Source organism: Epinephelus moara, chromosome 13, assembly GCF_006386435.1.
Source record: "Epinephelus moara isolate mb chromosome 13, YSFRI_EMoa_1.0, whole genome shotgun sequence".
NCBI lineage: Eukaryota > Metazoa > Chordata > Actinopteri > Perciformes > Serranidae > Epinephelus > Epinephelus moara.
Genome location: NC_065518.1, coordinates 13,362,956 through 13,507,134, shown reverse-complemented (window position 1 = coordinate 13,507,134; position 144,179 = coordinate 13,362,956). Strand labels below are relative to the sequence as shown.

Genomic DNA, 144,179 nt, shown 5'->3' with positions numbered 1-144,179 from the left:
TATCACTGAGTCCAAATACTGTCTTGAGTTTAATTGGTGACCCAATGGTTTCCTATCCCACTGAAAAAATAAAAAAATAAAAAATTACTTCAATTGATCACACATAACTATTTATATATATTATATATTATAATTATTTTTTCATTGATTTATTTCTTGTCAGCCCAGTTAATCTCACTTGTTAACTTGATTTGAACAAACTTAATTCACTTGTTTTACCAACTGAAGTAATTATTTGGTCAAAAAATTCTCTGTTTTTTTTTTAAAATTTATTTCTTATTTATTTATTTATTTATTTATTTATTTAGTTGTTTGTTTATTTATTCATTTATTTATTGTAGTTAAACTTACACCATTATTGCCATAATGCTTTATTTTTTTATATAGTTTTTTTTTAAATATTTATATATATTTTTTATTTATTTATTTATTTATTGTAGTTAAATTTACGCCATTACTGCCTCGATGCTTTATTGACACAAACGTGATAGAATTTGACCCAGGGATTTTTAGTGTGATGTTAGAAAGGGTGCTACTCTACAGTTATACATAACATATTCTAACTTCATAGTATTAAAATAACACACACTCTGGCACAGTAATTGAAGCAATGGGAATGTTAAGTCGGGTCCTATATTTAGAGCAAATGTTTAATAATGTCTGCATACTCAAAAAAGACCCGCAGACTTTATGTACTGAGCCGAGGCAGTGGGAGGTGAGATTATGCCCATCTCTTTGTATTTAGAAGTTAAGCACATAGGTTGCCATGGAGACCTGATGGTACTATAATTCATATCTTCACAGACACTGTTAGCAGCGCACAGCAGACTCATGCTATGTCAGTAAACACTTACTGTAAACATAATTAAAGTGTTGAAATGTGTAAAGTTTAAACAATAATCCCTACTTTTTATCTTCCTCTTTTTTCCCTCATCATCTGAGTGTGATGAACAAGCCGACAGTGCTGTAAAATACTTATTTCTCCTGCGTTATTTTTCTAATGTGGTGACCTTTTAAGAGAGATGAAAGAATGAGGCAGTGCTCCAATCAATCAAATTCATAAATCCCTAATCCCACAGTGAAGGGATCAGAAAAGACTTGTGAAAAGGGCAAATGCCAGCGAGGGTTCTGCTGCACCATGTGCACCAGATTGAAAAGCTTGTTTTGTTTATATTTGTGAGGTAGAATTTTCCAGTTGGCTTTACAGGAAAATCCAAGAGTCGTTTAAAGTTCTGGAACAATTATCGCTGTCTGTCTACATCCAGGTTTAGTTTCCCATAGTTATATGCAAACTTGTGCCATAATGTAATTAGATTTTTGGCTGTTTATTGTGTTTGGATTTTGATTAGCCATGCAAGCTCTGGGTCCACCACTTTTGTCTAGACCAACTTTATTATTGGATGGATTGACATGGAATTTTGCACAGATATTTGTGGGCCCCAGAGGATGAATCCTACTTACTCTGATGATCCCCTGTTTACCATAGTGTCACCATGAGTTTGACATTTGTGGTTTGAGTAAAATGTCTCAACAACTATTGGATTGGTTTCCATGAAATTCAGTGCACAGAAGCTCCAGTTTATTAGAGTTCATTTCAAATCCAGTGCTGTGCAGCTCTGACCCATTTATGCATTCACATACAGTGGTTACCACTTTGTATTAAAATCCCCTGCTTATATTAACGATAGCAGGACGATATATAACAATTAAATAGCCTAAACCATTTACAATAAATGAATAACCTTGGACATGGGGAGGGACAGGCAGAGGATCAACGTCTGATAATTATGAGCTATGGATAAATATTTTTGGGGCTATGACATTAAACACAATAAACAAGTATTGAGGTTAGCACGACAAACAGAATGGCGTGCGATTAAATCACTATGCTGGTTCCTGGTGTGCCGCTCAGCTACGGCAGCACCGGAGAGAGAGTTATACATAAGAACGGGACGGTGTGCTGGTGTTGCTCTGCGTTTTTTCTAGAGGATGTGAATGGAAACACATCCAACATATACTAACATCACCCAGATGTGTCGATCACTGGGACAAGGAAAAAACAAACCAGAGACCAGCTCTTTATCCCTGCTGCTTTCTAGCAGCCTTAGGATGCAAATGCAGGACAGGATATGTTGTAGACGTTGAGGGTTTATTAATGGAAACACACTGAACATGATAACGCACAGCAGGCTAAGCCATGACCCAGATTTGCAAATTACCAGCCGCACCCTTATTGTAGCGTAACCTTCAGGGGTTGTTTTTTTTTCAGGGTGGATCTGTGTGGATAAATGAAAAATGAAAACAATAAACAGTGTATTTTGGGTGGTAACGCTTTACGTGACATTTTAAATCCTGTTGGTAGCATGTTACCTTACTTTATTACTGCTAAAACGTAATATATTACTTTAAGGCATTAACCCCAACACTGGTTATGCCACTGAGTAATGTTTTTGCTGAACATTATGATGTCACAGTGAATCTGACCTTTGACCTTTTGGATATAAAATGTCATCACTTCATCATTTCATTCTATTGGACATTTGTGTGAAATTTTGTTTTAGTTAACGTATGAATTCTTGAGTTATGGCCAAAAACTAGTTTTGTGAGGTCACAGTTACCTTGACCTTTGACCACCAAATTTATTTCATTCATTTTTGAGTTCATGTGGACATTTATGCCAGATTTGAAGAAATATGGATACAGATGTATGGATGGACAACCCCAAAACGTAATGCCTCCAGCCAGGGCTGCCGCTGAAGCGGACGCCTGATAAAATCTGACATAGCTCAAAAAGATCCATGGTTAATGTGCTGGATCATCAATATATGAGAGCTTTCTTTTCTCGTTTTACAAAATTGAATGTTCTCTTAAAACAACCTTCAAACACCAGATATCACCTGGGTTTAAGCCAACTGACGCCATATTTCCACTGCATGGTACGTTACAGCACGGCCCTACTCAACTCACTCTTTGTGGCACTACCTCGGAGGAGGTTTGGAGCAAGCTGAACTCATACTAAAAGTTGGAGTTAAAAGCCTGCAGACCACTGATTGGTCTGAGAATCGTCACTGGGACATCCTTTACAAACCTGCCATTTTTAAATAGCCAAGCTACCATCAATAGCAGCCACTTATTTTCCTTCTCTCGACCTAAACAACCCACACAATTATGCCATAAATTACACCATACAAATGATGAAATGCAGGAGTTCCCCTGTTTGGTTGCAGATGGAAGGATTCAGTCAGTGTGGCATTGAAGATGATGTCACAGCTGATTCATGCGGCGTTGCTGTGGCGACCAGATGAGAATCCGGCCTACACTAAGCGGTTACTTTCTGTAGTTGAAAACAAAAGTTAAAAAAGGACCTGGTACCAAGAGTGAGTCAAACTGAACCGTACTCTGCGGTGGAAATAGATCTGGCACAAAATCCGACCCCTACATTCATCCTTTAGTTAGCTTGGACGAGAAAATCCTCGTCCTCCACCATCTGCATCTCTGCGTGCATGTCTGTGGGGTTCCTACTCACGACCAGAGGGAGCTCCTGCCTTGTGTGATGACCCCTGTGAACTTTGTCAGCCTCCTGGCATCCACCTCGAACCACTGCAGCGGGTCATCCCTCCCAGCGCACCAGGCCCCGTCATAGAGGTCATCTTCATAAAGGCCAGCCTGCGGGCCAGAAACAGCCGTGTGGAGCAGAATTTTATTCCAGATGTCCATGTGGAGACACAAACACACAGTCTGTGTATGGTGCAACACAGCGACTGGTAATGCTGACCGCCTCCGTGTTGCTTGTTTTTGTTGCACATTTATTAAAGGAGTTAACAGAGGAGAGGGTGAAGCATGCAAAAGTCAACAAGGCTAAGATCTTTAAGAGTTTATTCTGTGTCTTCTAACGTGATAAAGGCAGCATAGCTACTGTACATTTTGGTTACATCACCCAAAATAGACTGGATGATACTTAAATTGGGTGAACAAAGGCAAAAACAAAGCCAGTGAGGGTGAGTTATGGGAATGAACACAGGACACATCTGTGAGACAGGGCTGAGCATTGAAATCACCGTCTGGGCTTTTTCCTCCCCATTTCCCAGCATTCAACGGTCTCAGTGTACGTGATACTGATGGAACGTGAGGACACATTTTCTTGACACTTGCTCTGTTCAACAGCTGAAAATGTTAAATTAATTATGATCCATAAAACACCACTCTCTCCGTGAAGCGCGCCCTGTGCCAGTTGACAGTGTTGGCTCAGAGCGACATGTGTGAACAGTCACACACATGCTGCGTGTGCTGACAGGTCACATCGTTCATCTTCTTTGTCCAAATGTTAACATCACGATGACATACTGCACCCACATGCTGACTGCATGCTATCGCTGCCTCTTTATAGTGACTGTCAGGTCTCTTTGATGTACACTGGCTCATTATTTAAAGATGTGAACACATGAGAATGGGACTTGGCATAATTTATAAACATTTATGTATACTCACGTCAAAGACAGTGGCGTAGAGGAGGGTATACGCAGGATGCAGGGTATACCCTCCTCTTTTTCTGTCTCTGTCTCTAGGAGAGTGAACCCACCTCCTCCTCTGTAACCTACCCATCTACCTAGCTGTACACCCACCTCATCAACTACCACTACAGGGTACATTATGTCAGTTCAAGGGAAAACTCGTCACCTTTAATGTGGATGTCCACTCCGTGTTGAGCGTAAATCTTGTCCACTGAAGAATAAATTCCTCAGTGCGAGCTACATTGACAGAGAAGGCTGCAGATCTGTCGTTCTTCCTGCATCCAGCGCCATCATTTGTCACCTCCAGTAGCCCGAGGGTGTGCTCTAGATGCTGCTAAAAAACAGGACTTCCTTGTTCTCCTCACTTGTATTGCACGTTAGCTATGTTTCCAAATGCAAATATGGCATCCAAAAATATGAGTGCAGAGGATGTTGTGGACGAGGATACATTTTTCTGAGTTTTGGCTGTCTCAGATCTTCAGCCGTATTTATTCAAGCCAAAGTATGCAGCTGTAGTAATGCAGTAGAGAGCTGACAAGGCTGCAGCTGCATTAGCTTTGTGAGAGGATATGGCCAACCAGGACCACTCAGGACCTGAGTTGCCTTTGGGTGTCAGAAGCTTGCACGAAATGCATCCTAGTAAATGTACTGTATTTAAAGTCTTTATCAAAGTCTTTAACAAGAAAAAGTAAAGCTGGGGCAGGCAGTTTTATTTTGGTGTCATGGGGCAAAATTCCCATAATTACCTATATTGTAATTCAAGTGATCTGGGAGAAAACTAGACTTCTGCATCTCCGCTTGGCTCTGCTTTTAAGCTTTAGAAAATCTAGCCCATGACTGGAGACTCTGGCCAATCACAGGTCATGAAAGACAGAGAGGGCGTTCCTATTGGCTGTTCTACAAATGTACGTCCCTTCAGTGAAAGCCTCAGTTGGGGAGTATCCTGCAGAGAAGGTCTGACAACAAATGAAATAAAACACAAGTTAATATCGGTGCTGCATTTCAGTGATGGAGAGATAATGTTGCTTATAGAGCCGTTTCAAGTTCAAGCTTATGTAGCTAACGTTAGCTAAAGAATCAAATCACGTCCTCCTCGTCACTTCCCACCACTACAGACAACCTTACCAGGAGGAGAGCGGCAGCAGCTCTGGGAACTGACCCACAGTTACGGCTGCAGCAACCCAAATTCAACCTGTGCTGAGGGATCAGACTAACCTGGAAATCCAGATGCCCCGCCCCTAGCAAATTCTAATTTGCTCTGCATGGGGATCTGGCCCTGACGAGGAGAGCCCGGTGAATCGCCATCGGACCAATCAGATCAGTCTATCTGACAGAGGCAGGCTCTAGGCGGGCGTAACATGATGAGCGCTGCGCCGTAGGAGTCAAAAAGTAAACAGCCAAGATGGCAGCTGACGAAGGACCACGTCCATTCAACTTAGCTTTGGAAGAAACACTAAGCCAACTACACTTATCTTTTTCCTTGAGAGGGGAACAGAAAACTGTCCTAGAAGCCTTCGTTTCCAGGAAGGACGTTTTTGCCATTTTGCCGACAGGATACGGCAAAAGCATAATATATCAGTTAGCCCCACTGGTTATCAAACAAATGGGGCTTAGTGCAATGAATATGTCACCTTGTTTTTTGCTCTGATTGGCCATTGTGCTATCCAACTGCGTGCGGCGGCATTTAATATGCCTCAGTTAGTGCCACCCCTTGGGTAGGAAGGGTGTATTGGTGAGGGTCAGACTCAAAATCTTCCTAGATTTGAGTCTGGATTTCAAGGCTCGGATCAGACAGCTCCAACTCCCCGAAAACTTTCTGTTGCTGCCATTACACAGGTTAGACCTGGTGCTATTGCTGGCCACCAGCCTGCTATTACACCCAGTACTAAGGGGTTTGCCGCCCTCCTCCCAGGGAAACAGCAGCAGGGGGTAAGCCAGGGGGACTGCAGGGTGCTCACCAGCTAAACTTTGTCTCATTTGTGTTCTGATAAACAGAGAAAGAGGGGGGCTGAGTGAAAGTGTTGTGCATACCTTTACAACAAAATAAGATTGAATAAATAACACACTTGGTTACTGTCTGAAGCACATGCATACAGGTGGTCAGATTATCGGAAAACTGCATACCCCAGCTTTAATGAAATAGCATTTGTCCTGTACCTCTGAAGAAATATAAGAAATATTGGATGGATTTGGATTTAGAGCTGGATTTCTGGAAACTAAGTTGGAATCATAGTTCTATAAATATACACATACACTGTACACATCTTCCAAATGTTATCGTGTTGCGTGGCTCAACATATTGATCGATCCAACTTCCTGTCTGGATCCAAGTCCAAAATGGAAAAGATAAAAAATATGTTTCACATGTGTACAAATGAAAACTAAACAATCTAAACGATACCCAGGCTTTCATTTACGGGCAGCTAGAAGGAGCACATCCCAGCCAAGACGTAACTGTTAGCTGCCTTAAACCAAATTCCTAAAGCAAAAATGCATGTCTAAGTTTACTGTTGAATGATTTGTGAGATTTGCAAATAAATACTTCTGCCAAGCCGGAGTCTGTTCTGTGTACTGTTTGTCTGTCAGTTAGCAGAATATGTCACAACTTTGTTGACTGATTTTGAATGAAATATGGAGGGTGATTACTTTTTGGTGCCAGTCCTGATCCAGGTGCAGACCAAGGACCTTTTTTCTGCTGGGTAACAATACAATTTTCACTTTCTGAACATTTCTTTAACAACTATTACAAATTTAGAGGGTGTCATTTTCATCTTGTCGAGTATTTCAGTTGTTCATGTTTCACTGTGTCCCCGAAAAAGAAAGTTAAATTCATCACAGAGCTGTTGGTGTCTGGAATTTAAACAAACTGTAGCAAGCTACGAAAGTGGAAATAAACCAAGCTCACTGGCCACAGGCCCGATTCAACAGGCAACATCTGCTTTCTATGTTTTTCCTCCTGATTTACAGATAATTGTTCTCTACAACGGACACTATCTCTGCCTGTCTATGATCCCTGACAGGCACTCACACACACAGAGGTGCACACACACACACACACACGCACCCAACAAACAAATCTTTTGTTTTGTTGATTCCTGAAACATAATGCCTTGCTGTCCTGTGCGGATTAAGAGGGCATGTGTGCGTGTTTCACTAACTGTGTGGCTCCGGAGCAGCGCAGCCTGTAGAAGACGAGGCGTGCTGCAGACTGTACACATGCTAATACCCTCACAGCACAGCTTGCACTAACAGGAAATACCTTTTCTCCCAGATGCCAGTCTTCTCTGTTAGGTTTGGGGATGTGCCCCTGGTTTGATTGCAACATTATTGTCTTTGCTGAGATGAGTATTAAAAATATGCTGAAGCAGAATGATAATGTCATTCACAGTTATCGCGGCCGGCATCTTTTCATGAAGCTGGAATATGAACTTAAAGTGATCCTGAAATTAAAAGATGCTATCTATGGATCATATTTCTGTTGTAATGCAGCTTTGTGGGGGGAAAAAGACGCTTTCATGGAAGCTTCAGAGGAAAGGTGAGATCGCCCAGGGTAAAATACGAGCCCCAACATTTCTGCTAAGCTTGCCCAAGCTACCAGCACTTTGCATTCCCAGCTTACCTGAATGTTAAGACGACCTCTGTGTGCACCAAGGCCGTAGCGTTTTGTAGTTGAAGCGTGAAGCTGGAAATCATCAATCTTCAATGTCTCCAGTCCCATGGGAGGGCACTCTGGGTAACAAGAATGATAAATTGGTCTGTGATGGTGATGGTAATGTTATGTATCATGTGTTGCATTGCTTACAGCACAGTATAGCTCCTGACTTCTTGATTCGACAGTAATGAGCAATTTAGACTTTTTGCACAGCGAGCTCAAATGTGTGAAGCAAACGAGACAGCAGCTGCAGTGTGTTTGTTAATGAGAAGGTCTATTAATAGGAGCTTTATACAGAAAACGTACTGTAGTCAACACACAGCGAACAACCAACAGTTTCATTCCTAATTAGAGCAGACAGTGATTGCTATTATGGCGGCCATTATCCGTGTTGCTGTTTCTTCATCTGCCTCCGAACCAAACAACTCAAAATGGAAACTCTTCACATCTTGAAATATTCTCTTCAAATGAGTCTAATTTGCAGCTAATTTCATCACCTGTTAAAAACAAACAAAGACAAGTTCATGTGCATCAAATGTTCCCCACACTAATTTTCTCTGAAACCCAAACTACAGCAGGTGAGCCTGTGTGACTGAAATGGAGTCTAACAGCGTGACGAAGGCTTTGATGTCTAAACTGTTATGAATTTCAAATTGTTCAATCTTCACAGATGATTAATGACTGTACACTATGAATGCTTCCTTTCTTGTAATTTTGCATCCTATCGCAACCATCTCACTGCACCCTGAATTCCTGATTAAACTGTTGAAGTGGCGAAGGCAGTATCATGAAAGGGAGAAAATGGGAAACTGCAGCAGCTGTGGCTGCAAACCTGTCAAGCATGTTTAGAGGTACTGGTGAAAGAGATATATAATTTGATTAAAGAAAGATACTTCAGTGTCAGAAGGGTTTGAATTAATAAAAGCTCTATTTTTACATTGCTGAATACCTAGGCAGGACAATTCACCCCAAAATCAAAATACATATTTTTCCTCTTACCTGTAGTGCTGTTTATCAGTCTAGATTGTTTTGGTGTGAGTTGCAGAGTGTTGGAGATATCAGCCACAGAGATGTCTGCCTTCTCTTGAATATAATGGAACATTTGAAAATCCCAACAGCAATGTCTCTTTCCGGAAAACATGACCTGGTTACTCAAGATAATCCACAGACTTTGCTGTGAGCAGTTTCATGTAGGAACTATTTTCTTTCTACTGAACAACACCTGCCAACTATCACTGTATAAACTTAACCTACGTTAACATTACATAGGTTAAGTTTAGGAAGAGAAACACGATGATGGCTTATCTTAAAAATAACACTTGGTTTCACACAGGCCTGAACACCTGTCTCCTGGGTGAAAGTCCTGTGTTTTGTGACCGTGCGCTGTCACGAGCATGAGCTTCTAATCGATGAGTAGATGCACACTTCCCTCTGCACAGTAATATGGTTGGCAGGTGTGTATTTTACAATGGTTCATAGTCCCTCAAATTAGCGCTCCATGAATTACATAACATACCTAGCATGAAGTTATGGAGGAAAGGTTTAGGAAAAAAAAATATGGTGGTGAAGTAACTTAAAATGACTCAAAGTTAACTAAATTTCACCTGGTAAAAAGTGCCCATGTCTTCAGGAAAGTCCCTGGAGAAAGTCCTGTGTTTTGTAACATATCTGCCACCCAACCTCTGACCTTACAGTGCCACTTCCTTCTTTACTCATGTCACATGATTGCAGCCTCCCAAAAACTACACACGAATTACTGACTCATAATTACATGGGATATTTACAAATTTAGTCTCTCCTCCATGAGTAGATGCACACTTCCTTCTGCACGGTGATACAGTTGGTGGGTGTAATTCAGTAGAAAGAAAATACTTCCCACATGAAACTGCTCACAACAAGGTCTGTGGATTAGCTCGAGTAACCAGGTCATGATTTCTGGAAAGAGACATTGCTGTTGAGTTTTCAAATGCATTATTTTATGCGCTGAGCACCACCAATGCCATCTAATTCCATTATATTTGAGAGAAGGCAGACATCTCTACAGCTGATATCTCCTCACTCGGCAACTCAGAACAATCTTGACCGACAAGTAGCACCACCAACACTATAATCCCAACGTGTCAAATACCACTGATTTGTCAGAGGACCTACACTTCAAAATATGATGCGCTACGTACCCTTCTGCATCACTTTTGGATGCTCAAGGTCGGCATGTCAATTTACGCTTGTTACATGCACCGTGTGTTACCGGCTCACCCTTTTTCCCCTTCAAGGATGCTGGCCTTGAAAGTAACATGTGAGGGTGTGATGTGTAATTCATTGTGTATGTGGAGGGAAGCAGTTCTCTCAGGGTGTCATGGTGAAGACGCGTGCAGCAAGTAGGGATGATAGCAGTAGAGTTAAGTGTCTGTATAAGCTCAGGGCTACTGTTTGACCTCATGAGAAAGCCATGTTTGTTGTTTTGTGGTGAAGACTGCAATAAAGCCATTGCTGTGAACGGCACCCGAACACCTCACCATCCTTCCTTCCTTCCGCAGAGTGGTCGAAGCTAGCAACCAGCTAATAATGAGCCAAGCTAAAATTAATGTAAATAAACCAGGGTGTTCTCAACTACAGTTCGGAGCCGGTAAGCTGTCACTTAGAGAGGTAACGTGTCTTTTCAAAATACACTTCTCTTTTCACAGTAAACGTGCAGTTTCTGCTCGTTACTTGCATTCAGTCTTTTTCAAAATAAACGTACACCTCGTTTTTTATGGTTATGTCATCTAGGCAAAAAAAGGTTCATGGTTAGGTTTAGAAAAAACATCAAAGTCTGCCTTAAAATAAGAAGGTTTTTTACTATCGTACAGTTAGTACATCTGTAGGTACGTCACGTGAAATACGACACTAGTTTAGCTACCCATAATGGTACATTACGTTGTTATTAAAATAACTCGATTGACTTTTGGTTTCACACATGAAATAAACAGCGGACTCCAGGGTGAAAGTCCAGAGTTTGTTTGCAGACTTTCTTGCTTTTTTTACTACGGTAGTTGCCGGTCACAAACTGCTGCTGCCCGGTTGCTGCGAAGGGTGTCTCTGTGCACTGTCGGAGTCTGACGTCAAGATCCACTGACTAAGCGGTGGTAATTTGACGAGTTGGGATTGAGAACGACCTGGCACTTCAGGTAAAAAGAAAAATATGTATTTTGGATTTGGGGGTGAACTGTCCCTTTAATGCATGCCCACTGCATGCTTAAACACTGGTATGCGCTGTAGACTGAGAGTCTGTTTGGTGCCAGTCCTATTAGCAGACACTGGATAAGCTGACAAACGGGTCAAAATCATAAAAAGTTGTTGGATCCTTCAAGACCTTTTGCACGACATAGTTCCCTTAGAGCACTCCAGCAATTTTAAATTGCTCTTCCATAAAGTTAGGACACAGATAGATTAAAAAAAGAAATCAAAGCAGCAGAGGCTGAGGTATCCTGAATTTTAGTTCGTGCTGTGGATCCAACATTTCCCATAAGTGACCTAATAATGTCTTTTTGTTTGACCTGTGCTGTTTGTCATTCTGTGTTTTCAGGTCTCCAAGCTGAGATAACCCTGATGACATCACCCTGATGACGGTTATTTAGGTCAGACCTGACTCTCAGACATGTTTCCACTTCACAATCACATGGTCATTACTGTGGAAGATTAGACTACTGATAATGTGCAGGTATCCTCTAAGCCCAAACCAAAGAATGTGAGTAATCTACAATGCAACGACTCCCAAAGTTCATATCTTTACTGGCAGTCCAGATCATGGCAATTAGCAGTCATCCATATGACTAATCATCTTGTAATTAAGTCCTTGAGTATGGCAATTATCCAGTAACGCCCACTGATGCCACAGCAACGGTTTGGCAGGCGTGCAGCCATCTTCGAGGCACTCCGCCTTCATTGTAGAAAAACACAGTCTTTCAAAGAGAAGGCTGCACATCACTTAAGAATGTTTTCATTCGCTGCTGGAGGGAGTTTGCAGTTCATTTGAACAAATGCCTGTCTTTAAGTGATTGCAGAGACCAAGCTGGTGTTCACTAAATGGAGCTCTTTGTGTGAGATTGGCTCATCTTTTACACTACAATGGATATCAACCAGTGAGTGCCAAACGGCTAAATCAAGGTCGGTGTGTGAAATCCCCGCTGCCCAACAGCTCTTTGGGTCAGATCATGCCGTTTGCAGACTTCCCCGGATCATGGTGATAGAATTTCAGAGCAAGAATTTCCGACTGGGCACCGGTCTGTTTGTACATGCAGCATATGCTGCGCATGTTGCTGTCATAGAGCCAGGACTGCCTTCGCACATGCACATTCACCAGTGTAACAGGCACAGAGAAGACGAAGACGTTTTCTCTGAGAATACTGTCGATTTTTTACTTTTGCTTTTACAGGATGTATGCATGTGAAGTCCTGCAGTATATTTGAGCCATAAAGGAAGCTGCCTTTGCATTGTGTAACTGTTCCAGCAGCCTGATATGAGCCTGACACACTGAGGACCGTCAATCACATGAACCAGGATTTGTAAAGACGCCAGAGACAGAGAAGATCGGCATCCAAAATCCACACATGCATGAGACAATTTATGTTTAGTGCATAAAGCAAATTCATTCCTGCTGTAAAGCTGAGGAGTAAAACTTGATTAACTAGCCACTGGTAACTAAGGCCGGTTAGTGTAGTATTCACAGTAACTCTATACAGCAATAAAGCACATGTGCTGATACTTGTGACCCTGTATTCCTATATTTAAAACCCTCTTGGAATCCGTCCACAGGCTTCCTGAATGGAGGGAACATGAGGGACAACCAAGCCCTCAAAGCAGCCCAAAGGATGGAGGTTAGCAGGGCAAAAATAAATGGGTTCCTGCCATGTTGCAAAGCCCTAAATCATTATCACCATCTGAATGCAATCCTTCACAGAGGACCCACACAGGGACAAAGCATCTGGCCATAACAGTAATGTGTAATAGAAAAGACAAAACAGACAAATGTTGCTATCGAGGCCACTTGGGATGTTACTGCTGAGGCAGGAAGTTTAGTGGGATTTGTACATTACGAGATCTTTATTCACATCTGGTGGTGCAGTATTGAAATACTTTAAATGTTTTAATTCTCATGTTTATGTACTGAAAGCTTCAAACTGCTTTAGTCAAGCACCGTACCAAGTGGTGTCTGTACACTTGATGCAAGACTAACCTTTGCTGCACAGTGGCTCCTGTGAACAAAAATGGCAGCATATTAAATTGGCATGTTGTCCAAAAATGGAAAAGTCTGAACAACTTTTTTGGCATCAGCGCCCAGCAACCAACAACTTCCATTTGAATGAATCAGTCGCCATCTTGGAACAGTTTTCAGTAAGAATGGGACAGCAAGTCGGAAATGACAATCATGTTTTTTGTTGTAGTTTTGTGACAAAACCACTGAGTGACTAGGAGCAAATAAACTTAACTATCATGTCAGTTACATGTTATCTAGCTAGAGCAGTGGTTCCCAACTGGCCCACCCACGGGGTCCAAATTGCTCCTTAGTAAATCGTTCAACGTCCCACAGTTTAATATATTCTGTCATACTTTCGTATGACTCGTCAAGCTAGTTTGCTGTCTCTGTCAAGTAGCTGTCTGTTAGTCACTCACTCTACGAAGGAAACAGCACCTGAAAATAAAAGCTTGTGCTGGACATTCATTGTACTTCAAAATAAAATGTGTTTAACAAACTTGACTCATTCGCAAGTCATTTGCAGTCCATTCAGAATGGGCCCTCGACCCACCAGTTGGGAGCCATTGACCTAGAGTTTAAAAACGTTAGCTAACAATAGCCAACATAAGCTACTAGTCATACCAGACTAAGTAAGGCTGTAACAACCCAGGTCGTCCAACACTAACACATTCTCACTTTGACCTCGTCCCAAATTGATATTTGGTCATGGACTTTCTACGTCGAAATATTGCGTGCAAGGTACCCTGGATGTGTTTGTTGTTGACGTTCTGGGACACCGTGTCAACTTCAGCCTGTTACATGCAATGTCTGTTGTCAAAATACACTTCCGTGTTCACAGGAAATGTACAGTTTGCAGACAGTCTCTTTCAAAATAAATCTACAACATTGGTACAACACTGGGAATTAGCTTCTTTTTTTTCTTCAACAACAAACGTATGCTGTTACGTTGAGGCAACAAAATCATGTGGTCGGGTTTAGGCAACAAAACCACATGTTAAGGTTTCGAAAAAAAATAAATAACAGGGTTTGGCTTTACATACAAACAGGAAGCAAACACCAGCCTCCTGAGTGAAAGTCGGTGGTTGTTGGACCTGTCCACCACACCTTCCATCCACCCTACTGGTACTTTTCGACCCTGTAACGTACGTTGTTGTCTGGGTTAGGGTTTCCCTCTAGTGACGCTGGGCACCGTTAAACAATAACAGCAACCGGCCACGTATCATGCCAATGTGAAAAGACAGCTTTTTTCATCTGTGTCTGATACCGGAAGTCACTGCCCAAGCGCCGCTATTCGACAACTTTGGAATGAGACCAGGTTGCAAATACAGACATTTGTCACATCTCTTGGTGTTTCATAGCTACGCACAGGGTGTCCGTTAGCGTTTCTATTGTGAAACAGTCACAGTTAGGTTTAGGCATCAAAATACTTAGGTTAACAAATGACCATGCCTTGGGGTAAAATAAGCATGTTTGTCATGTAACACTAACAAAACCTGACGTAAATACATGTCATGAGTGATGTCAGTGCGCGATAACCGTACGTAACTAATATAACCTCATGTTAACACTGACCTATGGTTTCACACATGACACAAACTCTGGTCTCTTTGATGAAAGTCTGGTTTTGTTTGACCTATACGCCTCCTTCCAGCCCTACACAGTCTCTCTTGCTTCCTTTCATTGAAAAGTGAAGGATTTTTCTTTTACATCAAGACTATTTAACATCATCGCACACTGACCTATGAAACAATCTTTACTTTTCAACAGCCCAAACTTTGCCTCCACAGCTTGACTGTGCACATGTGACAAACTGCAAAATCAGAGTGGAAACATCCTGTTTCAGCACATTTCTGTTACATCCAATGGGAATAATGAACAAGCACATCCGCTGAATCAAACTTTGAAAATCTGCCCTGGTCTTAGACACCCCTTTAATGAATTCCCTATTGTTACAGTATGTGTGGATGTGGCTGAGGTTCTGCTACACCTCCAATAACGGCCGATTAATTACAAATTAGGAGGCTAAACCATTTCTAACGCTGAGGGATGAGGCTGCTTATAGGAAGTGTATAATTTTTACATTTCACATAAATCAGCTGCTACCAGGAGACGCTGAGACAATTTGGAAAACACATCGGTGTTGAGTCACAGGTTCAGCCGTGAAAACATGATTTTGGGAGCCTGAGCCTTCCAGATCTCGACTGCGTGGGCTTCTTTGTGCCAGGCGTGTCGGCACGGAGTTCCCATTTTCCAACATGTGAGAATATCCAACTTTCTGCTCCCATTCCCCGGTGCCAAATTAAAAATGGCAGCCTTTCTGTCTGCCTCGGTAGGTTCCTTACAATAGCTGCAACATAAACACATAAATTCACAGTTGGCCACCACAGCCACTCTTAACCTCCCAGAATTATTAAATACAGTTTCCCGTTATGCTAGAGATGCCTGACACTGTGTAAATAAGTCTAATAAGGGCAATACCACCACGTTCAGAGCTGTGGAAAGTTTGAGGTCAAAGCACATGTGCTTCGCCCCTAAATCACGCTCTCAGTCAAGTGAGTTTAATCTGTCATCTGACATGACAGGAAGTCTTCTGGGGCATCCTGGCTGCAGTTAAATAAATATACCATGATGCACTGAAACCAAACACAATGCTTCATAGGCAAAGAAGACATCAGTGCCTCTGTGGCTTGACTCCACTTCTGAGAGCATCATTTTATAGTGCCAAACTTTTCCTCCCGGGGAAAATGCTCTCTGTAAAACTCTCCACCTTTCCAAAATATTTGTCATCTGTGAGAGAGTTTGTCTCTTTTTTCTCATCCTAACGGCTCCCGTGAAAGCAGAGAAATGATCCATGCGTGTCAGAGGGAAGATGAATTTTTATGAGATCATGAATTTCCCATAATAAGCCAGAGTGTCACCAATTGTTCACTCACCCTCTTTTAGCGAGCTGTATTGTCCTTCTCCTTCTGAGATGCTGTTTGGGGTTTTCAAGCCATTCTTCTTGTTCTTGTCTGCCTTTTTGTTGGCTGTTTTCACTGTGGAAGGAAATGACATTAATGCAGGGACAAAAATAAAACAGTTTTCATTTTTTAAAAGGAGGGTGACAGGTCGAATCACCTTTAGGAACGGTATGTAAGATTTAGGGGGATTTAATGGCATTGCAGATTGCAACAGGCTGCAACTTCTCCTGGTTACAATTCCTTCACAGTTCATTGTGCGGGGCGTTTGTAGTGGGTGCCGAATTATCAGCAGAGGTTTCTTCCTCTCCGAAACAAATGGACCAGGAGATTGAAACTGGTAAAAAACACAGAATAAAGCTGAATAAAGCCGTTTCACGTTACAAATCAGTGTTTTTCCTACTCTGTTTGGCACACCCCAGATGGGCAGCTACCCCAGCACCTGCTAAAGTGTGCTCACATTTTTTCTCTGATAGCTAAAGATCCAGACGTTCAGGAAGTTTTTATGGGGAGCCGAGTTATCCACAGAGGTCTCTTCTTCTGAAAACAAACATAGATGGTGATCTAAACTGGTAAAAACACCGGATAAAGCAGTTTAATGTTTGATGTTTGATGCTCTCCTGGCGCGAAAACGCAAATGGCCTTATCTAGGGTCAGTGTTTGGGTTGTCCATTTTGAGCTGCCATAGAAACATGGTGCAACATGGCAATCTCCTTAAACGAGCAGTAGATATAAGTGGTTCATTCTAAGGTAACGAAAACACAACATTTCTTATTTTCAGGTGATTACACACGAAAGGAAACACACTTCTTTTAGTATATTCCATTTCTGCCAATATATCCCCCTACATCCTGCACACTGGACCGTTAAAACTGTTGATTCATTGTTGTTAATGGTGAGGGAGTGTTGACACACACACACACACACACACACAAAGTTTTTGGTTGGATTCAGTCCTACACATATGGATAGATTCAGGATATGGGTCTGAACCAAGAGACAATCTCTGGGCACAGAATTTGAAAATGTTTAACTCCTTTGCTCCTCGCTTTCAATTACAGTATGTCTCCCACTTACAGTGACTGAGCCAATGCTCATTCAGATCTTTGATACAGCGATACCAGGAGCCTCAAGGTTTGAATCAGTCATGAAAGCAGACTGTACAAGAGGCATGGCGGTAGAACTAGAACAGTGACAGTAAATTATGGCATGGAAAGTTACATTTTGTTTTGTAAAAGGAGACATTAGCACTGAAAAATAGTTCTACTGGAAAGTAAAATGCAGACATTAAAAAAAATAATTTATTTATATATATTTTTTTTTTTTTTGCATTTTTCAATGACAATCTTAAGATTTTTTTCATCATATCACACTTGAAAGAAAGATGTTCTCTTCTTAAGCTGGATTTATACTTGTACGTCAGCTCTATGAAGAGCCTACACTGTAGCCTACACACATGGCCTACGCCATTGTGAGCATTTACACTTGTGCAGTGGTGTCTGTGTCACTCTGCAGTTACACCTCCAAAACACTAGTTGGCGGTGGAGGTTTCTGTGAAGTGCTGTAAAGTTTAGTTGATTGAAAACACACCCAAAACCATATTTAACATGGCTTAATAGCAACAAAAATCATATGAATTTAAAGCTAAGTTAAAGTCAAAATGACGCCCTACCTACGACATAGGCTCTGTGTTGAAGTAGAGCCTATGTCGTAGCCTGACGTGCACCTTCCCAGAAATGTAACATGTCACGGCGACGCAGACCTCCTGTCTATTTCTGTAAGCTGACACCATTTCCCTCAGTGGAAACAAAGCTTTTATTTACTTTAATTTCACAGATAAGAAACAATAAATTGTGAAGACAATAAAGCCTCCACAAAAATAGCATTTTAAGTCTTGTGTGTGATTTATCCTGGCTTCATACGAGCAGAGGAAAACTCCGCTTGTCGCTAGGCTAATTTATACAATGTAAAATGCCATAGGCTTGTGCTAATAACGTTAGCATGTTATATTTGTTTGGAAAATGTGTTTAGTATAAGACAGTTGTTTTGTCAGTGAACCTTGTGAGTTGTAATGGAGACAAATTATGTAACGTTACCTTTGTTAAATGTTTCTGTTGTCCCTGGCGCCCCTAGGCTAATTTATACAATGTAAAATACCATAGGCTTGTGCTAATAACGTTAGCATGTTGTATTTGTGGGGAAAATGTGTCCAGATAAAGACAAGTGTTTGTCTGTGAATGCTGCGAGTTATAGTGAAGCTGATTTGTGTACTTGTGTTTGAAATTGTCTCTATTAAGCCATGTTTAATGTGTGTTTAATGTGTGTTTTGAATCAACTAAACTTTACAGCACTTCACATAAACTCCACTGCCGACTAGTGTTTTGGAGGTGTAACTGCAGAGTGACACAGACACACCACTGCGCACAAGTATTAATGCCTACTACTAATACTTACTAATAAGTGACAGAAAGTTTAAACTGCAAAAGACTGGAAAAAATACGCTGAAAAAGAAGTGACATGAAGAAAAAGATAAGAAGAAGAATGCCACTGAAAAACACATTAGAATGCAAAAGATATAAAAATAAAAGAATTTTAATGTCTCTGTATTATTTGACAGTGGAATTTCTTTCAGTGCCAATGTTCCTTTTTTTAATGCCAGACCTTACTGTCACTGTTCTAGCTCCACAGCACCGGGGCAGGGAGTCATGGAAGTGAGGCGTGTGCTTTGTATTTGACAGAGTGTCATGTCAGGATAGGCCCCATGTGATAACAATCCTTCTCACATCTGAAAGTCTTTTCCTCGTCTCATTCTGGGGACAGGTTAAATCCTCCACAATGCTTCCAGCTGTGTATGTGGTTTCAGTGTAACGGATAAAGAGTAGAAGGCTCTGAGATATGATCATCTGGATGCTGGTGAGGTACAGGCAATAATCAGAGAACAAACAAAGTAAATGTCCTGTGTTTAGAATTATACTCAAGTACAAAAGCCTTCAAATAAAAAAAGTTTCATAGTTTGTGAAAAGAATACAATATTTGAGATACAAGATTGTCACCCTTAATTCTGTCTTTTAACCATGATAAAACAGGAAAATTTGAGGTTATGGAGTGAAATAATTAAAATCCCCAATATAAAAATGTGAGGTTTGACATACTTTTTGTACCTTGGACCATTAAATCCACTATTTTATACTTTCAGATCAGTTGAAGGTCTCCATGCTTTTCTACAGACTGGGAAAGTTCTCCAACCTTTTTCTTCATCTAACATCCATCCATCCATCCATCCATTTTCGTAACTGCTTATCCTCTTGAGGGTCGAGGGGGGGGGGGCTGGAGCCTATCCCAGTTGACACTGGGCGAAACGTGTGGTACAACCTGGACAGGTCACCAGACTATCACAGGGCTGACACATAGAGACAGACAACCATTCACACTCACATTCACACCTACGGACAATTTAGAGTCACCAATTAACCTGCATGTCTTTGGACTGTGGGAGGAAGCTGGAGTACCAGGAGAAAACCCACGCTGACATCGTCCACAGACATGTCTGCCTTCTCTCTATTGTAATGGAACTAGATGGTACTCAACTTGTGGTGCTAAAAACGCCAAAAAAAATATTTGAAAAACTCAACAGCAATGTCTCTTTCCAGAAATCATGACCCGGTTACTCAAGATAATCCAGAGACCTTGTTGTGAGCAGTTTCAGTTAGGAACTATTGTCTCAGTCTTACTCCTTCTTGCTTCTCATTAGTTAGTTAAGAGACATGTGACCCATAACAAGGAAGTGTAGCCAGGACATTTGGTTGTTGTAAAGCTGCTGAAGTGTGGAGAAAGGTAGGCTGAATCCAAATGTTCCCCCTCTGGACCTGCAGACTGAGCTCTTGCGGACTTCAGTTGTATGTACTGTGTAGCATTTACTGTTGTCATGTAAAGTCTGCGAGGGCAGAGACTGATGGACAGCCCTCGAGACTGTTTTACTTGTTGCTGTGGAAACCCTAAACTATTGCTGCTGTTCATATATCCACCTTAGTCCTAGCTGCCATGATACCTTGCATGAATTATGGGTGCAACTTCTGGCACTGAACCAATACGGGCGATTTCCAATGGTAACAGTTTGTTTACAGAACTCTATTCTTCTTTCCAAGAGCAACTGGGAAATATACCTGTTATAGCTCAAATTGGATTATGTGATCATACCAAAGCCATCTCTGACAGCCATCTCAAAGCATTGGGTTTTTTTTCCTTTGCAAAAACAAAAATTTAGCTTGGACTGGTTGTTAGTCGTTACAGACACGGACAGTGCAACAGGTACCAGAGCTACACAAAGACATTTTAGAAAATGCTAAGTTAATATTAGTTAAATATTTGTTAAAAAATAAATCAGCATTTGCTAAACTGAAGGCAAATTACTTTGGAAAAGAACCAGCGCTGACGAGTAGAGTAGCCACTGGGACTAACCACAGACAGTCTATGGGACTAACTAGCTTACTGGTACTTCCGCTATCTCACTGGAAGAAAATGTTTGTATAGACTGTTTCACTGATGCTCTGTTGTTAGGGCAACAGCTTTGGTCCTGTCATTACTGCATTAACAAACATTCTAGCAGGAAGTACCAAGGGACCCATTAGAATGTTTATGTTGTCAAGTTTGAAATGGTCTATATAAGGACAGGACTATAACTCAATAAATTGGGCATTACTGACATTAGAAACCTTCTTTTGTCGTTTTTCAGCCAATTGTTTAGCCTATTTCACTGCACAGCCTGACAGGCTGCAATAATAAAATGTATTTTCAGTCCCTCTACAGCCTATACTTCTACATATCTGTGTATCATGATGTGGTTGAATATTATTTCTGGCCCACACAATTCAAGTAGTGAATAGGCCTAACTATCAATAACTATTTTACACAATCATAGTTTTTTTCGACAGTTGAAAAACCCATAATGTCACGTCAGTTTTGCAATGAATCATGGCTTATTAAATCAGTGAAGTCTGCTGAAGTCTGCACCCCAAGCAGACTTTCTGGAAGTCTGCTGAAAGTCCGCTTGAGGCCTCTTGTGGACTGGATGAATTGTAGCTTTGGGCAGCCCTCAGCACTCCCTGACTTCCTGGGAATGCACCTGCAAAGTCGGCGAGTCTGCAAGTGCGGTAAAGTCCGGACATTTGGATTCAGCCATAAAGTGCTGCTTAGGAGAATATCTGTCTCCTTGCTGTGTACTCCCAACAAGAATGACCCAACCACCTCACATCGAACCCTAATGCTGCACCTTTGTTGTGTACATCTCGCACTGTCATGAGCTTCTCATCCATGAGTCGATGCACGTTTCCTTCTGTGCGGGAGGAAGAAAATAGTTCCCACATGAAACTGAGGATTATCTTGAGTAACCAGGTCATGATTTGGGGGTGAGCTGTTCCTTTAAGTACAGTTTTTCATTTGATTCTGTGACTTGTGACTTCCACTAAAGCTGTCAGTGATTTTAAACAGTCCTTGCAGTATTCATGGGCCTCTTACAGCAGTAATGCATCTTGTTGCTATGATGCAGTGTGAAAAACAGCTCCCATCAAAGAGAAGCAGTGACTTCTCAATATTTCTCTGTTATCATATTCCTCCTCTAGTACCACCTGCAGCAGGTATCCCTGCTGAGACACGTGAAGCCAGATGCCTGAGACATGAGGTCACTGTCGACACAGCTGCTCTAAATTATCTGCCACCAACCAACCGAAAACCCCTCACGCCTGTTACTGTCTACCAATCGCCTGGCAGGATCTCAAACATACCTACAAACCTGCTACTGCATGTGCTGCGTGTCCCATACAGAGAGCTGTGAGCCGTGTGTTTCTATGTGGATTATAGCAGGACGGCATTGCTTTGGGAAAAAACGTGGATTTCACATGTGTTCTGGCTCCGACGTGTAACGAAGTCCTGACCTCTGCCGTGGGTGAGGCTGTTAATCCTGCTGCTGTGCAGAAGCCGCACAGAGACTCTGATCTATGTGTACGGGGAGGGGAGAGCGGGGAGGAAGACTACCTGAGGAGGTCGTTGTTATTGTTTTTTCGCCGCACATCCATCACCATGTGAATTGAGATCAGCTGCTCGTCTGAAGTCAGCTGAAGTCATGTCCAAAAACTAACTTTTAACTTTCAACACTGATTTTTCAGCTTTATGTTGTCCTGAAAATTCCTTTTTTTAAAGCATCAGCTGATTAATAAAAACACAGAAAGGTTTTTTGGGGGTTAACATTTGTGTTTTACTGTTAAAGTCCAAAACACATCCTTACTACTTTTATTTTTACTCTTATTTTGATGAAAATTAATGCCAGAAAAAGCTCAAATGACCAGCCATACACTGTCATCTAGTGGCAACACTGGCTCAGAAAGTTGCTTCAAAACTTTCAGCAGAACTTTGATCTTCTATAATGATTTAAAGACATCATTAATGCTGATTGGTTGCCTGTGGCACTGTAAAGATGATGTTGTGAAGGACTTCCAGAGCAACAAAGCAGTTTTTACTTTTACTACTGAGACTGTGAGAAAGTTCTCAAGTTGTCTGTCTAAAGAGATGTCAGTGCTTTTACCTGATTTTGCATCAGCAGTGGTTTTATCCGTCTGCCTGCTGCTGTCTGCTTTTCCCTTGGGCACTTTCTTGCCAGGGTTTTGGCTGGGGTGCCCACGCCTGTCAGGTATCGAGGCCACAGGCTTCTCCAGCACTTGGACCTGGTTGTACTGCTCTCTTGTCAGCAGCTCCTGCATGTAGTAATCCTCATCCTCACCGGCAGAGCCGCGGCTGAGTTCCGCGAGCCCCACAAGGAGTCCCAGCAGAGCCAGGGGGGTTAGGAGGCTGAGGCGCTGTCTTGTCATGACCCGGGGGATTATCTCCAGCTGTGAGTCCCAATGCCGTCTCCAGAGGAGCCTGCTGCTGCTGCCGGGCTGCGTCCCATCAACTGCTCCCCTTTCCTCTCCCTTCCCACTCCAACACGGAGAGTTCACAAAGTTCTCAGAGCGCTCCAAGTCACTGACGAAAGCAGCGGAGCCAGAGGGTCCATGGACGCCTTAGTCTGGGAAAAATGCAGTGAGGGAGGGAGAAACACAGAGAGCAGGAGATGAGGGAGAGGAGAGGGAAGAGGCAGGGAGACAGACAGTACACTTCTCTCCTTTAGATGCTGGCAGGTGACTCGAAAAGAAACATTTTTTCAGTCTCTGTTATAGATTCAAAGCAGTCCAGCCTGCTGACACATTGCAGAGTCATTTTATTGGTGTGGGTAGAAGTAAAACAAAGATAGAAAGCTCTCTGGGACACATACATTGACACATTCAGGATCTGCTTTCATCTCCATCTCCTCCCACCCTGTCTGGGGCAGGCTTTAACCAGAGGAAAGTTTCTTCTTTCCTGCGGGGGAATGAACTTAAACATCTCTTTCTTAACCAGTTTGTAATTCTGTGTGTCCGAGGGAGAAGCAGAGGCGAGTTCCCCTCAACCACATGGGGTGTGTTTAAAGTCCAAACTGGCACAAAATGTGCATTCCCAAACAAACAGTAGCAGCCCTGACCAGTAAATCACACTGGATGTGCAGCTGTTAGTTTAGTACAAAGAGCACTCATTGAAAGTCTTCTAACACCACATGATATCCCTTTGCTGGGAAAGCTAATTAACTGGTTGCTCTTCTTCAAGCTGCCTCATTTGCCGAGGCTGTTACAGCCAGGACCTGTTTGGACTCTGCAGTAATTTGCACATTCACAAGCGGCTGCAATTTAAGCGTACAAAGTCCTTGTGGAGCGTCCGGGCACGTTGCAACACAGGGATGGAGCGATGCCCTGTATGTCACACCTCATCACATCAGCGCTGTCTGTTCCTCGCGAAGCTGTTTCTCTCCTTCTCTCTCTCCCTCTTTCACACTCACACACACAAACACGACTACAGCAGCTGATGGAGCCTTCCCAAGAAGACAGTAACAAAGCCCAAAGCCAGCAGACAGACTGACACACTCCTGATTAAAACCATATTTTGCCAGCACAAAAGATTTCTCTTTGTGTTAGATAAAGGTTTCATCACAGGGAGCCCGACGTTGGGAGTTATTTCTAAGCAGAGACTATGATGTCTAGCCCTGGGCTTAAAATATTTAGTCATAAGGAGAAGTGGGATTCCACTGAACATTTGCACAACTAATAAGTACAGCTTTTGACATTTCATCAACCTGAGGCAAGACAAACTAAAGCAGAGATAATAATCAGTGCCCTGCCTGTGCGCTGCCCAATTTAAATGCGCTGGTTCATTACACATAACTGATGTGGATAGACATCGCATGCAGAAAAGTCTGAATAGGTTGTATGGAGATCAGACTTTACACCTGAGACTGAGATGGATTCTGAATAGCAGCTAAAGGAGGCTGAGGCTGCAGGCTAATCACAGACGAACAGGATCTGGAGTGGGTGGACAGCTCAAGGCTGGAAGACTTTATGCTCGGCTGGCACAGTCTTTCGCCAGCGAGGCAGGCATTCGCTGTTCGCCCACTCCTCATCGAGACTACACCCATCCTGAACTGTCTGGGCGGAGGACTGACGGAAGGGGCGAGATGTGGAAGGCAGCCTGGGGAGCTGTAGCATTTTTACCTCAAAGGTTTTGAGACAAGGAAAATCCTCCTTTCCTGCACACCTTAAAACAACCACAACAACAAGAGTGTCAGGGCTCTCCGAATGCACCATTACACTGGAGCTGTGATGCCTCTGGATGGAGGTCTATTTTACAAGAGGAATCACTTTACAGCATGGTAAAGGATTTCTAAACCAATTTGTCTGTCTGTTCACCAGCATTTACAGATGGCAAGGTGACAGAGCTGGCTATGTTTGCAAATTTGTTGTGGCTTTCAGGGTGACTTCTTTAAACCTAGGACTGGTTTCCCTATGTTTTTGTCTCTTGGTAACTAAAGGGAACAACAACATTTAAAATTGCTCCAGTATTAAGTGAGAGGGCTGCTGCCAGCAGCTGCAAAACAGGCTGCATAGTAACCATTCAGGGCACCATCAATTTCTGCTTTTGCCACTGCTACCGGGGGGGGGTTGACTGGGGGGGGCCATGCTGGCACGGGGGGAGCATGCGGGCTCCGCACAGGGGGGCTCCCACACCCGGGATTGAACCGGCAACCCTCTTGCTGTGAGGCGACAGTGCTTACCACCACACCACCGTGCCGCCCCCCACCAGACTCCATTTCAATAAACAATAATTTAATCACAATACTACATACTTCATTCAAAGCCAACAGAAACAAAACAAAACTCACAAACACCATCTTGCGCCATTTTTTCCACTGTTCCAACAATCACTAACTCACCCAGGTAGCTGTGAAACCATGCTAGCTCTAAAGTATGCACTCTAAAATCACTGTTTATTTAATTGGAGTCTGGTGATTTTGGCAGTAGTGATTTCAGGGTTGTTCATGGTTAAATTCTTTAACCAAAAGGTCTGTCTCTGTTGGGATCCTTTCCGTAATCTTGTCAGAAACGTATATTAACAGTCTGAGCCTGTCAATGGCAAAAACAAGCACTCACAAACCCTTTCAGTGGATGTACAATGAGGGTGCATGTGACCTGAGTGGTTATGTTGCAGCCTGTTTCACAGCTGTCAGTTGCAGCCCTCCAACTCAATACTGGACTAATTTAAAATATTCTTGTTCCCACTAGTCACTTAGACATAAAAACATTGGAAAATGGGGTCCAGGTTAAAAAATACTGCTTTAAAGAAACAGACCCATGGGTCTGAATGAGTTCTGTGATGTAGGTAACTTTTAGGTAGTGCTGTTTGACCAAGATCCTAACTCATATTCTAAAATAAGTTCTGTTGCCCAGTTATGTTTTCACCATTGACAAATTATAGCCAATATACAGCCATAAGACCAATGCCAGCTCTCTGTGGCAAGGCAAGAAGTTGTTTTTCCTTTATGTAGTTATGTGGACTACTTCTTGCAATGTGGAGGTTGGGGTGGATGGACATGTAGTTCATAGGACTTTCATGCATTGACTTTTATGCAGGGGCCCCAAATTTTACATCCCATGATAGACCTGAAATGAACATTTGCAGTTTGATCAACCACAGGCAGGACACGATGTCAAGCTCAGCTCACATCCCAGCTACATCAGCTGATCTCAAACAGCCCAATCATCTGATGGAGCAGCTGATTGATGGAAGGGAGTCAGCTGATAGATCACATGATTCCTTTCTATGCAACCGATTGGCGAATCTCCTTCAGGGCACCCTATTTAAACTGCTCTGGCCTGCCTACTGTTGCTGCTTCCTTTGCAAGCTGCTTTGCAACCTGCCTCCACCCCAGCTCCTCCTTTTCATGCTGTGTCTGACTTATCAGTGCCTTAGGCTTTCCATGTAGGCACATGGAAGGGCAGGGAGGTTTGCTTTCTCTGCCACAGGCTTTCCTCGTTTGCATGTAGAAGGGCAGGGAGGTTTGCTCTCTCTCTGCCTTAAGGCTTTCCATGTAGGCGCATGGAAGGGCAGGGAGGTTTGCTCTCTCTCTGCCTTAAGGCTTTCCATGTAGGCGCATGGAAGGGCAGGGAGGTTTGCTCTCTCTCTCTCTGCCTCAGGCTTTCCTCATTTGCAGGTACTGTAGAAGGGCAGAGAGGTGTGCTCTCTCTGCCGGCTTTCTACGCAGGTACGTGGAAGGGTGAAGAGATGTGCTCTCTCTGCCTTAGCTGTCTGTGTAGGTGCGTGGAAGAGGCTTTCTGCATAGGCCTAGGAAAGTCAGAGAGGCCCCAGGACAGAGCCATATTGCCAAATATATTACTGAAAATAGAAATAAAGTTTTCTTTGACTAAAGTGTTCCTGACTGAACTATGATCTTGGCCTTAATTTAGTGTTTCAATTGCCCAACACAAACATTTCCTAAATATAACTGTGCTGTTGATGCCAAGTATTGTACTACCGAGAATTTTGCTTATTTTTGGTTTCATCATTTTTTAAGATAATTTTAACAGACTTGTGTTTACCTAAGAATTTTCCTTCTCTTGCATTTATTTCATAATCTGTTCTTGCTGCTGTTTCCTTTAAACGTTTGTTTTGATAAATGTTCCAGAAATAAACTAGTGTTGTTAATGCTGTGCAATTTTCAAAATCAAAATCAAACCCCAAAACTGTTTACAGCTAAGAGAAACGCTACATGTGGATCATATTCATCTTCCACTGGCTGCATGATCTCTGGCTTTTACAGAATATACTGTATGTACCGTAGTTTAGAAGTTACATGGTCAACATATATTAATGTATGCAATGTTTTCCTAAACTTGATGTCTGAAACAGTCAGAATGTAAGCATTTTAATATCTGCCATAGTCTGAAAAGAAGCAAATCAAACAGCCACTTATCAGGCAGCGGAGCAGAGCAGCTAGAGGCAGGGATGTTGTGACAATAGCTGTCTTTCTCAGTGAGGAACACCCAAGGTGGGAGAGTGATGGCTCCTGCCTCCCTCCATAATCTCTTATAGGGAGAAAATCCCTGGCTGAATTCTCATTAATTGGACGTCAGTGCCCAGAGTGACAGGTTAGAGGCTCAGTGGCAAATACCTCCCTGCTGCTGCTTTGGCACCTTGTAATTGATGGAAATGGTTTGAGATAGAGAATCTGAGGGTGGAAAAATATTATATAATGCTTTTGTACTGTTCAGCACGACATGGCCGAACTCAGTGTTCCCTGACCAACAACGTGTAGTTAGTGTCAACTGGGACTGAAGTGAGACATTAAAGAGCAAATGCAATATCACACAGTGACTGAACCATGCTTTTTAAACATAGCATAAATTGAAGTCAATAATGTACAGTGGCTGACAAGGGCAAATGCGCAACAACGGACCAAAACATTTTTTTAGGAGACATGTTCGGCAGCTTTAGAAACAACGGGAATTCAAAAACACGTGAAAATCCAAAACAAACACAACCGAAACACACTGCAAACAAAAAAACGATGCAAAACGGGGAAAAAAACAGGCACATTTTGTGTTGCCTCTTTACTCCACTTTTCTTCCTGCTTCAAAAATCAACCACTGATTTATTTGAGGGATGTACCATGAAGCTAGATTGGTGGTTTAGAGTTTTCCGACCTACAAAGGTGGCTCTCTGTTATCCTTGCTAAATTGCCATGGTAACTTGTACTGCAGAACAGGGGTGGACTGGCCATCTAGCATACCAGTGAGGTAATTGACACTGGGTTGTCCCAGTGACATTTTTAAACCCCTCACCCTTTGGGCTCAGTTAAATATAAAGATAAGGGAGGCGCGGAGAAATTGCAGGTCAGAAAAATACTTCTCACCCGGACTTTACAGTACATCCTTTAAGCAACTTGCTGACAGCTCAGAGTTACTCAGTCTTGTCTCGTTGTATGGTAACGTGAATTTGCACCACCAGGTCATTTTAACGTGAATGAGTCTGTCATAATGTAAGCCTATAGGCCCGTTTCCACCGCAGGAACTTTGGGGTAATTTTACGGGGCCAGGGCCAGGGCTGTTGGTGCATGTCTCCACCGCAGGAACCACCCCCGAAGGACAGAGTTCCGGAACTTTTACAGGGGCTAAACAAGTCCCTGCCTCGGAGTAGGTACTCAGAACGGCCCCGAGAAACTCCTGGCTGGGGCTTGGGGTTTACTTGGCGCTGATTGGATATACTCAAGACGGGATGTGACGTCAACACTGATTGGATATACTCAAGACGGGATGTGACGTCAACAGAAAGCAGCAAAACAGCCGGCATTTTAAAACTCAGCAGACGAGGGTTAGCTCGTTCATAGCTTCCACCGCCATGTAAACGAAGAGACACACCAGAAACACAGCAACCACCTCAGCTCCTTCCATAAGGGATAATGTATAGTGAGCCGGTGACTGTTGAAAATAACTCCCGACAGGGGAATGGAACCCTGAAAGGGAGTTATTTTTCAACTGTCACTGGCTCACTATAGAGGAAATCGCCTTGTTGTTTACTAATACTTCTGGGTAGAAAACCAGCAGAGTTTAGCTATATCACATTTTCCACGTCACTATATCACCGTTTAGACTAATCTGATGTTTGTAAAGTCTATAAACACAATGATTGAACAAACATTACTATTTATGTGTGCACGTTTTGTAATTAATAACATGGTTATCGTAGATTAGCTGGGCTAACCGTTAGCTGTTAGCAGTGTCTTTAATAACTCAATAAACAGTCCGTGAAAAAAATATTTTTTCCAGCTGATATCTTAGTTTCAACATGATTGAGCTAGCAAAGCAGTCTTGTGTTGCTATGTGTGGTATTTATTCAGTTTTGGGAAATCATGATGTCTAGAAAGCATCAGTGGCTGCAGCTGACAGGGACAGCTAACAGCAGCAGCAAAGCTAACATCAGGACGTCATCTGTTAAAAGCCTCCCGTTGTTGGATACGACATGAAACTACTCCAGTTAGCTCAATCATGCTGTAACTAAGACATCCGCTGGAAAAAAAATTTTTTTTCACGGACCGTTTATTGAGTTACTGAGTTATTACAGACACCGCTAACGGCGTCCCTACGCCCCTACGTCACCCCGGTCAAAATGGTCACGCAACGATTACGTCACATACGGAGCCCGGTAACTTTACAGGAACCTTCCTCCTACTCCGCTCTCTCAGTGGAGACACGGCGATTGAGAGGGCCAAGCGAGAGGACATTCCTGTAGTAGTTCCTGCCCCCCAAATAGTACCAGGAACTTCTTCAGTGGAAACGGGCCTTATGTCAAGTTCGATAAGACGAGTTGTTGTCTGTGTGTTTGTTGGGTTGTGGGGCCAACCCCCTCAAGCTCGGGTCCTCTACCAGAGGCCTGGGAGTTTGAGGTCTTGCGCAGTATCTTAGCTCTTCGTAGGACTGCGCTCTTCTGGACAGAGACCTCAGATGTACCTGGAATCTGCTGGAGACACTCACCCAGTTTTGGGGTCACAGCCCCGAGTGCTCCGATTACCACTGGCACACTGTTGCCTTTACTCCCTACATCTTTTCTAGCTCCTCTTTGAGATCTTGGTATTTTTCGAGCTTATGATGTTCCTTCTTCTTGATGTTGCTGTCGCTCGGGATCGCTACATCTATCACCAGTCTGTTGTTCATTGAGCAACACGATGTCCAGTTGGTTAGCCATCACCAGTCAGCTCGGTCAATCTGAACCACCTTATAAGGTGTCTTTTGGACAGAGACCTCAGATGTTGTACCTGGAATCTGCTGGAGTCACTCTTTCAGTTTGGGGGAGAACCTCTGCTGTTCATTCATTCATTCATTCATTCATTCATTCATTCATTCATTCATTGCCCATAGCTGCTTATCCTGTTAGGGGTTGCGGAGGCGCTGGTACACCCTGGACAGGTCGCCAGACTATCACAGTGCTGACACATAGAGACAGACAACCATTCACACTCACATTCACACCTACGGACAATTTAGAGTCACCAGTTAACCTGCATGTCTTTGGACTGTGGGAGGAAGCTGGAGTACCCTGAGAAAACCCACGCTGACACGGGGAGAATATGCAAACTCTGCACAGGGGCACCCCAACCCTGGGGTTTGGGTCGCCCACCCTGGGTTCAAACCAGGAACCCTCTAGCTGTAAGGCAATGTGCCACCACCTCCAGTGTGTTGAGTGGATATGCAGCATTTTCCTGTTGCATTTGTTTTAGTACTTAGTGTGTTTTTGATGTTGTATTGTTTCAGTATTTGCAGCATGTTTGCTGTTAATGGATTTTCTTTGGCTTTCTGCTGCATGTTATTTTCATTTGCAGCATGTTTCAGTCCTTGTGTTTGCTTTGGATTTTCATGTTTTTAAAGTAGCATCGTTTCTGAAGCTGTAGCACATTTGCCCTTTTCAGCCACCATAGTACAGCACCAACAGTGGCTCACAGATGTGTTTTTCTTCTTGCATGAGGGGAGACTCTGGCTGTTGTGTGTAATGCCACATATTCTGTACACACACACAGACCAAACTGCACAGTATACATGCAAACACATTTTGTGATCATCCATCAAACACAACCTTCAGTGTGTCAAACTGGCTCGTGGCCAATGTTTCTAATAAATTCTGGTGTGAAGAGTTCGTTGAGGACGAACAGGTACAGCCGTGGTTGACAGTGACAAACCCGCCTTCTTTTATTTATTTATTTATTTACATGTCCACCTAAATGTAATGTGACACATTTATGGATCCAGAAAGTGCTGTATTACAACCTTGGATTTACTACTTTAAATCATGTGCATTTCATTATGGGTGAATCTCAACTCTTGGCATTATTAATATTCAGACAGGCAGGGAAACTAAATGTGCAAGCCGTATCTTAGTTCATCTCAAACTGAGAGACAAACTCCTTCACGAGGATGACATCGGTGCTGTCAATGTAAATTTTAATGACATGGAAAAGGAAGTTTATGGCCAGTTAAAAATTACACATTGAAAAATAAGTCTATTTCTGCATAGCTCTGGTTGTATGTGCTTCCAAACTTGGCTCAATTGTTCTGATCACAGAGGAAAGTAAAAGGCTGGTGTTGAATCTTAGCAATACTTCTCCTGTGTCCATGGAAACTGTGTGAAAACGTGGCGATGGTCAATTTGCTCGACCGGCACACATGCAGAGCAGTATGCTTTGAGTCCTGAAGTCTGTGTCAGCTTATGTTCTCCTTCTTGGAACTCAGAAAATCCCAGCCTGCTCTGCCAGCCAAGTCAAAGATATAAGCCTTTTTTTATTGGTTTGATCAGAGTCAATATATCCAGTGTTGTAACATTAAGTATCAGGATCACACCACACAGCAGTCAGGTGGTGGTATTTCTTTAGTGGTGCGAGCAGATTTCAAATGTCAAGATCAGATATTAAATTTTTGAGGCAGATTCAGCTGATGCCGTTTCATTAGATGTTGTTTTTGTAGACGTTTTAAACCTGATCCTGATTAGTGCGACACACTGAGATGTTTTTCTTTCTTCTGGTTTAGTACTGACCACATACACAATCAAAGCAGAGTCAAACCTGATATTTTGTGAAATTACAGTTATGGAACGATTTCTGCTAAAAAAAGAGAAAACCTCAAAAGTACAGCCAGTGATGAACGACCATATGACACTGAGAGAGAAGATGTTTTATATGAGTTATATGAAGTGGGACTTATGAATGTGTGGATATTGAAAGAGCCCAACCAGCCTGTGGTTACTATTTTCACACTTTTGTAAAATGATTCAGAATAGTGTAAGAAGAGATGAATATGAAACGGGACTGGAACTTTACTCATACTCATAAGTATTCTACATTTTAAAGCTGCTATAAACAATATTTATACATTGACAATGGATCAAATGACGATATGTATGCAAAAGGGGTCACTCGTAGTCATGGACCAAGTTGGTGGAGACCTAAACAGAGCAAAAAGCAGAGTAAATATTGGACTAGCATTAGCAACGTGGCCAGAAACATGACTCCAAATGAAAGCTAATGTTGCTATGTAACTGCTCGATGAGCTACAGTGCAGAGGACTGCATTGGGATCCCGAGGGTCCTCTGGGACCCAACGCAAATCTTGCAGGAGCAGGCAGTTTTAAGTTTGCTGAGTACAACAAGTCTGCTATAAACAAAATTTTTACATTAACAACAAATCAAATGACTACATGTACGCAAAAGGAGTCACTCGTAGTAATGGACGTGTCACCTTAAAGGTACGTTTGTAAAGAACATTTAAACTTGGCCCCTCGTCCCTACACTGCTATTATGTTTACTGCAAGCTGCTATACTATTGAAGCAAGGTTACATTTGTTTTGGAAAAGTCAATACTTTAGTAAGCTAACTAAGCTAACCACTTAGTATCCTATCAAAGAGCCAGTACCACATTTCTCTTCATCCCTACCCTCTCCTTAAATGCTTGCCAGTGAAAGTGAAAAAACAACTCCAAACTCACTCTTGTTTAGAAAGGGCTTTGTCTGCACTTTAAATAGCCTTCTCTTGGATGCATACTGCTGCTACCTGATTGCTACTTTTTCATTAAGTCCCAAATTCACCTGTCTGTTGTTGTTGGCTGCAGGCTACACACCACTGCCCAAAAGTTGCAGCCCAGAAACGTCCCAACGTCAGCCAAATGAGAAGAAAATAAGACTGTATAAAATAATGGATCAAGTTTGGCATTCTTGCTGTCGCCATCTTGGTTTTTTGGAGCCAGAAGTGACCATATTTGGGTGAGAGGAGTGGATCTGTCTTACAGACTGTAGCGGTGCCTCACAAAAGCCTGTCACTCAAGCAACTCTGCCTTTTAACCTTAAGGCTTAATAATATGTAAATTGCTGAGTTATCAACCCCCCTCTTACATTTGGCATGGACGTGGAAATGAGCTATCAAGACCAAAACTGTTTTTGTACCAGACTGTAAACATGTTTATTCCTGCTGTAAAGTTGTGTATTTTAACATGGGGGTCTATGGGGATTGAGTCTGGTTTGGAGCCAGCCTCAATTGGCCATCAAAGAAACTGCAGGTTTTGGGAGGTCTTTCTCAGCCTCTGAGGATGCCATCTGGAAAACACAGGCAGAGGGCAGGAACACTGCAGATATATTCACTGCCACACACTTTGAAGTGATTATTGAGAGGGATTACTTTTGTATTTGTCTTTATTCTGTGGGATAATCCTGCACAGTGTACCTTTAAAAGGTGATAATACAGGATGTTAGTGCTGTGTTTATAGCTTGTTTCTGCTGCCACCTAATGGCAGAAGTAAAAATGACTATTTTAAAGCCAATAATCTATAAAAGTAACTTTTGCAAAATTTCAAAAGCAAATGTTGTCACTGGTATGTGGATAATAACTTGTCATCATGCACAGTAAAGTGTTTGTTCAGACCAATTGAGACAAAAAGTACTGTGGACATCTGTCTTTTACACTGCCTAAAACTTGCTTTTATGGTTTTCTGCTTTCCACATTGGCTCTGTCAAGTCATAGCAATATTTTATGATCCCTGCTGAAACTATTAACATTTGTCAAAGGCCTACAATTTCGGACAATTTATTGTTGTTTGCGGTCTGGGGAGGTTGTTGGAATGTCTCCCCATTGGAGACCTCTGGGTGTTGAAAAAGCTCTTTATCTATTTATCATCACACACTTAGACCTCAGGCTGCTCGGTAACAATGTCAGTTGTACTACTTGGTGGCCTGGATCCTGATGCGTTTCAGCACGGCCGCCTTCAGATTCCTCCCTAAAAACGCTCCCTTCCTGGACACCTGTGTTTCCAATTCTTTGTCCACATTCACCGTGGCTGGGACAGGATCCAGCTGGATGTGACCGAAACAGGCCAGATGTTCACATCTAATAACAGGGATGGGTTTTAATTTGAATTGCAGGACAATCCTGCTAGAAGCATGAATTTGCATATGAGCACAATCAAATGTAATAAAAGTCGATGCAACATTTAGCTGTTGTGAGTTATTTATGGTGCAGTGGTGCAGGAATGAGTCCTAAAACTCAGAAATGAGTTAGCATTTTAGCAGTCCTGGTTCCCTCATCTGGAAGACGATGTGTTTTTTGAATGGTTTTCAAGTTAGATGCCTAAAATATGATCTGTAGTTAATATTAGCTCAAGAGAATATCCCATTTACGACATAAATTATGTCAGTAAATACCCCACTCTTCAATTTTGAAGTCCCTCTTAAAAATGACAGTTGCTAACAAGTGGCTAAATGAGACTACAGAGCGTCATCACACCCGAACGCGGCTTTACAGCCTCGTTATGGTGGTGTTGTCGGAGTCATGCAACCAAGGTCTAGTTCGTTTATACCTTAACATTAGCTTTTTACTTCTGGTGATTGCATTTGTGCTTCAAAAATCATCAAAGTGGTGTTCACTTGTGAAGATAATCTTGCTAAACAAAACATGTATGATAAACTTTTGTCAGCAACTAATTCAAAACCAATGGAAAATCCCACTGGCTTTTTGTCGAGGGGACCAGAGTGACGCTAACTTCCGTGATGGTCTACAAATACCATCCCTGCAACACTCTATTGTCAGAGGGAAGTGGAAATCATTGCCTTAAACTTTGCTGACACACTGATGACAAATGAAAAGATTATCAGATTCTTCAATGCATCATCAAGGATGTGATAGAACAGCTGTGTTGCACGTTCTGCGGGCACTCTGAAGGACATCTGGTAGCTTAGCTGCTGCAAGGAAGGAGATGGTCCGCCCAGGCACAGATGTAACCACATTAAAATTCTGTACTGTCCTTGTTGTGAAATGCTTGGCTGGACTCTGAGGTGGGAGTTAATGCAGAGCAACGACCCTGTATCCATTAAACCTTGCTGAACAATGACAAAACTGCAGGGGCACAAGAGGCCCGGGAGGACAGAAAAAAACACAGAAGAAACATCTGGTTAAGCACATCCTCCATTGTTCAGGATTTGCTCAGATAAAAATAGCTGAGTCAATAAATTTAGCCATATGGAGACTTGCCAGCACTAAACAGAGCCATTAGGGCAAATAATTAAGATGCAAACATGCAGATAAAGGCATGGCTGAATTTCTGGGCGCACTGGGCACAGGCCCTGCAAAATGTCACTCAAATTAACATGTGCCAACCAGGAAGAGACTAAAATGATCACAAACAGACACAGAAAGACCACAAGGAGATGCAAAATGACTAAGAAGCAAAACCAAATGACCAAATAAACACATAAAAAGACCACAAAGAGACACAAAATTAACTCAAGTACAGACAAAATTACCCAAAGAACTATACAAAGAGACAAAACAACACTTAAGGAGACACAAAATGACTACAGAGAGACACAAAGAACTACAAAAAGGCATGAAACAACCACAGGGAGGTGCAAAATGACTACAAAGCAGCACAAAATGACCAAAAAACAATACACAAAATTACCTGAATAAAACACAAAAAGAAAAAAAATAACCACAAGGAGACACAAAATGACTACAAAGAGACCACAGAATGACAAAAAGGCATGAAACAACCACAGGGAGATGCAAAATGACTACAAAGCAACACAAAATTATCAAAAAAAGAAACAAAATTACCTAAATAAAACGCAAAAAGAAAAAAAATAACCACAAGGAGACATAAAATGACTACAAAGAGGCACAAAATTACCAAAAAAGACACAAAAGTACCTTAAAGAGACACAAAATGAACTCAATTACACACCAAGTTACCTCATAGAGACTCAAAGAACTACTAAAAGACCCAAATCAACCACAAGGAGATACAACATGACTACAAAGAGACACAAAATGATAAAAAGTAGACAAACAAATGCCTTAAAGAGACACAAATGACTACGAAAAAACACAAAACAACCCTAAGGAGACACAAAATTACAACAAAGAGACACAAAAAGACCAAAAGAGACACAAAGGGACCTCAAAGAGACACAAAATTGCCTAAATAAAACACAAAATGCACGTCAAAGACACTCAAACACTACAAAAAGAATGAAATATAACCACGACGAGACACAAAATGACTACAAAGCAACACAAAACGACCAAAAGAGACAAAAAAATTATCTCAAAGAGACACAAAATTACTGAAATGAAACAAAAAAATACCTCAAAGAGACCCAAACAATGTCAAAAAGACACAAAACAACCACAAGGTGAGTCAAAATGACCAGAAAGAGACAAAAATGCCAAAAAGAGACAAAAAATTACCTCTAAGAGAAACAAACGAGTACAAAAAGAAAAAAAAACTGCAAGGAGACACAAAATGACAAAAAGAGACACAAAAATATCTCAACAAGACACAAACAACCACAAAAAGAAACAAAATAACCACAAGAAGACACAAAATGACTACAAAGAGACGCAAAATGACCCAAATAAAGCAAAAAAACATTACCTCAAAGAGACCCAAACAATGACAAAAAGACAGAAAGACCACAAGGAGACACAAAATGACTACAAAGAGATGCAAAATGACCAAACAAGACACAAAAGTACCTCAAAGAGACACAAAATGACCCAAATAAAACAAAAACAATTGCCTCAAAGAGACCCAAACAATGACAAAAAGACAGAAAGACCACAAGGAGACACAAAATGACTACAAAGAGATGCAAAATGACAAAACAAGACACAAAAGTACCTCAAAGAGACACAAAATTAACTCAGCTATACACAGAATTACCTCAAAGAGACCCAAAGAACTACAAGAGGACACAAATGAACTACAGGGAGATGCAAAATGACTACAAAGAGACACAAAACGACCAAAAAAGACACAAAATGATCTCAAAGAGACACAAAATTACCCAAATAAAACAAACAAAAAATGACCTCAAAGAGACCCAAACAATGACAAAAAGACACAGAAAGACCACAACGCCACACAAAATGACTACAAAGAGATGCAAAATGACCAGAAAAGACACAAAAGTACCTCAAAGAGACGCAAAATGAACTCATAGAGACCCAAAAAAACTACAAGAAGACACAACTCAACCACAGGGAGATGCAAAATGTCTACAAAGAGACACAAAATGAATGACAAAAGACACAAAACAACCACAAGGAGATAAGGCTGGCTATTATATACCAACAATGAACTGATGATACTAAGTATTCCCTGTGTAGCAAAAGGGACAGAAATGCTCATTTCCAGACCAAAGAGGCACTGTCAAGAGCCTCAGAATTTCAGTATGGATGGATATACAATTTCACACCAACACATACAACATTATGAGGTGTTGCTGGATAAGACCATCATTAAACAGGAGCTATTGATCTGATATCAGTGATATGAACGTTAGAAAACCTGCTGTAAGCTACTGCCGCCTCTGCTCTGAATTAGAGGAGTCAGCTCTGTCGTCCTATTGTTGCTGTAATGACCCTCGTCGCTTGAAAAAGACGCCTGGATGCCGACAGCATGACGATGGTCACATTTGTGGGATTCACAACAGGATGTTGGATGTGGCTGGGAGAACTTTGTCCCCATGTCCATTTCTCCACTGTCAGTTTGGATAAGCTTTGAAGCTTGGCTTCAGCAGAGAGGCCTCTCTCTCTCTCTCCAACGTCTTTTCACTCCTCATCAAGTATCTCTAAACTCTCCTGCTCTTCTTTCCCATCATTCCTCAGCCCTCTGTCAGATTGAGCTGGTGGTGTGGGACGTCTTAATGTGAGGGATGTTTGTCTCCGGTCTCTGAGTTATGTCCTAAATTTAAGACCTCTGACCATCACAGCCAGGGTAGAAAACGCTGACAAAGACCACCAACAATGTCATGATTACTACGTCTCCTGCTCGTAACTCTCCTGTGATCCTAAATCAAACAAACTGGATGAAAATAAAAAAATCATCTTTTGAATCACAGCTCTGTGTCTTGCGGTGTCAGTGATTAATGGAAAGTGTCTTTAGATAACAAGAAAAAACGATTTGGATAAACAAGTTTATGCAACAAACATTTGCTATCCATCATGCTGATTGAGAGCTCTGATAGTCTGCCAGTTATATTTGAAGAGGCTGTGTGAGGCCCAGTCATGCCCACTGATGATGGAGCGGGCGAGGAATGCAGGAAACAAACATCTTTATAAAAATCTGCATTTGAGTAATATGGTGATTAGTCTCTTATTTTTATCAGACACAGTCATCCCAAAGTAAGCTGAGGATATTAAACTGAAAAGTCCTGTAAGTCCTACTCACTTCTCTCTCCGAACATTTGTGGGATATTAAGCGCTCAGCCCAAAACATCTGTTTGTGATATACAGTGCTATGCAGTTTTATCTCTTTTGGACACATATTGCAGAAATAGAAATGCTCCCTGGCATAGCTAGTGATTACTGATTACCCTGCTTCTTTCTTCACACAGTCTACTGAGGTATAAGCTAAGACGCTGTTTTGATTACATTGTCAAGCAGCTTGCAGTTATTTTTTATGTTTTCGGGCAGTGGGCATTTCACTTGTAAAGACTGTTTCCCAGGCTCTTTCAAAACTGTTTATACTCCCAAAGTCAAAGGCAGCCAAAACCTTTAGAAATGTGTTAAACCTCAAGAACTCCTTTGACCATGGGCGTATTATGAGACAATAGGGCCCTGGGCACAGACAAGAAAAAGGCCCCGCCACCTCTTCTATACAGGAGACACACTTGAAACTTGGTTTTTCTAGTTCATGTAGACCAGTGGTTATCAAACATATTGTGCCAAAAGCACAAGCCAAAATCTCAAGGCACACCTGTATTTATATCTGGGCACAATAGCCTCTATGACATGTGTTATCACTCTTATCACGACATAAATGTTTGTTTTTATTCACTAATATCAAATAACAGTTGTCAACCAACCATTACTCATAAAATATTTATTGACAAAATGATTCAAAAATTCACTTTTAACTTTTTAAAATTATATCAAAGCACCAATAACACATCCGTTTAAAGTTACTCTTACCTTTCTTTCATTTCACACAGCACTTAGAAAAAATTTGAACATCCACAACTCCCGCCTCCCTCCAAAGTCCCATTCCCCTGCTCCTGCAACTCCACCTCCCTCCAAAGGCCTACTCCCCCCTCCTCCATTACGTCCTCATTACATCTATGATAGACGTGGGCGTTAGCAAGGTAACGTTAGATACACGGAAGAGGAGAGCGAGTGTAACGTTACAACCAAGACAGTCAAACGCAGCCCCAGAGCTTTAAAACTCATTCGGAGTCAGTGATGACTGATGAGTTTTAGAATAAGGTTACAGTGCTAACGTTAGATAGTAGCGTTAACGTTACTAGTAAGTGGAAACGCACAAGGAAGATAACGTTAATGTTTCAGAGGCTATGCTACAGTAGGCTAACGTTAGCCATTAGCAACTGGATGCTGTGTCATATAACGTTATATGTTATATTAGAAGCAAACTACACATAACGTTACCTGTCCTGCACAGTCAAACGCAACCCCCGAGTTTTGAAACTTATCCGGGGTCAGTGATGACTGATGGTTTTTAGAATAAGGTTACAGTACTAACATTAGATAGTAGTGTTAACGTTACTAGTAAGAGGAAAGGAAGATAACGCTAATGTTTCACAGGCTAGGCTACAATGTTACGCGAGCGGTTACGTCAGTCGGAGGCCTCCACATGGGGAAGACAGACAGGATGCTCTGCCAATCAGTGCATTCGGTCCAAATGCAGTGATTGGGTCGGAGTTTTCTTAGAACCATATGAGAATTGAGTTTTTATCTCTGGTGGAATTCACTTACATTTTAGTGTGCCATCAGCTTATTAATAGCATTTTAACCTAAACAAAGAAAATCGCAAAATTTCCAGAAAGTGTCGCTTTAAACAATAAATAGTGTAAGATAATGAAAGATAATGTGATGTGTCACAAACACTTATAATGCCCTCATGCATACGGTGACAAATGGGTTCCCTGTGAAGGATTTCTAAATGAAATGAATTCTTTTAAGGTAGAGTTTGCCTCTTTATTTGGAAATAGGTGCACATAACAAACTGACACAGTCAATTAAAAATTCATAACATTTAGTATAGGTCCAGTTGAATATTGCAATAACAACGAGTGGTTATCACAAAATCCCACACACCAGTGTGACACAGCACAACATTTGAGAACAACTGATGTAGAATAAGCATTGAATTTTGTCATACATTGCTTCTGACTAGTTTGCAAAAGAAAAGAAAAGAAAAGAAAAGAAAATTATGATGGAGATGGGTTTTGATTTTGAGGGCATATGGCCAATATTAAATGGCACAATATTTAATTTAATGAGTTTTGCTCCAAACACAGATGTAGTTTAGAGGTGCCAACCTAAATAATTTGCAAGACCCTCACCCCCCACCCCACCCCATGGGCCCCAGGGCCTGCACTGTCTATATTTACACCCCTGGATTGAACAACATTAGCTTCTTAAGGCAGACATCTGCAGCTACACACACATGACAAACTCCACTGATTGGCTCAGTTATTAATTAATTTTACCTGTTATATCTTTTTATATTTTTGCTCTTTTATTGTAAATCTGTATCTTTTATTATGTTTTATATTTTATTGCTCTGTAAAGCACCTTGAATTGCCCAGGTAGAGCTGCCTTACCTTGTAGCATAAATCCAACAAAACCCTTTACAGTGACGTCACTGCGCGCGAGGCGGTCAGTTTAAACTGCCAGTGCTCTTCCTTCTGGGTGGCCTTGGTACCTTACAGCTGTTTTGCTAACTAGCTGCTTTATTCACATAACATTTTATATGCTAACTAGCTTGCTTACAGTCCAAATACCGTACATGTTGCTTCAGGCCGAGTTTGAAGAGGAAATAACGCCGCTGCCGCCATTAAGCGTCACCTTGTCAGGTGTTTATGCTAACAGTGATTAGCATAACGTTAGCTCTCTTCACCAAACTCAACTTGAACTTGGACTGTTTCTGTGTCGGGACCATGGCAGCTGTTCCCAGAAGATGTTTTGTACTGCAGCACAACATGGGGATTCACTTCTTAACTTCGGCAAGGTAAGTTTAAGCTGCTAATGCTAACATTAACTGTGTTCGGTTGGTGTTTGTGCTTGGTTAGCCATAAGCTAAGCTAACGAGGCTGTTGCCTGCTGTTTGTTGTTTCCTGCTTTAATATCGCTGCCATATTTATGTGAAGTGTTTTCATTGGTAGGCTTTTAAAAATGAATAATTCAGCTTACTTGTAATGGTTGAGCTTGTTTTCTTTTGGGTTGTTTGGAACAAGCATCTTGAATTTTTCATGCTGTTGATTTATGATGATGAATGCTGATGTTTGTGTGTTATTGTTGTTGGCTGAGTTGGTTTTGCTGCATATATCCCACATGGGGTTTCCTTTAGCTCACAGTAATTGAGAGTGATGTTGTAAATTGGCTGCAGGGATTTAAACATGGCTGCTGTCTTGCACACAGTCCATTTGTATAAGTGTTACATTTTGAAACAGACTTCTTGGGAAGCTCAGCATGGCTTTTCATCACACTGAGGAGTGGAGCTGCAACTAACAGTTATTTTTATTGTCAATTAATCTGTCCATTAGTTGTTGAGTCTATTAAAAGGACAGAAAACGGTGAAAAATGTCAGTCAGTGTTGGATAAAGGACACAATGACATCCTCAAATGTCTTGCTTTGTCCACAACCCCAAAAATATTCAGTTACTGTCATAGAGGAGCAAAGAAAACAGAAAATATTCACATTTAAGAAGCTTAAAATATTACTAAAACTGATTAATCTATCCTAAAATTACCAGGCGATTAATTTAATAAAGAATTAATAGTTGCAGCTCTACAGAGGGTCACGTTTTCTTCACCCACTAAGAGTCAGAGACATATTTAAACTCAAAACTCAAGCTTTAGGTGATTATTTCCTTCCTTATTCATATCATATTTTAATCTGCTGAGCTGCTGTTTCATGGTTTACACTGTTGCTACACTCAACAGCACTCAATACCAACCTCAGGCTAATTTCCATCTGACTCTGATTGAAATAAGTTGGTAACATCTGCTGCAGCTGTCCCGTGTGCTAGCATGTCGCCACATGTGAGGTTGACTTCTGGGGTCAGGTTTATCCATTTAATTGCACTAGATGTATGGTTGGAGGTGTTTTTTGGGGGAACAGTGACACTGTACATTGAAGTTGTTCACCTTTATAGTATATTTCTCATATAGTCTGAGGTGCACTTTGGTCCGCTCTGCTGTACATGGCACTCACTTGCCTCTGCTGCTCATATATAGCATTTCATAAACTCTAGCCCAGCATCCACCTGTAGCTCTGAGTCCAAGTCCCCCTGGGGTGGAGTATATTATCATCACTCTCTAGTCTCTGCTGTGCTGGGCTCGTTATATTCTTGTGGGACGAGATAAGGTCAGAGCCTAGATGCTCAATATCAGCTATTCATTACAGTCATAAATCTGTTTCACGTGAGTGGTTTTACGGAATTACTCATTTGTCCGACAGACAGCTGCCTGAAACACTTGTCATTTCCTACGACAACAGGTTTTATTATTGGGATACTGAGGCCAAGACTCAGCACAGAGGCAGGAAAAGGAATGTGAAAATAGTGGGATTTTTGGCTAAATGTGCGCCTCGAAAAGTCTCTGGAGTTTCCCCAGCGGCGGTATTTGTCCAGTTTCCTGTCAGTCACTGTATTCTGATACGGCACAGACGAGGATGAAAGAAGCTTTGATAATGTTTGTGAATTCCGAGGAAATTGAAGTTGGTTGGAGGCTCTCGTCGAAGCGGAACCTCTTCAGCCAGCCAGATGGACTGTCCAACTGCAAACAAAATATGCAAATGATTTGCAGTCACTTTTTTCTTTCCCAAGTCAGATTGTCTTGATTTTAAGGGAGAAGAAAGTAGTCAAAGCTGCTGGCATTTTGAGATTGTACAGTGAACGAGCTGCATTCACTTCTCTAGAAGAGTGGGATCTCATGGTATTTAATAAATCTGTGTGATTGCAAGTTTCCTCTTAATTATGAAAGGAGGTTTTCCAGTGGTATTTGGGTCACTTTGTCTTGATGTGAAGGTTGGGGAGGAAAGCTTAGGGCCTGCCAGAAAAGAAAGACATAAAACTGAAGCACCTTCTTGTGCTTAAAGCTCACTTAATCATCTGTACGTTGCTGATGGGAGAGAAATGTTTTTATTTTACTGCTGACATAACTTGTAATGCTGGAAATCCAAGTTGCAGCTGTACATTGTAAAGGATTGTCTGCCCTCTGGTGTAGAGAAAGGGAACCTACAACGTCAGTATTTCATTATGTCAAAGTCTTACATTTCCTTCATTTAAATTGATCAGCAGTGATTGACAGTGTTTTTAAACAAATGGAATTGCTGTTCACTTGTTCCTCTGTTATCTTTCACCACTGTGTGCTTAGCTGTGTCTCTGTCTGAGGTGTTCAAGGCTTTGTGTCAGTTGCTAAATTAATTTGCCAGATTCAATAGCCTCAAATCCAATCACAAACATTTTAATTCAGCTTGTTAGTAATTGGCAATTATTCAGTGTATGTGACACCCTTTCAATAGAAGGAGAGAAAATCATTATGAAGGCTTGAATAGAGTAATTACACGGCTGCCTTTCAGCCACCTGACTCACTCAACTTCAGTCAGCAAATGATGTTTGTCATTTAAGCTCATTTGATATCCGAATACAGTACACTGCTGTCTGAGGTTTGCTTTTGAAGACAGCGTTTATTCCATTTGATGTCTTTATTTTTTCATGGTGACAAATAACTATGTGCAGAACCTGGGTTTGTATCGCGAAGAGGTAGGATCAAGTTACTGTTTTATGAGTCTCTAGTCAAGGCAGGCAAGTCCCGAGTCAAGACGTAAAAGTCCCAAGTCCTGAGCCTAGAGTTTCAATTCCCAAACAAGTCATAATGTCACCAAATGTAATGGCAGTTTGTTGGAAGCAGGGTTGCAGTGATATACCAATTTTAAGGTATACCGTGATATATAAGATGACGTTATCATACCGTGTACATTTGCTTATCTACGATATTGAAAAAAACAATTGAACCCAGACTTAGAATCTCTTTAATTTCAGTTAAAGTAATAAAACGTTTGTTAACCAAAAATAACCCTTTCATTTTCATTCCTTTAAGGGTCATTGTGACTAATAGTAATATCAATTCTGTAATACTGTGATATCATGAAACCACAATATTTTTTTGAGACTGTTATTGTACCCTGAAATTGTATACCTTAGCAACCGTAGTTGGAAGTTGAAGCGGCTCTGTCTGTAATTATCGACCGGCATGCTTTGCATACTGCAATTTGATTTTTGTTGACCACGGCATAGTTTTTGTACGTGAACGAAATTATCTTTGATATTTTGTATATTGAGTATTTTCAAGTCAAAAGACTCAAGTTCAAGTGAAGTCAAAAGTCACTGGTGTAAAGTCTAAGTTGTTGCAACACTTACTTGAGCCTGAAGTCATCAAATTTGTTACTTGAGTCTGCGTTGAGTCCAAGTCATGTGACTCGAGTCAGCTCCTCTTGTATGGGGTATGCATCACTGGCACCTGATACATTGTTTGAGATTTGGAGCTGTGCATCAGTGAAGTGCTTTATGTGAATAGAGGGCTCAAACTACACATTCAAACTACACTTTAACTCATTTTACCACTTTTTTTCCCCCCAGTAGCGGGGATATGTTATATGTGTATATATTGAATTTTTTTTTTTCTGCGTTATTTCATGTGGTAGTTGTTGTTGTATTTATGTGCATCTCCATTTTTAAAATCTGGATTCTATAGCTCCTTATCTATATAGTCTTTTGTTGTATGTTTCCAGTCCTGGGCATTTAATTTTAGACAGTTTAGCCTGATACACTGATGATTGTTGTTTCTGATTGTTGGTGTCACATCTCCAACTTAGTAGAGGCTGTTACTGGGCCGTTCATTAACAGATGGATCTTATCATACAGTTATGTAGGCCCACTCTCTTTCCTGACTGTTTTTTTTTTACCTCCCCTAATAATATAAATTACTTTACCTTTTCTGCTTGTTTGATCATTAGGGCTGCAGCTAACGATGATTTTCATTATTGACTTATCTGCTAATTATTTTCACAATTAAACAATTACCGTCTGATCTGTAAAATGTCAATTAACTTTGAAAAATGCGCATCACAATTTCCGTCTTCAAATTGTTTCTTTTGTGCAAGTAACAGTCCAAAACCCAAATATTTTCATATGTACTACATTATTTAATATTATAAACAACAAAGAAAGGCAGAAAGTTCTTACATTACATAGACCCAGCAAATGTTTGACATTTTGCTTGAATAACGACTGAAAGAAATATTCGATTATTAATCGATTATCAAATATATCGCCACATATATATATCGTCACAGCTTTAGCACAGTGACAATATATATTTTATTTCAATATTTTGATTTTTATATCTTAAGTGCTAGTGTTAAACATGGTAGCATAATGCACATTTTACGTTTATTTGAATGCACATTTCATTTCTACTTTATTTTGCTTTATATTTACACACGTTACTTAATACTCATATTCTTACTTCTTTTAATTCTCTATTCTTTACTGTAATAATTTCCTCTTGGGGATCAATAAAGTATGTCTAATTCTGAAATAGTTGGCCATTCATTTTTGATTGATTAATAGACAAATTGTTGCAGCTCTACTGATCATGCTGACAATGGCTTAGAGCTGAAATTCATTCATTTTTTTTGTTTTTTTTTGCCCACATTGAATTACAAAAATGTATCTGTGAGTGCCAGTGCTCTGTTTTTAATGTTTTTATTTTTAGCCTTTGGTGTTGGGGGGGCATTTTAAAGATTGCAACTACATGTGGATTCCAGTAGAGGATGATGTTGTTTCATTAAACTTGTGCTCTGATTACAATCCTCTCTATTCAGTGAGCTTGTTCTCAGTGTATAAATACAGTAGAGGTACACATGGGAGACTGAATTATGATCAAGGCACAAAGTCTTTTATCTGCTTGGATGTATTCCAGCTGTATCAGACAAAAAGGACGAGCGCTATCATTCTTTCAGTCCTGTGTGGCGGTCTATCTTTTAATTAATCAAACCAGACTTAAAAAGACAACACAGGACTCTGTTTTAATATCTTTGAATTCACTATTTAATTTTGTACATCTGGTCACAAAAAACAAAACAATAAAGACCTGCCAACATCTCTTTCTCTCTTGTGTTCACGCACTCTGTCTCACTCACACACACACACAAAATCACCACACTCTCTTGTGCTATTTTCTATCTTTGATTCATCTCTGCTTTTATAACTTAGAAAATAATTTAAATTAAGAAAGGAAAAAACATTGATTTTCATGGGCACTTGAGAGAGATGGAGCTCAAACGAAAGGGGCTGGCTGACACGTCAGTGGTTTTCTTTTTTTTTTTACTGAAGTAAAAGGGAGATGGGTTGTTCAGAGTTTAGAGTTATTCTCCCAGAGGAAGGAGTCATTGCGCAGCACTTTGGCCAATTTCTCGTTGAATGGCGTGTAGAAATCCCGCAGGATCTCTTTAGTGATGGGCAGCATGGGTCCCAGGTTTTTGTCAGCCGGCCTCCTGGTGTTTGACGCCGGACTCCTTGTGATCTCTGACTCCTTTTCTTTTGTCAGCGGCCCTGTAAAACACACACACACAAACACTCCTTTTACATCCCTTCTTTTATTCTGGGCCACTTCAGATTTTGCCGCAGCGCTAAACAAATGGAACAAAAATACAGTAAAGGACTCTGAAATGTCACTGTGTACCAGCAGCGCTCTGAGCAGAAGATTTGACGCTATGGGAGGTAATCACATCTTGGCAGCTCTTTGAAGAGCTAAGTCTGAGCTTTGGGGCAATTAAAATGTGGGATGAACCAGAGAGAAAGGGGGCTTCCAGACTACAGGGCAAAACTGTATTTGACTGTCACATGTATACCCATATATCTACTGTATGCCCCAAGGAAAGGTTGGCATCTCTGATACTGAAAGTATAGCAGGTGTAAGAAAGTTCAAAACTGTATCTGAGCGAAATTTAATTTTCTTTTCTACGCTAGCGGCTATACACGACTTCAAAATCAACATAATTTTCTAATGCAGTACATGCACTGCTCTTTGTTAACATGGTGGCAGAAAACCCTCATTATGTCCCTTGAGTTCTTTTAACTCTAAATGCAAGCATTTGTGGCTTAAACACATGCATTTAACATTATATATCCCTACTTGTTTTTAGTGATAAGTGTGCTTACAGACAAGGTCACATGTTGGGATGTGTTGCTCACTCACCCAGGCTGAGGAAATCAAAGACTTTGTGCATTGTGTATTTCCTATTAGAAGCGTGGTCTTCCAACCTCAGGACCAGAATCTGTTCCCTGCTGAAGACGGTCAGCCAGTCCATTAAGTACACAATGTACAGGCCAACTTGCAGCCTGACCTGAGGATACAGAACAGGAGAATCAATGTGAGATAACTGAGCTCTATCCAAGAAACTTCCTCCTTAGTGAAGGGGACACAGGGGTGCATGCATTGTTAAACTTCTTCGAGGAGATGAACAGAAGGAGGGAGGGAAGGGAGGGAATTCAACCAGCTTTTTCTTTCATCTTCCCTCCTGCGTACGGCTGGGTAATGCTACTGTAGGCACCGTGTGGGTATGTGGACATACGTGCTGGTATCATGTGGTGTGAGTGACTGAGGGATCTGAGAAAGGAGTTTCCTCTAGAATCAGAAAGCTGCATCACTAACTGCAAGTGGAACACATACTTACTATATACCCTTACATGATGTTGTATTTTGTTTCACCCTTTTTGTGAATTGTATAATTAAAAAATGACTAACATTTGCCGGTTCTACTCTCTCAACAGTTCAGTTGCCAGAGGAAAATGTTGGCATTTCACGTTTCTGCAAACCACAAATGTTATATTGGTATATTTCATATTATCATTTTAATGTTTCTAAAGTGATGTAATATATAAGTTGACTTTTTCATCGGAAGGTGAAGGGGATGGTGGATCATAGTGTGTCACCTTCACGAGATGCCTGCCAAGCTGCTGACCACTGTTTGAGACCAACAAACAACAAAAACAGTTGTGTTTTAGCGAGTCATTGCTGTGTTTCCATCAGCTTTATAGGCTCCAAACGGGGGTGTTTTGCAGTGACTTGTCAATGTGTTTCCATCAGTTTTTTAGGCTCCAAATATGATGTTTTGTAGCATCCTATTGGTGTTTTTTCAGCAGCTTTTTAGGCTCCAATTGTAGGTGTTTTGTCGTAACCTTGTTGTTAAATTTCCATTGGCTTTTTAGGCTCCAAACGTGGGTGTTTTTAGCGACTCGTCAGTGTGTTTTCATCAGCTTTTTAGGCTCCAAATGGGTGTTTTGTAGCAACCTGTTTGTTTTTCCACAAGCTTTTTAGGCTCGAATTGCAGGTGTTTTGTGGATACCTTGTTGTTAAATTTCAATTGGCTTTCAAGGCTCCAGACCTGAGTGTTTTGTAGCAGCCCATCAGAGGGTTTCCATTGGCTTTATAGGCTCCAAATGTGGATATTTGTAGTGACTCGTCAATGTGTTTTCATCGGCTTTTTAGGCCCCAAATATGGGTGTTTTGTAGCAACCTGTCAGTGCTTTTCCAGCAGTTTTTTAGGCTCCAAATGTAGGTGTTTTGTGGCAACTTTGTTGTTATGTTTCAACTGGCTTTTAAGGCTCCAAATGTAAGTGTTTTGTAGCAGCCCATCAGAGGGTTTTCCATGGCTTTTTAGGCACCAAATGTGGGTGTTTTGTAGCAACTTGTCAATGTGTTTTCATTGGCTTTTTAGGCTCCAAATGGGTGTTTTGTAGCAACCTGTTGGTGTTTTTCCAGCAGTTTCTAGGCTCAAATGTAGGTGTTTTGGGGCGACCTTGTTGTTATGTTTCAAGTGGCTTTTAAGGCTATAAACATAAGTGTTTTGTAGCGACTTGTCAGTGGGTTTAATGTCTTTTTAGGCTCCAAACGTGGGTGTTTAACAGCAACCTGTGGGTGTTTTCCCAGTAGCTTTTTAGGCTCCAAATGTAGGTGTTTTGTAGCAACCTTGTTATTTTTCAATTGGCTATTAAGGCTCCAAACGAGTGTTTTATAGCTGCCTGTCAGTGGGTTTTCAATGGCTTTTTAGTCTCCAAATATGGATGTTTTGTAGCAACCTGTTGGTGTTTTTTCAGCAGCTTTTTGGGCTCCAGTTGTAGGTGTTTTGAAGCAACCTTGTTATATTTCAGTTGGCTTTTAAGGCTCCAAACGTAAGTGTTTTGTAGCTGCCTGTCAGTGGGTTTTCCATGGCTTTTTAGGCTCCAAACTTGTGTGTTTTGTAGTGACCCACTGGCACTGCTTTTTGCAGATGTTTTTTACAGAGACATTCTGATTTTTCTGCCTGGATTGTGGCTGCAAAATTGGGTATTTTCAATCTTTTTTTTTAAACATAACCAAGTTGTTTTTGTGCCTAAACCTAACCACATGTTAACCGCAGCATTGTTGAAGTGTGAACTTTCATCTGCCACATAGTAAAGTGTAAATGTAACATATTTGTGGTCTGCAGAAACATACAATACCAAGTATTTTCTGGAGATTGGGTTGTTGTTAAACTGAGTTGTTTTTTCTGATTTTCAGGCACTGAAAGTTGAATATTTTTGGGCTTTGGACACTTGGTCTTACAAAACAAGCAATTTGAGGATGTCACCATGTGCTCTAGGAACCTGTGATGGGTGCATTTCACTATTTTTGACACTTTGTAAATTAAAATATCGCAAAATTAATTTAAAAATATCCCTGAAAATAGATTGGCTGCTGATCTTTTGTGAGATTTCACCAGAGCATTTGCAGGTAGCCTAATTGTTGCTGAAATGGATTTTTAGATTCCCATGTGACAGTTTATTGTAGAACAGTGGGTGTAAACAAAATACCTTGTTACTGGGAAAGGAATTATCTTTGTGTCCTTTTGCCTCTTTAGCAAAACTGAAAGGCCATTCAGAATAAATGATTGCAAGCCAGGCCAGCAACTCTTCCTTTGTTAAATCAATTTGGTACAACAGTGAAGGCCAATTGTGTTCTCATGCTGGTGTTTATTCCTCTTTTCTCCCTGGACTCTAATCTGTGCACTAAAACTTTTATCGAGGAGCCACAGGCATGAGAGACTGCTGTAAGGACAGCTGTAATGCTTTTAACATGGTCTAATAACTCTGAGGAGATATTAGTGGATGGACAATTAGGCCAGTGGCAGAGAGTGAGCATGCTCCCAGAGGGCCATAAAGCTTGTCAGTGGCAGTTGGAGAGGAGGACCTTTTGAGTACAAGGCAGCCTGGAGGGGGAGCCAAAAAAGGACGGTCTCCTCCTCCCCCCTCTCAGCCAGTCTGCCTCAGGGCACTGTAGGAAAAGCTGGCCAGGGGCCCAACACTGAGGCCCTGCACCGGCTAACTCTAAGTCTTTTTTTAGTGCAAAAGAAGGAAGTTCACACTACTGGTAAACTTGGTTTTCTTGTACAAAGAGAGGCTCTAGATGCTGTTTAACACTGTTGCCAGATCCTTTCATAAAGTCCACCCTGCAAGCTTTAGCATGTGCTAATGAAGTGTGGATTTCACTCCATCTGTCTTTTTCACTCCTTTTTCTATTTCTTTCTTCCCACCAGCTTATACGCTGGTAGCTAAATTGCGGTTTTCTGCCGGGCCGAGAAACAAAAGCGGGAGGGAGGGCACACTCACTGGCATGGCGTTGTTGACGGTAGTGTTGTACACACAGGAGCGCATTGTGTACTCCGTAAGGCACCCCTCGAATAACTGCAGCGACTCTGACACCTTCTCATGGAAATCCTCCGCAGACTTGTTGGCGATACCAAAATAAAGGTAGTCAGAGTAGAGCCTGAAAGACAACACAGATGCTCTGTAAACATTTGAACATGAGATCCTAAGATTTCACTTTTGTAAAAGAGGACATACGACTCATTGTTTTCAGGTTTCACAGATACCCTCCTGAGATCCTTTGTCCTCATTTAAGGACACTACACTTTGGGTTTACTTGATCTTAAACTTAATTCTGCTTACTTTAGACCTGTTGTCCTCATCCGTGGACACTTTATTGTGCCATCTAGTGGTAGCAAAACCACAGTATAGATGAAGCCAGTTTAAATCAAGCCCCAAGGAAGTGTGCCGGACTTTGAAGCCAATTTGACATAGTGGTCAAACCATGTTACTACAACTTCCAGCTCTGTAACGTGATACCATTGGGCCCAAAAGGACTTTTTGTTATAGAACTGCATTGTGAAATAGACTGTAAATTATTGGATAATTTTCTTTGTAGCATCACAACCCCCAAAGAAAAACACATTTCACTATCAGGATTTGATCCATTCAGTCCGAGAGCATTTTGAAAGTCTGTAAGAGCCCAAAGAACAAGTCATTTTATCCCTATTCAAGTTAGCAGAGAGCTAAACCAGAACTACCTAGCTCGGCCGGCGAAACTTTCTGGTGCACCTGCTCTACAAGCCCAATAATATGAAAGATCCAGTTTTGGCTTCATGCGCCAATGAGCAACTTTCACAGGAATGAACAGGCCCTGCCTCCAACACTGCATCTAGTTTTCTTTTACACACGAATGGTTTAAACTAGGGATGGGAATCGAGAACCGGTTCCTGTTAAGAACCGGTTCCAACTGGTCCAATTCATCGACATCATTAGCCTTTATGCTTAACGATTCCTTTATCGATTCTTTTCATTACGCCGAATCTATGCTCGTCAGTCAGCAGCCCGTTCAACAACAAAGAAGACGTAATGGCGAAGAGACAGAAGCGGTCAAAGCCGTAGCTTCACTTCAGCTGTTGTTAGCCTCCCTGGAGCTGCTAGCTCACTGTGGAGCTTCAGCGCATCCCCGCTTCAGGTGGACGGTGGGCGGGGCGCTGTTGTTGTTAGCCTCCCTGGAACTGCTAGCCGACTGTGGAGCTTCGGCGCATCCCTGCTCCAGGTGGACGGCGGGTGGGGCGCTGTTGTTGTTAGCCTCCCTGGAGCTGCTAGCCCACTGTGGAGCTTCGGCGCATCCCCGCTCCTGTTGTCGGATTTCATGGGAACACCAAGGATGGTAAGATGAGGGCAGTTGAGTTGATTTGCACGCTATTTGTTGTTATAATATGCTGGGCTAGCTGCGTTAGCTGCCTCACCTGAGTTAGCTGCACTAGCTGCGTGGTGTTGACACACTCAGGCTGGGGATGCTTTTTTTCAAATCTTTCTCATCATCTTTCTAAACTAGACCATGGCTTTAAGGTTCATAATAAAACGTTCTGAAAGCAGATGTATTGGGTTACAAACAACAGGAGGTGATATCATTAATTCACAGGAGGAATCGATAAATCGATAAAATCCTATCAATTCCCATCCCTAGTTTAAACCTGTTGTTTCCCATATTTTGTCTTGCATCAAAAATTTGTTTCCTGCATTAAAGGGGCAATAAGCGGAAATTCATCATTTCTAGATTGAAGGAATTAAAAAATCGCTATGTGAAGAACTAGAGGTGTAATTTCATCTGGAGTATAGCATGACGTCACACACCCTCTCTCTGTGTTGATCTCCAGCTCCTTGTTAACAAGCCGGTCCGGCTACGCGTTCATGTATGTTCATGTGAATCGCCGCCTCCTCCCTCCTCTCGGAGCCCTTGGCCCTCCCTCCCTCCCTATAAAAGGCTACAGCCAGTGAGCAATGGCAGCGCGTATTTTCAAAGCGAAATGGCAGAGAGCGGAACGAAACGTTCACCTGAAGACGACCAGGATCCGACATTACCTCTTAAGAAACAACGGTCGCTGGCGAAGAAGTTGTCAGATAAAGAAAGGGACAGAACCTGGATTAACATTGGCCTTGCATTTCCAAGGTGGAGAGCACTGCGAGAGCTAAAGGGGCTACAATTTGACTCGGAGCTAGCTCTTCTTCTCCTGGGCAGGTAACTTAAGTAACAACATAAAGTCAAATGTCTGTTTTAATTAGTGTTACAGTAACGTTAGGCACATGTCACTATGTCGATTCAATTAAATTTAATGTTACAATCGTAGCATGGGTTAATGTCCGGAGCTTGAGTTATTAGCGGCTCGGTCCCAGCAATGGCTCAGGCGTTACGGTTGTGTTAGGTGAGTAGCCCGGCAGCAGAGGTAGAGGGAGGTGTGGCTCATGACACACTTTGTTTTGGTCTACAGGCAGTGCACAACAGCAAACCTAGTGGTGAAACGATTTCGCTTTTTGCCCCTTTAACATTGGCGGTGATCACTGTTTCCCTGAATTGTCATAAAAGTTTCCAGTATTTCCACAAACAATGCGAGAAATTTTCATCTTGAGAACTTAAAGCTGACCACAGATTCACACTTGTTTGCCATTTTGCCTCGCTATATTTGCATTTTTCTTTGCCTCTTGGGTACCTTCTGCTTGCAGTCTGGCACCTGGTCGCTACCTCACCCAAGTGCTATGGCGGTACACGCCCTTAAACGTCCTAAACACAGAGAAAATAGGGCGAAAAAAGGAAAGTACAGGCAAAGGGCAGAGTCTCTGCAGAAAAATACACCGCCATACTCTTCTAGTTGGTCATAAGTGAAGATTAAGAGGGATTACTTCTGTATGAATTGATTTTCTTTGGAAATACTGCATAGTTTATCTTTAACGAAATATAACTGTGCAGTCATTCTTTGACTGGACTGGATATGGCTATTGCACTGATATCTTTTTTTGAAAGTGATTGCCATTGGAATGATGCAGGATTGGTTATTCTCTACGAGCTCAGTTTCCATAGAACTGGATGAACTATATTCGAATAAGTGGTCATTAAAACCAGCTTATGACAACGTTTTAACAGAGTGCATTCATCTCCAGCCGGAGATATCAATGATGGGCGACTAAAAGGGAATAGGGGATATGAAATCTTTGGACTGAGCATAAAAATTGCATGATATGGTGAAATATATTGATCCTGAGAATAATTTTTCATTGCAACATGCATACTCATTGTGGATGTTATACTGAAGGCAGTTTAATAGGAATGCAAATAGGTACGTGGGGTTATATCAATAATGCATTTCAATGGTTCATTTCAATATTAGGACAAAAGCAATTATAGAGAACATGTTCAGACATTCTCAGAAGTAAAAAAAATCAATGTTAATAGCACAAAGTAATCCCAGTTTAAACAGAATGCCTTGCAGGCATCGGTTCTCCATGACTCTGATAAAGGCATCATAATGAAACGTGACAGCCAGACTGAGTAAAAGGCAACGCATCTTCTGTGACAGCAGGTCTTTTGTTTGCTATAAACAGGAAAAGTATCTGTCTGTATCTGCAGTGTAAACAGCTTTGATAGAGGCACAAAGGTGGAGGTGTGCATGTCAAAGCTGTATCTGCATTGTTATTGCATTTCAGCGCAGATATGCAATAATAGGAGGCTGTAAAACAGAAATTACTTTCACCTTTCCACCGGGTCCCTGAGCATGATGATGAAGCGGGCATCGGGCTGCAGGGCGTGGACGAAGTCCTGGATAAGGAAGGGAGGCTCTCCCTCTGTGGTGTTGTCATAGAAATACACCCAGGCGTTGTTATCCCACATGGTGGACGCGCTGGCTTCTCCTGCAAAACACACCCACAGTGGTTAAAGGAAAAACACGTGCTTAGACCATCATATAATTATGCAGAGACAAAACAAAACAAACACATACAGACACATTTTCATGCTTTTTTCTCACTCTTGGTGTTGCATTTGATGCCTGTAGTTGAATATATGCATACTTTTTATTCTTCTTTTTAACATTTTCACCAACAATGTTTTTAAAGTACAACTGAAACGACTAGTCAGTTGGGTGATTAGTCTATTGACAGAAAAAGATCCGCAGTTATTTTGATAATCGACTCATTTTTCATGGTTTCAGCTCTCAAATGTGAGGATTTCCTTGTCTCTAATATATTAAATTTTTTTAAACTGAATATCTTTGGGTTTCAGGCAGTTGGTGTGACAAAAAATTTACTATTTTACTATGTTTTGACACTTTACAGACTACTAAGTAAAAATCAATAGTACAATCAAAAAAATAATCATCAGATTCTGATAATAAAGATAGTTGTTTGTTGCAGCTCTAGTTTCAACCATTGTCCACATGCATTTTATGCCCTAATGCCTTTGAAGTTGTTTCCTGATTTAAAAAAACGCTTACAATTTATTTAATGGTAAACAAGACTCTCTTGTGACAGTAATGTACCGATTATGCTTCAAACTCCCTCAAAGCTCTTACGCTCAGTGTTTGCATAGCTTATTTGTTTATATGTCATCTATAAGATCCAGTATTCACCTACAGTGTTATTGTTCTATCTGTTTTCAATCAGTTTTGTAAGTAATTAGTATAAACAGATAAATCCCCCAATTAATTTCGTCAGAGAAACACACAGTAATGAGCCACAAATGGAAGTTTGTTGCTTCTTCGTATAATTGCCTTTGAATCGAGGCTGTAACTAACAGACACAGCATGTTCCCAACACACATTCAACAAGTCAATAAAACGAGGGATTCCAAAGCAAGTGCAAAAAAAAAAAAAAGCCAGAGCAATTATATATCCAGCTGTGAGTAAAATTGTGGAAAGACTGCAATCCGCACAGTGACAGCACTGGCGCTCATAACGAGTCAGAGGACGTCGTTTCTCAAACAATTTGAGAGCAGAAACTTTATCAGTCTGCGCTGAGAAATGATATCCAGGATTCATTAGGCTGTCTGTGCCTTCATTATCCTCTTATCTGTGAAGTGAAGCTGTGATGTATTTGGAAGGAACACAACACGGGCCTTATCTGCCTCCCTTCCTCGGAGAAAGGAAGGATAGCCAGGGCCTATTTTCTGCGATGACAGCGGCGAGAGTGAAACAGGATCACTGCTAATGCAGTTATGCCTGAAATGATACACACTGTGATCAAGTCTATTTAAAGGTCTCAGTGTCCATTAAAAGGGCTTATTTTGCTCCGTGGGGAGAGGACGTAATAGGGCAAACAAATGGCGGAGCCAGACCGGCGTGCCTCTGGTGTTGGCCGACGGTTGAAGAGAGTCAGAAGGCCCAAGATTCTGGCCACAGGCCTGCACCTTGCTGGGCTCTCTCAGGGCATGGTGTGAATACTGAGTGGAGCTTTGGCACACTCCCCCTCCTTACAAGGATTACTTATTTAAAGAGGGAAACAAAACAGGGCGGCATGCTAAGCTGCACTCAATGCAGCAACTCAGTCCAGTTTGAAAAGGCTATTGTTGAAAACTTAAATCAGTTTTTCTTCGCAGCTGAGCAGTTCTTTGAGATTGTGTTTGGATGAGGGGAAAAGACAGAGACAGATGGAAGCAGAGGCGCTGGGAGCAGGATATGCAGATAGAGGACGGAGATCTGTAAGACTTCTCCACCCCGCTGCGGATATTATTGCTGTCCTGACACACAAAAAAAACAATGATTCCTTTATACGGCACTTCAGTGAAGTGGCTAAGTGAAGCAGAAGGAAGTCCAGTATTATTAAGCTGTTGGAGCCTAGGGCTGAGTCACTGGCTCCCTTAAAAATCACCGTCACTCGCTGGAGTGAGAGTGGCTGCTACAGAGCAGCTCTGCGTTTCAGCCTCGCTACCTGCTGCTTTAATAGCAGCTTTGTAATATTGCAGGCGAGATTACAAGTGAAGTTCCAGGCAAGTGTCAGGTCTCCCCGAGCCAAACGCTATTGGCTGCAGCCTGACGAGGGCACAGAGTACTGTCAGTCCACGTTCCTCACACAGATCACAGCGCTGATACATGACCTGAGTAACCAATATGATTCAGCAGAGGGAGGTCATTCTGACATGATATGACATTTAGACAAAACAGGAAGGCAGAGATTACGCTGAACAGGAAATGTTTGCGCAACCAAAACCGCCTGCAGATCTGATTCGAGAGATTGTAGACTGTTTAACATGCAATCACTTGTATCTCTTCGCTTGATCTATGTAATTCTTTATAATCGTCCTGAAATAGATCAAAGTTGCTTTCATTGGAATAGACTAATGCTGATGAGCAGCTTCCTGTCATAGCGTGTCACCCAAAGGGTCTCACATGATGCTGTGCTTTGCTTGCTTGGTTTGAAAAGCTGTGTGTGGTGTTTAGTTTCTGGGTTACAGTTAATCCTCAGATTTATGTTGATACAATGGAAACTGCTTTCTGTATAGTGGCCTTTTTTTTCTCTTTATTTCTCACGCAGACAACTATCTTATTGACGTGTATATTTATTCCATGAATATAAAGTAATGAATGCTGTTTATCTTCTGCGTCTTCCCTTATCGAGGGCATGATCCACTTGTTGAGGGCAGTTTAAACCACAGGTGCTTTCTCCCTGGTTTTCTGTCTCCATTACTAGCAGCCATGGCTGTTTCTTGTTGTTTGAGTACACTACCAGTAAACAAGGTAGCCTGAGGAACAAGTTTCACTGCTGCATCTTGTTGGCTCAGTTTTGGCGGGTTGCCATATGCTTCAAGGAGACTAAGTTGTTTATTGAGAGAAAATTACTTTGTTTTTCCCGTCATGATTTCAATGTGCAAGAAGCACCAGCCTCAGGTAACTAGCCGGATGCAGACTGGTTAATGCGAGACAAAGAATCATGGGAGTAAAGAAACATAGAATTACAGTACGTGTTGTCATGCATGAAAAGTTATTTAAACAGCATTTGCATAGGTATGATTCTGTCTCAAGGTTTTTGACCCATATAAGTGGGTGCAATTAAAAAAGGGGTTGATTTGATTTGTAAAACAAAATTACGAGGGGCTGGTGATCTCACTTTTAGGGATGCACCGAAATGAAAATTTGTGGCTGAAGCCGAAGCCGAATAAAATTAAACGCTTGGCCGAATACCGAGTACCGAATACCGAATAACGTTGTTTAGTTTTTGCAGATGAACCCCCTCCAGATTAGTGTTGTCATGGTACCAAAATTGGGACCCACGGTACGATACTAGTGAAAGTATCACGATACCACAGCAAAAAATAGGCAGATGTGCCTTTTGTCATTTATAAAAAGATAAATCACTTTTCTATAATACATCAATGATATTTCAATGGAATAAATTACTTATTGACTTATTCATACTTCAAAAACGGCATCAATAAGTAATTAACATAGGGGGGATCAAAATAAAATAAATAAATGAAATAAAAATAAAGCAAAAATCAACCAGCCACCCTCCTCCCCTGACAAGTAAAGAACAGTCCCTTCATAAGTAAAGAACAGTCCCTAAAGCGCGGTGAGGTTTGTGGACCGTTACCTGCCACAAAGAGTAATGTGAACGGCTCGTTTCTCCTCTGACACGTCACATACCTGTGTGCCGTCACGGCTCGGCTGTTCAGGTACTTTTGGGCAGTCATGACACCAAGAAGAGGAAATTATTAGACCTGGAGCCTTCTCCGTTGCCGGTAAGCGGAGCGGAGCACTATGGCCGCACCGGCATATCAAGTGCCAGGTGGCCAGCGCGTGCCGTTATTGGATGGCGCATGGCGGTGTTTGATCTTGCGGGGATGTAGCCATTTTTCTGCCATGGTTCGCGTCCTGTAGGTGATATNGGCCAGCGCGTGCCGTTATTGGACGGTGCATGGACACTCACCCTCTTGCGATTGGACTTTGAACTTATCCCACAGTAGTGGTACCGTGAGGTACTGTAGTACTACGGTACTCCAACATTATGGTATCATATGTACGGTGGTGTTTTAGTACCGCAGTCTACCAGTGGTACCAGTATACCCCGCAACACTACTCTAGATAGTTCAGTATTGCATTCTTTGCAAACCATTTTTCTTCTATCACTCTCGAACATTTTGAAATATCACCACGCTACTAGTCTGAGTGGGTGGAAGTTTGCTGCAGAGATCAGCCTCTCATTGGGCGGAACGAGCCACCCGCCGAAGTCTCGCCCTACCACCTCCGGTTGTGTAGCAGTTTTCAACCGTTTTCAACACGTCCTTTACTAACTTTTGCGGTGTTTGATCTTGCGGGGATGTAGCCATTTTTCTGCCATGGTTCGCGTCCTGTAGGCGATATTTTTGTGGGCGTGTTACACCAAAACCTGTTTCCCCCCGGCAATATTTTTGCAAGCGCACCGTTGCTGTGGCACCGCCCAGAACGATTGTGATTGGTTGAAAGAAGTACAAGCAGCCGGGGCGTTTTTTTCTCCAATCTCACAGTGAGAGTCGGCCCAGCCAGACCTTTCTTTTCTTGAGAAAGGTCTGGTGAGCGAGACTACCACGCTACCGACATTTTAATCCGTCATTGAAATGACAGCTGTAGCCTACTAGACACAATTTACTTTTAACAAGGTACTTGATTGAAATACTGAAGGTCCTGGCTCCGAACTGTAAAGTTTATAAGATTACATTATTGATAAAGAGTAAAAGTTTCCTGAAACAGATGTGATGCAATCAGCTAGAGAGAAGTATCAATGTGTTGGAGAGAAACGAGAGCATTTGATTGGCTTTATTTTAATCCATCCATTAAAATATGCCCGGATTTTCCCTGATTCAGATCGTTAGGGTCGGCCTAGGAAACTTCTGGTACCTTCTAATAAATCCCTGGAGTGGCAGACTTTAAAAGTTAAAACTATGTAAATTAGTGCCCTTGATACAAACGGGATGGAAAGTATTAAAGTGGATGGCTTGTAATTTTTAAAGGGGGGATACCAGAGTCTATAAAGGCACCACAGCTCGTGACACAACCCTTTTTGTCACCAGATACAGCAGCAACTGTGGTTCATTATCATTTATGGCCAATCCAAATAAAGCATCAACAAAATATCTTTTACAGCACATTGCAGATCCTGTGGTGTTGACCCTTGCATGCCTTGTTTTCGGTTGCTTTTAACATCAGTAATTTATTTTGAGCTCATTCTTTGCACTATTGGTTTTTAAACGGAAGGAGGAGTGCATGAATTTGATGATAACAGGGAAACAGTGCACAGTTCAGAAATTTAATTTATGAGGTTCAATTTAAGCTGAATACAACTGATTGCTGATAATTACTTTTAAATTTAACCATATGTTATTTACCACGAGTGTGACTTTGGCTTACCTATGATGATGTTCGGTTGGGCGGGGCTTCCACTGGCATTGGCTGTGAGGTTGCCCTGGATTTGGTAAGCAGCCTGATCGAACAAGTCCAGGTAGTCCTCCACTGGGTATCGATCATGGAAGCCCTCACTCAGACGGATGATACCTGGTAGAAGAAGAAGAAGACAGGGATGGTTGATTTGACGTTGACATTGTGTGGTACAGTTACATCTCTCTGATTAGGAATTCTTACAATGCCGTTTTGAGGGATTTTTGTTGCTCATATTTCAGAGCATTCTTCCATCACAAGAGGAACTTTGAGTGGCGTAAGTGTACGTTGATTGGTCGAACACATGATGCTAATGCAGCATCGGCAGCTGCCATTTTAAAAAACCTGTTAGCCTTGCAAACAACAGACAACACAAAATGTGAACGACAGCTTGTCATGAAGAAAAAAAAGGAAGAAAACAGACAAATGGATGGGCAGTAAAGTCCGGGCGCTACAAAGAAAATACGCAACGGGGGAAATACTAGGGTTGGCTACTGACGTGAAATACGTCAGTACTACTGGCACCAGTTCACGTTAAATCTATCGGTGCCAAAATTCAGTACCTGAGCGCGCATCTGGGAGGGAAAGTAACTTACCCCATGTCTAGACTGCAAGCGTATTACTGTCACTACAATGGCACTGGGTAAATATATTTATTTGCAACCTAGGTAAAGCAGAGTGTGCTGTCTCTGGACAAAGCTAGCGAGCGACAAACTCTGCTTTGGTTTGTAATCGCACAGACTCTTCCTTCACTTTTGCTTAGCAGCTGGAAGTTTGGACTTTTTTTTACCGAAAAAAGGTGCCATTAAGGACTGGTCCCAAATTCCAGATACTGGCGCTATCACCAGTAGCAGTTCAAATGCAAACGGTACCCAACCCTAGGAGATACAGTGTGATTTTAACTCGCCAAAGAAAAATATAAGAATCTTTTGTAGCACACCATTTCTATGTACTGACAGCAACCACCATCTGGCTTACGTCACGTCAGTGTTCCTCTTGGCAGTGCAATGCAAACAGGAAAAAAATCCCTTGAAGGTATTTTGTTCTCGGGGGAGCTCCCCAGTGAACAGTTCCTCTCAGGGAGTCCCCAGAACTGTTTGGTCTGAAAATATCTGTTGTTTGGGAGGAAATCTGTAGCACTGAGAAGGGTGTGTATCCTTTCTGCATGTTTTTTTCCCCTGCCTGCTCTCTCCTCTCCTCTCCATGTGTTTCTGTGATCACACTAAAGGAGGTCATTAGGGCTTCTGTGTTGTCCTGACTGCGGGTTGACCTAATAAAATCCAAGTTCAGATCCAATCCAAATTCATCAGGGAATACCGTCCCTGCTCAGTTTTCCCTGTTTCCAATTAAGGGCCAATGTCAAGTTAATGCTTTAAATGCAGGCCTAGTAAATGTGTTTTCCATCTGAGCTGTTGTGGTCGGCAGCATAATTACAATTTACTTGGCAATTGTGGAGATTCAGGGTAGGACTTAGGAGTATCCATGCAGCCTGAGGATAATGAGGTAGCTCAGGCGTCTGTTACTTTCAGTGAAGCTTTGATGGTCTCGCAGTAAAACACCATTCTCTAGTTAGCAGGAAAACATGATTAGAAGACTCTGGTAAACTCTCCCAACGCCTAGCCTGCATCATTATTAATCCAGAACGGTTACACTTGTATGAGGTGTGATGGCGCTTGTGTGTCTCGCTTCAGGGCTCTCTCTTTTTTCTTTTTTTGTTTTCCTCCCTTTTGCTTTTTGATATGAATGAAGCGTCACACAATTTTCAAATAGTCGGTGTTTCTTGATGGGCACTGTATATACGGCAGGCGCATCTGTTTAAGATTCAAACTGCTCCTCTCAGAAAGTTATGTGACGCGGATCGCATCAAATCACCTTTTCACTGCGTCGGTTGAGTGGAGCCTTGAGGGGAATGAAATAAATAAATACAAAACAAGACCATTTGAATTCAGAGTGTTCTCAAAGGATGTCTTAAGAGAAAAGTGCTGATTACCAGGACATAGCTCTAAGTGCGACACTGGAAGGGAGAGAGAGAGAAAGAAAGAAAGTGGCAGCAAAGATGAAAGGATGGGGAACGAGGGAGGGGGGGGGACAATAACTGAGAGGGACCTATGTCCTTGGGATACAGCTGCATTTTGCTGCTACGCAACATCACAGGCTGCAGAGGCACGAGGCAGACAAATTAAGGCAAACAACTCATCCACATCCCGCAGCTTTATGAGGTTCAAATAATTATCAACTCAAACTGAACACAACACATTAAAATACACGCAGACTGATCAATCCACCAGTTAGGGTTTTGTGGCTCTCGGAGGGATTAGGGGCATAGTCAGCAACTGGATGAACTTCAAAAGGATCGTTTTGGCTGCGACTGTTAAGCCTGCTTTGATATTTGCGGTGAGAATTTGGATGAAATTTTCCCCAAAATGTGGCCAATACTGTATGTAGCTCCCTCAACAAGTTCTCTGCCAAAACCCGGCGGGGGAAATAATTTAAATCATTAAGTAATTTTTAGACAGATAGCTGCGGGCTAAACAGAATGTATGTATCAGTCATTGCTAAGCAGAAGAATAAGTCCTCCGCAGTGAGAAATTACCATTAAAAAATTGAGTCCTCATGCTGCGCTGATGTGATAAAGCAGCTGCTGTTCTTAAAGGAGAATTATGAGATTATCTACACACTGTATATGCGCGTCTTTCAACTCCGTATAAAGTCATTATAGTATCTAATCTGCTTCCGATTTCATAATCAGAGCCGACTTTGAACAGATCGGTGCCCTGCAGTTTAACTGCTACTCTTCACATTTTTTTCGTCTTCTAGTATTTCTTCACAAACGCACATTAGTGACACACACACACACACACACACACACACACACACACTGACTCACACTCCCGATGCCTGCCTCTTGAGCTGCTGAAGATTCTCCATTATTCATGAGTCTTAATGGCTGTTTCAGTTATAAAAGAAAACAAAAAGCATGGTCGGTATTGAGAATAATGATTTGCCCTCTTTTGGGAGCAAAAAGACAAATTTAGAATCTTAGCTTCGTTAAAAGTGTTACTGCTAGCCCGGGCATTAATTATCAACTACATTTGATTTAGAAAAATCTTTTACATCTAAGGAGAGAGAGAGCAGATGCAAGATGCTTTTTTTGTGCGTGTGTCATTAGGAGAAAGTCACCAAATCAAAAAGGAGCAGTGCAACAAAGCATCTGCAAGTTAAGTGAGGGGTTTGTTTAATACAGAGGGTTTAGTTCACCCAAATAGAGATCTCGCATGGCTTTTAATCCCATCTGTGGTGGCGTGGTGGCTCTTTTAACATCACAGATGCACATGGCGAGGCAAACACACGACGGCGTACTCACATTTAGACGACAGAGCCGCCATATGACCAGATGTCTGCTGCGAGGCGGCGCTTACCTCTCCATGCACAGTTTGAGGGTTTATCTCTTTGTTTGAGAAAATGACATATTACCACCTGTTCAAACTCCATGAAAAGCGACAGCGTAAGCCAGGATTGTGACAGTGGGTTGTGTGTGTGTGTCTAAAAAGTCTGAACTGAAACAAGCCTCTGATTATGGGATACTGCACAAGTCTCCACCAGCTCAGTCGGGAAAATATTCTCTGAAACTAGAGAGAGATCTTGAAGTATGCCTCTAAGGCTGTGTTAACATAACAGGGCGTAATACTCAAAGTGACCTATATCTGACATCAGTGTGAATGAATCTCTGCCCTGAAATGCCTCACATGTGACCAATAATGTCAAACACATGCACATTAGAACAACAATATTAATGTCACATATGGGGGGAAAAATGAATGACATAGCAGTGCAAGCTAAATCTCCCAAATGATCCGTATAAAAGGAAGGTATGATGACATTATTCTGTAGCTGTGTGTCTACTTCGGAGAGTGTGTGGTGTATTTTTGGAGAATTGGCCCTTCGGAGCAATAGGTGTTTGTTTAGCGGCTCAATCAGCAGCTATTGCTGGTAGCTCTGTGGAGAAAGAGGCCAGGAGAGGAGTGGTGGAGCCTTGATGTGGAGGGTTTCTTGAACAGCCCCTCCAAAACCTTAGGATGTCCAGAGCTACTTTCCAATATCTCTGTCCGCGCCTCACCACAGCGCTGTGACGGCATGTAGGCAAGCTGTCCCTGTCAGAAGGCGTCTGGCAGTCAGGCTCTATTGGCTGGCTACTGGGGAAGCCCACCGCAGCAGCAGCGGCCCGGCTTTGGCAGCCCTCTGTAGTTTCAACCGATCACTCCTGCACTGTATGGTGAGTGATCTGTTCCTGTGCAGTGAAGTGGAAAACCGTGGATGTATGGGAAAAACATACATGGACTCCGATATGCCTGTTCTCGAGGCAGTTGCATGGCCAGTGATCGGATATGTGTTTCATTTAGGATCTCGTATGAAAGTGGTCCAGATCTGATTGGAGCAAATCAGATTTCTGTGTCCAAACTACTCTTAAAAAAGGGGGGTTGCATGTCACATGGAAGCACAAAGACATTGTAATGGGGCCATATTTGCTTGTAATGTAATCTAAGCGTTTATACAATATGCAACAGCCCCCTCCATAAAATGAAATTATCTGCTGCTTGATTAAATAAATGTATGATAGCTTTTTTATTGTTTTAATTGAGAACATAAAATCTGCAAAGAGGGAGCAGCCAGAGAGCTGTAAAATAAAGCAGGAACTAGAAGCTAAAGGACGCAAAGTTCAGGGTGGCAAAATGTGTCGTGAGGAACGAGTGTTTGCTAAACAAGTGCAGGAAACAGTGCACCCACACATGTGGGTTCAAAAGAGGAGGCTTCACTCGCTGTATTTTTCATGTGTTCTCTCCCAGTCCTTCCTACCACAGAGACAAATCTGTCACAGATGAGGGTGAAGTACAGTAGATCTTTCCACCTATAGTTCTGGTTGAGCCGTTAATGAGCACAGCCACTGCATGAGCTCAACCATCTAACGGGGAAGTTGCGCTAGTAAGAGACCAAGGATAGCGTAAAAGGCACACAGGAGAGGGAAACAGAAAAACGCGATTAGCATTCAAAATGTTGAACGTAGGAGGCAATAAAGAACTTAAATACACCATTAGAGCTGCAAATTTGCGGCTAACAACTCTCAGGTAGAAAATAAACAGTTTAACTTTATTCTCATGCACAGCACAAAATGGGTCTTGAATATTCATTTCTCTGTTAATTGCATTCGGAGGTTGAACCGCATGCATCAGAGATACTTAATTCATGTCACATTCAGAACTCACATCCAGCCAGGTTTCACATTATTAAAAAAAAAAGTGATTGCAGTTTTTGATGTGGGAGAAAAATGCAGTTTGACAGTGTGAAGTTGTCAAACAGTATCCAAAGGATTTCCCCCAAAATTAACTAGTGAAATGTATGGAATTTAGTTAGTGCAATCCACACAACTGAATGTGGTGACAGTAAGGATACAGGAGATAAATTTAATTATGCTGATGAAACCGACAGGCCTGCCTTTGAGGGTTAGACCCCTTCAAGCGCCCTGTCACTGAGTGCTTTTCTGAAGCCCCCTGAGGTATGGCTCTGCCAAAATGATACACTGCAGAGTCACATTTCACACTTTTAAATGCTCTCGGGCTCTCATTATTGTGTGCCAGCCCGGAGGCCTCCACCGCAGCAAATTACAGTTTTCTTTACTCACCAAACCTCTTGCGGGTCCACCAGTGTGGCTCTTTGAAAGTGGTGAACTTGACGTCCGGGTGCAGCCTCAGTCTGTCATACAGGTCCGTCGTGCCACACTTTGGCTGGCCAATGATATAGAAATAAGGAAGGCACCGCATGCGGTAGAGTTTGCCGTCGCGGTGAAACAAGTGTTCTCGGAAAGTGTTCCTCAAGTGCTGAAACACCGTCCGGAAGCGCCTGGAATAGCGTGCGTACAAGTTTGTCCTGTATGGGTCTGAGGTTATATTCCCAGTAAATTCCTCATACCAGCATGGGTTCTTGACTCTAGGCAGGAATTTGCGGGGGATAGCAGAAAACATCTGTAAAGGCAAAAAAAAAGAAGGCTGAGTCACCGCACTTCCAAAACATAACATTTCAGACAAAGCCTTCTGTAAACTCTTGAGATTATTATTGCTAAGGCTGCATAATGGAACATAAATACCCTCCAGTCATTTCACAGGCGCATTAAAGGAAGAGGTTTGTTTCAACAATTTAAAAACTTTTTTGTGTTCAGGCCACTGTTTTGGCAGGTGTAAGCAAACACCATCTGTGTGGGATCCAACTGCACGATCATGACAAGTTTGTGCAGGAGGATAGAGTCTCTAGGGGGGCAGTGAATTGGCTTTTGATGCTTAGACACATTGACACAAGTGGGTGCACATATACACGTTCCTACAGTGCACTCAGATTGTATTTTGAAATTGACATTTTTTTGTTGTTGTGTTGAATCTGAACTTCAGGGTGAAGGCTTGACTTTTTATTTCCACATCACATCAGATGAACAGCGTGGGAGTTGTAGCCGTTTTTATACTCAGTCCTCCAGGAGACTGAGAGTTAACAAGCTGAGAGTCGTGATTTTTTAATATTTGGTGTAATCATTTGCATTCAGTGACTGTGTGAAGGTTACAGTCAAACAGACAACAGCAGATAGCCTTGGTGTTTTTACTGTTGATGCGCTCTGTGGCCTGTACTGCAGACATTTTCACCTTTTCTTTGTTTTGGGGGATTTTTGCCTTCTTTCCGTTCCTCAAATGAGCAGTTAGATTGAGGTCAAGCCACTCTGACATGGCCAGTCTACTCTTTGGCCATAAAAAACTCAGAAAGTCTTTAACTGTTTACCCAGCATAGATGAGCACATCCTCAGCACTGAAGGCCTAGCTGGATGTTCAGAGCGGTGGCCATTTTTATGTGTACTATTGCCATTGCAACAGTTGTAGTGGTCTAGCTTCTTTATAAACTTCTGTATAAAGAAACCAACTTGTGGCAGGTTGCAAACTTACTGAGGTGAGGTTTTGCAGTAACAACCAAGTAACATTACATTGTCATATAAGCAATCTGTTGCTTTTAAAAATTTCCCAAAACTGTAATTTCCCTTTTTGTCTTGGTGCAAGCCTTGGTTTGTTGAAACATGAAATACCGTAGCTGCCATCGAAAGAGTAAGGGCTTCTGCTCAGCCGGCAGCTGAGAGGCATGGAGAGACTGTGGGGATAAACAGCATAGAGCCAGCATTTTTTTTTCCTACATCTGCATCGGTGTATTAAGAATTTATTTTGACTGAGCTGGTGAATGTTGGAACAGTGGACTAACTAACTAGATGACTGACAAGACAAACTGAGACAGTTTTGGGGAGTTTTTTTTGTCTTTGTCTTGTTTGAATGTAGTGTGTTTTACGATGATCGTAAGTGCTAATATTGTAGGCAACTGGACTTGCTTGCATTTCTTGAAACGCAAGAAACACGAGCAAGTCCAATTGCCTACAATATTAGCACTTACGAATACCATGACCTGGATGACTGACAATCTTCACCGACTGTTTTACGATGAGTTAACAAGAAAAGCTAACAGACTGAGCTTGTTTAAAGAGAGAAACTTGGATTTGTGTACAGTTGTATTTTTCTGTTAAATAAGGGTAACAATAGGCCAAAACTAGTGAGGGTGACACTCTTGTTCAATGGCCTTTCTAATAATTTAATTTCTATGGCCTAGACACACCACACTGACAGAAGTAGAGGCGAAGGATATGTACTGTGCGCTGGTGATCAAATACACAAATGGTTATGAACTGTTTCTACTTAAGAGCTCAATGACTAAAAATGTAATCGTTCCTAAATTTACAAGTTCATTGAGCCTGGTCTCACTCTGAAGTTGTCGAAATCCGGCACTTGGGCAGTGACTTGCTGCATCAGAAACTAACAAAAAAAGGCGTCCTTAAATGACGGCATGATTCGCGGTCGGTTGCCGTTATGGTTTATCGGTGCCAGGTGGCATCGCGAAGAAACGCGGTGGGACAAGGATGAAAGTTAGGGCAGCGAAAGTCAGAGTGGGGCAGGTGGGAGTGGTGGTGGATGGGTCCAACAAACACTGACTTTCACCCGAGAGAGCAGTTTTCTCGTCCAGAAAGATTCCTAAACCCAACCACTTCCTTTTGTTGCCTAAACCTAACCTGCGAGTTTGTTGTTGAAGGGAAAAAAAAAGGTCAATTCATGTTGTTGTACTGGTGTAGTGCGCTTATTTTGAAACGTTAAATTTCCAGTGAAAACGGAAGTGTATCTTGAAAGAAGAGTACTTGACATGGTGTCCCAGAACATCAACAACCAACGCACCAAGGGTACCTTGTACGTCGTATACGGACGTGGAAAGTCCATGACCAAAACTTCAATATGTGACGAGGTCGGGGTGAGAATCTGTTGGTTTATTTCGATCTCAGTCTCTCTTGACTTAAATTGTTGTTTCCTTTTATCACTTCCATTTCTTTTCTTGCCCACTAAGCTGAACTGCCAATCAAAGTGATTTTAATCGACGGTCTCCGCCAGATCCAACAATGATTCAACATGCTGAATCGGCTGGAAAAAAAAAGCTGGCAAGGGCCAACTAGTGCCAACGGTGTGAGACACACCACAAAACTAGGGCGACAGACGCTCACCGCCAAATTGGTGTGTCAGAGCCTTTAGACCTTACAGTTTTATTGTTTCATTTCAAGTCCAATGTGCTGGATTCAAGCAAAAAATACAAAACCACAAGATTATCTGTCATAAAACTGTCTGACATCACTGTCCATGACATACACATGTAGCCTGTCCTGGATGAGTAAAGCAAATTCATCATCAACTATAGTGAGGAAGTGCATTTCCGACAGTCTTTTTCCACTTTTTCCACTCATGTAAGTGTTTTTTGGTGATCAAACACCACAAAGGCCCATGTTCCTATGACTTGCTTACCGCCTGTGAGACACACAGCTACTTTAAGGACAATTAATGCCGGATCCATCCAGAGACGTGCTATTGATTGTCCCGCGGCCACACTCTCCTATTCATTAGCTGGTTCAATAAGAAATTAGTTATGTTGCAAATAGCCTGAGCACAAGCCATTATCATTAGGATTAACAATTAATTGAACCAGGCTTTTGAGGTGAGACAGACACTGCGAGCAAGCCACGGGGCCGATGTGGTGGAAGACTGTGGGATGACTTTGAGCTTTCTGCAAAAAAAAAATTGTTAGAGACATATGCAATTATCTGGTGTGACATGAAGTGTTATACAAGGCTTTCAGAGCAGTTTTATCTCTTTTATAAATTAAATTAGAAAGTGCAACCAGTGGGGAATTGCAACAGTGTGGCTGTATTGAACTCGGTGTAGACGGCATGTAGGCACGAATACTGATTTGAATCACCTTTTCACTTAGCATTTAATTACGCTTCGAGACACATCTGTGATTGCCAATTAAAAGAGAGATCAATATCATGCTGGGCCATGTTTTGTATTATGATTTAAATAGAGAGATAACATTTACACTATAAAACACTGAGGTATTCATTACTGCAATCACTCTGATAACAAAATCAATTTTTTGATGGAATTTGTGTTCTTAAAGGGATAGTTCGGATAAGTGGGGTTGTAGGGGTACTTATACATAGTCAGTGTATAACATACAGTAGATGTCGGTCTGCATGCCAGTTTGGAGAAGTAGGCTGGAGTCCAACACAGAAGCTAAGCAATGTACTGCTGTGGATGGGGGTCAACAACAAAATTTTTTTAAGCCACCTTAAAGACGTCGCACCTAAAAAAATTAAAAGGGCACGCTGTAATGAGAGTATTTTAACTGCTTTACCTTTCTGTCAGACAGCCTGTTCTGACGGGAAAGCCACCAGACTCTCAATAATTTTAGCACACTGAACATGAGAGCTGCTGGTCTACCACTGCTTTGATCAGTTAGTTATTTTGTGCTATTGTGTGGCTTTGGTGAATCCACACTAACCCTTTCAAACATGAAAAGCACACAACAACACCAACACCAACAAAATAACTTTTCGAGCCAGTGGTAGACCAGCAGCTCCTGTGTTCAGCAATGTTAAATCATTGTTTTTCTCAATGGAGTCTGGCTTCGAAGAGAACGATAATACAGCTTCATTTTCCCATTGGAGATCACTGTCAGACATTAAGGTGAAACATTGAAAATACTCTAAATATAGCGTACAATTAAACTTTTTTAGGTAGCTAAAATATGTTTTATTGCTGCCCCCTCCAAAGCAGTGCATTGCTTAGCTTCAATGTCAGACTCCTGCCTGCGTTTCCAAACTGGGGGCTTGCTGACTGACATCTACTGTATGTAACATACTGTCTATATCTATGAATCAGTACGCCGTACAACCAAATGAACCATTCCTTTAAGATCTCCTTGAATATATTAGGGCAGGTATTTGCTATACTCACATGTGGCTCACTGTTGATCAGTGCCTTGAGCTCTGGGAGTTGTCGACTGCTGCGAAACTCCACCTTGGATGTGATTGACTTCACCACCAGCTTGATATGTGCATAGTCCTTGACTGAGGAGAGGTTGAAGGCAAAAGGTCCGGGGCTGACCAGGCTGCTGAAGTGGTAGGGGGAAGGGGTGAGGAGGAGACCCTTCTTGTCTCCTGTCAGAATGTACGAAGCCATGATGAGGAACATGATGGCCAGGCCGAACAAGAAGCTGTAGATCCGGATCTTGCGGAAGCAGCTCAGGGTGCTCCAGCGCCTCGGCAGCTCCCGTTTCACCTCGAGGACTGCAAACAGGTTCATGGGCGTGTCGTCCACCTGCAGGAGCAATGGCCTTTTGCGGTAGTCGTCCACTGTGGAGCCCAGCAGGCTGTATTTGTAGTCCATCTGCGTCATGGTGACAACAGCCTGCGAGTCCCAGGTGTCACAGCTCAGACACAGGAAGATGGAGTTATGGAGCAGGAGCCAGCAGGACAGGAGGTTTTGGGGTGGTGAAATGGCCGATAGTTGATATCCATGATGGGTTGTGAAGGACAGCCCACCTCAGCCACAGATGCCTGCCTGTTAAGAAAAAAAATACTGACAGTCATCTACATTGACTCACTGTTTTATGCCTGGACTGACGCAGCAACATCCTAAACTTCAGAAATATCTGAGAAAACTCTTGTTTCCACCTACACTTTTCTGTAAAGCTGAGGTTCCCTGTTTCACATCTGCAATACCTAAAAGACGTCAGATTCCCAAAAAGTTTCATTGATGCAATACTGTGACAAAGAATAGACTGAGAGTCACATCCTGTTCAAATGCTGACTTGCATTTGAGAATGAGGTCACAACCAAGGCCAGACACTGATTTAAATTCTTTCCATTTTAGGTTCAATGTACATTTCATACGTCAAGAGCATGTCATTACATCCCTCAGTCTCAGAAAATCCCGATGACAAAATAATGCAGCGTTGTGAAAGCAGTCAAGCGATTAGATAGCTGAAGGGAATTTCACTTAAAGCTCTGTGCTTCTGCTGTTGTAGCAATATAACCTCAGGCTGAACAAAAGAAAAATAAATTGACAGCAGAGAAACACAGTGACAGAAACCTGTCTGCTCTGAATATTGACGACATAGATGAAATGCCACTGAGAAGTAACAAGTTATCTTGTAAACGACAACTCACTTGAAAATGTCACAGTGTCTTGGCTCTCAGTAATATATGAGCAACAGCCACGTTTTGCTGGGTTAAACTAATTTCGCTGACTTCCTCTTACACTTCCTGTTTCAATCCGACAGCACAGCAACACCCCCCCCAACCACACAGTCCGTCCTCCCACCCTCAGTGTGCATCAGAGTCACAATATGGAGCGAGCGATAAGGACGAGGGATGCATTCAGCCTAGAAACTACGAGGCTGCGTGTCAGACTCTCCTGGGGAGAGACACGAATATAAGAGATACCCGGTCTGGACCGGAGAAGGGATTATATTATCAGAAAATGGTATTCCTCACTGTGAAGTCACATGGATCAACAGTCGGCCACAGATAAAAGGAGGGCCAATGTCTAAAGGGTGAAAGAATTGGGGATCTTTAATGATAATGCTCCTGCAGCAGCAACGTGCAGTTTTATCCTTGAGGCTTTCTTTGTGTCTGGAGCTGAGCCAGCATGATGGCACTGAATACAATACAGCATAATGACAAAAAGCCAACAGAGCCGAGGGTCTAGGACACTTCTCAAAGGATGAGTGGGATGTTTGGGAATATGGCTGAAGCCTTGAAACTGCATGGATACAGCTATGACGTATGTTAAACCCGCATCCTGCTCGTGTACATCATAAGATAAGGGCACTATGGAAGTGAGTCATCGCTCCTCCTCACAGCTGCTGATATAGCCTGCCCCCCACAACCCCACCCCCCCACCACCACCGCCCATCGCCCACACCCTTCGCACAACTCTGTATTCATGGTGCTTGCGGCAGAGCTGATAAGAGGATGGCTGGAGAGCTCCTGCCTACCTGCTCAAGCAGTGTCATTTACCCCCAGCTGGGCCCTCAGCGTCACCGCACGGCAACAGTCTCTCCAGGAGACAGGTGGAGAAATAACGAGCCCCACTCTGAGAGGACTGATTTCCAGCCCTCAAGAAGTTGTCTGACTGCATCTTCAGTTGGTGAAAAAGTGCCGGAGAATGAAGGTTTCAATGCAAGAAACTGAGACAACAGCTGACATTTGTTTTCTTTGCTTTTAGCCAGGAAATGAACCTATCTTTTGAAGCAGAATTAAATTTAGAACTTAAAAAAAAAAGAATAAATAAAAGGAAGAATAAATATCTATAAGTGTTATTAAGATACCGGACTTTATACCCTTTGATACCTTGAATAATATTGATATTGATGCCATTTTTGGTACCCCAGGGAATATTAACATTGATGGCATAAAATTAAATATTTTTATGAAAGAGAAATATAAAAAGACTCCAACTTGACAACGACGACTTTTCCTTTCTTGTTTACTATCAGAGAATGGCAGATTGACTGTTGTAAACAACAATAGCCGCTGGTACTACTGAAGTATTGATACTGCGGAAAATCAGTATTGAAGCTGTTTCAAATAATCAGTCTTGATATGTATTGATAAATCAATATGTTTGGCAACAGTAATAACTGTAGATATTATGGATGTGGGTGATTAGTCAAAAAATATATCATTTTTTATGCATTGGAGTTCACCTAATGCTTCAGGATTTATTTTCCTAAAGAATATCATTTTCAGTTTCAGTTTTAAATCACTGTGCAGCACCTGTCTATAACAGAGAGACGAACTACTTCGCTAACAGTTGCATACTATTGAAACATAATGGCCAATAAACTGTATTAGTATTTCAAGTGTACGGACAGTCTTGAGAGCCACAATAGATCGTTTTGCAACTTTTTGAGCAAGAGACTCTGACATACTTCCACTTCAGAAACAAACATGATGTGTAAATCTTTGAATCTACCAATAATTATTATTTTAATAAGTTAATATTGTATGCACCATGAAAGAGTATGTTCATAAAAGGGGCTTTAGACCACCCTTACAGTATATGTAGTAGTGGGTCCCTGCTCTGTCTCACTTCAGCTAAGGCAGGGGTCTGCAACCTTTGCCATTAAAAGAGCCATTTTTGACCAAAAATAATTTGAAAAAAATCTGTGTGGAGCCGCAAAACATGTTTGAGCCTTATAATCAAGGTAAATAGCCTATTAAGTCTAAGTTAGCGTATACTTATGGTCTAAATAAGCATTTGTTAATATATTTTACCACAAGGTGGACACTGTGCAGGGCACTATTAATAATTATCTGGTACTTAAATTTTGCAGAGCTGGCAGTGAGAGCAAACAAATCTGTCCACGCACTACTACATTCTCTATTTTATTCAATTTACTTTTTTGGATTTGGCATCCATAGATAACCAGCCACTGCTATCGAGGTTCAGCAACATTTGGATTCATAGAATGAATTTCCATAGACTTCTTTTCTCAAAGGCTCAAGGAGCCACTGGACAGGGGCTAAAGAGCCACATGTGGCTCCGGAGCCACAGGTTGCCTACCCCTGAGCTAAGGGATCCTTGGCCTAGAAAAGACCCCTGATTTAGTTCATTCAGCAGCATTTAAAATAGGATTTGGTTGAATGTGATTAACAATTTCAAATTGCTCTTTTAATATAGACAGCATTTTTCGGCCATTGTTTAATCTCATAGACTGCTTTCTGAGTGTTTTGTTACTTTCAGACTCGTTGTCTAGTCTTAGTTTCAACTTGTGCTTAAACGTCAAGGAAAGAAGTCATTAGGAACATCCCTAATAGATATTTATCTGTTGCAGATAATGATTATCTGATGTGTGGTAGCCTTGGCCACCAGTGTATGACATTGTGTGTGTGAGCGGGGTGAACGGTGCTTTGAGTGGACGCTAAGACTAGCAAAGTGCTTTAAAAATGCAATCCATTTAACATGGTATATGGAAGGTGAGAGTAATGGATTTTAAATTACAATATCTACTCCGATTAAAGTTTGCACGTCACAGATGGTGTATCAGTGCTTGTTGTGCATAATAGTTCATCAGAACAAGTGGTGTTCATTCTTGTTATTTAAACAGTCTGTAATGGTGTGGGGTTCCATTTCAACAAACTCTCAAATTTTCAAACGAGATGATGAAAGCTTCAAAAAGACTAAGCGGTTTGCTTTTAACAGAAATGTAATTATCGAGTGTCAGAGGTCCTGTTCCATCACAGAAATGGACACTACACTGTGTAATCAAAGCGCTAAAAGTAGGATGACATTTTCAGGATTGCACTTAAGTAACAAGCCCACTGTTTGCTATTGATGAGCATATGCGCTCATCTGTAGTCGGCGTGCCATTAGCACTTATTGACCGTCTGTGTCCTTCATCAAGGCTGAAGTCAACGAGGTGCTCGTGCCTGAGGCTGTTTTAAAATCGAGGGAAGGAAGAAGAGGACATAAGAGTTAAAGATGGAGAGCGGGAGGTAAAAAAAAAAGGTGGCGAGAAAGAGGAAAAAAGATGGAGAGAAAGAGAGGGAAAAAGAGAGTGTGTCATTTAAGAGAGAATGTCACTCTCAAGGGAACTCGCATCTAAATCAATCAGTCAGCTAACTGTAGCAGTGGGCGACTGGCAGCTTGACAGATCTGCTCTATTCATAAAGCAAATACGTTGCTTCTGTCCATCAAACATGATGAAACAGCTTAACTAGAACAGAAATATGGCTGGAGGGCAGTGGACAAAGAGGACACGAGGTTGCATCATCTGCCTTCACTGCTGCCAGACCTTCAAATAATAGGAAAAAGTCTGGATTTGAACATTTTTCTAACTTAAGATGGATGTTTAGTACATTTATTTCCGCACCTCCAACATGATTAAGTGCCTCTGATCACTGTGTGGAAGACAAATAAAGGGTTTAGTGCCAGTAAGTATAGCTGTATTGATGGTTTATAAATTGTTTATTGATGCTTTTATAGATCAGTAATAAACATTAGTAGAACAAAGATTTGTTTTTTCCAGATTGTGAAAAATCCCGTTGGCTGGTTTATATTCTCCTCCAGCATAATGTGCTTTGACTTTTTACTCATAAGTATTATCATTATTAGAGCCTGGCGATACTTGAATTTATAGAGCTGATATTAATATCTGCTGATATATTGGTTAATTTCAATATGACGGTAAATTTGGTTATTGAATAATGTGACGAAGATGCATCTAAGCAGGACACCTGGGCCAAAGAGCCTGCATGAGCAGTGTATGATGTCTACGCTGCTGAACTACTGCTGCTCCCACACATGCAGTGTTCATACAGACAGCGTTGCTGCTAAAGAGCTGCCTGCCATAAACTACTGTATTTCCAAAATTAAAAGCCGGTAATCGCTGTGTGGTCAACAACACAATCCTGCAAATATTTTAGAATAAAAAGCCTCATGTTAACAAATAAAGGGATTCTCTTCACAGAAACATTGTTAGAGGGTTTTTATTTTGAAACAGAAACAGGAAGAGTAGAGGTAACTGTAGCAAAAGGTGGCATGATGTAAACAAGATTATCGAAAGACCTTTTTCACTGTTTATTTTTCACTGAAAACTGCATGTGTCACGCAGCAAAAATAGATGAGACTCCGAATCGCTAGATGTACCAAAGCTGAGCAGCAACCGCACTGGTACTCACATGGGCAGTGTGGCTGCTCTATCCTGGTAACATAGGTGCCAGAATAAAAAACAAGGCTCTGCAATGCACACGCACTGTTTACACAGACAGTGTGGCCCGCACAGTTAAGAAATTTAAATGATTGGGCTATTGAAACCAGCCAATATAATTATTGTGGTTGGAAAAACTCTTGATTAATGACTGTGGCCCGACCGATATCGGATTGTTCAGGCCAGTATTGATCTTCTGCCGATTAGTAATTCCTTTTCAACATAGTCACATACCATAAATGAGCAATCTTGTGCATTTTATAATTGCCAGTGCTCTCTGGTGGACAAACTGTAATGGGGACACTGTTCTGCCAACGTACACACTCATATTGATTATCTGCAACAAGCTATAGTGCTATTATTAATGACTAACTAGATAGTTAATAAGTTACTTAGGGCCATAGGTTGTGTCACACTGGCCAAACACATTCCAGTTTCTGCAGTTCTTTTTTTCCCAATAGAGAAGAGTAAAAATGTAATCAATGATTTCAAATGGCCATCCTAGTTATGCAGCTGAGTTGTGAAGCTCAGGCCTCTGTGGCAGAGTCAGCAGTGTAGCATGCTAGCCTGCTAACATCAGTCAAAAGTAATTTGGGGTAATGTCAGTATGCATACTCATCATTCACATCGCTAATTAAATAACCTCTTAATTAATTTATTCCTACTTTAAATTAAAGTTCATTCTTTATATGCAACTTTGATTAAACAAGTATTTGTTGCATGGGCTCCTGTTCGTGTTACCAGCTGGTCATGGGTCCAAACTGGACAGGAAGTGAGCGCATCGAAAAGGCTTCAAATAGGAGGGAACAAAGACTGTACCATGTTGAGTAGAGCACACAGGGGAGTTTTTCCATCGTCCCAGGGAATAGCATTTGTAAAGAAACCTTCACAACTTATACTGATAATATTTCTTTTTGTCGACTAATTAGTTTTAGCATTTTATGAGTTTTTTTTTCCATATCTCACTGAACCAGCCTGAACAGTTAGTCTGATGAAACCTACAAATAAAACATACACCATGTGATGATTCAGGCTTCCTAAGGGTGTGTTCTTTCTCCACCACTCAGCTTATTAGAAAAGAAACTTGTAAAGGTTTGATTTGCCCATAAAAATCACAATACTATAGAATTAAATAAAGAGCTAGTGAAAAGACAAGCAAGCAAATTTATGCTGGAGGTTATACACCAGCGTAAATGATTTTTCACAATCTAGCAGCACAAAAGCAGTTCTTATTTCTGACTTATTGCTGAACCACAAAGCCTTAAAAAGTACTAACAATTAATTACACTATTAAGTACAAATTATGAACTCCTTTTATAAAGTGGGCTTTATTAGAGACTGCTACCAAGAAGGAAGTATCACTTAAGGAGGCTGCAAGTCAGAAAGTATAAGTGTCATCTGACTGGAGAGATCAAACACATTAACCACACAGATAACTCAAATTCATAATGATTGTAATTAACTTCAAAGACACTGGCATCAGTGGTAATGGCCTGCATGCTGTGCTGATAGTTCCCTCCCTGTGTGGTGCAAATGGAATTGCCACGGCCTCAATAACTCATCAGAGGGAGACCTCTCCATACTGTCTGCCCTGTCATTCAGAGACGGATCAGTGAAACAGGCAATCAGGCAGATTTGTTTAAAGTCTGCCGTCTGCTGCGCTCCTAGCTGTCCATCTCCGCTCTGGAAAAACCAACCGATCTCACACACCGGGAGCTAATTGCCATTCTCTTGTGTACCTTTTCTTCTTCACTGCACAATTCCTTTCTTTGTGTTTAATGCTGCCGATACAGGATCATTGATTATTTGTGTGAAAAAATGTTGTGTAGATGGACGGATTATCTTTTGTTGTACTATGTTTTATAAAAGAAGCAATCGAAATCTATTGTTGGTAACCACGATTACGCCAACTGCTGTCGCGAAGAATTGGGTGCGGTCCATTTTTTTAATACCTTCCTGACATTTCACAGTACATGACAATTTGTGTAACCAAAAAAACAAATAAATAATACGAGGCTTTCAAAGTTTTTTTTCATGTATTCCACAAGCTTTCTTAGCTATGATAGTATATCAAAATGTCAAGAAAGAAAATATTCTTACACCTATTTTCCTTAAAGTTTCTCTCATTCATCAAACTAAGACTAGCTTAATTACCTTGTTGACTCATCATAGAACACACTTCATTCAAACAAGATAAAACTCACCAAAACTAGTCCTTGTTCCATCTGTAGACCATATTTTAAGATGGACGACACATCTCCACTCACTTCCACTGTACAACAATGAAGCCAAACTATGCTGCTAGGCAGCTACCATCTTGCGCTAGTGACATCATTTGTAGCCACAGTCTGCGCGGTAGTGAACTCTACATTGAGTTTCCACTGTCCGACTAATCGCTAGTTACGCCATTTATCACAGCACAATGATTGGCACACACAACTGTCACGCAGAACATGGCATCAAATACCTAGTTATAGCTAAACTTAACAGAAAATAAACACTTGAACATACATCAGCGTGATAATATCTAGCTATCCAACCGTCCATCCATTTTCAACTGCTTATCCAGGGCCAGGTCGTGGAGGCAGCAGGCCAAGCAAAGCACCCCAGACGTCCCTCTCCCCAGCAATGCTTTCCAGCTCCTCCTGGGGGACCCCAAGGTGTTCCCAGGCCAGATGAGATATATTATCCCTCCAGTGTGTTCTGGGTCTGCCCCAAGGCCTCCTACCAGTGGGACGTGCCCAGAACACCTCTAACATGAGGTGCACAGGAGGCATCCTGATCAAACGCCTCAACCACCTAAACTGACCCCTTCCAACGCTTAGGAGCAGCGGCTCTACTCCGAGCTCCCTCCGGATGTCCAAGCTCCTTACCCTATCTCTAAGGATAGATGGACCAGTAAATTGAAAGCTTCGCCTTCTAGCTCCGCCTTCTTCACCACAGCGGTCACTGCAGAAGCCGCACCAAACTGCCAATCCATCTCACATTCTGTTCTAACCAGTGATATTTACCATGCGCTAGCAAACAATAACACAAACAAATACCAACTGTTCTGCTCAGAGCTCAATGGCTAAAAAAAAATGACCTTACACATGTGTATCAATTTCACGCTCTCTTGACTTCAGTCATTTGTTTACTTCCTTCACTCCTGTTAATGAAATGGCCAAGAGTGAATTCATTCACTGGCAACTCCGCCGTCTCCGACAGCGATACAACATGCTGAGTCAGCCCCCCCCCCCAAAAAAAAAAAAAAGCAGACAAGGGTCATCTAGTGCCAACACTGCGGGCCACACCGCCAAAAAATACTCACCGGTGGCCTGACATTGATCAAAAGCCAAGCGTTGGCTTGGTGTGTTGGAGCCCTTAATTGCGAAAATATGCTGATCTGCATGCCCTTTTCTTTGCCGTCACTCTCTGCCTTTGCTGACTGGCTTTTACTATTCTTGTAATGTTATCCCCACCAAACTCGCAGTCGCCATCTTTCTCAGCTCAGCTGCCTCTTGCAGGAGTGGAGACTGACCTCTGGTGGAGCGTGCTGGGCACTACATCACCTCAACATCTCTGTATTAGTTTAATAGAAAGAGGAGCATCTGTATTTTTGGTGGTATTGAAAATGGATTTCTAATTACCCTGGTATACTGTAATACTGCCCAAGCCCACATGACAAGACTTCACTTAGTGATTTTTCCTATACTGTCCGTGACTTGTGGTCATATTCCATACTACTTTAAATGCTCTCACACAATAGGAATGACAAAAACACTCCACAGCCTTCTAAATCATTCATTCCTCAAACCACAGCAACAGATGATCATTATACCTGGCTAGAGAAGCAGTCTGTGCAGCGGAGACCACACTGTCCTACTTCCCCGGCTCTCTGGTATTTCAAATGGAGGAAATTAATTGCACGGCCTGCTGATGGGCCCCTGAAATGCCCTTTTTGTTTTGATTCAAAGCAAAGCGCCAGCTGACTCTTGGGCTACAGAGAACTCACTGCTCCATATCACAGAATATTGTTAAAATATCTTAGTCATCTCCACAGACCTCCCCGTGTTGTTGTCTTCATCTTCGACTGCTGGAGAAGATTAAAAGGCCTTTTTTTCTATTGGGCATAACACTAACCCATTTTACAGTGGAACTCAGATGTTTCCTGCTTGTTTTCTCTTTGAAAAATGGTGCAGGAAACTCTTAAAGACACTCTGTAAGACAATTTGCCTCAGTATATGTGTCGGTCCTCAGAGGACCAGAGGAGAGAGGTCTACTTATATGTCAGAGTATATTTTATTATTCAGTGCTGTTTACATAGCATGACGGCTTAAACTTGACTTATCTGCTGAAGCAACAGGCAGATTAGAGGTTGCGTTGGAGACTGGGAGGCAGGGGAATGCTATATGAGGTTATCCACAGAGCGAGTCCATAAGTTCAAGCATGCAAGCCTGATCCATATTACCATGAAGAGAATATGTAACATGGTTAAATCCTTGAAAACAAATAAATCACTGGATTCCCAATTTCTAATAATGAGCTTAACAGAGCTGCGACAATTAGTCGATTTATCAATTGGTCCATTGAAAGAAAAGTAATCGCCAACTGTTTGGATAATTTATTTATAGTTTCGGTCATTTTGCAAGCAAAAATGTGAAACATTTGCTGGTTCCATCCTCTTAAATGTCAGAACTTAATGCTTTTACTTAATAATTATGATAGTACATGAAGAATCTTTGGGTTTTAGACAGTTTGAAGTGTTTTGAAGACTTCACTTTGGGCTCTGGGAAATTGTGATGAGTATTTTTCACAATTCTTATCCTTCTGTGTTGGCGACAGCCGTGGCTGGAGGCATCATCTTTTCAGGTTATCTGTCCATCCACTAGGGCTGGGCAATATAACGACTATGTATGATATATCGATATATTTTCAAGGAAGATATAAATTTAGACAACACCGTCCACACAGCTCCGCCCCAATCACTCACTCACACATTTCTGGCAACACTGAGAGAGACACAGAGCTGCTCCTCAATTTAATTTGTCTGTTAAAATCTGTCTGAAAGGTGTTTTTAAAAGTCTCTGTGTGTTCAGCTCTCAGTACTTCTGTAGCTTCTGACTGAATCTCTGTGGTTTGGAGTTTAGTTTCTTTCCTGCGTCCTGTTTTTACTTTAGATATCTGCTTTATTTTACTGTTTTCATGTTTGCTATCTGCCGTATTAGAAGTTGTGTGAAGTTGCTGCTCAAAAACAACAAAGTAACGGGAGACTTTAATTATGGAGAATCTAAAGGAAATGAAATATGTTTATCACTGAATTAGCCGAACTTTGTTAGCAGCTTTTCTTCAATAAAGGCAAGTCTAATAATACGGCAGGGAGGAAGAGCTGCAGACAGCAGGCTCTTTCTGCACCTCTGCAAACAGCTCACCTCCAGCAGGTAAACTTTTACCTGCCCTGCTGAGGATAAACACATGCAGCAAAAATAACAGGGGACTTCAGCTGTGGATCAGCTTGCAACTGAACATGTAGCCCACTTAGTAGAAAATACCGTGATATATCATGTATCGCCATTCAGCCTGAAAATACCAAGATATGAATTTTAGGCCTATCATCCACCCCTCCGTATGTCCATTGTTGTGAATACAATATCTCAGTGACAACGTGAGGGAATTTCTTCAAATTTGGCACAAACCTCCACTTGGACTCAACAATGAACTGATTAGGTTTTGGGGGGCTAAGGTCACTGTGATCTTGTGTCCATTTCCTTCTCTTGAACATGAGATCTCAAAAAGGCTTTGAGGGAACTCCCTCAAATTTGGCACAAACGTCCACTTGGACTTACAGATGAAATTACTGGAATTTGGTGGTCAAGGTCACTGTGACCTCACAAAACACGTTTTTGCCATAACTTAAGAACTTATGTGCTATGACAAAATTTCACACAAATGTCTAATATGATAATAAAATGATGATGTGTTTATTTATATCCGAAAGGTCGAAGGTCAGCTTCACCTTGCCATCATAGTGTTCTGCAAAAGCAGTTTTCTTGTCATTTTTCAACGCCATATGTCAGGAACAGCAATTAAGACATTTGGTTGGACACTGAGTTGATGACATTAACCTTGAAACTGGTGATTGTTTTAAATCTTCTGTGTGTGAAACATCAATGCTTTAGAATTTCTAGCTTCTTTACTGCAACATTTATTTTTGAAGCATCATCCTCTGTTATGGCTACACATGAGTTTGGACCGACATGGATGTAAACTGTAAACTTGACTAGTTTGCAGAGGCATACAACTGTGAGGCAGTAATTATTGTATGACATTTTATAGACTCAACGAATAATCCATTAATTGTGTAAATAATTGAAAATTATAGTTGGTTTCAGCCCTAGAATTTAATCAGAGATTCATGAATGACAAAGACAAAGAGTAAAGATATACGCTCTCTCTAGATGCATAGTATACATTTACAAATGACTGATAAACAGGAGAACACAACGTAAACAAGTGATTATCCCTGATTCAATGTGCAGGTGTGTAAAGTAATACACGCACCTAGAGTGTTGCAGTGCTGCTTTCTCCCTATACAGACAGAAACATGGATTTTTCCAATAGACTTTGTGTCTGTGACAGTGGTAAAAAACAGATTAATACAAGTGGAATGTGCACAGCATAAACAATCTGCTGCTAGCTTGCCTTTACAGCCACACAGAACAGAGACAAAGGAAGCAAGCTCGGTGGTTCAAGGTGTGGAGGAATATAAAACATGAGGACAGAATAACAGAGTGGACTGAAAACCCAGCCATGAAGAGACTTGGGAGACCTTGAGAATAGAATAGCACATTCTGTCCACAGAGTCCTTGTGTGCAGCTGCCCAGGAGTACTCTCGACCTACTCTCACAGACTGATTTCAGCCATCCACTGTCATACTGAAGAAGCAGTTTGTCATTCAGGAACAAGCCCGTCCACACAGCCATTTCCCCTTTAGGACCACTTACACATCCTCCAAGGCAAATAAGAAAAAAAGTGAAGAATAGAGTAAACGGCTAATGACTTCAGACTGTAAGCAGAAATTCAGTACTGCCTGCAGACTCTGGCAGTTTCCCGTTTATGGCTTTTTCTACATAAACAGCTGATGAGCTGACTGTAAAAGCCAATACTAGCTGAAGGGCTGTAAACATGCATTTAATGCGTGTTCTCTTCTGAAAAACAATCTGCTCATCCTCACTACCGTGACCTCTTAACATTTTCTTAGAGACGGGAAGTGGATTTTGGTTGACGTCCACCAAAAACACAGGAAGTACTGTGGGGCAGGAGCGTGATAGAAGCGGTCAGGAGGAAGAACAAAGAGGGTGTCATCGCTGTGTCAGCCGGAGAAAGATGTTTTTCCGCCACGCCACTCACAATAATTAAAGTTCAGCATGAGGCCACTGCAAGGGTGGTACAGCCATGAGACTGAGCCTGACATGTGACACTGAATCAACCCCCGTGATTGGTTAAAGCTGGCTGGTGATAAATAGCTGCTGATGACACTGACACTGCCTCCTCCAGTATCAAGGCTATTTTAATTTGCAAGGGGGATCTTAAAGGGACAAGAGCTCTCTCTATAAACAGTGGATAGATGTCCTACATATAGTGTATTCGCTTATTCTCAGCAAAAAACAAAAAAACAAACAAACATCATTTTTAGATTTTTACATTAGATAATTTTAACTTATATAAAGATGTGATTCTTAGTGGTGTGCTATGCAGTATTTTCTTAAAAAAAGTAAAAGTAATCTCTCTTAATAATCACTTGTGATCCACTAGAAGTGTGTGGCTTGTATTTTGACCCTGTTTTCTGCCTATATTTTCTTATTTTGCTATGTTTGGGACGTTCCTGGGCACAGCCCACATGAGGTCAGGACTTTCTAAAAAGGCAGGGATCAGGGTTCATGCGTCCAAGAGGAAGCAATAAAAATCATGGCTATAGCGCAGAAAAAAGCAAAGTTGGCTCCAAATCCTGGGTTGGCTTTCAGTTTCGCTGTCGATGCTGTTTACAAATAATAACTGACAGTTCCTGCATAATACACCTGTGAAGATTTCAGTCATGGATGATTTGGCGACACCTGTGATTACCCTGGTAAAAGCCAGTGCAGTTCACTATTACGGCAAACACTCCTTGAGCAGCTACTTCGTCTAAAAATCCACAGAAGAGCAGCTGGTATTTCTGTTATAGTGCAACCAAACAATCTGGACACAGGAGAGTTGGTTACCTTGTTGAGGAATTGGAGGTGTGTTTGTCACCCGCAACTCTTTATCTAACAGCTCGCCGCAGCTGCTTTTTGTTATATTTACTCCTTTACAAAAATTGAAAATGCTCAACTCATGAAAAAAGTATGAAAATGACCGTTATCCTTTTTCGCAGACACTTGCTTCCATTCTCTTGAACGCGTGGATCTCAATAACACCCTGAGGATATTTCTTCAAATTTGGCACGAACTTCCACTTGGACTCTACGAAGAACTGATTCGGTTTTGGTGGTCAAAGGTCCCTGTGATCTTGTGTCCGTTGTGTCCGTCTCATTCCCTTGAATGTAATTTCTCAAAAAGGCCTTGAGGGAATTCCCTCAAATTTGGCACAAACGTCCACTTAGATGTAAGGATGAAATGATTGGAATTTGGTGGTCAACATCACTGTGAGAGTGCAAACATGCCTCATGCATCGATCTTGCTCAATCCTTGACCAGTTTAAAAAATTGTCCTTCCCATTAGTGATTTTGAAACAAAAACATGGGGAAATAGGTTTCAGGTTGAAAAATATGGAATTAACCCTTTATTTCTGAGTGGACTGTAAACAGTGATGTTGTTATTAGTAAGATAAAATTTAATTTGATTACATGTGTGACTGCGTGTATTGTTTCCTGTGAATTCTTTAAGCATGTGAAAGCAATCTGAGTCCAGCACAGGAATGGCACACCAGCATCAATAAAGAAACTACTATATAGAGGTGTAAACAGCATCAGAAATGGGGTTTAAAGTTATTAACATCTTAAAGGTTATAACTTTATCTAGATTTTATGTCTTTCACGCACCTAAAGGTTATGCTTTAACAAGATATTGATCACTGCAGTTTACAGTAAATGAGGTCCTCTTGTGATTGGGACATCTCAAAAAATGCCTCAAGTAATAGAAAGTGAAGAGAACAATGGTGAGAGATTGCCAATAGGCAGCTGGTTATGTAGGCAGTTTCTCTAAGCACACAAGAAACAGTTAGATTTTTATATTATTGATTTTTTTAAAACCCCATTTTAATCATCAAAATAAATACATGCTCAAAATGAAAATTATGAGCCTTAACCATGGAGTATTAAAAAAATGAAATCAATTGGAAAAGGCATCATTGGTGGGAGTAAATGAAGTCAGAACCAAAGCAAGTTGCTGAAGCATGAAATTGCTCCTTACAATAGCTGGGGAGTACAAGAGAAACATCTGGAAATAGGATTGCATTGGGCTCCATCTCTACAGTGTACCACCGAGCCCACCGATAATAGAGCGAGCAGGAGCCCTATGCCCTGTCAAATATGTCACTTCCTTCTCCTGCTACCCCGGGGGGCCGCAGCCCCATCTAATCATGTAAATCAAAACCATGTAACACCAAGCAAGAAAGAGAAGATCAGTATTCACTGTGGCTCAGAGTGGATTCATTCGTCATATTACCGAGGGAGAAGTCATCCATCACATTCCCCCAGATCACACACACTGTTGACTGAAGATCAGAATCTAATCTCCAGGAAGTCAGGCAGCAGGCCCCCCCAGGAGACCAGAGGACCTGACCGTGACCCGACTGAGGAGCCGAATTATCAACACAGCCTTCGGACACTTTCACTGCTGTGGAGGGTGGCGAGAAATGTGGCCTCTGCCCTGGATTCATAACTGCTGCTCAGCTGGGATCTCAGGCGGAGTCCCAGTTCAGCACTTTCTTCCATCTTATCTTTTATTCATTATTTTAATTTCACTGGCAGCCTCCCACCGCCTGGGCTCCTTCTGAGGTGGATAAGTGCTTATGATGGTGTCATTAAAAAGCGCAGAAAAACAATGGCTGCTATTTAAATTATTGATTGCGGTAATGGATATGTTATGAAGAGCATGGGGTGCACTGGTCTCCACACAGAACACATACAATGGGGCTAAATTGGGACTGAAAATGATAGTGTAGAAATGAGAGAAAAGGTGAAAGGCCGCGTGTTTTATCTGGGATGGGAGCCTACTTTACATCAAATTTTGAATAAATGATGGTAATTTTATTTGAAGAGCTGCGTCTTTAGCACAATAAACAATCAAGGAATTCTTGTGTGAATGAAAAGGAGCTTCAAGTTTGAGGGGCATATGCAAAACAGTGCTGTGTTCGCACAGCAGCTTCCGATGAATAATGTATCAGGATGAACTTAGATGTGATGTGTCTGTAACTTATTATCTAACTTTAGAAAATTTATACCCCGATGAATTCAAATAATTTCGGAGATATCCTTGTGTATTTCCATATATTTCCTGCTACTGTCGGAGGTTTCTTTTTTTGGCATTAGATCTTTATAACAGTGATCTTCCAGTCACTTTAATTCAGTTTCTCTATTTTATCTTCTGTGCAGCTTTCTGTGTCAGCGGTCAGATGTTTTTTTTTCTCTTGAACATAATCTTTGTTTGTGAAATATTAATCTGTCTTGCTGAAAGATTTTTGAGATGTAGGTTGAAATAAAAGACGTAGGAGAGACGGAGTTCAAGAATGCTGACTGACAGTGGAAAGTTCTATTGTGAGTTAGTTGTGGGGGGAAAAAGTAAACGAGAAGTCCTGATATATTACTTCATGGACACTCAGCGCTGCGTGGGTGGATTGGATGTTTTTGGGATTTGTGAAATATGTGCAAATCGGTTTCTCATCCCCTCAAGGTCCATCTCTCGTGTTTTTAAATCACCAATAATGTGGGTGGCAACTGCAGCCTGAAACCTTTATATCGAGCACCATTAGCAACTCAGCATCAGAACTGTTTCCCAAGAAGGTGGATAAAAAATGAGGCTACCCACAGACAGTCGGACTGAAAGTGTCAATATTGGGATTACATTAATACCCTTTAACTGATGAAATAAGAGAGGAACACTGACGCTAGATTTGGCCCTTTACCTAATCTGACTCCGTCCTCCAGACAACCACCTTTTCATTTGTTCAGTAGTATACCAACACCTGCTCCTGCTCACCCCCTCACTCTCTTTATGAGAACTGACAGGCAGTCTCTCTACATGTGGACCAAAGTTCAATCTACTGTTAATCTTCCTTTTTGACAAGAAGCAGACAGAGCTGGGGGGAAAGCAGTTGGTAATTAATCCAATGGGAATGTTTACTGTTTCCAGTGGAATGCCTCTGAACCCACAGTGCAGCATAAATGGCTCCGATCCAAATCGGCTTACAGAAAATTTAGGGGAAAAACCGTGACACTTGTATAAAAAGAAGAAAAAATGTTGCGGCTAGGACTTCGAAGGCTATATATACAATTAAAACAATATTGCAGTTGTAGGGTATTTTTCCATCCTCATGTTGTCGCTCACTGACACTCCTGACATTTGTAGGACACATCTGTAAACACTATTCCGTGCTCTGGAATCACACTGCGCTTCAAGTTGGTAAACCGCTACTAAAATGTGCCTTTATGGCACATCTGTGCAACATATAAATACAGTATGTATTTTAGTAAACTCAATTGGCCTATCGTGAGAGGCAATAAAGGCGAGAAATTGGAGACATAGATCCAAGTGCTCAGGATGTGTGTTACCAACAGAAGCTGTGAACGTAAAAGTCTGAGTGGCTAAAAACATGCATCAAACATGTGTGACTGATCCAGGAAAAAGCATCGAATTTTGTTCAGCATATTTTGTTTCTGCGTTTCTGCTCTGTTTCCATTTTGCAACGCCTTAGATTCATCTGGCAGGCCACTGGGGGTCCAGACCCCTAGGCTGGAAACCACAGGTTTATGCAACAAGAAACTATTTGACTCTGTAAACAGATTACTGCATGTATGCAGAATCTTTGGGCAATGGAACAAGATTTTGGTACTGGAAATGTTATGGTTTCCAGTTGTAGTTTATTTGTAGCCCAATTAGTATTGAACAATCACATTTGAGCAAGTATTGGTTGCCTGCAGGTGAACAGTCTGTGTTAAGAGGTGGAACACATTGGCCAAAATGCAATCTTGGAACCCATCGGATATCGTCTGATGACTGTATAGCTCTTTTTTTATGCATCCACAGCGGTTACAGCCGTGGCTGGAGGCATAATGTTTTTGAATGTGCATCAGTACATCTATCCATCCCATTCTTGTATATACAATATCTCAGAAATGGGGTGAGGTAACATCTTCAGATTTGGCATAAACATCCACTTGGACTCAAGGATGAACTATGAACTGATTAGAATGTGGTGGTTGAAGGTCACTGTGACCTTGCGTCCATATTATTCTCATGAACACGATATCTCAAGAAGGCCTTGAGGGGAAACATGCCCTTAGATTCAATTCTAGTTTTATTTGTCTTCATTAATATATAGATCTCACATTATAGAGATTAGCCAAAATGACCGGTGCACAGAACAGGAAGTCTTGTACCCGAAATCTGCTTGCTACACCTGAGGCCTGTACTATGAAGCCAGTTCAAATATACCGTGGCTATATTTTCGTTATCTGGCTTGACTAACCCATCGCTTCGGCCGTCTGGGTAACTGGTACTACAGAGCTGGTTATCCAATAGTTCAGTCAACGCTATCCAGCCATGAGCGCATTCATGTGAAAGAGGTGGGGGTGTTAATTATGAGCGACATCAGCAGAACCATGAATGAAGAAGGTTACTTTATATGATATGAGATGAAACGGTACCCAAAGTGCTTGCTACTACGAGACAGTCAAATGTCAGTGCCATGGGATGTAAACGATACTCTGTAATCTTATAACGGAGATGTAGAAAAGTTGAAAACACTATCCAAGAGGTTATTGTCAGCCGAGACTTAAATGTCATGTAGGTATCGATAAGCTATAAGTGACATTAGTGTAGAGTATTTTAGTTGGATGATGATGAAACTACTCTGAAAATGTCACATGAAACAGTGTAGTTGTAGTATAGGCCTCTGAACCACTGAAATGTTGGCAATCGCCCCCATGGGTTTGTTGTCATTAGACGATAGCTGATGGGTTCTGAGATGGCTTGAAAACCTTGTTTTTAGTTCAAAGACCATCAAGATTTCAGTTCTTTTAATTGGTTTTTAGGGGTTAACACAAAGAAGACTGTGTAATCCATCATACAGAGCTGGGCAAGAATTTAATAAATCGTTATTGTGATATGAAGCAAGCTACTATCTTAGATTATGGATATCACAATATCATAAGTGTTGTCTTTTCCTGCTTTTAGAGGCTATGTTACAGTAAAGTGATTCAATTTTCTGAACTTACAACTGTTATAGCTCTTCTATTATTTATCTTTACCCAGTTAGTTATTGTATCTACATTGCTGACGGTTAGGCTAGTTATCAAAGATTCCACTGTGTTAGTATTTTATGAACGAACCAAGAGTCAATCCAACAATATTATCACTATATTAATATTAAAGCATTTGGTCAAAAACATCATGATATTTGATTTTCTCTGTATTGCCCAGCCCTTGCATCAAATGAAGAAATAAAAGGCATCGGAAGTAGAGATAGGAGGTTTTCACCTGACAGTGCCTACACTGTTCTCAATGGCAACTTCTCATTCAGTGGCTCCAGCTTAGGGAATTCAATCATAACTTAATTGTTTTAAATCTATCACACTAACGCCTAATCAGCAAACACTTTACAGCTTGTTAGCAGTCAACGGTGTGATTATATGAAATTCCCGAAGTACATGTCACTACTGCACGTAACGCTCGAGGTTAACACAATGACTGTGCGATGAATTTGTAATGCGTAGAGGTGTTATTAGTCTTTGAGTTATTACTGACTAATGTTCCTTTCATTGATCAGAATGAAGGGGACACTTGGGATGTTGCAATTCATTGTTCTCAGTACACACATATATTTTGAGTAGATGCCCAACAGACAGATGATGGTGATGATGATGGCACTCTGGACTCAGAAGCTGGAGTCATCGAGGGCTTGACGGCAAAGCAAGGAAACTACGAGGAGCTCATTTGTTAAATCAAATGAGGCTTGAGAGAAACTTTCTTTCCAGCCGAGTTGTTTCTCTGCTTTTTCTCAACTTCCATCAAAAACACTTGTTTACTTACGACTAAAGCTGGAGGAAAACTTGAGTATCCCCCCCCCAAAAAACCCCCCACAATCTTTGTTAAATCCTGCACTTGTGAGGATTCCAGGAGTGACTCGTCGCAATCACAGAAATTCAGCTTTTCGCTGCAGAAACATAGACGGCTGTTGTCGCCCAGGAAAAAAAAAAAGTCAGCCAAGTTATTAAAGACTACATTTCCATCTGTGACGGCGTGCAGCGATGAGGAGAAGCACCACGGGCTGTGATGTTTTAAGAGCAGCTTCCTGTTTCGCCGTCCAATTCCCTGTTTTCTCAAAGTTCTCAAGGAGACGTATAGTAATCCTGTGCAGCAGCATTTCACACCTAGTTAACAGTCAGAGTTTCATCTCTAACTGCGCTGAGCCTCCTGCCAGATAGGGATATGTGCGCGGATTGAGTGTTAGCCTATGACTGCCAGGAAAACGTGTGAATTAACAAAACGTAGGCCATTACTGAGGCAGCTGGCTTACTGCTCCGCCGCTTGGGAGTGGGCCTGATGCAAACAGTTTTAGGGAGGCTACTCGAGGGTGTCCCAGTGGATCCATAATATTAACTTGGCCTGTGGATTTTCAACTTATAAGACGCTGTACTTTATCTTTTGCTTGCTACATTATACATGTGGCTCCACCATAATGAAGGCTTGGACAAATTCTCCAGGCTTAGCGGACAGGCAGGCAGGTTAATTCTCCAAATTAAGGGTGAGCATAAAGAGGTCTCCGTCTTAATACGGAGGATTAATTGCATGGTATCTTAATTTTAAAGGTTGCCAATATGTTTCACCTCTCTCACAGAAGGATCACTTGAACTGTAATTTGAGTGTGAGGTTTAGCATAAATCACAATAATACATCTGTCCTGCTCAGTATGCTCTGGAAGTAGATTGTAGAGGGAAAAAAAACCCCTGTTTAATCACAACTCTACCTGCTTGGCCACGTCCTGATAAATTTAGGGAGGGGGAGCGATGTTCTTACTACAACAGCACATCCATCTTGCAAAGTGTAAAAATTTCTGTGGTTCGCCAAAGGTTCATACTGGCAGCGGCTGCCTGCACAGATATAAAACTCCAGCTCCAAATTAACTTGGCAGGGATAATCCCACAAAATGATAGCTGCAGCGATGAAAATAACATTGCTACAAATTCCTTGTGACCCGGGCCAGGTCGGAGTGTGTCTCCACGCTGCCAGAGAGACTGAAAAATGCAAACAGCCCCTGCAGGTGCGTCTGACGCTTCTGCTGGACATTTTGAGGCCGTCTGGTAAGCAGATCTCGATGTTGACCCTTGAACTCAGACAGACAGACGTGCAGGTAGGTGGCAAGTGCATGCAAGTTTCTTGTTTATCCGTCTGAGCTAGTTAAGACACCGCCTCTTGCTGTGGTTAAATTAGCCCCGGGGCTGCTGCTGCTGCTTGCACTTAGAATCACCACCTACACCATATGTTCACTTACTTGGAAGGTGGTGTAGCATTTTTCTGCGGCTTAGCGATGAGATTAAATTATCAGGAACAATCTCAATTTTTAGGTCACTCAAAAGAGGAAAAAAAAACAGTGTAGTGAGAATTGGCTGTGGTATTGAAAGGTTACACAGTTGCTCATTTAAAAGGAGTAGCCGGAGGTAATTGGAAAATGAACACATCTCTCCCCGGCGCTGTATTTTGTTGAGGTCCCCACAGGTCTGTGTCTAGGCCCATTAGAGTGACATCTGGAAGACAGATACTGTCTACACACACACTCAAAGAGAGAGAGAGACACACACACATAGCCACTAATAGTGGGTGTATCTGCTAACCTAAGGGATTCCATGGCAACACATGAAAGCATCCATGATCCAGTGGCTGCATAAATATAGCTCGTAAAAGTCGTGTGTATGGGCAGAATCATGCTTCTTTTATTTGTCAGATCTGTTTCTCTATGGAAATATATGTTTCTCATGTGGATGAAAAAATCAATAGTACAGGAATCTGGATGCACAATCCTTCCTGGGATGTCATTATTTCCTCTGATTAAAACTGGTGCATAATCGACAGCTTATTCGCACTTTCTCTCCATTTTTCTGTCTTTGTGACCAGAGGATTTTCTGGAGCTATAAACATCCCTTAATTACCAACATATACCTAAACAATAAAAAAAAAAGGTATTTGTCAATGTCTTCCAAAAGGATTGTTAAAATTATTGATTTATACGATAGTTTTCTGACCTGCTAATAGTGTTGTCACAATACTGGAATTTCTAACTTTGATAAAATGCCTTGAAAACAATCAAAATTCGATACCATTTTTGATAGCATGGTAAAAAACTAGCATAGTTGCTTGATTAGCAGCAGAGTACAGCAGAATAACTATAGTAAACATTTACCAGAAGAGAGATCGAGAAAGAGCAGTTGGTAGCGGTGTATCAGTGCTGCGGAAAATTAGTTTAAAATGAGTTTCAAATATTTAGAATCGGTATGTTACGATAACTCGATATTTTTGATTGCCACCAACAAAACTGGTTAACGGTGCAATGTGTATTAACTAGCCACATGTTCCAAAGCTATCAATAGCAGCAGTTCGCCTCCAAGCCAACTTGAAAAACACTACTATCACATAATCTTCATGTGCAATTTTAGGAAGACCGTAGTAGCAAGGAAACAGCCAACTCAAAACCTTTTAATAATGCCATTGGGAAGTTTTTTGGCACTGTTAGCTTTAATATTAGTTGCAATGTCTACACTTGTGTGTCTCTTGGCATTTCGGTTTGGGGTTTCGGATTATCGGGCTCTAGACATGTTTGGCTTTAATTGACGCCTGGATATAGATAATGAACGGACAATAGGCCTCCAAGCTGTTTTAGCGTAGCCTAGCTATCTTAGCTTGGCTTCACACTGACCTGAAGTGGCTGACCTATCCACGCTAGTGTCATGCATTTCGGACCTTGGATTGTCTGATTGTCAGATTACGGAAGGAGAAGTCGAGGACATAAAAATATTGCTTGTCGGGAGAGATTGCAGGTATCTAAAAACATTGCGAGGGCTCGACTTCTTCTTCCTCTCTGTTTGACCGAGGGCAGACACGATGCTACAGTGAGTCACTATCTCCTCTTGAAGTAAAAGTGGTGTTCAGGACGGGCCGGGGCTGGCTGGTTAGCATGCTCATTTCAGTAAATATCTCTGCAACACATAACATCAAATCCTCACCTTCTGTTGGTGATATTAGTTTAATTTCTAATGTTTTCAACTAAAATTCTGGTCATATTGCACCTTTTACATCTGACTGTCAATCACAGCCTCATCCCTCACCGTGAGTCTTCTCGCAGCAGGAAATGCCTTTTGGGCATGCGGGGACAACTGATCCAGGTGTAAATCACTTTTAATTAGAAGGCTTTAAAAGTCTGACATGTGTCTGTGCGTTAAGATTTGTCTGAGTTCTGACTCTGAGAGAGAGTGTGAATTTTGACGCAAATTGCTGCAATTGAGCGCTAAGAGTTTTTAAGTGCCTTAATTGCCTTTCACCTCAAGCAGCATCCTTACCTCACGTCTCTCCCTCCTTGCACTCCTTCAACTCTCCTGCAGCCCTCTGGGGAGGTGCGCCTCACAACAACAACAAAAAAATTCTGGAAAATTAATTGAAAGACAAAAACAATGGTCCTTAACTATGCATTGTTTTTTACCAATTGTAATGCTTATAATGAAGAGATAAGACCAGTGATGTATTTAGAAAACAGGGTTGTTGTTTTTTTTTTTACATAATTATAAACACACAATTTTCACTGCATAAGTAATATTATCCCCCCTCTTTGCACAGTCCCATAAATCAAACCACTAGCTGCATAAGGGGGCTGTTCTCATTCGCCAGAGTTCATCTATATAGCACAACTGGGTACAGATGGTGAGGGAAATAAAAGCCAGTTTAGTTTCCCATGCGTCATTAATACAAGCAATGACCCCCAACTTGGCAGCGGCGCACAGCAACTCTGGGATGCCAGATTTACCTTCTTACTCAGCACCTCAAAGTCCCAGCATGATGTCCGCAATTACACAGTGTCTTGTGTTATTGCAGGAGAAGTGTCCTACAGATATGTCAAGAACAAGTCACACGCATTTTGAAAACATGTTGGTATTCATGTATGAGGTGTGTTCTCACATCATATGTTGCAATTATAGCTTCATAATCAGCATGTGTGATCATTTCTTTTTTAATTGCGACTTCACATAGTACCTTTTTACCTGTAATTTGTTTCTTCAGGGAGTTAGAAATGTCATGTATCCAGAAGGCATATTGTATGTGGTTTGAAATTACACGCAGGTGTATATGTGTGACGTTTTTATTAAAGTGCTATCTCTGACTTGTAAACGTCTCAAGCACTCCAAATAATGTTGGAGAGAAAGACCATATAAAATGACACCCTACGAGTTCAGACCTTGAAGACTATGACGAGATTGACCACAACCGGAAAGAGAATGAAGTATGCAAGACGCTGCCACGCTTCCTCCTTGTTTACTAGAGCCAATAACACTTGAGAAAAAAAACCTCCATGCAAGTCATTCACGAGATAAAGCAGATTAATGTCTGTCAGCATGTTAGCTTAATCACTGGAAGCTCATCAATCACAGTGACAAATAGCCTCGGACCGCTGCTTCAACCAGACAGCATCTTCTGGAGCGTTTGCTCCTCCACAGCCACATAAATCCTGCCCGCTGATCCACTACTCTCATCAGGAATACATAACATAACTTCATTGGAGGATCCATCCATCACTGGGCTTCTGCATGCACCATTATTTTCAAAAGCCCAACTTCTGCACTTGAGCGCAGCCAGAAAGCAGCCGGATACTGTCTCCGGTACAGATCATTCAGTCTAAAACTGGAGCCTGCTGTCACTTGGCTGCCAGCTCACAGAAACAGCAGTCTGTCTATGAAACATTTATGCAACAAAGGGTTACTGGTGACAGGAGTGAAGCTAAAGATGGCATCTTTAAGAGCTGACATGTTTTGATAGGCTGCTGAACAACTTTACTTTAAATAGATACACTGAAGAAAACAGGATGTGACAGTCGGTTTGTTTATGTTGATAAGAGAAACTCAATCTGCATACTGATGAGGTAGATGTATGTTTCCCCTATGGCAGTTAAAGGATGTGCAGTGTTCAGTTTAACCATCAAGACTAAGTATCTAATAATAGGTTCACAAAATTTTTTTTTTTATACTGATTTATCTGTTAATTGCTTTTTTTTATCTGTGTGCTTAATTGTTTAGTCTGTAGAATGTCAAAAAATTCTGAAAAATACTGCTCACATTGTCCCCAAGCCCCAAGGTGACCTTTATTAAGTTGCTTGTTTAGTGCAACCAACTAGGGTTTGGTGATAAAACGACAACAATTATTTTGATATAATTTGCCTTGATAGAAATATAACAAATGTTTGATAAATGTTTAATATAATTAAATTAATGCATCTTAAATGCAAGGTGCCAAAACAGGAGAAGAAGACACGGCCAGCTACATAATCCCTAAAGTGTTAAACTGTCTGTACAAAGACTCTGACATGCTGCTGGCCAGAATTAAGATACCCTATTCTCATTTTATTGATTTAAATTTTTGGATTGTTTTAAATCTCGTATTTGTTAAATGTTCCACTTTTTGCCAAGTGTTTGTCATGCTCACAAAATAAAATATAGTTTGAACCACAAATTACCATATGATTTCTTTACCTTTCACTCAGGAGCAAAAGACATGATGATTTGACATTTATCATGATAATTTTCTATCTGACCAAATGTCTCCCCTTCTGTTCCTGACTGGTGATGTTGAGTAATGGCCAGAAAAGTGTTTTATGCAGAATATTATGATGTTACAGTGATGTTGACCTTTTGACCTTTTGGATATAAATTGTCACCACTTCATCATTATATCCTCATAGACATTTGTGTGAAGTTTTGTCATAATTAGCATAAGAATTATTGAGTTATGGACAAAAACATGTCTTGTGAGGTCATAGTGACCTTGACCTTTGATCTTCAACCCCCAAAATCTAGTTTACTTTAGTCCAAGTGGACATTGGTGTCAAATTTGAAGGAAGTCCTTTAAGGTGCTCTTGAGATATCACGTTCACAAGAATGAGACATATGCAAGCTCACATTGACCTTGACCTTTGACCACCAAAATATAATCAGTTCATTGTTGATTCCAAGTAATATTTGTGCCAAAACAGAAGAAATTCCCTCAATCTGTTCTTGACATATTGCGTTTATGAGAATGCCAAAGATGAGGTCACAGTGACTGTTGACCTTTGACCACCAAACTCTAATCAGTTCATCTTTGACTCAAAGTGGATGTTTGTGCCAAGGTTGAAGAAATACTCTCAAGATGGTCTTTAGATATTGCATTCCCGCGAATGAAATTGACGCAAGGTCACAGTGACCTTAACCTTTGACAGATGACCACCAAAAACTAATCAGTTCTTTGCTGAGTCCAAGTGGACAACACATTCTCACTCCGACCTCGTCACATATTGACGTTTAGTCATGGACTTTCCACGTTCACATACGTCATGAAAGGTACCCTGGGTGCGTTGGTTGTTGACATTCTGGGACAGCGTGTCAAGTTCTGCCTGTTACATGCATTGTCTTCTTACCATTACGTCGGTACAACACCAAAAATTGACTTTTTTTTTTCCCTTCAACAGCAAACACACATGGTTGGGTTTAGGAAAAAAGAAAAAGGTTTGGCTTAGGAATCTTACAGGACTCAAATACTGCTCTCTCTGGTGAAAGTCAGTGTTTGTTGGACCCCTCCTGCCCACCCCAGTCGGAATTTCGCCCCCTTAACATTCGTCCTTGTCCCGCCACATTCCTCCCTGACGCCGATGGGTGCCGTTAAACTATAACGGCAACCGACCGCATATAATGCCAACATTAACGGACGTCTTTTTTTGTTGGTTTCTGATGCCACAAGTCACTGCCCAAGCGCTGCATTTTGATGACTTTAGTGTGAGAACACGGTCAAGTGGACATTTGTGCCAGATTTGAATAAAGTCCCTTGGACGTTCTTGAGATATCGCGCTCCCAAGGATGGAATGGATGGACGGACGGACAACTTGAAAACATAATGCCTCCAAGCTATGGCTATCGCGGGTGCCGAGGCATAAAAATTGCTAAGGTTGTCTGTCATTGACTGAAGGACTACAGAGACAACAGCAAGGTCAAAACATGCCCAAATGCTAACGCCAAGGCTACATCACAGAATGGCTGAATGCCATCACGTACAATTTATGACCGAAAAGAAAAGGTACTAAAAAAAGGCCAGTTCTGACACTTTCTCATGCAGGCATCAAATCTTTGAGATGAGATACATAAGACTACATGCTATTTGAAGGACAGTCAGCTGACCCTGTAATGTGTTAATGTTGCCTGCATTCACACAGGTTAAAAGTCCATATGGACGGACTCCGTGCCCTCTGCCCCAGAGGAGTCCCATCAAGCTGCATGCAGCAGCCCCTGATGCACACTTGACACTAACCTTCCTGCAGCCAGTGACTGAAATAAAAGACCCCTGAAAGAGAGGTCAAATGCTTCATTTGAGAAACACAGTGTGCTGCTTCAGGCTCTCAGGCTGAAAAGGGAGATGTATCCCACAGAAAGAAAAAAAGAAGGTGTCAGAGTTATCAGAGCAAGGCCAGACTGTGTGAGTCACGGGGAAAAATACAAGGGAACGCAGGGTATCTAAAAGACTGGTCAGAGGTTTTGGGGATGAGACATGGATGCTTTAGGACAGTCGCTTGCCCCGTCTGGTGCAAAATGTCCCAGACAGGCCTCACAAAAGACAAAGTGGAGCAAGAGGAAGTTGGCAGGAAGTCAGGCAGCACAGTGTTTATCATTGCTTCTGATTTCAAGTGAATTTTTATGACTCATAACACGCCAGGACAAAATAATATAAATCTATTTCTAAATATGCACGTTTCCTCAGATTTATTGGCGGTGATAAAGACGGCCCTCTCCTTTTGAGAATTAAAACAGTGCGAATAAACAAGAGCAGCAGCGTGTTAAATCCGTGCGACGTTAAATGCAGGATGGCAGAATAATTCACACCAAAGTCTTCATTTGGACCCCGAATGTCTCAGCTAATAAAAGCCGCTCCGCTGCACAAAATCCACTGTGCATGTTTTGCAAATTACACAAAGACACAATAGTGTAACAACGTGGGAACAAGACAGTCAAATAATGCCAACCAATTCCCAGAAGCACCCCTCCACCCCCACTTCCACACACACACAAACATACAGCTTTGAAGTAACACTTGTTTTCATCTTCTGGACTCAAACTAATCCAGTCTGTGTTTGTACATTTGTCCAAACACGAGGATACGTTTTATCACTGTCACCGTCTAATGACCGCCGTGAATCTGAAAAGGGCAACAGCTCTGTGCATGTTTGCTGCCACACTCTCCCCACTTTGCATGATGAAGTGGCTCTAAAAAGGCCATGCAAATTGAATTCCCTGAGATTCCCCCAGCCGTTTCAATATAATTCCCCCTTTTCTTTTGAAATCTCCAACAAAGATTTCAATAACAAAGGCTTTCCCTCTTTGTCTGTATTGCAATAATTATGAGTCTAAGAAGCATCACTGGAACCAGTGATGGAAAATTCATCTTAAAAGCTGCATTTCGTGCTGTGATCACATTTACATGTAATCAAAGTCTGGTTGAAAAGACTCTTACATCTTGCTTTCTCTTAATTGATTGAAGAGTTGTGACATAAATATTATTCATTCATAGTTCTGTCTCTTTATCATGTTGCACAAAGCCCTGCTTCACATGCAGATTAAACAACGCTTGGCAGTGTGATTCATTGTTTATTTACTTTAAGTTCCCCCTAAATGAATACTTCATCAGCCCACTACAAAGACCCAAGTTAACGCTGCATCTAAATCAAGAACGATCAGCCGGAAATATTACAGCTCAACTTATCTCGGACAGAGCCATTCATCAAAGTGCCTCAGTCACTCCGTGGAAATCTGTGGTGGGAGAGATGAAATGAGCTCAAACAAAACAGAGTGCCTGCGAGAGGCCGTGCACACTACACCCAGTCGTGGCATTTAAATCATTCTAATCATCCATCCCACTCGCTGTATAATAATATACTGCAGTGAGAGAGAGAATCCCCCACCACGTTTACAACGCCTACGTCTCGGCTTCCCACACAGACTCTGTGTCAACTTGTAAGCAAACTGCTACACTCTAACATAGCACACACAGAGGCTGTGTCTAGCCTAGGCAGTAATTAAAATATATATTGATAAATATTATATATATATATATATATATATATATATATATATATATAGATTTAATTTTTTTTTTTTCTCTGCTACAAAAGGCTACCATGCACTGTTGCCTGATAAAATCATTAGCAAATGAAATTATAATCATAAATAAACTTAACATTGACATTATTATTATCAATATTACAGTGTATTGTAGTTCTGTGTGTGTTTTGTGCAAGCGGCACTGCCGTTCCCCATCAGAGGTCATTGCTCGACTGCTGTAAGTAGGTGCAATCTATAGCCCTTTTTACACAGATATTGCATTAAAGCACCACTACGAAGTCCCTTCTTTATGCCACCTTTGCATTTTTTTACACAGATAAAATTAACAGCGTCATCATGCTGGTCTAGCACCTAAATTTAAACAGCATGCCGGCATCCCGGAAGCAAAAAAGGGGTTATGGGAATGATGCTTAACACAATAGCGTCGGCGTGGGCAGCACTTTCTAAAACAACAGCATTACATGGCAAAAATAATCATTTAACTTCCCTGTTACATGGCAGCTAATCTCATCCTCTGCTTGGAGGGTAAGAAGCTCCCGGACCTCATTGTTTTTCTAATTTGTGCACATTTTCAGCTGCTGTTCTTTTTCTTTGAGTTAGCTGCTAACTGCCGCTAGCTGCTTTTTAAATCTCCAGCAGCGGGTTGCACAAAAACACGTTGTCAAAATGTGTCCCTTTTTATACAGACATCAGTTCAGTGCTGTTACTACCTTTGCTGCCGGCTTAAAGGCAAGACAACTCTGTCCCTCATTCCGCAGTCGTACCTTTTATAGAGACAGTCCTGCCTTGAACAGGCAGTGTAAAACGGGCTAATGTCAAACACCATACTGTCTCTGTTTTATAACTTTCAAATGCATTACAAAGTTAGAAAACTAGAATGTAATATGGGTGATGTGTAGGCTTTATTTCTGTCAATTTTTATAGTTTTTGTGAAGTTTTTGTATGTCTTAAAATATAGTTGGAGAACTCTTGAGAACAGCTCTATTTTAAAGTGCTCTGAAATGGTCCATTTAGCTTTTAAGTTCTGAAAAATGTATCCATGGGGATCTCCCACTGACCCCTCCCCAAGAGTTGGGTTGCAGAAGGTGTGATTGAAAATGGTCCTCTCCAATATTAAACAGTAGGGGTGTCACAATATGATATTATCACGATACTTAAGTCACGATCCAATATTATTGCGATATTAAATATATATTGCGATATACTACAATTTATTATCTTTTTTTTTCAACTGTAAATTATGTTCCCAGAAGGAAGACTTTGTCAGCATCTGTTTTATCTAAGAAGATAAAAGTTTTCAGTCTGTTCATTTCACTTCAGCCATTCTTTTGCAGCAGCAAAATGTGTCTCGTGGACTGAAAATGTTATTGATTATATTATTCTAGTTGGCTACCAAAAGTTTAATTTGTATTTGTAACATAATTAATTTATAGAATAAAAAAATTGATACTTGGCACTGTGTGACGATACGATATTGCCACACAAAAGTATCATGATACTTTGCTGTATCGATTTTTTTTTCCCCCTCACTATTAAATAAGTGATCACAGCCCTGTATCTAGCCATGTTACTATTACCATTAACAGATATTTATTTTATTGATATCAGATTATTAGTTTGATATCTAAAATGTCACAAAAACAAATAAAAAAGGCCATTACAAGTTCCCACAGCCCCAAATGATGTCTACAAATTGCTTTGTTTGTCCAGTTAAAAGTCCAAAAGAGACAACAATCAGAGAAAAGCAGCAAAATCCTCACTTTGAGAGGCTGAAGCCGGAGAATATGTAACATTTTTTGCCTGATAAATAACTCAGACATTTTCCCTCATTCGACTAATCGATTAACTGCTCTGGCCCTAGCACTCCTGACTTCTTCATTTTCATCCCCTCCGCCTGCCTTTTCCCCTCAGTTTCTTTATGTATGAAACCTTCATGGCTAATGTGCTGGCAAGCAGCTACCATGTGTGTAATTGAAAGCTCAAGTACAGTAATTAAAAACCCTCGTGTTACAATGCACATTAACTTATTCAACTTGAAAGTAATGAGGGGAAGAGGGAGGGAGGTTAACGTGACGCGATGCACCCCGAGGGCTTGTCTTAACCATTAGCCCAAACTTATCAGCCCTGACATGAATCCATATTGTAGAGGCGTAATGCAGATCTCTATGTGTCAGGATGCATGTAAATGAGTCTGGCAGAGAGATCCCAGATCTGTTATATATTTAGGAGTCAATTAATGATGCTGTGGTGTGAGCTGTGAGAGGTTTAATTAGCAGGTGCTCTGATGGCTCCTTAGATTCTGAACACACTGTTCTCCATCACATCTAATGATCTAAATAGGAGCTATGAGGTGCAGCCAGGCACCTTGAACTGGCAGAAAAATCTCTTTTACGCATGGTGATCCATCTCACCAGTACTCCCAGTCAGTCCCACATTTGCCTCGAGGCTGTCTGTGGTCTATTTGGTGTCTCAGGTAGGACAAAGAGACGAGGACCACTCCGTCCCCTCCTGAGGCTTCCCCTGCTCTCATTGGTCAGCGGGAAATCCTTTTGTTTTGGCTCTCACGGTAGACAACGCATCCCATGAATGGGAAGCCAAAAATATTCCAGCACAACCACAAAGGAAAATGTGCCACATGTCTGATTCTGGGAGTAAAACCTGCCTTTCAGAGCACCGATAGCGACTGTGATTAGATATTTCCGATAATATTGAGTATAATCTCGGTGGTATTCTTCCAGGACACGCGCCTGACATGCTGTTAACTCTCCAGAAGCAGCAGCAGCTCTTTTTCTTCCACTTTAAACCGAGGCAAACTCCACTCTTGAGTTAGATTAGAATACATAGTGACCCATTCATTCTCTACGGGTAGCGGGCGCCTCTCCGCTGAAAGGAGCCCGTTATATTGGCGATGTCTCCGGTTGTATACAGGGCACACACACACACACACACTCACACACACTCACAGTCAAATAACCTAAAAAACTTTTCCATTTCTGCACACACCCGCTTCGCAGTCTGGAAACCGAGTGCATGAACTTCACCGACTCGGAACTGATGCAGACAATAAGAGCAAAAGCTGCAAATGCATTGACAGGAATCAAAAGGCTGGAGAAATAACAGTGTGTGTGAGTGTGTGTGTTTCTGAAAACCTACCATGAGTTTTTTCTTGCAGCGCTCACGCGACCACCCGGATCAAACAACTTGTCACTGCCGGCTCGTATATTTCCATTCCGGTCACCGGTCACGGGATTAATGGCATTTGTAAGTCCGTGTAATTATTATTTCTTTCCCCCTCTCTCCGCTGGCGGTTACATGTGAACAAGTTGTAGAGTCTGTGCGCTGTGACAGCCTCTCTTTCTCTTCTGCTCCTCTCTCAGGCTCCCGGTATGAACGGTGGGAGTCACTCAGCCTCTCTCTCTGTGTCTGTCTCTCTAATGGTGGTAAGGGTGAGGGGTGAGGGGCAGTGAAAGGGGGAGGGTGCAGGGGTCCCTTCATAGGAGCAACTGTAAGACTATAATCTCTTTGCAAGCAGGAAATCTACCTCTGCTGGAAAGGAATACGAATAAACATCATAAAATACAAATTTAAAGGGTCACTTCACAAATTTCAAGCAACATTTTTCCCACTTTAAATTGTACACAGTCGTTTAGGCAGTATTATCCAACACAATGGAGGAAAATGGTATTTCATTTGTGGTGCTCACAATAAGCTTCTTGAAAGATCGCATTAAAAACAATCAAAGAACATCCCAGTGGTAAAGTGGTTGAGGCGTATGCCTTGCAGCCACAGAGTTCCCGGTTGTATTCCTGCCAGGGAGCCTTGCTGCATGTCACATCACTCCCCCCTGTAATTAAAAATAGATAAATATATCAACAACCAGCAACAGTGCTCCTCATAATTCATTCCTTTAAATTCGTTATTGGAAAAACTAGGGATGTCAGTTATTTTGCTTTTGAAAGCCCAACACCCATTAACCAGTAACTAACTGGTTAATATTTAAGAAAAAAATGCAAATAATGTAAAAAACAAAACTTGCTGCATTTCAAAGTGCTATCCTTTCAACGTTAGAGGTGGTGAAAATCGGCCATTAGTCGACTAGTCGCATGTTTACGATAATTATTAGATTATATATTTTGGGCGGGCCAACACAGTGGTTTGAGTTGAAGGTGTGAGAAAGAATAGTATCAGTAACATTGTTAACACTGTGCTACATTACAGAGAAATACAAAACCGTACTAATGAACCTTCATTAATATAGGCCTATATTTTATCTACAAGTGCACGTCACACACTGAGCGAGCCGCCTGTTAATGACGCTGTGGGCTAATGGGCATGTAGCTACTTCCATGTTTCAGATGATACGTCATGTTTGTAGTCGACCAATGAAGATGAGTTTACATATCACCTTGGGTTCGTCCTTCACCTTCTCAAAATGATCCCACACTTTGGATTTCCTGCCCGACATGTTATTAACTAGCCTGTGGAATAACCGCAGGTACCAGCCCTGGAAATTAATGTGACTGCTGAGCGTGGCCACTTCCTGTGTCTGTCCTTTCATATTAAATCCCCACACGTTCTAGTCATATCTTTGATTGATTTTGGCAAGGCGCAGCTCCTGAAAGACTGAAAGAGTTTCAATCTTTTTTTTTCTTTTCTTTCCGTTTTCTTTGACTAAGCGACCAATGAAATCTTGTCGACTAATGACCTCTCTGGTCAACTAACATTTGGTCGACTATTAGTGGGCAGCCCTAAACTGCTGACTAGCTGCATTAACATGCAGAAACATAGTGCCAACTGCCCATCCTCCAGTTTCTACTGGTTAGCAAACGTTAGCCTTGGCTACTCTGCACTGTGCACTACCCAAATTGGGTGGGAACTAACCAGCGGCGGCTCTCATTCGGCGATGAGTGCTATTAATGCCGTCCCATTGGTGGGACAGCGTTGCTGCAAAAACATGGTGTCCATCCTCCAGCCTCCCCCCAGGTAGCCCCAGTGAGTAAGTGGCTTTGTTTTGAGTCACAACCGCCCTTTAGCATTGTTAATATGTTAGCACCACTAGCAGTGCTAACACTGCTAACTGTGCTAACAGCAAACACGTAGTTAAAAATGCTGAAGGGAGTTTTGGCTCAAAATGAAGACGCTTACTCACCGGAACGATCTAGGGGAAGACTGGAGAATAGCCACAATCACTGCAACATTGTTGGTACGGGACGACATTACCGTAGATCGTCACATGTACATACTCGGCAGATAACCTGTTAACAGCTAACTGTTGGCATCCCCTATAGAAATTTCTTGATCGAAGCTTAATTGTTTTTACTACAAATACAAACATATTTTTGAGGAAAACATAGGCTGCACTTTGTTTTTATGTTGTCACCGTGATGTATTTATGAGAAAAAATGTAATATAGAAACTTAATTTCCAGGAGACAGGGCTGCTTTAAACATTTACACTTAATGTGTGCAGCAAGACGAAACAGTGTCAGCACCTACCTACCCACATGTAAAAAAAGAAAAGAAAAAAAGAGATTACAGAGAAAGATAGAAATGACATACCATATAAATAATTTAAAGACAAGTTCTAATCCCATGAAATGTGCTCACTGTGACTTATTTAGAGTAACCATAATGTTTCTGGAAAGACAAGTTCCTGTTTTTGCAGCATAAGACTGGTGATAGTCTAATTTTTTTCTTCTACGTTACTTTATTTACTGCAGTGATTTCCTTTGTCTCCACAAATCCCACAAAAAGACCAAAACCAATACAGTGTTAATCTCTCTCTTAACACTTTTCCCTCTTCCCCAGCCAGACTGCGTGGTCCATTGGTTCCTGCCGAGGACATAAATCTTTAAAAAAACAAACAGCTCACAAATACCGTCTTTCGTTTCATTTTTAAAAAGGCTGAGTAATTTCCTAAAACAGCTGGACGCTGCACAAGTGAGGTCTATGTCATGCAGGAATGAGCTATATCAGGCTGTGGCTATATACAGGCAATTCTGTTAGAATGATTGTTGGTTTTGGTCTTTTTATAGGATTTGTTGACAGTGAGACAATCATAGTAGTGAGAGTGGAGTAACGCCAGCTTTATCCTTTAATGTTATTACTCAAAGCACCACGAATGTTTCATTCATTTGTTTTAGGCAGAAATCTCAGAGACAAATACCTTAAAACAAAAACTATCTGCATGGTAAATAAATGAGAGAATATGCTTTTTGTGATTTATGTGAACTGGCCCTTTAAGCTCACCACGAACTGCTCTCTGCGCTAAACACACTACAGATCTCTGCAGCCACTAAATAAATACAAAAACGCCATAAACCTGTTATTGCCTGAGTCTCAGTTGGACCATCATTGTATTATTGCGGTGCTCATTCCTCTGAGAGTGTAAAGAGGGGTTGGTTGAAGGGGGTGTGAGAGTGGGGGAGGGGATAGCGGCCACCAAGACAGCTGCTGCTCACTGGCTGGTTATTCAAACCATTAAGGCAGAGAAGGATTTATAGGAAGCCACATTATGTCTGTGTGTTTGTTAGGTTTCCTTCGCTCTGCTTTAGCCTTGCAGTGAGTTAGTGGTATCTATAATATATCTGCTATGGCTCAATATTACAGATTTTAAACAATAACAGTGCGTTTGCCTCCAAGACAAAGAAATATAACAGAATGCACTGCAATTACCTGGAAAGGCAAAGGCCAGTAATTTCACATTTATGTGAGAATGTGTGTTTATCCGCTGGTGTTTCAGCAGCCAGACAAACCCCCCAACTCTGGAAGCCCCAACAGGGAGATGTGGACCAGAGATGTGGGAGATGATTCATCATGACGCATCCGGACGGATTCAGCAGCTTGACCGCGGTGAAGCCACATGCGGCCTCCGTTCTCTCTGCGAGAGGCAGATTCACCGAGAGCAAGCTCAGCTGGGAAATATGTTGTGTCATACCATGTATCAGCGATGCCGCCACGGGTCTGTTACCACTGTCTCTGACTCAATCATCATCATCAGCGCAAGCATCATCACAGCTACCATTAAGCCTTCAGTCGCTGTTTCCCACCTGCTAGTCTCAAAACATCCTTTATTGCCAGTATATGTCCTTTCCTTTATTGCAATAAACAACCAGCCCAAGGGAGGTTATAGATTTCCAAGAATTTCATCTTCTCGCAAAATGAATTCTGCTGTATATCTCACTGGAGGATGATCTCAATCTAATCAACCGGTAAGACCGTTTGCGAGTGAAGCTCCTGATGGCAACAACACCCATGATGATGGTGATGAAGTGCAGTGGCTGCTTGTCTCCTCGGCAAGTCATCCAGAGCACATGAGTCACCGTGCCTGCAGTGTGCCCCACGTCTGCAGTCAGTCAGACATGCCTCTCAGCAACAGCCTGTCTCTGCCTCTGTCTCCATTAAACCCTGGTGGAAATTACCGAAAAGGAAACAAAATGCGAGAAAGTCGGTGCGCTTGTTTGCTTTATCTCTCTGTGTGTTCTGAGCTTAGAAAATTGCATTCCCTGCGTTTGTTTGGTGTGTTTCATCACACACATTAGGAAGGCGGCGGGAGGAAAAATGCGAGCTCATGTGTGTGCTTGTTTCCGAGGCCCCTTGTGTCAGTCTTTTTCACCTTCCAGCCAATTCCACTGAAATGAATTACCAGATATTGGGACCAGAACCTCGGGTAATTCAGTTTGGATGTGGCATTCAGGTGCTTGTTTCATCACACACATTCTAGTATTGCTTTCTCAAAAACAAAAAAGCTGATCAAAGTTCTAATATTTGGCAGTAGACATTTTTACATCCCTTATGCATTATTATTGTAAGTATTAAATCAGTGTCATCACTGCGCAGTGTTGGTGGCCAGCAAATCCGATTCATAGTGTGGCAGCTCTCCACAGCACTACTGGACTTTCAAGCCTCCAAATTTGATCAAAGAGCCACAAAATTGCCTATGAAGTTACGTTTTGTCAGCTTTCATATGTCCTTGAAATTGGAGCCAAAATAAATCTAATTGAAAAGCTTTATTTTGTCAAGACTTTGTAGTGTCAGGCTCATTCGCTGTAACAAACCTACTTGTGTTTATGAGAGTTACCATCCCAGGATTCGTGATATTTCAGTTTCTGTCTCACCTGGATCGAGCAGAGGAAACTGCATCCATCCCCACTTAAATCGCAAGAAAGAAACTCGGCTAAAAGTCTCTGAGCAGAACAAGACTCCTCACGGTTCCTCTGTTAAAGAGTATTTCTATGAACAGCACAGCACTGTCACCTCTAACATAGTCACTTAAGGTTATTTGTGTTCTGGATAATAGAAAGAGTTTAAAATACTGCGAAAGCACCCAGCAGGGCAGTCAAATGAGATTAGAAATAATAGCTTTTACACATGCCTCTTAGTGAGATGGGGTGGAAAAGATGTCTGATAAAATCATATTGGGGATTTCGTAGGCAAGAGTGAAGGCTGACCTCATGTTTAAATGATTCACTGTTTCCATTGAATGTGTTTCCAATACTTTTGGTCGTGAAAAGAGGCGATGAGATGTCTTTATTTTGTCCTCTGTGCAAATGTGTTTGTTGCTAAGTCTGGGTTGAACTCCCAGGAGCTCAGACAGCTGCTGCCATGCGGTTCTTTCCAGCCTGAGTATTACTCATCTCTTTCATTCCATGTTGTGTATGTCAAGGCTGAACGGTGATTACTGCCTGACCCTAATGATATTTGTAAAAGGTATTCAGTGCCAATACAAGGGCTGTACCAAGATGATGGAATGCAGCTTCTGACAGAAAAATGGATTCATTTATTTTTACTGATAACATTTAAAAAATACTGCTGAAATGTAGCTAAAAGTCAATACTACCATGATTTCTCTTTAAATTAAGGTCAGAGATATAATGTAGTTTCAACAAGTGAACCACGTGTCCTTGCAGATTTCAATGTCCAGGACATATAGGAGATATTCAGTTCAAACATTATGTGTTTATTGAGCTTGAAAACAATTGATAGGCAGGCTATATAATGAACGACATCATCAAATAGGGGTGTGCCATATCATCTCGTTCACGATAATACTGGTATGTTTTAATATGATAAGTAAAATTCATATTGTGATAGTGGTGATATTCCGACTTGCTGATGTATGATGTCATCCTGTTACCCACGGCAACAACAAGCATGGCTGAAAGCAAAATTAGTAGTGACTCCACGGTGGTTCCAAAAAGAGGAGCAGCATCGGTAGTGTGGAATAAACTGTGGCGTCCTGAATGTTTTACGAACAGCCCCGGACTTCTCAGACTCTTTTAGTGACTTACTGCTCAGAGGGAACTCAGTCAGCGGCTCCTCTGGCAGCAGCACAGCGTCTCTCCCTCTCCTTTTTTACTAATTTGTCATATCGTAAAGAATATCGTTATCGCAAAAATACCCTTAGATATTGTGATATTATTTGATATTGCCCATCCCTATCATCAGGGCATGTAGATTTATATTTTTTAGTCTAAGTCTTGTCAATAGACTCTCGTACATTATAACACTATTCATAAATACATAAATAAATGTTATGCTATCCTAAGTTCCTTGAGGCAACATGTCCAAACTGAATGCAACGCAAGCGAGCATCAGTGACGAAATCAGTCCGATTGCATTGTTTTCTATAAATGTCTTAACTTTTGTCGGACTCTCTGTTCCTGTCGCTCACTTTGATAGCTTTAGAGCTGCGCATTCAAATTAGTTTCAACTAGTGCTTATCTCAATGAAACAACTCCCAATATTCACGGAAGTTACCATAGTGGATAGAAAGGTGCATAAACTACATTTTTCATTTTGCTGATTTCCTGAAAATTTGGTAAAATGTGTGCTGCATTTGGATGGAGACCCAACTTTAGTCAATTTATTCACATTACCAATATTTACTTATCAAAAAAAAACAAAAAAACAAAACTCATCGTGTGAATATTTTGTAAAAGCACCAATAGTGAAACCTAGGATATCTTCACAATATAGGTATCAAGGTATTTGGTCAAAGATATTGATGTTAGATTTTCTCCATATCACCCAGCCTTAAGTTGAAATGAGAACTATACAGTAGCTCCTCATTTCACTAGAAAAACCTAAATGAGGTGGCAGCATGCTGAAGAGAGATCACCATGGAGCTGAAGGTTTCTGGTAAATGACCATCACTGGTAACAACCTACTAGCTGTTGGCTATATTGTATGTCATTTCCAGTAAATGTCACAATACAAAACCTGTGTTTTCCGTTCAAGAGGTACAAACATAGGAAGATTACAAGTGCTCATTCATCTTTGAAGTGGTTACGTTTCCAGTGTAATCTTGAGCGCAGAGCTGATGTGTACATGGTTTGTTTACTAGCATAACAGAATTGCTTATTTAATGGATTCAGTGTAGACAGAGAAAATCTAAACAACATATTCTCACTCTGACCTCGTCACATATTGCCACTTGGGCATGGACTTTCCACATCTACATATGATGTGCTAGGTAGCCTTGGTGCATTTGTTGTTGATGTTCTGCATTGCCGTTTTGAGTTTGACCTGTTACATGCAATGTGTCTTTTCAAAAAACACTTCCGTTTTCACAGGAAATGTACAGTTTGCATACAGTCTCTTTCAAAATAAATGTACTAGTACAGTACAACACTGCCAATTGATGCTTTTTTCCTTAAACAACGAATTCACGTAGTAACATATACTTTTTGTTGATGTTTGATGCAGAAGTCACGGCCCAAGTGCTGATATTCGACGACTTCTGAATAAGACAGGGATGTAGTGACACGTTTTTATCACCCACCACAAAGAGTAGGCGGAGCTAACACAACAAACTCATTCTTCAACTCTTGTGTGTGAAGCTGTGTACCAATTTTTTCCCAGGAGATCTAAAAATACACCTGCAATTACCACTTATTGCCGTAAAGATGCCATGTTGCACAATCGTCACCTATATCTAGTATTTGGCCCCACAGTGACAAAAAAAGTCATTTTGTAGGTATTTTTAATGGCATTTAAGAGTTTTTCATTTCCTGGAAGCAATGAAAATAAATGTTGATGATGATTCCTGCGCTCAGGAGCGTATAGTAATTCACATCCAATTAAACTTTTTCTCGAATTATCATGTCCCTCCTATAAATTGACTATAAATATAATATATGTTTTTATTTAATGTTCTGCCAGTTACAGACAGGCATACAGGACTTACGAGCTAAGTTACAGTTATGGGATGCCGCTGTGTTTTTGGTAATGCTAACCCCCAGGGTGACCACTGATTATGTTGCAGAATTATACTAACCCACCGCCAATGCCAAGAATTCTCTTTACCTCTGGATTTTTAAGTTTATTTAACATACAGAAAGCCAGCCAGCAACTCTTAAGCATAGTAGCGCATACTTTTTTCCCCTGTGACATTTTGTTGGCATTCCCATAAATACTGACTGTGTCTGTGTAATGTCAGAGTGGCTGCTACATTACAGGTGGCTACCACAACACCCTAGCTTCCTGTTTTAACTGGAGACATGTAAATGTGCGGAATCACATAGCACTCTGCAAGCCGAATCATGGGGATAGCTAAACCGAACCACAGGTGATGCATAACACGCCCACTGTGCACCCCCACCATCTTCCTACGACTTGAATATGGTGTATAGCACGTGCTGCATTTAACAATGATCATATGGCAATTAGGTCTCCATCAAAATGTATTTAGCAAAACAAATCAGTAGAATATAAATGTAATTTCTAGGAGACACTACTTAATTGAATCAGTATATGTTGATTTAGTTTTATAGAATATCACCAGCCTTGCCCCTTAAAACCTCATTCTTTACATTTTCTCACCTCTACAAGGTTACCTTCACACAGATATCCCCAAAGCCAGAGTGTGGAAGTTTTCACCTAACCAGAACTAAACTCTGACAGAAACATGATGTTACAGAGCGCTTAAATGAACTCATATTTTTTTCAAGTCTGGTTTGATATGGACTAACATCATGTGAATAAATAATGCAAAACCCCCTCATGGCTATGACACAGAGCAGGCTAAATTTACCACCACCACTGAATGTTTTTCCTAGGCTACAGGGGTTCCTCTAAGTTCAGATGACTAAAGCTGATCTGTGTCCTTTGCCGAGATCAGAAGGAAAAACATTATTATACGTATTAATCTGCTGTAATCTCTGCAAGATATTTGACTCAACAATCAGAAGGAGACATCAGCACCTGACTCCACAGAGAACAGTGCTGCCTCAGCACCTCAGCAAACAGTGGCTTTCGATCGAAGCTGCCACACTCCATCGTCTCCGTCATACCTCTCTGTGCTTTGGAGGCTGCTCTTTTCACATCAGTGGATGAATGGAAAAATTGAAAATTTCTGTGGCAATACTCGATAGAATGAATAAATTGCGTCACGCGTCGACTAAGCTGAGCTCAAAGACTTATTGGAGGGGAAACAGAGGAGTTTTCGTCTTTGAAATACACATTTGATTTATGAGGGCCTGCTTGTGTTTGTAGCTGCTTCTTGTGGAAAAGGTTTTCTTGAAGAGGTCTCATCTCTGGAGAAAACCAATAGAGCTGAATCCTGTTGTGCTGGACAGGATGCCATACATCAGCTTACTAGGCAGGGTCACCACCCATTTTCCCATAACAGTACACATACACACGCACAGTTTCCACATCAAACACACCATGTAAGCGTATACAACACAATACAATATTATATTATTTTTTATTTTTCTAATCAATTTTAGCATTTTAGTCGTCTTTCAAGCACAAATGCGTAATATTTTCTGGTTTCACCTCCCAAAATGTGAGGATCTGCTGCTTTTATTTATTATATATGATAGTAGATTGAACGTCTTTAAGAGACCTTTGAGACCTGAGACCTTTCTTGAACTTCTCAGTAGCCATTAACAGCCTATGGACTGATTTTCATATAAAGGACTTGGGACAAATTTTCATGGAAAATCCAAAGGATGTGACACCTATGTGCTTTCCCGTGTACCTTGCCTCTCTTCAGCTCTACTACAGTGCTAACGGTTTGCAGCACTAGGTAATAGTAGCTAAGAAATGGAGTCCGCTACACCAGCACATGACCAGCACCCGCCACAACCAGAGTAGACACGTTGTTTTTCCATTATATACATTTTGCAGCAGTGGCCCAGTGACTAGCCTTTTCTTAGCATCCCGTCACAACTTGAATTCAGCATGGACAAGACTGAGCACCAGAGCGCTGGGGCTCTGAACCTAGATCGTTCTCTTGACCACCTGTGTCTCCGCCAGATCAGCAAACTTTCTGTTGCTGCCTTTACACTGGTTAGACTCAGTGCTGCCGCTGGCCACCAGCCCGCTGTTATACCTGGGACTGGTTGAATTTGAGATGCTATAGCCATAAAGGCTCAGCAGCTGCTGTCAGCTCTAGTGTCGGGAAGTATTGTGGTGGGGGGTGAAGCGGGGGGTCCACAGGCTGAGCTAGCTTATTCTTGTTTCATTTCTGGTCTGATAGTAAATTCAGTGCCCCATAACATAATTTCAGTGCCCCCAGATGATGAAAAGAATTCTAACGTTAGAGTAGGCACTGTCATGAGAAATATATCAGGATATTGCTGATGATTGGAAAGATATAAAGCTCTGGGTAGCCCTGCACTAACGTGATCAACTTTTCCGTATTTATCAGACTGAATATTTACAGAAGAAGGGAAAGATATCTGTCAGCTGTGATTGGTTTGTAACGTGACTCCTGTCTGACTGCTGAGCATGGCCTCTTCCTGTGTCTATCCTTTCAAAGTAAATTCCCACATGGTCCCGTCATATAAGTTGTGATTTATTTCGACAAGGCGCAACTTCTAATAGAGTTTTATGTTTGTTTTTTTCTGGGGGGGTTTCTAAGCGACCAATGAAATCTTGCCGACTAATGACCTTTCTGGTCGACTAACATTTGGTCGACTATTAGGGAGCAGCCCTAATTGTTGGTTCCTCAAATGTGAGAATTTGTTGCTTTTCTTGAAGTTTGAACATTTGGTCAAACACAATTATTTGAAGACGTCACTTTAGGCTCTGGGTTATTGTGATGACTACTATTGCATGACATTTCATAAACCAAATGACAAATCTAAACAAACTATTTACGAGATCAATTGCATAAGACAGTAAGCACTAGCTGCAGCCCTGTGGCAAAAATTCCTTTTCCAGTGTCTCATAGTCACCCACACATAACTTGAGCTTTTCAAAACCAAACATTGTGCCAAAAAAACATCATCTTCATGAATGTGTTCCTTTGCTTTAAACGAAGTGATGAGGAGGCTTTGTGTTGCGTCGCAGAAAACTGAAGGCCTGCTCATTCATTTGTCCTCACAGACTGACATATTTAACTGGCTTCGGTGAATAGAAACGGTCTCATTGTCGGCGTTTTAACCTTGAAGATCACTCTCTTTCAAGATTTTAATTGTGTGTTTGTTGAAAGCATTGAATGAAAAAGGCACATTTGAGTTTCCAAAGTATACACTGTACAGACTCTAGTGAGAACCTCGAGGAAAGGGGGAACTTGACTGAATGTATAACTTAGAGAAGATAATGTTGTATTTTCCTCTCTGATATTATGTGAGATACTCCCCCTGCATTTACAATGCTCCTTTGGCTGTTTCCGTGGTTACAAATACATTCATTTCCTTATTTATTGTCATATCCGACAATAATTGGCAACAGGGCTTTGCTAATAGAGCGATGTTGTTATTGGCGATGTCAATTTTGTAGGTTATTGCTGGAAGAAGCATTTTTGCAAAGGAAATGTTCACATGTCCTAACGCTCACAAGTGCTATAATGACGATAAACAAAAAATCTTTCTCTATACTCTGTGTCTTCCTGAGGAAAATTTTAAACATGCTGAATGCCAGGAAACAACCCTCATTGGTTTGGGACTGACGGTTTTAATGAGCCGACAAAGGAATTCAAATAGCAACCGAGACACAGACGTGAACTGAGAGATGGCTGGAGGTAAACAGAAGTACATATCATTTGCTCCCATTTGCATTTTGTGGTGGTTTAATGAGATTTTTAAATGGCACGGTCATGTAAATAAACCGTGGACTCTAAGAGGGTTATAATGAAGTAATTATTCGAGAGTAATAGAAACCTGTCAGTCAAATCTGTATTATTTTCTCCCCCTGCTTCAGTATTTCCTTGCTCATTTTACAGGCAACAGCAGCCCTGTGCTGTTGGTTCAGTCGCCACAGACGCATCTTGAGGAGTATATTTTTGTGATGTTTATGTTTGAAGTGAGGGAGACCACATAGAGGCTTTTGAAGTGATGCCGAGTTGTGAATTCTGCACTACGTTGCTGTGTGCCAGAGCGTGGATGCACGTTATTTTTCATTCAGCTCACTTCAAATCTTGTGCTCAGTGTTTCAGGGTGTGCACCACAGGGGATCACATTTCCTCTGCTTCATATGAAACAGTTTGATGGCGTATCCGGTTTTTGATATCCTCACCTTTGCATACCCTTATCCTGCTGGTGGAATTCATGCTCAGAGGACGTGCGCACTTTGTTGTGCAGTTTTAGCTTCAAAGTCACATTTTCATCTTGTGATTGTCGTCTTCCCGGAGAGAACAGAATAAGGAGTAAATGAGGAATGTTTTCAGTGGCACAGCGGCGGCAGAGCTGTGTGGCTATTTCCGCCAATCAATATCCATTTCCATGCAAATAAGTGTGATTAAAGCTGATTTCACAGGCACAAGACCTCTTCGGTGTTCTGGTCACAGATCAAACATAGATAATTGGTTTAACGCAAAAGATCTGCACATTGCATTGAGGGATTTACAACAGCATGATGACTGCTCGGCCCTCACATCTAACCATGGAGAAATTAACACGGTCCTGATGGGTTAACATACTGCAGGATCACGCCTCTCTGAACAGAGATACCCCAGCAGAGTGGCTAACAACAACCATTTCATTAAAGCTCACGCCCTGCGTGAGGAACCTAAATTGGATTTTTTTTAGCTCTGTGATCACAGGAGATTTTCGAAGAGCATAAGGTCATGAAGCCCGTGAATTTCTCAAGGAAAATGTAATATGCAGATTGAGCATGAAGATAACTTCCATTACAGAGGACTGTGTGTACTTATGGGGCACAGCCAGCTATTATATCTCTAAATGACAAGTAAAGTGAGAGCAGGTGCTGAGTCTATTGTGCACAGCAGCTTAAGTTGTTCATAAAGGGACACAAGTGCTCAGCGGGGAGTGGAAAAGTTAACTTTTACTTGTTGTCTTGAACAAAACCAAAAGCATCTGATGATTTTTATCACAATTGAAGCGCTGATACAAGAGCTGATTAAAACATTTTGGAGTTGTTACACTTATTTTCATCAGCAATTAATAGACTTATTGAAAAACATTATTTTGTCTGTGTTTAGTTTATTATTAGAGAAAAAAAGTGAAAAATGCAAATCAGAAATTCAACTGACATCTTCAAACTGCTTCTTTTTTTTCTTCCAACGAACAATCCAAGACTCAAACATATTCAATTTGCAATTATATAAGGCTGGCCGATATGGCCTATAAATGATATTGCACTGTTTCAAGGTTAAAATATATCTCGATGTTTTGAAATCTCCTCTAAAATATTTTTAGAATACTAAACTACTAAAGAGACTACTGTCAGAGTAAAACAAAAATAAAGTACTGTTTTAATTAAGTAAAATAAAAGTACTGTTATAATAAAACTAAATAAAAGTACTATTATAAAACAGTTAAATACAAGTACTGTTAAAGTATATTTAAGCATCCTGTTGTTTAAATTAAGTTAAATAAAAGTACTGTTAGTAAATTAAGTACCGTTACAATAAAATTAAATAAAGTACTATTAAAACAAAGTTACGAACAATCAAATAAAAGTACTGTCATAATAAATTGAACAAAAGTTCCTTTATCATACAGTTAAATAAAGGTGGTATTGTTATAATAAATTTAATAAAATTACTATTATAACAAAATTAAATAAGTATTGTTATATTGAATGAAATAAAAGTACTTTCATAATAAACTTAAATAAAGTACTGTTATAATAAAATTTTAAAAAGTACTATTATAACAAAGCTAAATAAAAGTACTGTTATGATAAAATTAAGTTAAGTATTGTGATAATGACATAAATTAAAGCACACCCACTGGTCGCCTCAGGCTGGAAGTGTTTTGCAGTGAACTTCATGCTTCCGGTCAACAGTTAGATGTTAGCAGAAAGTTAATCTGTTACTGCGATGTCATTAAACATGAGAATATGTTCACTGTGAGCTAAAAATAAACTAACAGCTCTCCATTTCATATATTAATAGTATGTGGTAAACCCACTGGTGCTCCATGGTTACAAATGCAATTAAATGGTCGCAGTCTGGAGCCCTGAAGACACACCATCGCCAAGGGGATAGTGGTCTGGATGGACGGGGGAGTGCATGTGATGTATCATGTCTGAGTCTTCTTTGTGTGTGTGTATCTGTGAGAGGAAGTGTTGAAACACCAGGTCTCATGTCATGACTCACAAAAATGATGTGACAATTTATACTCAATGTTCGCAATATATTTGCATTTACATCCGACAGGAAACAAGCCTGGATACATTGAGTATAATCTACATATCTCCCATCCCTGCAGTGATATAAAACCAAGGAAAGCAGCAAATCCTCACATTACAGAAGCTGAAACAAGCACATGTAAATCGTTTATCAAACGCTGATGAGTTTTCCATCTGCCCAGTAATCGATTCATTGTTTCGCCTCTTGGAAATTCAGCTTTAACCTAAATACACTTCACCATCTAAATTCAGTGTTTGAATCAAACATGCCGAGACAAATGCAAAGTGACTTGGGTCAGCAGTGTGACAGACAGTAATGCATTCATGGAGCCGTATACTGTAACCTTAGATTATAAGCAGACGGCACGTTGAATGAAAGAAAGAGTCCTGAGGTTAACGATTCAAGAAAATGCAGCCATTCATATTCATACAAGAGCCAAAGTCAACCTCTGTGCAACCTATTAGTCGATCAGATTACAGTAGAAATGCATTTTTGCTGGACTTAAGTTATGAGGCCTGTCAAACGTCGATCTATTAAATTAGAGAGACATACAGCTCTGTGTAGTTAAGCATTCCAGCTGAATTGTCAGAGTGTTTGGACGTGCGTCTGTGCTTCTCCTCGGTCGTAGAAATGGAAAAGGGGGATATTGTCTAACTGGGCTCCACTCCACTGGTCTGGAGTGGGAACACAGGTGAGTAAATCTGCACTGGAGCAGCGACTGAGTCAAAATGGCTGTGAGGCTGATGGTGGTGGAGATTAATTGAATGGCCGGTGTCCAGGTCGCTGTCTGCCCGGCTGTGTGGCTGCTTGTCCGAGTTCCCAAGCTGCAATCTGTCAGTCACAGACAGCGGGACAGCTGCTCCGTCCAGGTGCCAACCTGTGTTCCTCTGCCAAGGGAGTGACTTCACATCCTCCATTAACACTGGGTCCTATTCATTCACAACTGGGAGAATATATCCAGCAGGAGGGATGGGAGGATCAGGCAAGAGTTAAGAAAAAAGAGAAGGGAAGGAAATGGAAAGTGGACAGAGAGTATTCATCACCAAAAATATTGGCAAAAATACATATTGTGCTCACTTGCACCTGTAAATGGAAAATACTGGTTAGGCAGGACTCTACTGAACATACTGAGGAGTTAACAAGATTAGGGCTGCAACTAATAATTATGTTCATGAATGATTCATGCAGTTGTGCCTTTGAAGTGGAAACAACTTTTTTAACTTTCCTCCCCTAGTGTTTCCAAGTGGTTTTATTGTTGGCTCCGCTGTCACAAAGACAACTGGATTACCTTCCGTTCTCCTCAGAGCCGAGCAGGCTGAAGTTTCCAAAGTAGAAGAAATGGCGTGCGGTTGTTCCACCATCCACCCTTTCCACTACTGGGGATATTAACTGTAAAGAACTTACACTGACACTATTTGGTAACTGGGAATAGCGACCAATAGGGGTAAAACAAAAGCACTATCCTCGTCCTATTTAGGATGTTAATGTTTGACATACGTCCTTTGTGCCGTAAATCAATACTTCATTTTCCCAGGAAATCGTACCTAGTGGAAGACAGAATTGACCTACGGCTAAGCCACGCCCCCCTCAACTCACTCAGACAAACTATCAACATTCAGTGACCGGTGCTATGGCAGGTGTCACAGTACATGGCATTTCACAGGAGGCAATTGATGATTTTTGGGGACATAACGATCAGATGATTAAGAAGAAACCAAAAGGGCCTAAACTATGCATTGGAGGGATATATTCATCATTTTATTGTTGAGAAGGTCGATGAAAAGCATCTCGTTGCTGTCGCCATCAAAGACAACAAGTTAAAGTGCCACTGAAGTTAAGGTTTTTGGCTCAGAATATGAGAAAAGGATAACGGCCTTTTTACCATCTTTACCAAGAGTGTCTCTCCGTTAGTTTGGTGCTACAGTATTTACACTGAATCATTCAGCATAACGTTTGCCAACCTTTGTTATCTCTGCCATTACAGATAAGTTAATGAAGCTAAGCTCCAGAAGTTAACGTTAGCTTAACTAGAGCCCTTTGGACAACAGCTAACAATGATGTACGATCACCAAAGTACAAAACTAGAACAAAATAGGCTAATGAACTCCCAGCAAACAAGGTGACATGATGAACAACGCAGCTAGGAGCTAACGTTAGGCTAACTTTAGCTAACGTTAGCTAGAGATGTTAAAGATAACTTTATATTTCTTTCCAGCAAAGTGACAATATGTTGCCTCAAACACAATGTTGACTTACCTTAGAACAGATGTAGACATCATTGTTAATCTTATTCACGTTGAGTTGATGTTGTGGTCTAACGTTACCACACTTTATCCAAAGGAGACACTTTTCTCGGTTGAGATGTGGTTTAGGAAAGGGTAAAAAATACACCTCGTCACCCAGCCTCTCAGGATACCTTGTGTCAGAGTTGCATGTACCCCATGCACACCGTTTGACCATTTTCAAACTTCAAATCTCCGAAAAAGCTCATAAAACCGAACAAAATTGACTTTCTGTAATGCATTTCAATGAACATCCAGGCAGAGAATGTCCGAGTGTATGGGAATGGCTATATGTACTGTGATTGGCTCATCGCATTTGAGGGCGGGACTTAGCCATAGGTCAATTGCAGAGTGGAAGTGAGGCTTATAGGGAGCCAATCTTAACACCGATGGTGTCAATCTACAGCCATTATTATGTGCAATCAACATTTACTTCACAATAAAAGTTAAAGCCAAAGAACTTGTCTGTTTCCACTTTAATTAATTAATCACTAGTTTCATCACAATGCAATATTATATAAATTCTTTAGGCGATATTTGGTAATGATACAATTTTGATTCAGTTGACCTTTCACTAAGCCCCGCCCCGTTGTGATGGTCCAACAAGCTGTCGGAGTAAGCATGGAGCCCACACTGTAACTAACTGCACTCCCTGAAGTTCATCACTGCTGATCGCCACAGAAGACGATGAATATGAAGGGAAACTTTGCTGATATTGAACCAGCTGTGTGGCATCACAGGGAAACTTTGCTGATATTGAACCAGCTGTGTGGCATCACAGTGTGTGCAGATGAACGGTGTTTGGGGTCACACAGCTGGATGAATATCAGGGAAAGTTTCCCTTCATATTCATCGTCTTCTGTGGCGATCAGCAGTGATGAACTTCAGGGAGTGCAGTTAGTTACAGTGTGGGCTCCATGCTTACTCCGACAGCTTATTTCCCTGCTTACCTTCACTGGTTCCTGTACAGCAGGGTTGGTCTTTGTTTCACTGTTATAATCATTAAAAAGCAAAAGCAGCATGTGTATACATTCAGTAGGCTATATCTTCAGTAGCTAGCTAGCTAACCCTACACTTTTCAGGGTTTGATTTTGGTTTTGGAACAGGGAAGAAACGTATATCTTTTTCCAACCTCTCCAGGTAACGAGTATCATTAATACACGACGTGGCCCAGGCACAACATTTAGCTCCAAATCCACAAAACCAGCCTGAAAATGAAGGAAATCTGAAACGAATGGAGCACAGCTGTGTTGTTGTCGGACCCTGGTCTGAGCCGGCCTGATGCTACATTATGATTGGCCAGTCTGCGTCTGGGGGCGGGACTTAGTGAAGGGTCAATTCAGTTACAGAAGAAACTGCCACCCATTTCTTTTTTGCTTTCAGCTGTAAAAGATAAGAACAACACATAAATATTGTGAATAATTGAAACCAGTTAAGTTTATTTTAAATTGACTCCATTAACACGAACAAAACAGCACATGGGATAAGTCAACCCTCAGTCTGGCTGGAAGAAATGTTTTCATTTTCACACAAACCATCATCTTTTTCCTAAAACTTATTCCTAAAACTTGCCTTCAGGGCTTTCTGGCTTAAAGCCCTGAAGGTAAAATTCTCCCAACAGTCAAAAAACATGGATTACCAACAAGATCATTTAACAAAAGTGTAAAATTCGGCTCAATGACAACTGTCAAGCTTCAAAGACAAAGCAATTGCTTTTTGTCAGTCACTCATTATTAGCTTAAGCACTTGTACATTACATAAATTTGCCTAGCACCTAGTGAACTTTTTCTCTATTCATAGCTTTAAAAAGTGCATGTATCATTTAAATCGCGTCTTTAAAATGGCAAAAAAAAACTGTGGATAATGGCCACTTAAAAATGGCCTAAGGATACATCTTCATATAGCTTTTTTGTCCAACCAGCAAAGCAATGTATGTCACCAGTTATATAAAACATACATGTAAATATGTAGCCTTATTCTGCTTAATTATTGTCCCAAATGGCTAATTAGTTTAAGGTGTTAGCAGTGTATTGTCTTTTGATTGACTAATCAATTAATTGGCCTCATTATTTCAGCACTAAAGACACTGACTCATGCATCATGTCCATTTAATTCACATTTTTTGGCTTAAACTTCACAATCGCAGCTGAAGTTCAGTCGAAGACAATGACCTCTGACAGATGTGAATCCCCTGGGGATGATAATTAAAAACAGCTCAAATTAGAAACTGCCATGGGGAGTTACTTCTCATCATCACAAACGACGTGTCAGGTTTCGTCCTGACATTTTGGTTTTATTTTAAATCTGAGTGAGTAATGCAGGGATACGGTTTTATAAATATAGTACTCAGAACTGGCTGCAACCTTAAAATGAAATACCCCATACTGTACCAACACACACACACACACACACACACACAAACACCTCGTCTCTACTGAGCATTATTGTGATGGCTTGCTGTTTCACACTCATTCAGGTGTTGTAGCAGCAGCACTCACAGCAGCAGCACGCAGTCTGCTGACTGAAACAGACATGGGCACATGTCCAAGGTCATTATTCTCCTCGAAGCTGCTGTTTACAAAACACAGGTTCTTGCACACTTCCTGCTCTGATTAAAAAAAATTGCCATTATCTCCCTGTCTTTATTTCTGGGTAAAAACACAGTTAATGGTTTGATACTATCAAGATATTTCAGTCAAAGTTGGAATGAAAACAAGGTCTAACTGCACACATTTTCTTAATTTGCCTCCTGCGAATCCTTTTGAAGTCTTTTTTCAAAGTAGATTTGCTTGTCAGTGTTTTGTGTGAAATTAAAAAAGAACAGAACTTTGTGCAGGTGTGTGTAAAGTAGCTTTTAACATGCGATTCTTCATCTACAAAAAATAAACTGAAGAAGAGAAAATGTCTCCATGAAAAAGTTTCAGATTTGGAGTCTCCAAACACCAACACTTCCCACAAACCTCAGTTAAAAAAATCCCTGCAGACTGATTTTGCATTTCTGGGGTAGGACAAGGACAAATATAAAACGCCTTTCACACACAACTCTGCTCCTGAGATGTTCACATGACCCCATGCAGAAACATTCCCTGCATGGGGTCATGTGTGAATGGGAGCAGTGAGCGATGTTCAGGCAAATCTTTATGGCCAATTAACGTTTCGGGGAAATGCTGGAACTGCTGACTTGTGAATAAAGCAGTGACATTTCAGAGACAAGCTTGTAAAGGGTTACGTCCGTAGGAGGTTTTAATGTGGAGCGAGCAAACCTATCACAAGACTCCACTGATGACGCACTTGCATCTAGAACTTGTTTACGGTTTAGCATTTACGCTAATGCTTTCACTGTTGATTATTTTTGCAGACAAGACAGCCATTACAAAAATAGGTCCTCACCTGCCACCATGCTCCTGAACATATTAAGAGATGTCTTCCACTGTGTTCACGCCATAGATGTATAATAATTACTAGATACCAGACCCCGACACAGCACCTGTTCAGCCCAATGGAGTTTCTTACCTGGTGCATACACCCAAAAAGTTTCCAGCTTCCGGATTTACTTCCTGGGTATGCAACTCACTGAATATGTGCAGCACTGTTTCTCTCGTTGGCTCCAACTGCGAGTGTCTACTCAGCTCAAAGACTTTTTTCAGCTGGAAGCAAAGTTTTACAAAAAGAAAAACTCAATGGATCAAATATTGACAATAAAAAGAGTCATAATTGATCTTGTTTGCAATTCGAGGTGTCCTGTCAACAGTTTAATAGACGTCTCCTTTGCAATGATGGTCTATGGGGAATATTTTACAGCAGTTGTTACCACCATCGTCTGGACTGTCCCTCGCCCCATCTACTCCAGTATTGCCATGGCGTATGTAATTTCCTAAGGACTGTGTGAAAAAGGGTTAAAGACGGAGCTGGGTTAGTTGTATCATCTTGCTTTCAGTCATGGGGCCTTTTCACACCTACCTCGTTTGGTCTGGACTTTTGGACTTTTCAGTTTGATCCGAACTGAAATTATAGATGTGAAACCTCCCCTGGACCTAACGGATGAACCTTGGTCTGATGAGAAGAGGTGGCCTCGGTTCGGATCGAAGTGAACCATGGTCTGGTTTGTTTCTGGTTTGGAAACACTTTTAGGATGGTTCAGACTTTTGAACCAATTACTGTGAATTCTGGCAGGCAAACGCCCGTCATGTTATACGATAGCTACTTTAAGAAATAACTTAGGGTGCTGTCAAACTTGCCCTGTTTGGATCGGTTCAATCGAACTCGATTGAGTTAATTTGCCCACTAAGTGCGGTTCATTTGGGAGGTGTGAACACAGCAGTCACACTCAGGTGTGCACCAAAACAACCGGACCGAGACCTTCTTGAAGAGGTGGTCTCAGTCCGGTCACAAACGAACTCTGGTGCGGTTCGTTTGTGGTGAGAACGTGTTCTGACCTCGATCCGAACCAACTGCAGTCANTCAACGTTTTGTTTACTTCCTGGATTTTTCCCGCATGGAAATTCTGACCAATCAAGAGCAGCTTTCTTGTAAAAGGTTGTGAGAACACAAACTGACTCTAGGCAATTATACAACTATGAAACAAAATGAGTCCCTGATTCGTACCAAAGCAAGACAACTCTAGGTCTGAAAGCATCCTTAGTGTGCTCGCATAAATGCAATGTGAAACCAAAACTAACTAGATCAGATGTATACAGTGCAGCAAAAAGGTGAACCTTGGTATGGACTTTAAGGTGTAAAGACCCTTGGAAGGAAAGCTAAAAGTGTTTACCCAAAATGTTTGACTATTCCTTTAATACTGTGATATGATGTGTTACTTCTGCAAAAAGCGCACTTCCACATTTTTGTACTGCGATACATTGTTCCATCCCTGTTATTATTCTTCCTCTTTAATTTCCCCGCCCTTGTTTCATCCCTTTGTCATTTCTCTGAACTCCTGTATGTGTAGGCGAAGCCAATCGGATCCGGCCGCTCATTTTCTTTTCATAGCTCTGAGCCGAGAGAGTCCTTTTAGCCAATTAGCGCAGACAGCAACAGCCTCCAACATGAGCCGGGAGGAGGGCATGTAAAAAAGATTTACAGCTTTTAGAGCCAAATCCACCCTCACGTCTTATCTCATCCCCCGGGGCTTTGGCCACCATACAGCGTAGCCAAAGGCTTTATTGCCGGATAATGGCCGGTCCAAGCTGCTTTCATGGGGGAACAGTGGGATGATGCCTGCTGTGTCTGACTGTGAGAAACTGGGGCATAAAGTTCAAAGTGGGCTCAGGCTCTGCATCCCACAACATGAGCAGAGCGGGCTTAAACTCCCCACAACTGCCTCACATTTTCCATGGGAGAGTGACTCAGTGTACATATACACATTAAAGCTGTTTGTCAGCACTTCAGCGGTTTTAAGCGGGGTCGTTATTCTACTACCGATATTACTTGAATTAAATCTGATGAATTGCGCTCTAAACTGCAACCACATCTGTCACTTGTCCCTCCTCTGTGCTGTTACCCTCTTTGTTTTCTGCCGTTTATCACCAAACACGGGTTTCGATTTCATTTCCGCTGCGTACTAAGCAGTCGATCTGTCTGCGATTCTTATCCTGACGCATAAAGCTGCTGCCGGGGAATAATTCATTTTTGTTTACAAGTAGACAGGAGACAGTTTAAATTAACTGCAACCAAAACTGCAGTCTTAAAAGATGAGATCAGTCACATTTTAAACAGACTACAGGAGTTAAATGCTACATTTTGTGTTGAAGTAGCAGAGAGGGAGTACAAGAGCTCTATCTATAGTGAAACCCTGAGAAGTAAATTTAATGAGACATTTTTTAATCTTTATTAATGAATCAAGCTGGCTAAGCATATATTCTTTATTCATTATAACAGGCTAGTTGTTGCAAAAGCCAAACAGAGGCAAACTGGTTAAGAAGGTAACCTCTGCAGGGTTTTAAAATGCCTTAAAGATAAACTATGCAGGATTTTCCTTAAAGTAATCCCCCTCAATCATCATTTATGACCCACTAGAAGTGTGTGGTGGTGTTTTTATCTGCAGAGTCTCTGCCCTCTGACTGTATTTTCTTTCTTTCTTCTTTTGCATTTATGTGTATAGCGTGCAGAAGAGGTCAGGACCTTATTGAATAGTAGTGACCAGGGTTCTCATTTATAACATTGCGTACGCACGAAACAAGACCCGAAAGACACTTACGCCACTTCTTATGGAAGAGTTGTGATCTATAAAAATAGATTTGATGGGAGAAACTTTGACCCATGCTTACGGACATTTTGGAGACGAGAAAGCCTGATTATAGAAATTGTCGAATATCTTTTGGTGCATGGCATTTTTTGCTTTTGTTCAAATGTACATTTTCATTTTATGAATTCTACTCACAGTTTCATAAATTAGAACCCAGTAGCATCAAAGCTACGAAAATCGCGGACACGGCGCTGAAAATAAAAGGAAACGCAAATATAGAGAGATGAAACACCAAGCAGACAAAGCTTGTTCCAAAACAAAAGTGAATCTGGGATTGGCTTTTACTTTCACTAACAATTTCTGCGTAGTATATCTTTAAATATCTGCCATAACTTGGTGGGAGACATGTCCCGTCCCATGAGACAGAGTATTATTTGCAAGACGATCCTGAACAACTTGTCTCGAAGGAGTTCAGTACTATCTAAATGACTTATGAAACATGAAAGCAGTGCATAAATATGTCATTGTGATTCTGGTTTTAAGTTCTTTATGATTATTATTATTTAATCTGGTATTTCCTGTTCTTTTTCTTTCCTTGGTGTTTTTTGTGTTGGATATTTTAGAGCTGTTTCTCTGTTTGTAAATTGATGATAAGCATATACAGCTTCTTTAATTTCTAGTGTGAGGTGGTTCCTTATACGAGCCCTCGGGGGTTTTTCATCCCACCTATACATTTTTTTTTTTACATTACTGCATTTGTTTATCTTTTGATTTATTTTTTCATATGCACAACAAAGAACTAAAGGACGTGCAAAGGTAATCAGACAGGAGGGACCATATTTATACACAACAGAACTCTTGCTTTCATTGTGAATGTTAGACCAGGTGAGAGATGGCAACATTTAGACATGCTTTTCTTTAGTCTGGTGATCATTTTTGTTGTCGACACCACATGTCTGCCAGTAATAACGCTGCACTGATTAGTCAATCAGGAAATTCATTGGCAACTATTTTGATAATTGAATAACCATAAGCAAAAAAGCCAAACATTCATTGGTTTCATGCTTCTTAAATATAAGGATTTGATGATTTTCTTTGTCAAACACGGAAATAAACTGATCAGCTTTGTGCTTCTGGATTAAACATACTGTTTTAAGACGTCACCTTCGGCTCTGGGAAATTACAAAGGACATGTTTTACTATTTTCTAATATTTTATTGATAAAACGAATGACCGATTAATCAGGAAGATAATGGGCAGATGAATCGATAATGAAAATAATTATTACTTGCAGCTCTAGTCAGTAAGGCCATCCACAAACCTTTTGGTCCGATGCCTACTTCATTCTGCAAACTTAAGCCCCGTTTCCACCAAACACTTTCAATTTAAGCACTGGCCCAGAACCAGCACTGGAACTGCTTTGGTGGAAAAGGGGTATGTATGGTACCTTTGGAACCAAACTGAACTCTTAAATGTGGGCGGGGTTGTTGTCACTCACTGCTCCGTCCAGCACTCACTGTATTTCCTCATTACCAGTGACACAGATGGAAGTCTGCACCTTGTTTATCGTCCACAGAATGAGGCTGCACCCCGACATTTTCGCAACAAAATTCTCAGGCAAGCTCAGGGGTTAAGTGTTGCCAGAGCCCACAGGACCAACGCTCCACGGCGCTTTTTTTTTTCGCCAAGTGAGGATTAGAATATATGCAATTCATATAACCCCGTCATAATAATATATATAAACGCTTGAAGATCCACTCATTACAAATAGTGTGTGTCATATAAAAACTAAAGTGATGGTCAAAGTTGTCACAGTGAAATTTAAGGTGTGCTGATGGATTCATGTAGTTAACTCATGCACTGAGTAACATTACAAGTTAACGTTCCACCTTAAAAGTCGCCAGCAGTCGGCCCAGTGAATTATTTTTCTCAGACTCAGAGGTCTCAGAGGCAGCAAAACATCCTTTCATTTTATAGTTACAGTTTACTAATAAAGCTCTCTATTTACCAATCAATAGACTGCAGTGTTCACAGCTCCACCTTTTAGTACCAGATCTGTGTGCTAGGTACCCCAACAGAGGGGGGACCAAAAATGGGGACGGTACAGAACGGTTCCATTGGTACCATCCACAACTTTTTACTGTGGAGACGGGAGAAAACGTACCGAACTGAACGGAGCCATACTGCTCGGTGGAAACGGAAAACTTTCAGACAAGAGATGCAGCTCAAAGTTCTTAATATTAAGAGACAAAAACAACTGTAAATGTTAAAGAAGGAGCAGACCATTTGAGATACATCTAAAAATAGATAACAGTTTAGTCCAGTGTCAGACTTTCATTTTTAAGTGACAGACCACTGAACAAGACAGCAGATCCTTTTAGAGACTGAAGCTTTTATTTTGACCACTTATAGCACAAGATGTGACACTTGAAACAGAACAGACAAGAGTATTGGTGCAGAGGAGTCTCTTTTTTGTTTTGAAATGTATAAGCTGTTAGTGAAGCAACTATATGTAATTCCACGCAGTATGATGGCTTTCTTTCCTTTGATGGAGGACATCAGAGTGTGGGATCGATCAGCGGTTTCAGCTGTGCTGCAGTGGCCCGTTATGGCGCGTTAATGGAAATATCATCTCGACCGTACGGGGCGGCGTACAAACCTGTGAGGGGCTCTCTTGCCTGTCAGTGCGATTTCAACTATAAGAAGATGTGGATTTGAAAATTCTCTATGCTCATGTTTTTTTAAATGTGGAAAGTATGAAGGCCACATTCCACTGGAAACTGCTTTCTGGTCAGCGCTGGTGCCCTCCGAGGTCGCCAAGTGTTTTTTTTTAGCAGCCGGCACAGAATGTCTCACAACATCTACGCAGAGTTTCCTGCTCAAAAGGTTACTGTTGTGTTTTGCAGCTGTAATGGCAACTGCGCACTTATGCAATTTCCAAAAACAAAGTTGTTGGATGTGACAAAGGAAGAAGTTCGAGGAGGAGACAAATTGTCGACAGACTCGGCTCACTGATGGAAAACACCGGCAGAGTGTTGGAAAATGTGGACACTTTTTACCTCTCATCATGTTCTGAGTGAAACTGTGGGAAAGTTGAAGCTGTTACATACACAGATATACTCATGTAGGGCCATTAGTTGACTAGCTGCCCCCATGTTTATGATATTAATTTAATTATTAAGTTATATATTTTGGGCGGGGCAACACAATGGTTTGAGTTGAAGGTGTGAGAAAGAATAGTATCAGTAACATTGTTAACACTGTGCTACATTACAGAGAAATACAAAACCGTACTAATGAACCTTCATTAATATAGGCCTATATTTTATCTACAAGTGCACGTCACACACTGAGCGAGCCGCCTGTTAATGACGCTGTGGGCTAATGGGCATGTAGCTACTTCCATGTTTCAGATGATACGTCATGTTTGTAGTCGACCAATGAAGATGAGTTTACATATCACCTTGGGTTCGTCCTTCACCTTCTCAAAATGATCCCACACTTTGGATTTCCTGCCCGACATGTTATTAACTAGCCTGTGGAATAACCGCATGTACCAGCCCTGTTAATTAACGTGCTGTCTGACTGCTGAGCGTGGCCACTTCCTGCTGCAAACAGCTTTAGCATTGTTAATTATGTTTTTTTTTTTTGTTAGCTCTGTTATCACTGCTAGCCATGTCAGCATGGCTTGTGGTGCTAGCATAAACTGTCTCTCAATTCAGGGGCTGCAGCCTTTGAGGGACGTGGCCTTAGCAGTCTACATCAGCCACGTCCTTTAAAGACCACATCAGCCAAACCGAACAGTTTTCGGAATGGGACGGTCAGGTCTGCGGAGGATTTCCTGGTTGCATCACCAGTTGTTCTCGCCCCGACCCGATAATTTACGTTGTGTACTTTTAGCTAATAGTAATGTTAACAACAGTTAACCGTTTGTTAGTTAACGGTGTTAAAGCTCACTGAGTCAGTTTTATTATTGTTTAGTATTAACCAGTTGGTTACCAGTTAATGGGTGTCAGGCTATCGAAAGCAAAATTAACCAAACCTGATATCCTTAGTTCTTACATTACCTGAGGCATACACACACTTAAAGTAGGTTCAAGTTTGTTTGTACAGAAGTGCCCACATGATTTATATAAAAATAATCGGCTAAATGAATCTCTGTCAAAGTGAAAGTTTGATGAAAGATAAAATGACTAAGGAGATACCACAGAGGATCAAAAGATCCTTCCAAAAAGCCTCAGGTAGGTATCTGCATAGTGCTGATAAAGAGCCAGATTCTGTCACACTTGCAACCTCCGCTCATGAATATTCACGAGGATGCATCCCTAATTGTGGATAATCCCTTGTGTTTGCTTATTCCATTTATAGCTAAATATCACACATGGGATTGCTGATCTTGGACCCTTAAAAAGCTATCATCTATCAGCCTTGCTTTCCTATCCTGAAATCTTTAATCAAACTAATTTCTTTGATTAATGATGCAGCCTAAATTTACTCATAGTGTTTATTTTTTTCAAAGCAGCAGAGAGGCTCAGTCAGTAGCCCGAGCCCTGCTTTCACATTCTTCTTTTGTTGCTGCTCACCTTAAATGAACACAAGAAGATGCTCCCCAATGCTGCTTTTCATCTGAGTGGTTTCACTGTTGAATCTCAAATGGGAACCTGGTGAGAGATGTTGTACGACAGCCTTACTGCATTCATGCCCGAATCATACTAAAAAGTTTTCATTTGTATTCAGCAGAGACCTAGCCGGCATAATTTTCTGTTCTGAAGGGCTGGTGCAGAAGACTGAGGGTGCATTTCTATTCACCTGTTATGATGCACACTTTCAATTTGAGCATCAAAACAAAAGAAAACAAACAGATTTCTTGCTTGGCTGAGGTGGAAATGTTGCCATATTGAAAAAGATATTGCAATAAAGGCTTATGGAGACATTTTTCAAGTATAGCTTGATGATAGTGGTAACAGCCTCTGAAGCATTTTAATGGACACGTTAGTGTTTGGCCTTTGTTGCATATTCTTGAATACACCTTCTGACAGTTCTGACAACAGTGATACCGTCAAAATTTTTTCCTAGGTTGGCCAAATGGGGCCAATGAAAATTTTGGTAAACGGAAACCAAAACCCTCAACTCAATTTAGGTACCCCTTTGAAAATGGCATGTCACTTCTTCCTTGCCAAAAGTTAGCCTAACTTTGGAGTACTATTTAGCTCCGTTCCAAACAAGCTAGCGTAACATGTGCTGTGTTTCAAATCAGATTCTTGTGGTAGCACACTTAGGGCGCATGCACACCAGGATAGTCCGGGGGACTTGGTTCGATTGGGTGAGGAATGCCGAAAAATGTCACACCTTCATTTGGTTCGGTTCACTTTCACACTGTACTTTTTAAAGTGGACCAAACCGCCTTAACAGCGTCATGCAGTTACAACAGCTGCTCGTTTGGGGGCGGTATTGCCCAAAACGACCACTGACCAGGAAGAAAAAAAGCATGAGGAAGAAGAGAACCCTGCTCATCGATAGGACGGGACCGAAAATGGAAATCCATCCCCTTCAGCCGGCTTGGTCACCACAAAAACAATGGAGCAGCACCAAATTTATGCAGTCTTGGGGTTTCTGTTTTTACGTCTGCCCACGAGACATTTTCCAACTTTTATTTTTATTTTTTTTTTTACCTCTGCTTAACCTGGTTCGTGCTTTTGGCTTTGTTTTTTTTCTACCTAAAATGCACTGTGCGCTACGTCACTTCCTCTCTTTGGTTCGCCGAGTCCATTTGCATTTCCCACTGTAAGCAAACCGCACTAGGGTTCACTTGCAAGTGAACCTAGACCCCCAGTTTTCAAGCAGAGACCAGGGGTCGCTCGTTTGGTCTGCACCAGGGTTCCGATGAGTGTTCACACCACTCCAAACGAACCGAACTATCCGTGGAAGTGGACCAGTTTTTTTACATTTCTACAATGCTTCGGATTTGTTAGTCTCCTCCTTGGGTGCAATTTCAAAAATTTGAAATGTGTTTGTGGTCCCTCCACTTTGGTTACATAGGCAATATGGTAACCCAGGGGTATCATTTTAGTTCATGGGCCACATACAGTACGATTCAATCACAGGTAGGCCAGACCAATAAAACCATTGTGTAATATCCTACAAATAACAAACATCTCCAAATTTTTCCTCTTTTTCTGTTTAAAGAAGTACATTTTTAGAACGCTTATCTGTTTACAAAACAGGTGACAAACAGCCTGTCATGTCTTAAGAGGAATAAATGCAGTTTCAACAGTATGCCTCAATATTTCCACATTCAGTCACTGTCATTACATGTGCATTTTTCTATACATTCCACTCCTGTGTAGTACTCCTGACATCACCACACCAGAGTGAAAGAAAAGAACTGTACTCTGGTCGGGGTGGAAAAGCTTCTGAAGCAGCATTTTACATGAAGAACTCACTGTTTAACTTGCTCGAAACCTGGCACCTCTTAGCCTTCACAAGTGCATCACTATTAGGTGCGCAAAGTCATCCAGTGGGCCAGATTAGACCTTTTGGTGGGCCGGGGTGGGAAGTGTACTCATATTGCACTGCATTTTGCCAGTGTGAACGCACTGAAAACAGCAAGTATAAGTACAGAAGTATCTGATTTCAGACAGCAATGGTTGGTACCAATGGATGCCTTAGGCTGTTTGGTTTCATAAGATACCACCACCTTTGCAGCTAGCTTAAAAAATGAGTGTGCCACAGCCTCTTAAAGGCTTAATGTCAGCCATAATTGTCAGTCAGTAATTGTCACAGGGGAGGGCCAGTGAGGGGCCGGCAGTTGTATCAGGATGGCCTTGATCCCCCTGTGGACACCCCTTAGGACTGCAGGATGACTGACATTGACTGACTTTTTTTTTTTTCTTAACTTCAGACTGCTGTAACACCGCCTGAGCTCAGGGCTCTGTTGGAGCATTTCAGCCTTTTCTGTGCCGGCACTGGGGATGACAAAAGATGCTCCTGTAAAACCCTCCAACATGGCGGCCACTAACACGCCTCCAGCAGACACAGGCAGGTGCTATTATTGGAGACAGACACTTGGAGAGACCTGCACCTCACACATGATTGTTTTTCAGCCCGGGAGGTTAGATAGAGGCATTATGGGCTGGATCCCCCTGGGAAGCACCACAGAGCTTTACGGCTGCTACCTCCTCCAGCAACCTCAAAAATTAAATTGATATTTTTTCAAACAAGCCTAGAAGGAAATCATTGGCTTTATAACCCAAAGTAAAAGTGGCACTGTGGATCTGCTTTCACCTACTGAACGCCTGAACTATTTGATTGAAATTGTGACCTGTGGAGACAATATCAAATCACTTTTTGAGATGACTTGTGCGGAGACGTTGTCAGATATGAACAGGATGACATCACTGCTATAGAAAATCCTTTTAGACATGTGCTCTCTTTGTTGATTCTACTAAATGGAATTATCATTAAACCAGTAACTGCCCAAATGCATAACATGAGTCAGCTTAAGCTTATGGTATTAAAGCACTTTAACAGGGATGAATGTGAGACAAACTGTTTTCCTTTCATCCTAATGTACACATCAGCATTCAGCAGCAACTTGTAATCATGTATTCATTATATAAAGCTGCATAAAAGCATTACAGTTTGCTGTTTCTTCTGAAATGGATACTAAACGGTTTAATGCGCAAAATGGAATGGAGATATCCTGCAGCTTAGCATACAGCTGCAAAAAATTACAGCTTACCAACTCTGAATTTAAATGGTGCAGTTTAACCTCCTTTCGCATGTTTCCTCTTTCTGTGATGGGCAACGTGAGGAGCTGCATCAGCTCGGTGCCAGTGAGGCTATTAACAGCACTGGGGATCTCAAAGGTCTGGGTGCTGGGAGAGAGTTGACATGGGGGTCATCTATTTATTGCAGTCATTCGCATCAAACCACAAGCACTTTGTGGATGCTGAGTCAGACGGTGTGATGTAGGGCTGATGCTAATGTGTGAAGATGAAATTAGTACTTGAGGCAGGATTTTGACTCCAAGACAAAATGGAGGGGAGGCGATTTACTGCTATAATGTAGTGGTAAAATGATGTGTTGTCGCTGTCAAAATAGTTGTCTTCTATTGTATTGGAAGGAGCCAAGAAAATAGCCCGCTGATGTCATCAGGGGTACTGTGCTGTGTTTCCGAGTGAAACAGGTTCGGCAGGTGGGACATAACGTTGTGAGGGATTTGATGTGATTGTTGAGGAGTGGGTGTGTCATAATGCGGGATAGACATTTTTGTCATGAAAGGAAAAGCACAGGTATAATGGATGGCATTAAAAATGACTGCATTCTGTTTAGGTTGCTGGTATTGTACATGCTGTCTCACTGTCATGGCTTACCAGCACACTTAATTTAACTGAACCATCATAACGGAATTAGTTTCACCTGTGATTCTTCCACTATTAAAGGTCAAAAAAATCTGCAGTGAAAAAGGTCTATCACGGTGACGGTGTACACCAACAGGACAGAAGTACCCATCAGGAAGAGAGAGACAAAACCCATTGTGTGCTCCATAGCTGATGAAGAAGTTCATTGTAAAATGTCATGCATGTAATCTGGAGTTTTCACAGCAGTTCACTCTTATTTCCGATTGGTCAAATACTGCTGCTTTGTCAGTGATTTCGACGTCAGACACTGACACAAAAAGGCACCTTTCACGGTGTGAAAAGCGTCTGAGAAGTCCGGGGCTGTTCATAAAACATTCAGGACGCCACAGTTTATTCCACACTACTGAAGCTGCTCCTCTTTTTGAAACCACCGCTGAGTCGCTAATAATTTTACTTTCAGCCATGCCTGTTGTTGCCATATGTCAACAAGTCGAAATATCATGAGCATCACAATATGAATTTTTCATATGATATTAAAAGTGATACCTGTATTATCGTGAACGAGATGATATGGCACGACCCTTATATAATTAGCTGGTGAGTCCCCATGGGGCGAGTGGGAGGGGTAATGGTTTAGTCCAACAACTCCGGACTTTCAATCCAGAGGCAGTTGTTCACCTCGCGTGTGACTGTCGAGCGAAACCACATTTTTTTATTAATCCTAACCCCGTGCTTTTGTTGCACAAATAAATAAACGTAAATCCGAAGGGTTTTACAGATGTTTAAAGTTTATTTTGAAAAAGACTGTATTCATTTCACGAGCAGAAACTGTACATTTCCAGTGAAAACGTAAGTGTATTTTGAAAAGACACAATGCATGTAACAAATGTAAAGGGACACAGCATCCTTGAATGTCAACAACAGATGCAAAAGGCTACCTAGCACGTCAAATGTAGACGTGAAAGTTTGTTGACCAAGCGGCAATATTTGACGAGTTGGGATGAGAACGTAGTATTTTGGGGAACCAGAACCTAAGGTTTGAGTGTGGTGGCTAACACCCGAGGACACATTGACGTAGCATGCCGTTGCTAGCTAGCTAACTGCTAGCTAACTCTGTACAGCTAAAAGTTGCAGATTGATTGATGGTTGTATGTCATAACAATATTGGTTGAAATTGGTCGGCACTAGCTCACGTAAGGACACATCATATTTCGTTCTACATGAAGAAAACATGGTTGGATTTTGATATAAGAATACAAAAAGACTGATGTTTTGTAATTTTCTTTTTGCCATATAGTGTTAAATAGGTGCATAATATGACCAGTCTTGTGATCTTAAAGGGTTACAAAGGCATTTTAAAATTTAATCTCGTCTTTAAATGTAAAACAGAAAGCATGGCATTTGAAAGATATTGAAGATATCCAAACCTTAGTTGCACAGATTTTTGAATTATTTTTTAATGTGTCTTTTAAAAATCTCCAACTATAATACTATCAAATATTAAATCTATGGATTACCCTTTAAATTATTTATTAAGCAGAATAGCAAACTTTTGCTGGCTTTAGCTTCTCAAATGTGAGGGTTTGCTGCTTTCTCAGTTTTAATGTATATGTAAATGGACTGATGGTTAGACAAAAAAAAGCTGTAGTTGGCTGTGGAAAATTATAATGGACTTTTTTTTTACATTTTATACACTGAATGATTCATCAAAAAATAATAGACATTAATTAATATTGAAAATATTCTATGGGGAAAAAAAATCATTAAATAAAGGTGTTTTAAAAGTGCTTTCCGTTGTACTATGGGGAGACAGCAGTTGGCTAAAATTGAATGATAGATTTTTCTCTACGTATATTCATATTCATGATGTCTCCAATGACAATCATAACCACTGCCCTCCATCTTTCCTTGTCATCCCTCATAGAAAGTCACCTCTGCTGTCACCGCCGCCTCTCCAGACATGTGTGCTGCTGCGTACACCTGGGACAGCAGCCGATGTGCTGCTCAACAATGTGCAAACATGAAAAGGCACATCAGGGTAATTGGTGCTCTCCCAGCACGCGTTGCTCAGCATAATCAGCGTCTCGGTGCTTCACGGGAGCAGCAATTCAGGTCCAAAGAGGTGTAAGAGGAGAAAGAGGGAGGGAGGGAGGCAATCAGAGCACTGGCTTCACTGTCAGCAGCACGGAGAAACGAGCCAAGAACGCTCTGGGAACTTGTTCCAGCTGGCTAGATATTAGGTGCTGTCTGAAAAGTCCCCACACACCATCACACCATCACACACAAGGGTCACGTACCCGGACCACCATGCCACTCTGAGCCCACTGCGCTTTCCCCAAAAAACTATTCCACCTTTCTGCTCCCAATATCTGTGCACGCCTGAATTTTCACCTCCTTATGGCTCCTGCAGGTGGGAAAACAATTTTCAGGCTGAATTTCGATGTTTACAAGTTGTGGATTTTTGCAGCTGGTTAAAGGTTAGTTGCAGAGTGTTTGAAGCAGGTGGTTTGCAGCCCTGGGTCTACTCTGTGGTTGTGGACGCCATGCTTAGACTGGGATAGACTTTCTATTTAGGCGCGGATCAGTAGACTGGAGTGGATTGTCAAGAAAATTGCCGGCGCATGGATGGATTGATTACATTTTTCTGTCCACGAGTGGAAAATCTGGCCGCGATATATATCCATAATATCAACAAAGACGTGGCATAATCCAAACAGGCTCTATGGAATTCAGTCTAAATATAGTGTTGATACGCTGCTCTGTTTACAATAGTGGGAATTTCTGTCGCTGGCTCGCACCACCAGTTTATCTGCTGATGCCACATCATTATCTCAGCTTCCAGCAACTCTGATTCCTTCCACTCTTAAACAGCAATTGCCTCCGCGGCCTGATCTCCGCTTTATCGCTCACTCGCTTGCAAGTCCCAGCATCGTTTTTTTGTAAGCTTTCTGTTTGCACAACATCTCACAGAATGCTTCATTAGATGGATCACTTCAAAACAGGCCATAAACATAGACTTAGGATCACCCAGGATAATTATGGGAGACAATGGCGGTCTTGTGCCAAGTTTTAAAAGAAGCTCCGGAGAGTTACCTCTCAGAGTACATGCGAGAGTTAAAAATTCAACGCTAACGTACATTGTTGAAGGTGCAGCCCATGTGTCTTTCACGATATTATAATTCCCTTTGAGGCTTTGATTGTGCATGCGGTTCAAAGGCTCATCTAAAATGTAGAAAGATGGTTGACATCCATCTGTGTGTCTCTGTGTAGGCTGGAGACTCTGGAGTTTTGATGTTCATGTGCCTGGTCTCTGAACCTCTTGCATCAAGGTGACTAGGGTTTAAATCTTTGATGTTCTGGACTGTCAGTCATTGTTTCCTGTAGGTATTGAGTTGGCCTGGTATCAGATTTTTTTTTTTTTTTTTAAAGCTACAGGCTTCCCTCTGGACAAGGTTGGAGAGCTGAACCTGTTAGATAAGAGGAAGGGGGCAAAGGCTGCATTAAAAATCCACAGCGTTTTGGCTGGAGTCGAGCCCATATAGCCGCAGGGCTGAAAAGCTCCTGTTTCTACAAGCAAAGCAGGAAAAATCCTATTTGACAACCTTTAGGGAGTAAATGATTCAATGAGTTTTTAGAGACTTTTCAATTAGGTTTTTTGGACTTCTTTGCAGCTGCCACACACACACACTCACACTCACACGCACAGGTAAATAATTGTGTCTATGTTCAAGTGCCAAGTTTCAGTCACAGTACAATAATTGCAGTGTTTGTGCAGTTTTGATATTCCCCAGCCTGCCGGACCCCTGTGGGGCAGCATTATAGAAGTGTCTCCCTCCAAACTATTTTAAGCGCTTTCCAACAGCCCGTAAACACGGCTAAATATAGGCTTGTCTGTTACTATGGACTTGGCAGGAGCTGCGAACAGTCGGAGCACTGTGCAACAAGGCCGCAGGAATTTCTGATGTTGTAATATGAAAACCGGGGGCCCCTCGTGGATGTAAACTCTGGGTAGGCCTGTCACCAAGGTGCAGGCGAGCTGAGTGGAAAAGCAAACTTCTCCCAGATTTCACGGGGCTGGAGGAAAATTGCAGATAGAATCGTGGCACCTTCACAGAGCTACAGTAGAGGAGAGCAGCCACGGGCCACGGTTACACCCTTTCATATTTCATCGTGGCTGCTATCATTTGATGTTTGGTATGCCAGAGGACATTACATCATGTGTCTGATAGCACACAGAAATCTGATTTTGCTTACTTTGGGCGAAGATTGTAGCGGAAATTCCATATGAGCACCATAATGACACGCAGAGGGAAAGTTAGTAATAATGTGTTATGAAAAGGCAAATGCAACTGCAAATTCAGTTTTCCATCTGCGGAAACACTGTCTTTTTAACACACACACACACTTTTTTCTTCTTTTCTTTCTCTTCCTCTTTGTGTGTGTGGACTTATTTAGCATTATTGTTCTGCCATTTTGGCCAAGAAAAAGACAGGGTGCTGTCCTTGTCTCCTTGTGTCCTCTCCTCTCCATCCTCCTGCCTGTGACCCACAAATTGATCTCATGCCATCTGATGTCTCAAATAGGGCTGGGCTATTATTCTTAAATTATTTCTAATTAGGAAGATAATTGAGATAAAACAAATATTGTGCTGCATTCTGTTTCCCAATGATTTCCCAATCCTCTCGTTTTGTCTTGGTATAAATGCATCCTTTTTATTTGTACAGCAGTGTGCCCTGTGTTGCCAACTTAGCAACTTTCTTGCTACATTCAGCAACTTCTCAGATTTTATTTGTGACTTTATTTATAACAAGACACTAGTGACAAATTCACAACTTACCGTAAAACTTAAATAAATAGCCCGGGCTATTATTTGCTTAAATCACTGAACTCAGCAGGCCTATATTTGGGACAGGCCTTTAACTCTTTTCGCACAAAACTGTTGCTCAGCAAAGTCAGGAAATAAGATCAAATTGTTTATTTGAGCCAGTATGAATATTACTTAATATATATATCAATTATGAATCATTCATTCATTTGATTTAGCTCTGACAGACAGGGCATCACAGAGAGAGCGTCATGACGTTCGTTTTACGGTATTCAAGGATCACGACACCCGGCATACTGACACAACACCACTTTGTCCTGTTAAAACAATGCTCACAACTTCGCTTAATTTTTATGAAAAACCCTTTTGATTCCTTTCATCAGTGGACTCTTACAGACTAAAGGAATATGAATAACTTACAGGGTAATGAAGGAACAGACATTTATGAAAGCTTCCGAGGAAGGCACGCATGCACTTGTTTTGTTGTCATGCCGGTAAATTCAAATAAATTATGGTCTTCTCTCGTGCTCATGGTTTCAGTAAATGAACTGAACGATTGAACTGTGGAGAATCTAACCGAGCTAATGATGTGTAGCATCTCCATATTGACAAAAGTTTAAACATTTATATTTGTGTGCACCATTTAAACAGCTACTTGGCAACCAGACCAGGCCTCTAATTGAGACAGGCCTTTATTAGTCAAAATGTGTAGCCACACTGGGCTAGCAAAAGAGACTGGGTGTTAAACTGGGACCAGGCTTTTCACTGAAGTTTTACAGTATTTAAAATATCAGGGAAAGATGAGAAATGTATTCATGTATATATATATATATATATATATATATATATATATATACATATATTTTTGTAGCCTAATTCATTACCATGCATGCTGCTCAGTGTAACTGCAGTCCATGGCTCCTCCGCCAACAGCACGAGGTCTCTCTCTCTCCTCTTGCGCTGTATTTATGCTCTTTTATATATTATTTATTTGTCAGAATTTCTTATATTTATTTATTTCGTTTTTCTGTTGAGTTACATTTAAAGTTGATTTTTTTCTAAGTTCAACAAATGCATGACGTTTTCAAAGTCTATTTGCAATTGTGTTTAATAGTCATGATCTCAATATTGACCAATATAATCATGATTATGAAATCTAGCAGCCGTAGACTCAATTCTTAAGATGCATCCTGAGGAGCAAGGCTTGCTGGAGGAGCTATGAGTAAGGATGCACAGGTGTTACCTCAGCACCTGTGATGCATTAAATAATCAAACCTGGGTGTTATAAGCAGCACATCGCAGCGTTTCCCAGTGGTGTTTACAGCCCTTACCCTGGGTGTTTTATACCAACACATTGTGCGCATATGAAGCTGCAGACCAGTGTTCCAAACCAAAGGCACAAGTGGCACTGGGGGCACATTGTGACGTTTCCCAGTTGCATTAAAGCCACTGAACCTGGATGTGTTTTACCAACCTGTCCCTGCTTTTCCAGCGGCTTTTGTGCCAGTAAATGTGAGTGTTTTAAGCTCAAACATGATGTTTTTCTAACCATTATCCAGTGGATTTTGTTCACCTTGTTGAGAAACCTACATTTTTAAAGTATCAGCTACAATGTAATGTACAATTATAACATCTGTGGGTTGCAATTACATCTTATATGAACATTTTTTTCTGTCGATTGGATGGTTAATTGAAGTTGCTCGGATGTATCATTCTGTTAAATGCCTGCTTCCTCGACTTCTCAACTCCTCTCTCCTTGTGTCTCTTCCTTGCCTCCTCTGCTCGGATCTCAGGAAGGAGGGACGATGACACGAGGAGTGTAGGCAAGGAAAGGAATCGATAAACTGATAAATTAGAAAAGGGGAAAGAAAATAAGAAAAAAAAACAAACAAAAAAAAACAATTCAGATCTCAAGAGACCATACCAGAAAATAAAAACATTTAAGCCCTCAAAAACTTAGGCGTAACGTCTTGAGAATTTATCAATAACATTAAATATTCATGACTAAATAAACAACAATCAGAGTCAAAGTTTGAGGAAGGAAACATCCTCAGGTGTTATTTATTAGGAGTTTTACACTCAAAAAAAAAAAAAAAAAAGCAGCAAAGCAGTGAGAAAAATGTAGACAAAAACACAAATATAGAAATGTCTCTCCTGAGAACGAAACAAAACTGTTCTAACTTCGGCAGAAAATAGTGGTTTCATGTCGGATCCCAAGAATCTGATTGAGAAAATAGTTTTTCAGTGCCTTAAAAGAATATTCAATAATAATAACATCCACAGGAGGCTGAGCTGAGACGGTGCAGTCAGAGAATCTCTACATTCCATATTTAGAGTCAGGTCTCATGTGTATCTGTAGCCCAGGGTCTGCATGAATAGCAGAATACCTGCAGAGCAAAAATGAACTGTTCATAAAGTGTTCTATTGTGCATTATCACCTACTGGCTGCTACACTTTCTCTGTGTACAGTAAAAAGTCTGCGGAGAGACTTCACAATGCAAAATCTTCCTGTTCTGCTCATGTTTTATTCATGCTCTGGATATGCAGGGCCCGATTGCGTGTCCTGGACTTTTTTTCTCGCTTTCTCTCTCCACACAGTTTGTTGTTTCTCACTTGAACAGAATAATGCATTACAATGTTTGTCATCAAACATGTTCTGTGGTGCTGACAGTGGTGCAGATGCTCATTAGGAAAAGGCGTTCAACCCTGGTGGGCTATTTACAGTGAATGCTACGCGTGGCACCTTAACGACCTAAAGTCAGCAAAGAGGTTTGAGCCAGTTGCTTTTGTGCCGGTTGTGTGTGTGTGTGTGTGTTTGTGTGTTGCTTTCAAGTCGTGGAAATTAACTGGAATTCGTCTTTACCTCTCGGTGTCACTCCCGCCTCTCTAAAGGTGAGAGCGCATTTAAATTTTCCGTTTCATTTGTGAGCTGCTGCGACTTGATAATTCAGTTTGCCTCGTGATGGCTCGCCTCTTCAGAGTCCCTCCTTCATTATTGACACAGGAAGGCTGTTTGCCTACCACCTCACCACCCATGATGACTCATACTGAGCTGAACTCTCCTCTATTCATCACTTCACACCAACCATCCTCCCCAGCTCTACTTTTCATCGCTTCTGACCTACTTTACACATACAGTGCAGTCCGTAAGAATTTGGACAGAAGCACATTTTCCCTGTGTTTTGTCTCTGTACTCCAGAATATTAGATGTGAATTAAAACAACGACCTCAGCCGTGGAGCTCCCGGTCCGACAATCTGGGACTTGCAGATTCAGTTGCATCTTGACTTCCTGTGATACGTCTGATAGCTGATTTTCAAGACTGGTATCGATATTGAAATTTGATTCATTTGATTTGATAGTGAGACTTTCAAATATCTCGTAATACTTTATTTTACACCAACTTCAACTCCTTATATGAGACATTTATAACTGGATGCTGCATGGTTTATAAACAGATAATAAATGGTAATACAAGTGTATTTGTCTAAAATGTGTTCTCATAGGAGAAGTTGTAATTGATATAAATGCAGCACATTCACTTGAAATGTCCTTGTAGTTGCTTATAACAACATTATAATGTGTTATAAACCATTACTAATTCATATACTGCTTATGAATGATGACTAAACATAAAACAAACAAATATAACCACACAACTAAACTAATAGAAATCAATAGATTAAAGAACTGTCACATAGATCTGTACTAAGCGGGACATTTTCTCTGTTCTCTGTAACAACCTGCTCTCACTCCTAACTCGTCAACTCAACCAGGCCTCAGCTTTAGATACCAACACACCGAATCACCCTCTAGTGGCGATATGAAACGCACGTGGCATTTTTGGATGCTTTGAGCAACCACCTTTGTATAGAGAGCGAGAAAGTCCACACAGGGCAGGTAGGAGGGTCTAACAAACTTCGGACTTTCACCCAAGAAGCCGCTGTTCATGTCCCATTTGAAACCAAAAGTCAGTCAAGTTTCTTTAATAACAACGTAGTGTGCTTGTGTAATGTGTAGCGTAAACCTAAACCTAACCACATGCGTTTGTTTCCTAAACCTAAGTAAATATGTAAAAGTGTTTTACCTGCATTCATACAGTTTATTTTGAAAAGAGACTTTATGCATTTAACAAGCAGAAACTTATATAAATAGACTCAGTGCATGTAACAAGCATAAGTTGACAAACCATCCCGAGCGTCAAAAACTGACGCTGGATAGTATGATTGCTTTATTGAGTACAGTAGTACCATTGCCAATAGTGGGATAGTTAGTGGGCTAAAACTGTACATTAGTAGTTGAGGTAGCACGTTGAAAGGCAGATAGTTAAAGTGTTTATATGTTGTATTGACTTAAAAGTGGG

The 144,179-nt window shown here is 41.3% G+C and overlaps 2 protein-coding genes across 5 annotated transcripts in view; both read right to left on the bottom strand.

Annotated features, from left to right (window-relative positions):
* Positions 1 to 23,406, bottom strand: part of cpxm2 (carboxypeptidase X (M14 family), member 2) — a 56,219-nt gene extending 32,813 nt beyond the window's left edge. The window contains exons 1-4 of the mRNA XM_050060069.1: positions 22,934 to 23,406; positions 16,333 to 16,434; positions 8,131 to 8,240; positions 3,527 to 3,666 (exon numbers count right to left, since the gene is read on the bottom strand). Coding sequence (XP_049916026.1) covers positions 3,527 to 3,666; positions 8,131 to 8,240; positions 16,333 to 16,434; positions 22,934 to 23,216 — 635 coding nt within the window. The 5' untranslated portion in view covers positions 23,217 to 23,406. The remainder of the gene's footprint in view (positions 1 to 3,526; positions 3,667 to 8,130; positions 8,241 to 16,332; positions 16,435 to 22,933) is intronic.
* Positions 23,407 to 46,889: 23,483 nt separating this feature from the next.
* LOC126399802 (carbohydrate sulfotransferase 15-like) lies at positions 46,890 to 104,045 on the bottom strand. 4 transcript variants are annotated; one of them, XM_050060072.1, is made up of 9 exons: positions 103,770 to 104,045; positions 94,827 to 94,909; positions 71,278 to 71,883; positions 66,549 to 66,888; positions 60,845 to 60,988; positions 55,223 to 55,379; positions 51,495 to 51,651; positions 48,064 to 48,211; positions 46,890 to 47,417 (listed from the first exon to the last, which is right to left on the bottom strand). In XM_050060072.1, exons 3-9 carry the CDS (start codon positions 71,716 to 71,718, stop codon positions 47,218 to 47,220), a joined length of 1,587 nt encoding a protein of 528 aa, XP_049916029.1. In that variant the 5' UTR covers positions 71,719 to 71,883; positions 94,827 to 94,909; positions 103,770 to 104,045; the 3' UTR covers positions 46,890 to 47,217. The 4 variants fall into 4 exon arrangements, with proteins under 4 accessions (XP_049916029.1, XP_049916027.1, XP_049916028.1 ...); XM_050060070.1 differs by lacking the exon at positions 94,827 to 94,909; XM_050060071.1 differs by lacking the exons at positions 94,827 to 94,909; positions 103,770 to 104,045 and adding an exon at positions 72,492 to 72,620.
* Between the last annotated feature and the right edge of the window lie 40,134 nt (positions 104,046 to 144,179).

What these genes read in the sequence shown, in the direction of transcription:
- LOC126399802 (XM_050060072.1), bottom strand. Translation starts at nt 71,718, where the DNA reads ATGACGCAGATGGACTACAAATACAGCCTGCTGGGCTCCACAGTGGAC. An exon ending in CCGTCAACAACGCCATGCCA is followed by an intron (nt 48,212 to 51,494) that starts GTGAGTGTGCCC and finishes CTGTATCCTCAG; the next exon opens with GTCAGGCTGCAAGTTGGCCT. An exon ending in CTTTGATTTCCTCAGCCTGG is followed by an intron (nt 47,418 to 48,063) that starts GTGAGTGAGCAA and finishes TGTGTTTTACAG; the next exon opens with GGCCGCTGACAAAAGAAAAG.